The sequence below is a fragment of the Microtus oregoni genome, unplaced genomic scaffold (genome assembly GCF_018167655.1).
Source record: "Microtus oregoni isolate MIOR12 unplaced genomic scaffold, Mior012 000007F_ref0000211, whole genome shotgun sequence".
Classification (NCBI taxonomy): domain Eukaryota; kingdom Metazoa; phylum Chordata; class Mammalia; order Rodentia; family Cricetidae; genus Microtus; species Microtus oregoni.
The window spans coordinates 39,785,953-39,905,802 of record NW_024543066.1 but is presented as its reverse complement, the minus strand read 5'-3'; the positions used below and the strand labels follow the sequence as shown (position 1 = coordinate 39,905,802).

Sequence of the window (119,850 nt, the reverse complement as noted above, 5' to 3'; positions counted from 1 at the left end):
CAAATAAGGTCTAGTTAAGTTGGCTACTCTGCTCTGGCAATTCAGTGCAAAGGCCATGTCCAGTATTCTTTATGCATGTAATGACCCCCCCCCCATTCTGAGTTATTTGTTTTAAGTTATTTTTTTTCCCTCTCACTCATCACCCCATTTTCTTTCTTTCTTCTAATAAGAGCTTGCTAGCCCAGGATAGCCTCATGGTGATTCCCTGTCTCAACTTCTCAAGTGCTTGGATTACAGGTGTCCATCACCATGCTTGCCTTCATATTTCTCAAACTGTCACTGTTTTTTGAGATTTAAACATACTTCATGTGCTTTAATCTATGGTGGTTACCTTTTGAAATTGGTTGGGAATGCCGTACACGCATATAGTATGTTTTTATAAGACCTACCCCTCAGCTCCTTCCCTCAACTTCCCATCCTCGACAGAATCCACCTAATGCTGCCAGTACTTGTCTGGGTGTGGAACTGCCCACTGAAATGTGGACAAGCCTATCAGAGAAACAGCTCTGAAGAAAATCGACTCCCTCTCCCATCAATTGCCAATGGCTCCTCAGTTAGATGTGGGACTTTGTGAGCCCTTCCCTCTCCACACTGGAATTTGCCTGGCTTTTTCAGACTGTTGAGAAAGATCTTTAGGCAATAACTTACAAGTATCAGAGTGACTGTTTCTTCTAGGAGCACCCCAGGTACCCCTTGACTCCAGTCATGGTGCATTTTGGCAGAACATTGCCTTTGGCCCATTTATAAGCAAACTGTAGTCTAATCCCTTTGTGTATGAGCCCCTCCTTTCTGCTGGGTCACACTGTCCTCCCTGTGACTTGACAGACTCTCAGGGATACCAAGTCCAGTGCCTGCACTGGAGTAAACCGAGTGCAGGCTACAGAGAAGAGATGCAGTAGACAGGCCGCAGGTCATTTAAGGACAGAGTGCAGGCTACAGAGAAGAGATGCAGTAGACAGGCCGCAGGTCATTTAAGGACAGAATCTACTCTCAATGGGTTTCAAAAAATTTAAGAAAACAGGCATTTGTGAAGATGCTATAAAATCAAGCTGTTATACATCTGATATGACCTAGAGATCTTTTTCGCTTGTTTTTCTTCATTCCGGATACTGTTCCTTTTGTCTAACTAGTCATCTGTATTTCAACCTGTTCACAGAGCTAAAACAGCTGTTCTTGTTATCTTCAATGTGTTCTGAATATGTTTCTTCAAAATCTCTAGGCAAAATGAATTTTCAAAAAAAATGCATAGTGGGGCTAGAGAGATGGATTGGGGTTGAGAGTGCTTGTTGCAACCGCAGAAGACTGGGTTCCTAGCACCCGAGAAGTCCACAGCTGTGCAACTCCAGCTCCAGGGGATCCCATAACAGCTCTCTTCCGGCCTCAGAGGATACCTACACGCACTTACACATACTCACACACACAGACACAAAATATTGATTTTTAAAAAAGATGTATCATGTTTGTTCTATAGTGAGAACTTTTTGTCTGACCAGAAAACACTGGTGACGTTGGGTGAGATACGGTGAGTGTGATGTCGGGGGCTGACCTCTAAAAAACACAGACACGCAAGACAATGACAGAAAAAATTTACCAGCGGAAGACAGCCCAACAGGGTACATGCTTGCACAGGTATGTGCATGAGTGCTGATGTGAGAGATCTGACAGGGACTGGCGGCTGCACACGAGTGTGTATATGCACACGCACATGCGAGCATGAGAGCAGTGTATGTGCTTGTAGGAGAGGGAGCTCAAATTGAACTTGAAGTCTAGAGACAGTCACTGTCCTTCTCAGCTTTCCTCAGTGAGGCCCAGAGTCAGTCCCGGATCCTAGAGTGGATGAGACCTAGATTCATCTGGGTCACAGTTTTCCTCAGGACCTAGACACATTTACGACAATTGGACCCACGTTTGTCTCACCAGCTCCTTGGAAAGTAGTAGACTAAAGCGCATTAAGATTTCTGTCCGCAAGAGAATGAAGAAAAGGAGAATCTACTCTGGTGTGGCAGTGCCTGAGAGACTCCCAGGGCTTCGGAGAGAGACAGCCTGAGGGCCAGGGCTTCAGAGACTTAGGCTACAGAGTGAGTTTGAAGCCAGCATAAACTGTGGATGATCCAGTCTCAAAAAAAAACAAAAAAAAAAAACAAAACAGGGGCTGGAGAGATGGCTCAGTGGTTAAGAGCACTGTCTGCTCTTCCAGAGGTCCTGAGTTCAATTCCCAGCACCCACATGGTGGCTCCAAACCATCTGTAATGAGATCTGGCGCCCTCCTCTGGCATGTGGGTATACATGGAGGCAGAAAGTTGTATACATAATAAATAAATAAATCTTTAAAAAACAAAACAAACAAACCAACCAACAGTAAACAAAGCAGTCTAAAGAGTGAAGAAAGCTGGAAGGGGAGGCAGGTTTTTAGTCATAGGCAAATGGGCACCAGCAGGGTTCTCAGGAATAGAGACCCAGAACCCAAGCCATCCACTCAGGTCTCCCAGAGCCGCTTCCATCCCCTCTTCCCTCACAGGAGGAGGGGTGAGTGTCCCAGCTTGCCTGGCAGAACAGTATTGTTGTTGCCGTTAGCTCTCAGGGTCTTTTTTAGAGTCCTGGCTCACACACCCTTGCTTACTACCTTTATCCTAGGGGCTAGTAACAGCTGATGGCCAGAGGAGTGGGGCGCTGTCCTGGGGGCAGGGGTGAGGTGACTGGGGCGAGGGGGGAGGGAGGAGAAGCAAAGACAGAGGAAGTCTCTGAATTGCTGAGAATGACAGGGAGCCAGGACCTGTATGTTGGGCAGTTTATTTATGAACTTCTTGTGTGAAATCAAACCATTTCAGCTCCTCTTTCAGTCTTTATTACTGACAGAAAACATAATTCTACCAGGCACAATGGTATCTGTGGGGCCAGCATGCAGACGGAGGCTAAGCCAGTCACAATGCCCTGAACCGCATCTGCACTAGCCTCAGAGATTTCTCTCCCAAGTTTATCTTGGAATGAAATAAACATAGAGTGGCCGAGTCACCAAAAGAAGCCTGGGAACCGAGAAAGGTGCCCAAGCCCTGGAACTAACTGCATTTGAACCTATCATCTTCAGTGATGGGCACGCGTGCACACGAGAGAGAGAGAGAGAGAGAGAGAGAGAGAGAGAGAGAGAGAGAGAGAGAGAGGAAGAGAGAAAATTTGCATAAACTAATTTTATTTGTGAGTATGTTGTTATTTGCCAGCGAGAGCCTTGATTCACATATGTGGCATAGCATCAGTAAAGACAGAAAGTAATGGAATCTGTGTGTCACATCTCTGAAGCTGGCCTGAGCTCAGGAGGGGACGTTTATCAGACTCTCAACTTGTTCGTTGAATTTGTCTCCCATTCTGGCTTGAACTCGTAGGCTAGACTGAAACCCAAGCCTTAGTAAAGTTTTGATTCAAGATATCATGGACTTGCAGTAGAAAGGGGTTCACCAGCCCTTTAGTTCTTTAGATTGATACACAACATCTGGGAATCATGATCTTCTGGGTTCCAGCAGATGCGGGCAGCTCCATTTCTCCATCTCTGCCTTCTGAACCAGTTTGTCTCATAGACTCAGGTGGGCTCCACTCAGCCGCTGCTGCTGTCCTGAGTGATCATCCCATGGGCTTGGCACCTCTGATATGCTGATGTCTTCCCTATATCTGAGGCTGCACCTTTACCAATGGCCTCTTTTCCTCTATTCAGATACAACAGCCATGCCACGTGGTGCCGAGACTCAACCTCTTCCTGATCTCTTCAGTCCTGGGGCTTCCATTGCAAATAAGGTTGCACCTTCACCCTTGGCTTCCCCTGGACTCTTTTAAGGGACCCTAACCCTGCCACACAGTGCCAAGTCCCAACTGCTCCTATGTCACCTTTAGCCTTGCAGTTTTTATTCCACCCAAACCCGTATGACCTGGGAAATCCTTACACATTAACAAGTTTATTGCCAGCATGAGATAACATGTCCTGGCCCCCTCTGGACCACAGCTCTGTGTGTTTGTCCCAAGGAAATGCTCTGAGAAGATTTTGCCACGGTGATGTCATTTTCAACAACAGCTGGTCTCTTAGCCCGAGCTGACCAGCATTAATTGTCTCAGTAAACGAATGGTTCACTTCAGAAATCCTGGTCCCTTGCTAGTGGTAGCTTACTGTTCAGGCACAGCTGGCCAGAAACCACAGTTTTTTACATTGAAATATACCATACAAACGGCCCCGAGTTAGGGTTTCCATTAGTGTGATAAAACACCATGGGCAGAAACAACTTGGGGAGGAGAGAGTTAAATTAATTTCATTTGTAAGTTTCAGGTCACACTCCATTGCTGAGCTAAGTTGGGGTAGGATCTGGAGGCAGGGGCGGACAGAGTCCATGGAGGGGTGCTGCTTGCTGGCTTTCTCTGCCTCATTTGTTCAGCTTGCTCTCTTATTGTCTGCCAGCACCACTCACCATGGGCTGGGCCCTCCCACCAATTAAGACAATGCCCTTCAGGCTTGCCCTCAGCCAGATCTTTGGAAGCATTTCTCAACTCAGAGTCCATCTTCCAAGATGACTCTAGCTGAGATGAGACTAGCTGGCACAGGTGCTGAAGTCAATGAAGTCTTTGCTTCCCTTTGCCATGTCACCAACCGGGCCTTTGCCATTTGCGTTGTTGCCAGCGTCACCTTCTATGTTCCCACAGAGCAACCACATAGCTTCAAGTATGGATAGCGCTTTAGCTCCAGACATACATATCCACAATCCCCTGAGCAGCGCCATCAGGTCTGGTGCGACAATAGTCAGTTTGGGATTGCTGGAGGATCAAACAGGCTGCAGACATAAAGAATCAGGTGCATGGTACATAGTAGGGGATCAATAAGTTGTGACTGGAGGTCCCTCTCTCACCCACCAGTTCCCAAATGACCACCCTGAGCCTTAATATTAAATACAAACTGTTTGGTCGATGGCTCAGGCTTATTATTAACTAGCTCTTACAACTTAATTTAACCCATTTCTATTAGTTTATGTTTGACCACAAGGCTCGTGGCTTGTTACCTCACATCTTGCATCTCCTGCAGCTGCTGGCATCTCTCTCAACTCTTGTCTTCTTTCTCCCTGTATTTAGCTTGGTTTTCCTGCCTAACTATATTCTGCTTGGCTATTGGCCAAATCAGCTTCTCTATTAACCAATGGTAATAAGACATAGTCACAGCATACACAAGAGCATCCCACAACAATAAATACCATTTACTATAGTAGTAGTTTTAGCAACCAATTCCATTTCTGGCTCTTGTGTGCCTCTCTGAGAGGGACTTGCACACTAACATTGCCTCTGATTGAGATTTTGCTATTTGGTTAAGAAATATCTACCATAAGAGTAGATATGAGAGATCAATGTATGTGAGGTGTGTGGGGGCAATATCTCAAGGCATTTGATATCACCCCTCTGCAGACACTGGGTAGCTATTAAATAAAGCCAATTCAGTTTGTCCCTCTGCTCCAAGTACCAACCTTCTCAACAGCTGACCCTGTTTACTTCTTCTCTTCTTGGCTCATGCTTTGGCAATGTGTGCCCAGAGGCTAGATGAGAAACTTACCATATGGCTCCAGCTGCTGGCTGGGCTAGAGACAACCCTGGACAGCTGAGGATTCAGCTGGATTGAAAACTGGAAATTAGTCCCAGCTAAGAAGATTCAACAGGCTGATTTAAAACAATTAATGTATATTCACTGTACAAAGTGGTAAGTTTCATAATGACATTTTAAGATATTTTATTTTTTAAAAGCATGCTTATATATGTACATATGGGTACAGGTACTCACAGAGGCCAGAAGAGGGTGCTGTGTCCCTTGGAACTGGTGTTTTGGGTGCTTGGGAGTTGCTTGAAATGAGTCCTGCGAACTGGACTTGAGTCCTCTGGAAGAGCAGTATGCTCTCTTACCTGCTGAGCCATAGCCTAGCCCCGATAATGACATTTAGACAAGCTACCATGCACTTTGGCCATATTCACCCCATTGGCCTCTTCTTCCTTCCTACCTCTGCTCCCTGCTTCTCTCTTCTGTTAGTATTCAGGCAACTGCCCTTGGGGTCCTGACAGGTTATGTCCTCAGCTGCAGCCACAAGCGCACCTCCTGTGCACATCCACTATTTTCCCTTTTAAAAGGGCCCTGTCCACCTTCCATCCCTCTCCCTCTCCCTTTTTCTCTCCCTCTTTCCCTCCCTCCCTTCCTCTCTTTCCTTTTCTGTCAGAGACCAGCTTTGACAAAAATATCACTTACCAGGGTAGGTTCATGTGGTTTAAAAAATTAGTAAAGAGCCTTTCCGGCGGTGACGACCTCCCTACGAGAACATGCCTCTCGCAAAGGATCTCCTTCATCCCTCACCAGAGGAGGAAAAAAGGAAACACAAGAAAAAGCGCCTGGTGCAGAGCCCCAATTCCTACTTTATGGATGTGAAGTGCCCAGGAGGCTATAGAATCACCACGGTCTTTAGCCATGCACAGATGGTAGTCCTGTGTGTCGGCTGCTCCACTGTCCTCTGTCAGCCTACAGGCCGGAAAGCAAGACTGACAGAAGGATGCTCCTTCAGGAGGAAGCAGCACTGAAAAGCACCGGATTCGAGATGAGTGGGAACCATCCCAATAAACACATTTTGGTATATAGAAAAAAAAATTAGTAAAGAGAACGAAGATGTGAGTGAAAATAATAAAACAGAAACACAGGTTAGTACTGGGAGGGAGTGTCAGTGAATACTGAAATCTGCCGGTGTTTAATTTCCCATACACTTTTATTCCCCACTACAACAGGGGGAGAGAAGGCAAAAGTCGGCTTTAACACGATGCAAATGACAGAGAGAATAGTTATTTGTTTCAATACTTTGAGACATCAAGTCATTAGCATTCTGTTGTTTAGGCAGTGAACCTACCCTAGACTAAGTGTACCGAAGGCAGCCACTCCCAAGGTCAAACCCTCCATTTCAAAAGGAGCAGAAGTGTGCTTGAATATCCTGACCACTGATTTGGGTGGAGTGGATCTACCTATGTGGATCATCTTAATGCCAAAAAGACCAAGTGAGCACACCTTAGGTCGGAAGTGTAGCCACACTTGTTAACAACTTTGAACGAGCTAAAACTCTCTGACCTATAGGCATGGTGGAAACAGGCTCACATTTTTGGGCCTCCACACTTTTCTTCTGTAGCTCCTGTCCCCAGAGGTGGTCTCCTCTTCCCCCTTTTCCCATTCACTTGCCCTGAATAGAAAACCCTTCACATGAGTTGTCATTTGGAACCTTTCTCTCTCCCACATAACTTTTTAAAAATTACAACACCTTCCTCTCCCCAAACAGTCTCCATTTTATTTATGTGTGTGTGCACACGCACGCACGCACATGCTTATTAAATCTAAATGCTTGTATTTTTGTGTGTGTATGTGTTAAAGCTTGGAGATGTTTGTCTTTTCCTAGGTCAAGCTTATCTTTCATAACAACCATCTCTAATTCCATCTACTTCCCCCAAATGACATACATTACACTCTTCTTTAGGGCTGCATACAACTGTTCAATAGGCGAGAACATGAAAATGGAGAATCCAAAGCAATTTTTTTTACAGCCTCATCCATGGAGAAAGTTTGTTCTCACGAAACAAGGAAGGCTTCTATTCTGCCTCCTTAAATACCTTCCAGAAGTCTGTTAGGATGCTAGAACGCCTGATTACCTGAGGTTAAGGGGATGAGGCAGAGTGGGTCATCACTTCCAGGATCATCATTAGTTTTGATTGGTTACATAAATTAGCTTTCATTAGTGATGGAGGAAATGAAAGGCAGAAGGGAGACAGTCCTCACTGCATATATAAGAAGCGTCCTCCTGCAAATTCCCTATGTACAGTTCAAATATCTGTGTCCACACTTCCGTGTGTTTCCTGACTTGTCCCTGCCAAGATCATAGTGTCACGGTGGAAGGAGGTGCGAGAGAGAGTGATTCCTTCATTCTGCACATCTGCAGCCTAGGACTTTACCCTGTTAAAGTGACCCAAGTTACATCACTGTGGGTTGCCCACCTGGGACAGGTCCGTTGCCACACTGTGGCTTTGAGAACCACAGAGGAGGCACATCCGCTAATGTCCACCAGGTGGCGATCAAGCTCCTGGTGACCTCGCAATTGAGGCCAGCTGCCCCTCATTAGCCCAGCTGGAGATGCCCGCGAGGATGCTGATTCGGACAGCTGTGAAACAGCTCCCGGGGCATGGGAAAACACTCACGGTTCCAGAAAAAACAGCAAATGGATGTAACAATTTTCCTCACTTAATCAAAATCAAACACTTCTTTCCACAACTACGGGGGCGGAAGGGGGCGGGTGCTGATTGGCAGGAGGTGGACAGAACATGGCACTTATCAAAATCGCTCCCAAAGGGGTCACGCATGAAGACATACGTGGACTCTGCTGTCCAGTGCTGTCGGAAGTGGGCTGTGACAGCAATCTCCTCAGGCCTTGCCCAGTCAGTTCCTGCTGCCTTTCATGCTGAGAATAAGCCCCTCTGCCCTGCTAAATACCTGGGGTGGTTATGTTTATTCTGTAATGGTTGCCAGCACACACCACTTGGATCTGAGTTAAAGAATAAAAACCCTAGGATGGGAACTGGTTCTGCAGTTCCTGCCCTTCCTGTTTGTGAAGGGGGTCCTGTCTTGGACACTCTTACTTCTCGGTTTACCTAGGGTGGCATTAGGAGTCAATAGAATTATTGGCTTCCTCAAATCCCTTTCAGCAGCCTGTCTGGAAGGAGTGGACTATGGCACTTCTGATTTTAGCTTGCCATTGGTTCCATAAATAGGATTTTGATCGTGAGGAAAGAAGCCTACAACTGAGCCCCCTCATGGCCACTGCAAAGCCTGCAATGGCCTTTGGAAAGAAACAGCCGGTATCTGATCAGAGTGGACTTCAGCCATTGGGCCCATCTGCCCTCTTTCTGTGGCCTTTGCCCACTCCAGTGTCACAGGGGGTGGCAGCCTTCCCAACTTCAGCTCATTCTAGAATGTGCTAGAAGATATTTATAGGGCATGAGGGATCTAGCTTCAGCCAACTGAACCACACAGGTTGGAACAGACATGAGCTGATTTGTGTCCTAGATACTTAGGTCCTGACGGCTTTGCCTCAAGGACGCTGTTGGAACTCCCAGTATGGTGCTGGATGCTCACAATGTTCCTGGGAGTGTGGAAGGCGTGACAAAAGCTGCCGACCCTGTCTAGCTCAGCTGCGAGCCTCTGGTATCTTCAGTGTCAGAAAATGGAAGACCTCCCTGGGTGCTCAGGGAGTGGGATTGGGCTCTGGTTGGCATGGGAACCTGAAGCAGAAGCAGCAGCAGCACCTGACCGACAAATGGACAAGTTATACAAAGAAAGCTCGGTGAATCATTAGCTGTTTTATTACCATGAAAGACAGCATCACTATACACTGATGTATTAGCAGGACATGGTTTTAAACTCTGAGTCATAATTCTAGAAACCCATGGCATCTGATTGTGACAGAAATGCTATTTCTCTTGTCCTTAAAAATAAGTAAGAAATTGATGTCTGCTCTAGGCTCCTCCCTTGTGGATGCTCAAGGAACCAGGTTTCTATTGGCCTGGATCACCGGCTCTCTCTTTGGAGTGCAAGGGCCCCTTATCACGGCACTTCTACATGCCACCAATTAAACACTTTCTCTCTGCATAAACAGCTCATGTGATTTTCTTCTGTCTTCCTAGCTGGCTGTGACTATTTGCTCCACTCACCTGGGATTCGCACCCCCCCCCCCCGTGTCTCCCTCCATGCTGACTGACTGTTGTTTTCTTTCTTATCTCCCTGTACATTTCATTCTGACACAGACCTCTCTGGAGGGCCCCACACAAATTACAAGAGGCTCTGGCTTCCCATGGCGTTCCTTCATTTCCTCCTGAGAGATGCGGAGTGACACTCAGAGCCATCCCTAACAACATTGCGGTGTATTAACTGTGGTTTTGGATCCTCTAATTCCACAGCCCCTGAAACATTAGCACAGATCTTTTTGCAAGAAACTGCCTTAGTGAAAATTCCATTATGGAAAGAAAGTTGGAGCCCAAGGAATTTACATTACACAATAAAAGACACGGAGATCGCGGGAAGGAGGGGGAGCTCTCTTAGCAAAGTGAACTGGCTTCACATGGCACCCAAGTCACTGCCCACTCCTCTGCCACAGTTCGTGCCCGCTGCTGCTGCAGAACTGGGTGCAGGCTCTGGCTTTCACGCCATACACAGACCCGTGTGCTTCCATCTTTTGCAATTTTGGGTACTATGCTTACTTTGTAGTATTGCTTAGAAATGCCAGCGTGGGACCATGAGCAGAAAACCACCAAGTGTGCCTTCGGCGTTGGTCACATACATCTTCTGGAATTTATTTTTGAAACTTTAATTATGTGTAAACATGTGTGTTAGGAAGGGGGATAGGCACATGTAAGTGCCCCCAAAGTCAAGAGGAGGGCAGCAGACTCCCTCCAGCTGGAATTACAGGTGGTGTGGAGCTGCCCAACATGGGTGCTGGGAGCCGAACTTGTGATTCCTCTGTTAGAGCAGTACACATTCTCAACCACCGAGCCGTATCTCCAGCCGCATCTTCTGGAATCCAATGCTGTGCCTTGAAAGACTGAGGGGCCTCCGTGTGTGCTCAGGTTGGTGTGAATGTGTATGTGTGTGCTCAATGTTGGTGTGAATGTGTATGTGTGTGCTCATATTGGTGTGAATGCGTCCACGTTGGTCCCTGCTGTCTCTTGCGTTTACACACTAACAAACTTCCTTTAGGGAATTCTGAGCCATTCAGTTGGGGCAAAGATGTGGCAGTTCTCACAAAAACATCAGTACAGGTGTGCCTGTGTGTTTGGGTGTTGATGTGTGTCCATATGAGTGTGCAGGTGTGTGTGTGTGTATGTCTGTGCACACACGTTTCTGTGTGCCTCTGTCAGAGTGTGGAGTCTGTGTATGAATTTGTGTGTCTGTTAGAGTCTGAGCATGCGTGCTGGCAATGGGGGAACGTGTCTCTGTGAATGAACGCGGGCAGAGGGCCAGAGCCACATCCTATGGAATTCGGCTGGAAGTTCCTGCTATTACGCTGTTATAGAGGTTTTCTTCACAAGGTCAAATCCAATGGCTCCCAAGGGGCACCAGTGAAGTGGGCCAAAGTTCAGCGTTCCTCGGACTTCTGCACCTTGCCTGGTGCTGTGCCTCCCTGACGTCAAGGCTGCAGTGCCACGTTGTGCAGTAGCCCTGCTCAGATCTGTATGCTGTGCAGTAGCCCTGCTCAGAGCTGTATGCTGTGCAGTGGCCCTGCTCAGAGCTGTATGCTGTGCAGTGGCCCTGCTCAGAGCTGTATGCTGTGCAGTGGCCCTGCTCAGAGCTGTTGCTGTGCAGTGGCCCTGCTCAGAGCTGTATGCTGTGCAGTGGCCCTGCTCAGAGCTGTATGCTGTGCAGTGGCCCTGCTCAGAGCTGTATGCTGTGCCCTGCTCAGAGCTGTATGCTGTGCAGTGGCCCTGCTCAGAGCTGTATGCTGTGCAGTGGCCCTGCTCAGAGCTGTTGCTGTGCAGTGGCCCTGCTCAGAGCTGTATGCTGTGCAGTGGCCCTGCTCAGAGCTGTATGCTGTGCAGTGGCCCTGCTCAGAGCTGTATGCTGTGCAGTGGCCCTGCTCAGAGCTGTATGCTGTGCAGTGGCCCTGCTCAGAGCTGTATGCTGTGCAGTGGCCCTGCTCAGAGCTGTATGCTGTGCAGTGGCCCTGCTCAGAGCTGTATGCTGTGCAGTGGCCCTGCTCAGAGCTGTATGCTGTGCAGTGGCCCTGCTCAGAGCTGTATGCTGTGCAGTGGCCCTGCTCAGAGCTGTATGCTGTGCAGTGGCCCTGCTCAGAGCTGTATGCTGTGCAGTGGCCCTGCTCAGAGCTGTATGCTGTGCAGTGGCCCTGCTCAGAGCTGTATGCTGTGCAGTGGCCCTGCTCAGAGCTGTATGCTGTGCAGTGGCCCTGCTCAGAGCTGTATGCTGTGCAGTGGCCCTGCTCAGAGCTGTATGCTGTGCAGTGGCCCTGCTCAGAGCTGTATGCTGTGCAGTGGCCCTGCTCAGAGCTGTATGCTGTGCAGTACCCCTGCTCAGAGCTCCAGGGAGCTGAGTGAGTCCAAGCTGGTCTTTCTCTAATAACCGATTCTAACCCAAAGGATGCCTTATTTAGACCGGTCCCTGTTTTCTCTCTACTGAACTCTGTCCTGCTTGGGAGACTCCCTGGAGAACTCACCCGCATTTGCACATCAACCTTTGTTTCCTGTAAGGACTTTAAATGATGAACAATTAGGTTGGGACACGCCTGTGGGAACAGATGCCTGTGGCACTTGTATAGAGACAGAACTCAATGGATGGAATTTTGTCCCATATTTCTCTGTCTCTGTGAAGAACAGAGAAGCAGAATTCAAGCTTAGAGCTAAGAGGAAGAGTTTTAAAAGTGTTTAAAATATTAAAAATATAACTTTCAGAACCTAAGTCAATGGGCAATGGCCCGAGCTCAGACTCTTCTCTGCGGTCTTTCTCATGAAGGGCACACAGCGGCTCTCACTCCTTAAAAACCCAACACTGCCCGCCCACCTCGAAGAGCCTGCTGCTTATTGTTGAATGTGAAATGTCCCCTGTGGGCTCCTGTGTTTGAACTCTTGCCCTGCCCCTCCCACCTCGTTGTTGGTGCTGTTTGGGAAGATTAGAGAACCTTTAGGAGGTGGAGCCTGGCTAAAGGAAGTGTGAGCCGTCACAGACTTGTCCCACTTCCTGTTCTTTATTTCCCCACTGCCAAGGCAGTGTGGTGGGCTGGCTTCACATTCCCCAACCATGCTTTTCCCACCGCAACGGACTGTGCTCTGAAAAGTAGAAGCTAAAACAAACCTCATCTCCCTGAAGTTCCTTTTGATACAATGTCTTCCTACAGCAAGGAGAAATTCACGAAGACCCTGTCTTTATGGCCACTGTTCCTCTGCGATTCCCCTTGGACATGTATGAACATGCATGTATGATTGTTCTGGGATACTGAACATGGTGCATTCTAACATGGATGCAGTTTTAATAAATATCTGTATTTTTGAGAGACACACATACAAAAACCATACGGGCATGAATTCACAAACTAATCCTTTAGGGGAAGTCTGCCATTTGCTTATCAAAGCCAAGTGTGGCTGGGGGCACAGAAGAGCCTCATGTACGCTTGTCCTCCAGAAGCCGTCCAAGTGGCTGTCATGAACCCAGAACAGACCAGAGGAGCTCTGAATATGTATTGGCCTAGGCACTTAGAAGACTGGCAACCGACAGCACACAGCTAGCTGTACAGCACACCAAGGGCCATCATCGCCACAGCCATGATGACGTCACAACCGCAATCATAGAAATGTACACGCTACACAGTCATTAAAGTCTGTTCTATAATGCACAGAAAGTACCTGGTTAAAGCTGTTACAGGTAAGACAGATACAGGAGTCTGAGTCCAGTGCAATACAACAGATTTGTCAACAACTGGGTAAAATATATATATATATATATATACACACACACACACACATATACATGTGTTGCCTTCGAAATGTCAAACAAAGTAACACACAGTGCTTTTCTAACAAACCATGACAGTAAATCCTTACTTGAATCTGATAGAGTTGCTGTCATATCTCCTACATGTGTCCATCCATCTTGGCTCAGGCCTTGACATGCAAAGGTTCATACGCATGTCCTTGTCGTGAGGACATGTGTCTCCTTGGGTGCATTGCTTGTAGATAAAACCATCCAGCCAGAAGCATCTTCGTGGCATGATGCCCTTCCCGTTTCTCCTCTGTCTTGGATTCTACCCTTTTAACTAGGGAAATATCAAGAATGTGCTACACTTGTCCCCCATAACTTCACCTCATTGTCCATTTTGGGGCCATATATTTTCATCCTCAGTGCTGTGGCATCTGCGTGATCGTATTAGATCTTGATGTGGAAACCTTATAATGTACTCCCTAATGTTTTCAACGTCATTATTTCTTCCTTCCTTCCTTCCTTCCTTCCTTCCCTCCCTTCTTCGTTCATTCCTTCTCTCCCTCCTTCGTTCATTCCTTCCCTCCCTCCTTCCTTCATTCCTTCCCTCCCTCCTTCCTTCATTCCTCCCTCTTTCCTTCCTTCCTTCCTCCCGCCTTTTCCTTCTTCCTCAAATCCACTGAACTCCTGAGTACTTGCTTTTATTTACAGCTCCGGTCAACACTGACCTTTGTAGTCAATGGGTGGGGTAGGGTAGGGTGGGCTGAAAAACTCTCTTCAAAATTCTATTTTACAATACATATAGAAAAGTTGGGCCTTGTGGGATTTCTTTTAAATACTATACATAGTTGGCATTACACAACGGATGGGGGTGGGAACAAAAATAAACACGGCAATTGCTTTAGTCTGTCCTTACAGAAGAAAGTGTCTTCTCTACTGAAAGACTCTCTTCAGTATCTGCTGCAGAAGTCTGCGGAGAGAACACTTTACCCACAGATTTGGATGGGTCCCTTTTTCTCGGCACATGCCCCATTTCTGAGCAGTCCTGTGGATTTGGCTTTGTCTGGTCCTAGTTGAGCAGGGAATAAGCACTAGATGAGTTTTCCACAGAAGAACTGGTTGTTTCTGGGGTGGAAACGTTATATGTTCCTGCAACAAAAGGCAAAACAGCATTTCAGCCTCCAAGACAAACTTCCATGCACTTTGGCGTGCAAACATCTTCTGAGGAGACAGGATGAGCTCTGGCCCAGCAGCCATGCCTGGAATGGCTCAGGCCTGCCCTCCTCCCTAGCCCAGCGTGCCGGAGAACCAACGAGAGAGTGATGTCCTCAAGCATGCACGGCAGCCACCAAGCACTAACTACTTCACAATACACCAGCAGCCAGGTTTCCACACTGAACAGCCAGACCTCAACGTGGGCAGCCTCTTCCTAAGCGCCCACATGCATGGCCCTGAGGGCTTCTACATGAGGGGAACTTCCTAGTCCCCTTTTTTATCTTGACTTGGGGAAGTTCATAGGAAGGAGCTAACCGTTGAGCTGAAGGTTCATACATGGAAGAAAAGGGAAGAGAAGACTAACGCTAAGGGAGGAAGAGGCAGGGTGGGAAAAAGTGAGAGATACCAACAGAAGTACCAAGGTCCAGCACAGTGGTAGGGCAGCTGGTGGAACTGCTCAGCCTTGTGTGGGTAGATGGCAGGCACTGTGCGCAGGGGGCATACAGAACATACACTGGGCAAGGGAAGCGTCAGAGTGACTACCCTACCATCAGGATGATGAACTGCCACTGCTAACAGGGTTTCCATCATTGCCTGGGGGTACCTTTGGGGCTGCTGACAACATAAATCAAAGTTACAGTAATTAGCCCTCCCCCCAAAAATCTTATCCAGAGTAGAGCTGTACTGATGGCCCCCGCAAGAGTATTCAACAGCAGTGACCGGGAATCTCAGGCCCTGACACCCCAGGAACAAAACCCACATTCCCAACTTACGTCTGGATGGTTCGCAAATAAAGAGTGTATTCTACTGGCCTGATATTTTGCAAAGTTCAGATTCAGTAGATTACTTAACTTCTGCTCACTTCTTGGAAATGCCAAATGCTTATAAATTCCAATAGTTCTAGGATTTCCAAAGATTCAGTCTTTTCATTGAGGTCAGATCAGTGGCATCCCAAGTGAAAAGGGACAATTCTCTAGCTCTGGAATGGTTCCCTAATTCTCCACTATATCCGGAGACTTGGTCTTTATGGACCTCTCAGAACTCTCAGATTCAGGTATGTTTGATGGCAAATGTGAGACAGCCAGGGTCTGGACGTGGACACAGTCTACGGCTGCATTTGTGAGGTCTGTCTGGTTTCTGAAGAGATGAACATGGGGCTGAGGGGCAGCTCAATGGTAGAGTGCTCGCCTAGTGCACTTGAGAACCTGATCCCTAACACAACACTGAGAAGAGCAAAAATGAAAAGGAAAGCATTTGGGTGGCCATTTTCTTGGAGGAGAGGCAGTGTGACAGGAATATGCTCTGAGTGGCAGTGTAATGGGACTGCTCCATAGGGGTGCAGTGATGGGACGGTCCCTGTGGGGCAGACTGTGATGGGACTGTCCCGTGGGGCAGACTGTGATGGACTGTCCTATGGGGCATGATGGGACTGTGCTGTGGGAGGCAGCGGTTGGGACTGGATTTACATTCTGATTAGCTGAGACCAGTTCTGAAGTCATTAGCACTGTTTACTCCCTATTTCCCAGGTAGAACTTATGATTATCCAACAGAATATCCAGCTTGGACAGTGCCTCACCTATGTATACCCAGTTTGTAAATGGCAATGCGTAAAGTCAGAGTGTTTTCTGTAAGTGGAAGGAGCAACACTGTGTTGAATCCTACAATCTGATTTTCCATGTTTATTTTTCGTGTGACACAGAAAAGTGAGGTGTCTATTTAACATGATAAAAAGAATTCCGTGTTGGACAAGCCCAGAAGCTTGCAGACACTGCTCACATTGGACAGACAGACCTCTGAGGATGCTCAAGTTTCTAAAAACCTTCACGAATTTACATTAGTTGCCATTGAGAGAGGCTGCACTTCTTTATCAAGCTCCTGGTCGCTTGTGAACATATAAGCAAGTTCCTGAATTAAACCTTTCCCCTAAACACGGTTGTTTAGATCTGTGCCATGAAGTGGGGGTGGAAGTTGGGGTGCTAGGTCAGGGCCAGTGTGATCTGGTCCACCTGAAAGGACCTGGTAATCACTACATACCTGTTTTACCAAAAAGATTATTAAATCTTCTGGATATCGGAGAACTCATAGAAAACACGGGTGTAGATGAACCCAGGGATGTTGACTAGGAGAAAGAGGGAAAAGACAGTCATCAAACAAGTCCTGGAGACCAGAGCTATTTGGCTTCCTTTGTGTGTGGGGGGGGGGGTCAACTTGCTGCTTTCTAGTGGTCACTTTCCTGGGTGTCTAATCCTATCCCTTCCTTAGGTCAAGTGGTACTCCCTGAACTGAATAAACAGTTTGCAATTATATATGAGTTATGTTCTCACTCCTTCTTCCCCTTCTCTCCTTTCCTTCCTTCCTTTCCCCCTCCTTCCCTCCCTCCCTTTTTCTCTTTACCTGCTCCACCTTCTTTCTTCCTTCTTCCCTCCCTTCCCCCTTTCTTGCATTCATCCCTTTCCCCTCTCCTCCTTTCTCTCTCCCCCTTCCCTCCCCTCCTCCTCTCTATTTTAGTTTTCTTTGCTAAGGAACCAGTTTAGCTCTTTTTATACATGAATCACAAGTTAAGTTGTATCCTTGTTTAAATGCATGTCTTACTGTTTTGTGAACATTTTTTTTACTTTAACTTTACTGTTAGTTTTTCTAGTATATTTTGACATACAAAAGATAGCCAATCATATTGAAGGAGAATAGTTACAATCTAAAAGAATGAACCATAAAAAATTTCATTATTATTTCTTACATTGTTATCTTCTAATTCTTTGAATTCTACCCAGAAGCTTCTCACTGAGAATTTGATTTTTCCCTAAAGAGCTCTATAATGTTGCTGTTGGTTTTGGGTCTCACTATGCAGACCTAGCTGCCCTGGAGTTACTTGCTCAGTAGCTCAGGCTAGCCTCCAGCTTATGGAGATCCTACCGAGTGCTGGAATTACAGTTATGCGTCACTGCTCTGACTGAGATGCCCCGGCAGATGATCTGCCATGGAGAGATGTGGAGTCACATCTTAAAGAGACATGCACAGCACACTGAACCAGAAGATTGGCAAGAAGCAGCAATCATTATATAATCTGTGCTGAAATTAATCATGGAAGCAGAGGCTTTGCTTATATTTCACCCAGCTGATCATGATCCCAAGGCAATAGCTAGTCTCCTTCCTGGTATCACATTAACAGAGTCCATGTATGAACCAGGAAGCCTCTTCAGGACCAGGCTTACCTTCGAGTGCTGAGAAGACCATCTTGACAATGAAAACTTATTCAGCAAAGCTTCCTGCACCTGCATGGTTTAAAAGACACCAGTGTCAACTTGATAGGCTGCGTTTGGCAGGCTAGACATTGCCAGAAACAAGGGCTATCGTTGTTCTTACCTTCTGATCCCAGAGGCAGCCGAAGAGTAAAATGAAGAGCCCCTGTGGGAAGGATTAAGGACTGATTTTAATGGCACATCATCACCCAGTTCCCCAGAAAGCATCCAGCAGCAGGTGTTGAGTCGGCCCCCACCTTCTTCCCCATCTGAGTGGATGTGACGAGTCCAGGACATGAAGGGACACAGTAGTGACCCAGCGAGGAGCCTTAAATGATGGATACTAGGGAAATAATTCCTATTTTCCCTCCAACCATGAACAGGGCTGTGCTAATACACTTCTTTAATCTACATCATTCCTCATTTACACCCTAGGTTGTGAAGACCATCGTGGGATGAGACATTTCTTTCCATGGAAGTATGACTTGAAAACCATTAGGTAAGAAGCTTGAGGCCCACAACACATGATTGGTAGGTTTTGGGATTCGTATGGTTTTGCCACAAGCATCTAAGAGCAAGATGCTTCATGGCGTCCATCTTTCTCTTACAGCTCATCTAACAAACTGGCCTCCGCTGTAAGTGACTAGGTACCACAGAAAAGCAAAGAAATGTCTTCAGCTGAGCAGAATAAAATAGATTGGTATGTACAGGGTGTTCGTTCTTCAACCTGTCTTTCCTGAGGAACTATGTGGTACCCAGTATCTATTTCCTTCAACTGACTTTTGAGAATCGACCTTGAACCAAGGTCTTTATTAGACAGGGAGATACAGTGACCCACAGGAAGCCTCAGCTCACTGATGTGCACAGAGACTAAGTGGAGCCGTGACTTGACTTAGTGGCAGTGCCCTTCTTACGTAGGAGATAAGACTAGGGAAAGATTATCTTGAGTAAACAGCAACATCTAGTTTAGAATGATGACTCCCCTCCTAATTGTACTATGGGGACATTTGGGACCAAGTTATAACATAGGTGATAAAAGGTTCAAGGTTCCATGGAGGCAGAGGATTGTGTCCCTTAGTCTCCCTGAGTGCTTGTAATTACTGCTGCCCGGCACTTCAACCTCCAGTGTGTCCAAACCATTCCCCATTCCTCCTCTTGTTTGTGTTTCTATCATTAGTTCATCCCTCGAGAAAGGGCATTTCCTGAGATGCTGGTGCTTGGCTATCTGGCTTACCTGGAAGGCATTGAGCAGGGTGAAGATGATGTGGAACACGGCACTACTCCCCTGGATCACTGTGGCGAGACCGAACCCCCACGTGAGCCCTAAGAGAGGCGTGAGGACCCCAATGCTCTTGCTGATCTGAAACAGGCTGCTCTTCTCCTGCTTGCCAGGCTTGTCTCCGACAGAAGGCCTGAGAATCTTGGTGATGACCACAACTGTGATGCTCACGTTCACCACCACAATAACCAGTGCTGGGATGGCAAAAGCCAGGAGTGCTCTGGTGTCCTCCCAGTTGAGCCAGCATGCATTCTTCCTCATGTAGACTTCCTGGGGCTGTGTCACCCCCACTGTGATGGATGAGATAACGAGGGGGCAGCCGTAGCCGAGGGAAAAGGCAATGGCTTTCTGGGTAGACTTGCTGGCGTCATGTAGAATGAAGATCAGACGGTAGAAAAGCATGAGACCCAGTGTTAGCATCCAGAAGAAGACGCTGAGGTAGAAGAAGTGAATGAAGAAGGTGGCGGCCACGCAGGCTGTTTCGTTGAGTGGGTAGTGGCCGTCGTGGATGGCACTAGCCACAATGAACCAGATGTCAGCAATCAGAAGGCAGAAGGCGATGTTGACTATACACATGTGGCGCATATAGGAAGTTCGGTTCTTGGTCACCGATTTCCACACCATGGCTTCCACAACTATACAGGCCGCTAAGCTGAAGATGGAAAAGCCCAGCCCAATGTAAGAAATGATATCCAGAAGGACTTTTAGGAGAGATCCTGGATCTGGGGAGTCTGGGGACATGAGGATGGAGAATGATGTCAGGTGGGTACACTTGCAGAAGACCCTGTCCCTATTGTCCCTGCCATCCTCCTCCATAGAACACCCACTGCTGTCCCAGCCCCCTGTGTAGTTGGCGAGGCTGAAGTTCCAGAAGACACACTGTGGCTTGCCACCTGAACGATGGTTGTTCTTGAAAGTCATGGAAATCTTAAATGGCTTGATGATACTGTGGCTGACAGTAGTGGTCATCACCAAGCTGTTGGAAGATGCCTTTTCCTGTCCATCCTTGGCAAGGATGGCTTTCAGAGTCGGGAAGGCCACAGTGACAATGGATGAGTCGGGTTGCAAGTTTCCCAGCTGACACTCATCAATGGCGACATCGCCCCACAAGTCAGAGTCTGTGAAGACAAACTTCTGCTGGTAGAGCTGAGGGTGGCCACGTCGTACTACCATGCTCTTCATCTGAACGTTAGGGTGGAAGAGGAACGGAGGGGTGTTGTCTCCCAACCGTAGCGCTTTGGTAAACCTTTCCACCGAATGCAGGAACTGGGAGCTCTGGTTGCTCTGTTGCTGCAGTAACCTCTCCCAGGACTTGAAGGTGGACTTGTCTAAGATGACGTTAATGGTGGCAAGCACATCCTGCAGGTGACACAGAAGGAGGGGTGGGGGGAACCAAACCACTTTTTCAAGATAAGAGACAAAATAACATTTCTCTGAGTACTGGTTGGGGTAGAGAAGTAAGGGTGGGGAGCAGAGAATCTGATGTGCCACAAGTGCATCTGTCCCCTGCTTTCTTACAACGGAACATGATAGAGGCAGGGACCATAAGGCTGCGGGACTTTGCTGAGCATTTAGTAACAATGACTGTGAGAATCACCCCCTCACTACTAAGACCTACTTAGCTGGATGGGTAGAATTTCTCTTTTTCCTTCCTTCCTTCCTCCTTCCTTCCCTTTCTCCCTCCCTTTCTTTTTTTGTTCTTTTATTTTTGTGTATGTATGCATGTTCATGTGTGTCTATGGGTGCAAATATGTATTTGTGTGTGAAGGTACTGAGGTCAGAGGTTAACACTGGGTCTCCTTCATGCCTGTTGCAGGGTTTCTCACTGAATGTGGAGCTCACTGGTTCAGTGTGGTTACATGGTTGGTATACTCCAAGGATCTTCCTGTTGCTTCCCCAGCACTGGGAGTCAAGCCCTGTGCCCAGCTTTTCAACATAGGTTCTAGAGACTGAACTCAGACTCTCATGATTGCTTGATAAATACTGTACAAACATCTCCCCAGGCCCTTGGCTGACTTTTTTTTTAAAAAATCATAAACCTGTGAAGGCTTTATGGTAGGTGGCATGTCACCAGCACAAGAAAGTCTCAGAAGACATACTCTAGCCCTGAGCATCAAATGAACTATGTTGGGGCCCACAATTCCAGATTACAGCCTGCTGTGGTATCAAAGTGGCAGTGGCAGGAGTTTAAGAGAACCCGACACACACTATATCCATGGTCAAGAGCAGAGTGCAATGGATTAACACATGCATGCAAGGGCTCGCTCACATCTTCTACCTATATAACTCAGGATCCCTAGCCTAGGGAATGATGCCACACACAAATAATATGAAATTTCCTATATTAATTATTTAATGAAAACAGCCTCATATACCTTCTCTGAAGATGACCTTAACTTGGCCAATCTTTCAAAAGTGTGCCAATTGTCCTGCCTCCTAGGTGCCAAGCTGACACCATCATACCCACCTTGCACATATATTTTAGCCGGGCACATATTTTGTAACTGTTTTAATTCCTAGTATTCCTAAAAACTAGTAGGAATTCATTCTATTTAAATTAAGAAATGAAAACAGAGATTCTTTAAAGACATTGAGAACCTTCTGATCTAGAAGCCACTCCCTGCCACGCAAGCTGTGCTAGCCTCCTACCCAAATCAGTGCTCTTGAACATGTGTCTGCATGGGAAGAAGGAATGCTTCTTGAACACAAGTCCAGAGGTATTGGAAAGCAAGACCTTCCAAACTCCCATAGGACTTAAGTACACTTACCCTCATCATTTCCGAATTCACTTGGGTTGGAACTGTTGAGAGCAAATCAAGGATGCTGATGACGGCGCCCAGGCTTCCTGGAGAGGAGCGGATATCCCATTCCTCCTTCCCAGCACTAACGGAAAGGTCCCGCAGGTACGCAGGGAGCTTCTGGTCCTGGGAGGGGCTCTTGATCAAAGCCTAGTTTTAAAAAATGCCAGAATAAATGAAGATATTTTGATCCTGGTGATCTTGGAGTTGTGCTCTCCTTTTTTCTCAATGCCCATAATCAATAGTATATACTGTAAGTTAAAGCCTTCACCCCTTAAACTATCTGTGCGCTCAGGATGGAAAAGATTAAGATCGCATGCGTAGAGAGCCAAGGGCTAAACACATGCCTCCTGAAATCTAACTAGAAACAAAGGAACAATACATGTGATTGCTTCAGAGTTAAAGTAAAATAAACTTGTTATTGTCCACATGGAAACACATTTACCGGTCTTTTCCCTCTATACTACTGATGCTTTCGAGTATGAATATGATTGTCCCTCCTATCTCATTGTTCTATATCTGTTATCGCAGTATAATTATTAAGAGTGCCTTCTTTTACTTTTATAGTCCTGAGATTTAAACAAAAGAAGTACATACGATGGAAGGTGCAAGGGAGTGAAGCCAACTGCAGTCTTATGCAATGCAACTGTGAAGCCTATGGCCCTCAGAAAAGACCAAGATGGCAAGATGGTTGAAATAATGGCCCTCCCATCTTGACACTAACCAATTATTATCTAATTGGAATGATGGCTCATTCAACAGGAAGGAAATTGGAAATCATGCCTGCTGCTAGAAACCTAGTCAACTCCCTGGGGCTAGGGAGGTCACGGATCTTAGAGAAGAGCCAGAGTCCACCACTTCACTCAACCACATAATCCCTAACTGCATTTTAAATTCTTATCCACAGAGAAGTGTGATTTCCAACCCTCACCAACAAAACTTCTCTTTGAAATAGACAGAAACCATCACGGAAGACCACAACTGGTCAAAACACAGAGAATGACAGATCATGGGGCATCCAGCCCAGTAGATACATCTACAACACCACTCCTATGCTCAAGGCTCAGGAAACACTGAGGAAGAAGAGATGGAAGGATTCTAAGAGCCAGGAGACTTGGAACTCAGCTGTGAGACTGTGTCTCCTAGCTTCACCCATGGTACCTCAGTCATATGGCTGCCACAACAAGACCTTCACAAGGACGACAGTAGACACGCTGACATGTAAAGGGGAAATCTCATGGAGTTCCCAACCCTGGACAAAGAACTACAGGCAACTAAGAAACACTGAGAGCAGAGGAAGTAGTCTACCCAAGGGATGAGTTTCCTAAACGGTCATCCAGTATCAAGGGGTCAGCCCTCAAGTCATACACATACAAGCAACAGTGAAGGGATTAAGAAGGTTGCGTATATATATGTGTGTATGCATAAACATATAAAGAGAAAAGGGGAACGTGAGGCAATGGGAAGAATTGGAGAAAGGAAAGAGAATGGGGCAGAATTTTGTGATTATATTTTAATAATAAAAATGCTATTATAAAATAAAAAAGTTGTCTCCTTTTATTCCTGGAGTATCTTGACTAAGACAACAGATTATATCATATCATCTATCTGTATACATCTGCTTCCTAACTATCGACATTTCTAACACTTTAAAAAGAATGTGTTGGGAAAAAAATCTGTCTCCTATAAGAAGCCTTTGATGAGTTTCTCTTCTGTGAACACACAGATATTTATTTTGTTTTAAATACTTTATACTAGGACATCTCCACCAATGTCATTGTGTAGTCAATTTTCAATATTCTCCTAATTAGACAATATGTTATTGAATCTTATATCATCCCTTTATGAAACTATTATAGCTATTCGCTATCAGAGATATTTAAAAGAGATCTAAGGACGTATAATGCGCCACCCCTTGTAGATCTTGGACATGAGAAGCTGAGCAGTTGAGGTCAGACATTCAAGTGATCCCAGAACACAACACACACTTTGTTGCCGTCATATTAAAATGTAACTGGTTTTTAAAGCACTTCTAGGTTTCATTTTTTGAATGGTTAATTTTGATTGTCACCTTGCTGGGATTTAAAATAACCGTGGAAACAAACTTCTGGGCATATCTAAGGGGGGGTTTCTAGTCTGGGGTAAAGTGGGAGAGGCCACTGTAAAGGTGGATGCTCTCATTCCCTGGGTCTGCGGCCTGGGCTGCATGAAAAGGTGAAAGCAGGTGAGCACCAGCATCTTCTGTCTCAGCCTCCTGACTGTGGATGCCATGTGACCAGCCTCCCCGTGCTCCTGCATCCATGCCTTTCTTGCCATGATGAACTTCACCCTCCAGTTGTGAGCTAAAACAACATTTCCTTCCTTAACTTGCCTTTGTCATGTTTATGGTACAGTAGCTAGAAAAGTAGCCAATAAAGCATATTTTGGCCATGCATTTTGGAGAGGTGCATGGCCAACTTTCCTAAGTGCAGAGAATTCTGCTGGGCCAGAGAGATAGCCCTCCTCAATGGCTTAGAGTTGAGGGTTGCAGGTTGCTCACCTTGGCTAGCTGGAGCAAACTATTGATTGGAGCTGAGATGCAGCCTCTCTTCTCCTCCTTCCACTGGGAGCCCACACATTTGTAAGTGACGATCCCACCGATGATCTGGCCAGGGCTTCTGGAAACTTTTGAGAATTGGCACAGCTTCTGAATGACCTTCCCAGGCTCTCCAATACCAATCACAGGATCCTGGCATGTAATATTCTCCCCTGTATCAGAGAGGTGGAAACACAAGGGGCAATCAGGGATTTCTGTCCGTCAAAAGAAGAACAAAGTTACATGGTTTGTGGCTAAATGGATGCAACTAGAGATGACCATACTAAGATCATTAAAGCCATTCTCAGACAAGTACTGTGTGTTGTCTCTCATTTGTATTCCTAGATTGTACATAGATTCATAAAATCATAAATTCACACACACACACACACACACACACACACACACACACACACATATATATATATATATATAAAATTAATGCATGAATGCAGAGATGAAATAATCCAGGGGAAAAGAAAGGACTATTCGGGGAGGGGGAGAAGGAGGAGAGGAGGGAGGCTAAGAGTTGGGGTATACTCAGTATGCACTGCACACTTGTATGAAGCTGTCCTCTTGTTATACAGTTCAGTGCACAGTGGAAACTTATAGTGACATTCAAAATCACACAGAAAATTCAAGACCAGTGGTTAGGGACTGTATGTGACTTTTAAAAAGAAGTTGACACTTTAAATTTGAAACTTTGATCCCCAAGTCCCTCCAAATTCTGAATATTTCCAAACAACAGCACGGAACCATAGGTGGGCAGTTCCTGCTCAGAAACCCTTTTCAGCTGTAAAATCATCTGGCTGTAGGTTTGTTTCCCTGATGGTTCCGGCCTTGTGCATGTGAGGAAAAATGCTGTCTCAGCTGCCGCAATCAACACAATCAGAGCTACTGTGGATAGCAGGAGATTGCTTTACCTGCCTGTCCTGCCCCCTGTCAAGATTATTAAAGATATGTATAAGGATTTTCAAAAGAGACAGTTTACAGGAACAAGGAAGAAGAAATCAGGATCAGGCTGCGCAGCTTTTGGTGCTAGAGTTCACACTGCCTTTGCTCCCAGTGGCCTGGCGAGAACTAAACACCTTCCTTTTGTTCCTGGCTTTCCAAAGCCCCTTATTGCTTTCACCCCACAGCCAATCTGTAATCGCTTTCCTCTGTGCTTCGTTCCCACCTCTCATGCCTAGGACTCTCATTTTGGATGTAGATGAAATCTAAACCATGGAAAGCACCAAGAGCTTAATGTATGCTCATCCAATTAAGAGACTACCCTGTCTGCCAAGGGTCTTAAGGTCATAATGCCTTCCTACTTTATGGGCAGGTCCCAGATACCAATAAGGGAAAGAATGTCCACGGGTATTTAGTAAACCAACTAGGTGGAAGAATTAGGGAGCCTTTGTCTATCAGGGATCCTGTTCCCAGGAAATCATCTTTATCACTCTGCCTCTCTGGTCACCCGGTGACTTCTTCTACATGAGCTCACATAGAAACAGTCCCACAGGACATGACCATGACCTTCCCCTTTGAGAATATGCCAGGTCACACTGGCTCAGTGGTGACAGAGGATGGAGAAGGCAGGCACCTGTCCTTCCTTTCAAATGGTTCCATCTCAGGAAAGGGGTGCTCGTGAGGACATACCCCCTTGACGTTATCCCCAAGGAATCTCAGCGAGACACAGGCACTGCCCACTCCAGTCTGCCTCACAAACCACTTAAGCTTCTGATCCAACCCCAGAATGACTTCATCTCCCAAGATGCCCTCCACTGTCAGCAGGAGAGTTCAACCAAGCAGCCTCTGGCCACCCAGAGTAGTTCTTTACGGTTGTCTCAGCAGCTTTGACCACACCTTTAATCATCTCTCCATCTCACCCCTAGGCCAGAGGCCGGAGAACATGGCCTCTACTTCTTTTAGTATTCCCTATGGTTTACCCAAGGCCCACCACAGGGAATGTATTTTACTGATTATCCAAAAGGAGGCAAGGGATGAGGAGTTCCTGGTCATGACTGTATTTTAGCGTAATTGAAATGCACTTACCCCGAACAAGGGTGAGCTTCATCGCCGGGCTCCGGACTGAGGTGTTGGCCGTGTTGGTAAAGTGGCAAAACACGTCGATGTTTTTGGGACACAGGGGTGAGTTTGCTGGGAGGCTGTATTTGTAGCATGTTTGCCTGCCATTGACTTCTCTCTCTAAAGACGGTGTTATTGAAAATGTGAATTCACAGCATGAGTAGCCAAGACATACAGGTTGTCAAGATGTTCTGATATAAACAAACCTTCCCCAAACACCCCTAGGAATTTATGACATTTATTTTTAGGGTAGGTTCACATATTTATGTGAAAATAACCTCTGGCTATTAGTAAATAAATTCCTCTTTGACTGAGTGCTAGCTAAAATGTCACCTAAACCATTCATAGTTTCAAGTCTGAGTCCATATGCTGCTCGGTATATTGATTGCACTTGATCTCACAGTGATTTACAATTACCTCTTTATTCTATACTTGAAGATTTATTTAAAATTTTAAAAATGATGTGTACCCATGAGTGTCAGTGTATGCTCTTGGTAGTGCAGTTACCTGCAGAGCCCAAAAGAGGGCACAAGACACCACGGAGCTGTAGCCGCTGCTGGTTCTGAACCACCTAAGCTGGGTGATGTGAACTGAACTTAAACTTGGCTCCTCGGCAAGAACAGTGTATGCTAGGAACTAAGACCTCTCTAGCCTGTGGGTCATTCTGTTTTACTAACCAAGAAGCATCAGTAGAGACAGTCCCCAGTCTCATTTATCTCTCCCAGGGCTTGTCTCAGTATCTGGCACATGAAAACACCCAGTTTATGCATAATGGCATCAGAATATGGAGACAATGGCATTCTTCAATATCTGGACAAGTTCTCTGTCAGCCAGTAATGTAACATTGCCCTCTCTATCTAACTGAAGTCTTACTTTTTTAAACTTCCAATGCCTTTTCAATCTGGCCTACTTATTTATGATATTTAGTGTTATATGCATTTCATTTTATATAGCATGGGCCTTTCTAGACGTTAAAATAAATACCTAAATTATTTATTGTTATTATTATTATTAATTTACTTATAATTTATGTGTGCCTGCTTTTCTGTATGTACACTGTGTACATGCAGGATCTCACAGATGTCAGAAGATGGTGCCAGATGCCCTGGAACTGGAGTTAGAAGATGGTGCCAGATGCCCTGGAACTGGAGTTATATAGATGGTCGTAAGATGCCCAATGTGGATGCTGAAAGCCAAACCCAGGTCCTCTGTGAGAGCAGTAAGGCCTTCAAATTGTAGGAGGCTTGGAGGTTTGTGTGTTCACAGATAAGCACTAGGGAACCAGGAATGTTAAACACACAGAGCTGTGCCTTTAAAGGAAGGGATGCATAGCCTGTCATCCGCCCAGAAGGCTCGGAGCAGAGGTTAATGGCCTGGTGATCTTTGCACTATCTGTATGACCAAGACCACAATGAATCCCTTCCCAGGACCTTATCATGAGTTTCTTTTTCTCAGTCAATCCATGGGACCTATCTTTATGGAAGGTGTCACGTGTACTTTACAAAGATGCAGTCATGTCTGATCTTTATTTAGCTTATTACAGCAGATGACATACTTTGTTCTTCACGGAGATTTATAAATGCTTATTGAGCACATGGGAATAATTATCATCAGGGACGTTTTCACCAAATGGCACTGTTTAAATATGCCTAAAATAAACTACTTAGGGTCAGACTCCTGAAGTTTGAATCAACACCAGTTACTTAGCCATGTTGTACCAAATTGCCTTCTATCTCCAATGGCTCACTGCTCTGCTCGCCATGGTGGATGCAGAGACGCCTACATTCAATCATTGAGTCATCTCTATGAGTCATCTAAAAAGGCTCCTTTTGTTCCCCATTTCTCAGGCTGAGCAAATTCCCAAAGACAGTCATTGGAAGAATTAGTAAGCTGTGTGTAATTGAGATTTGGAGTTGTGGGACATTTTAGAAGAGAGGATTTGAACTTTGTTTTATTCTGTTTTGCAAGACGATGACCAGTGAAGAGCTAGAAGCTAATTACTATTCCTCACCTTAGGGTTCCTGAATCCCACACAGTGCAAGAACAATGTCCAAAGGGGGGCAAGAGTAAGAAGCTATACTGTTTAGAGAACTTGCGTGCACCCAGAGACAAAGCCAGACTTCTAACTGTGATTAATGGCTTTTGTTTTTCTGCCCTAGTCTCTACTGAGCATGTCACCCTTTGGCAATCCGCCCATTGTGCCAGGAGTGGGATGTGGCAGGGAGTGGCTCAGCCACCATTTAAAGAAAAAAGGCTAGGGCTGGAGAGATGGCTCAGTGTTTAAGAGCATTGGCCGCTCTTTCAGACAGCCTGGGTTTGGTTCCCAGATGCCAATGGTGGCTCATAACCATCTATAACTCCAGTTCCGGGAGAATCAACACCCTCTTCTAACTTCCACAAGCTCTGTACAAATGTGTTGCACACACACATACATACAGGTAAAAAACACTTATACACATGAAGTAAAATAAAAAATGTTTAAAAACAGTTGGTTTGATTTTGTTGTTGTTGTGTTTTTTTTTTTTTTTTTTTTTTGATTTTCGAGACAGAGTTTCTCCGTAGCTTTTGGTTCCTGTCCTGGAACTAGCTGGAACTAGACCAGGCTGGCCTCGAACTCACAGAGATCCGCCTGCCTCTGCCTCCCGGGTGCGGGGATTAAAGGTGTGAGCCATCACAGTCCGTTGTTTGTTTTTTAGACAGGCTTTTCCTGTGCAGCTCTGGCTGACCTGGAACTCACTTTGTAGACTGAGCTGGCCTCACGTACCACCACCTGGCCTAAAAAACTGTTTTAAAGAGCACGGTCTTCCTGAGACCCAGAGCCTTAAGCTCAAGGCTCTGGGATTCTGGTAATGCCAAATTCCTTCAGGAAGCATAATTGCTAGAGTGTGGGTCTTTCTTTCTTTTCCTCTGTGGTGCTTGGCTGGTTTTTGCTTTCTGCCCCAGTTTGGAAAGATTATTGGGCCATTTTCTATCAAGTTCTCTTAGGCCACAGAAAGAGGGGTTATCAGAATGTCTGCTCAATGACAATAAGAGAGTGGAGCTGAATCCATGGTTCCACCCACAGGTGCTTCAAACTAGAGAGTCGTCCGTCATACCCCACAGCAAGATAACAAGGAAGGCTCCATGATATTTCAGCCCTGATGGAGTCTCTATCCAGTCCTGAGGACTGATCCCATGGTCCTCCCACATGCCGGGCAAGTGCTCTGAAGAAGAGCTACATCCTCGGTCTCTTTTCATTTTTTGGTTTTACTTTGATACAGAGCCTCACTAAGTTGCCTAGGTCATCTTTGAATTCCCTATGTTGCTTAGGCATTCCCTATGCGCACAGACCCATCTGCATCAGTTTCCTGAGTAATGGGGATTACATTCCTGTACATCAAGTGTGGCTCCGTCTCCAGAAACGTTTCAATGTCTGTTTTAAGAGTAAAACATCCTATCTATGAGCTAATGTGACCTAACCATGGGACGGTCTGCATCTCACCAGCAGGAAAGGGTGAGGAATCGACGTGGAAAGTGACGACGTACTCTTCCCCTTTCTCCTCTTCCACGCAGCACCTGAACTGATGGGAACTGGTGCACAGACCACTGGCTTCCAAAGGATCCACCATGATATCTGACTCCAGAGGTAGTGGGTGGATGGTGACATCTTTGGTGGCGATACTGTATGAATTCTTGTATCTAAATATGCAGTGGTAGGTTCCTGAGGGGAGGGAGCAAAAGGGAGACAGAGAGAAGTCATCACTCTTAAAGGGCATCACTGGCGATAAAGAGTCTTAGCTTTCCTTCCCAAACTTGGGTAAGGAAGCTGGGAGAGCTTGACTGATTTCCCTCCTAGGAACTTCCCATGTCCTAAAAACTAACCAATAACGCTCCTTCTTTCACATACACATTCACTTCAACCAATCAAATTAAATGACTTATCCAAGGGTAAGAGTGAAACTGGGTGCCAAACTTCCTGCTCCATGGTTCTCCCACAACCATGGAAAGAGTGGGAGTCTGGTGGTGTGCAGAGAAGAATGTTTGTAAAGATCTGGGACGTGATGAACCCTGTGGTTCCATCGCACCCACTTGTCTGTCTAAATGAGTGGTCCCTTAGGCTCCAGGACACCATGCCACCCGAGGACAAACCACCATTGAAGCAGCTGCCCTGGATGTTTATGTACTTAGAACAGTAATTACTGTATCATAAAAGATCCATGGATCAGCTGCTGCCACACAGGTCTACTGATTCCTTACCGCTCTCCAAAACTTGTACTTCCTGGCAACACTAACAACATAGAGTTATAAACAGGAAATACAAATACTTCTCTTATTAAAACCAGACATGTAAACACTTCCCAGAGTTTTCATAGTACAGCTGGGTAGTGTAGTACCAAGCATTTAGTAAAGGTGTATTATTATTATTAGTGTGTGTGTAAGTATGTGTGCATGGGAGTACATGTGTGTATGCATATGCATGTATATGTGTAAACACATACATGTGGAAATCAGAGAACAATCTCCAGTGTTGTGTCTCCTAGGCACGTTCCATCTTCTGTTGGAGACAGAAGTCTCTCCTTGGACTAGAAGTTTGCCACGAAGGCTAGACTAGCTGGTTAGCAAGCCTCCAGGGATTCGCCTGTCAGGACCAGCTCTCCTCACCCCCTGCCAATCACTGCTGAGGTTGCAAGCAGTCACTACTCTGCTGAGCTTTTATGTGGCTTCTGGGGATCAAACTCAGGCTTTTCTTCTTGCAAGGTAAGTGCTCTCCTGACCTGTCTCCTGACCAAGCTGTTTCTCAGGCTGTCGTGAAGTTATTTAGAAACAACTCTTTCTGTCATGAAGCAGGAGTGCAGGCTGTGGACTCAGATGCTAACGCCAATCCAGTCTACACAATCAAACCTGTACCATCATGATTAATGTTGCATTTGATCATTGTATGCCACATCTATAAACAGGAGAATGCTATCTACCCCTAAAGGACTACCATATCACCCACAAAGAGCGATTAATATAGTCACCATAGGCATGCCCCAATTCAGAGCCTTTGGAAGCATCTGCTGCTTGCCATTGCACATTTGCAGGAGTCTAGACAGTCTACTGCAGGGGTCTGGCCCCTCCCTTACCATTCCACTCCCTGGTGGAGGTCTTCACTGTCAGCACCGACTCTGCTCGATCCCCTTGCCTGCTCATGGTATAAAACCTTGGGTGGATTTTAATACCAGCGGAAGTGTTCCAGTACACCTCATCATAGTTACTCACGTCGCTGCTGCATGAGATAGTGAAGCTTTGTCCCTCAGAAACAGAAATTGGGTCCGAGGTTATTGTTAGGCTGGCTGAAAGAAGGCAAACAGGACAGACAAGACAAAAGCGACAACAAATCCAATGTTTAGTTTTTCGGATGACATCAACACAGGAGTGAAAATTTAAGACAGAGACAGCAACACGGACCGTCCTGACGCTACTCGTGCCAACGCGGGATTGGTACCTTGCTGTTCCTGGGCTTTACTTGTTTCTAGGCTGTTGGCGGTGGTGCTCTGAACTGTACTCACTTCCATCACATGCCTTAGGACCTCGGGCACTTCCCCTTTGTAGCTGGAATTATCTCCTGATGATTAGCAGGGTAAAAGGTTGCAAACTTAGGGATGTTGGCTTCACCCAGGCTCCCCTCCCACCTCCTCTGCGACCCCTCAAGGAAAAGATAGAGGACTGAGTTCTCACAACGCACATCAACTCTTTAGACACGTTCCCCCACAACACTGCGTCACGTCTTGGAAGAGAGCTGTGCTTACCACTGTACCACCAACATCACACCACTGTGACGATGTATCTGTCTCCAGTAAAAAGACAGCCTTTAGCCCCTGTTGGTGTGTCCTTAGCATTTACTGATGGTCTAGTATATAGTTAGTGCTTCATAAACAAAAGAATGAATCCTTGATTTAGTTTTTCCCTAGACAGATCATAAAGTTCACTATCCAAATAATTATACTTAGACTATCTTAGGCAGACTGGGATTGTTTATAGCTATTTGGTTTTAACTATATACAATATTATAACCGAAGTTATATACATGCTGATGTCATGTTTACTGCTATTTTTGGCATTCTCTCACAGATTCCTAAGACATTGTTTGTTGGCAATGTTGAGACCATTGTGGATCTAGATGCTGATATGAAAATCCCACAGTTTATTTTTCTATTGTTCTATTTATTTTTCCTTTTCTCTGGGAGCATGTCATTCCAATGATTGACATCTCAAAATGGCACTTGCTTTGGCCATCCATGGAGGCGAATTGCTCATTCCTTGAGTCAACCACCACAGGCCTGCCTCTCCAAGCAATATGAATCTTATTCTTAACAATGATCCAAAGAAGCCAGTGCTTTCCATAATGTCTTAGTCATAGTTCTCAGGCTGAGGACACACAATAGTGTGTCCCTCACTCTGCCCTCTCTTACTGGAGGGATCTGGAAATGGCTCTCTGAGGGCTTAGCCATGTCTGAGCAGAAAGCAAAGCCTCATGGACCCAGAAATCTGGTTCTCTGGTTCTCTTGTCCTCAGAAGAGGTCAGATGACCAGACCAGGGGTTTTCAGCAAGGATTAACAGTGCCTCTACAATATGCCCCCAGGGTTCCAGATAAAAGCTAAGTCTCGTGTGCCGGCAGGAGAGGAACCAGGCGCCTGCCCTAGAGGGACTCCTTGAGGACTCTGGGAAATTGACAGTGCTCTGTGGTGAAAACTGCCATGCCTATACACTCTTGTTCTAACTCAGAGAGCTGTGCTGTAGAAGGGGCCCACACGAGCCTGTGCTGTTGTATAAACACTAAGTTCGAATAGCAGAACACTCACAGGAGACAAATAGTTATTGTTGTCATGACACTTCTCATAAAGGCTGCAAATGGTTCCTTTTCATAGGCTTGGTGGAAGGAAAGTTTTACAGCGTTGGTGATTCTATAATGCTAGCTGATTAATGACGTCTTTATTATTTTGATTGGCGTATTACCAGCACTATGGTTTGGATGAGAAATGTCTCCCCTAGGCTCGTGTCTTTGGACACTTAGTTCCCAGTTGGTGATATTGTTTGGGAAGGTTACAAAACCTTTAAGACGTGGAACTTGCCAAAGGAAGTACGTCACTGTGGGTGAGCGCACAGGTTTTACAGCCTGCCAACACTTCCTGTTGTCTCTCTGATTCCTATGTGTGGATATCAGGAGGCACCATAGGACAATGCCAAATGCTCAGATTGTCCTAACTCTGCAGTGCTGTTTCTAGGACAGGCAGACTGGAAGAGGAATTGAGAAACAGCAGGGAAGCGAGTGAGGATGTCGGAACTTAAGGAGGGGAACTGAATTGGGAAGGAAAGGGGGTTAGCTGTCACATGAATTTACTGAGCTGGTCGGGACACTGTTCCCCCAGCCCATCTGCTTTCTTTATCAAAACTAGGGGATTAGTTTCTCACCGCTCTTTCCCACTTGACCCTTCCCAACTTAAAATGGATTCCATCTGACTTGAAATGGCATAGAGGGGCATCCAACCACCATCCCACTCCCAGGGAAGGCCCAGCTTTATTTAGCCCACTGGTGATCCCAGTTGATTGGCAAGGGTACCCTACATCTGTCTGAACCGTCTACGGCAAGAGTTCTTACCTACAGAGACGAACGTCACAGCTATGTTCTTACTGCCTCTGGCTCCGTAGGGACTGACGAACTCACACGTATAGGTAACTGTTGTTCCAGAAGACCCACTAGGACACTGGGTTCCATCTGCCTTGAGGGTGTAAGTGCTGCAGCTTGAGTCTAGATCTGTTTCTGGGATCCCTGAAATGACACAAACAGATCTGTTGACGTCACGGTTGTCTGACTCTGAATTAGTAGCAAGCTTTTTAGTGGAAACTTCCGTTTCATACTTTTTCAGTTGCTAGCAGCTTTATATTTCTAAAATCATCATTTCCATTCCCAGAAACAGCCCACCCTCCAAATCATCTTCCCGGGGCTTCTAGAACAACCCTGTGTATGACTTTTCCCACTCTGGTCTCCATTTCCAACCTGCCCACTTCATCTGCTACTGTAGACCCCAGACATTCCCTAAACATTTACACCCTCCCAAAGTGAGAGACACAGAGTAAGTTGATGGGTTAGTGTCCAAATAAATCCAGGCTTTCAGCTGTAGCAGGTCAGCTGTGCTGTGCTGGCTAGTTTTATGTCAACCGGACACAAGCGAGGGTCGTCAGAGAGGAGGGAGCCCCAGCTGAGAAAAATGCCTTCATAAGATCTGGTGTAAGGCATTTTCTTAATTAGTGATCCATGTGGGAGGGCCAGCCCCTTGTGGGTGGTGCCATCCCCAGGCTGGTGGTCCTGGGTTCTATCTACATGAAAGCAGGCCGAGAAAGCCATGAGGAACACCCCATTAAGCAGCACCCCTCCACAATTTCTGCATCAGCTCCGGTCTCCAGGTTCCAGTCCTGCTTGAGTTCCTACCCTCACTACTTTTGATGGTGAACTGTTATATGGAACTGTGGGCATAATAACCCCTTTCCTCCTCCAAGTGCTTTGGTCATGGAGTTTCATTATGCCAGCAGTCACCCTAGACAGATGCCTTTATTATTTTGATTGATGTATGACCAGTGTTGGGGTTTGAATGACAAATGTCCCCCATAGGACCATATGTTTGAAGATTGGGTCCCCAGTTAGCACTGCTCTCTGGGAAGATTGTAGAACCTTTAGGATGTGGGAACTTGCTGAAGGAAGTACATTACTGTGGGCTGGCTCTAAGCTTTCACAGCCTGGCCACACTTCCCGTTCTTGCTGTGTGTGGATGAAACATGAGCACACCTGGCCTCCAGGCCTTCCCTATCCTGGTGGACCGTGTCTGCCCTGGAACTGTAAGCTGGAAATAAGCCGTGGCTTCTACATCTTGGTTTCTTCTCCGGTTATTCTAGCAGGGAGGCAGAAAAGCGGCTCCTACAACCATCTTCCTACCCGAGGGTCTGTTGGAGTAACTCCGCCCATTCCCTCTCTCTTTCATGTTGACAAAATCACTTCTAATTCTCTAAAGACGTCCTCTCTCTGCCCATCCTTTCTTGAGCTGAGTTCTCAGAAGAAAGCCACATCTGTATTAGGGTTCTACACGGTTGATTGACTGTAGAAATTTAAATCATTGCCCTCAGACAAGAGTCAAATCATTGGCCAAGTCTGCCCATGTGAAAGGCCCTCTTCCCACAACATCTCTACTTTTCATGATGTTTTTGCATGTGTTATCTCTGGCTTCCCACTCCCACTTTACATCTTGAAACTGACGTTTGTCACCCTCTGCTTTAGCAGAAGTATTTCCTGAAGACCAACAAGAACGTCCTTTTTCCTCCATCCTGGGCTTTTCTCCATACAATCTGCACTATGCCCTCCCCACTGCCAGCCACCTGCTGTGGCTGCTTGAGCCTGCGGGTCTGTCCTTTATCTTTTTTTTACTCATCCTCCTGGATCTCATTTCTAAGGCCCTATCCGAGCATCCTTCTTAAATGCATAGGATGCTCCCTGCTTTGTCCTTAACCCAACTCCCTCCACCCCACCCCGCTCTTGCTCATTTTCTCTTCATTCTTTCAGCAACCTCACAACTTTGGCTCCTGTCATAAATTGAGATTGGATGACTTCCCACACGACTCTAAGAAGAATGTCCTGCTTGGAAACTTCTGAGGCAAATTCCCAAGTGTTGATTTGACATCTCTGTTACCCTCAAACTCAACACATGCAATTTATTTATTTTTCCCCAGACAAAACTCACACATCCAGTGCTTCCTCTTACTGATATTGGCAGAAACACAAATTAAAAATCTTAAAGGCCACTTTAATTACCTGCACTTCCTCACATTGTACTTCTACACACTTGTTTAAAAAAAAAAATGGTCTTGAGCTTAAGCTCCTGAAACAAGGCTGCCTCCATCAAAGCAAGGTCACTCTCCCAGGCCCCGCTGTTTGTTTTCTGAACTTTGCAACTGATTACATCTGGGTCTCAATTCTCAGTTAATTCCGCCTTCAACTTACTCATTATGCCTCCTGTAAGTTTCATTTTCTTTTTGTAGTTGACTTGTTTGGGGTTGTAAGACAAGGGCTCACTATATAAGTCAAGCTCGCTTTGAATTTGCTGTGTAGCTCAGGCTGGCCTTTGACTTGTGATTCTCCTGCCTCAGCCTCCTGAGCATTAAGTACACAGAGACACCAGGACGCCCAGGAATGCTTAGTTTTCTAAAGCCCTGATCGTCTAACGTACTTGTGTGTACAGTAAAGTCAGACGTTCTTCTCACAGTGTGTGGCCCTGTGGACTAGGAGTTAGAAAGATCCCTAGTAGGCAGACAGATAGGAAGAGGACAAACAGACAATAGAGATGGCAAACTTCCTTGCCCTTCGTCCCTGAGACAAAAGCCTGGCATCTCAAAACAAAGACCTAGTGGGTTTTTTCCTCCCACTAGTTTCTCCACCTCAACCAACAGACCAGCTCAACAAGTCCAGGGCTGGATTATGGCACAAATATATCTCCACGCTTGTGAGTCTACCTGATGACCTGTCTTCACTGCAAATGACAAGCCCTAAACTGAAGAAGAAAAACCCCCTCAAAGACCCTTAAAACCTCAGTGAGGAGAAACCTGGTTTTAGTCTCCCGAAACCCTCCTTTGCTTTGCAGAAGGTCTTTGTCTTGCTTTCTCTAGATGGGCCTTATTGAGTGTGTTTCTTCTCCCCTCATGAAAGCCTTCTTCAGCTGCTCTTCTGTCATATGGAGATTTCTCCCATTGCTGGCCTTTGCCCTTGATACTTCTTTGCGCCTTTAAATTCTTTAATTGGCAGATGAGACAAACCTGATTCAGACTTCTAGATGGTAGCAACATTTATCACACACATGCCCTAATCTGCCCTTCTCCTTGGCACCTGCCTCTTCATCCTCTCAAAACCAAACCACACCCTGGCTTCCAACACACCCTTCAGCCTCAGACCTGGATGCCAGTGTTTACAGTCACACTTCCCCTTCCTCTTCCTGCTGAATGTAACTCATCCTTAAAAGTCCAGCCTTCTCACCTAACGGGCAAGGTAACGAACGGACCATGCCGAGTGAGATGAATATAGAAATAGACAGAACAATAGGGATGTGCCAAGGACAGGTACCACAAAAGAAAATTCAGTACAGCAGGCAGGTTGAAAGTGGGGAGGGAGGTCATTTCACATGGGTGTCTACGAAGGCTATCAGAGGAGAGGATGTTATTCTAAGCTTTAAAAGCCAAGTGGGACTTTACTAGCAATCAGGGCTGTGGTGTGACATGAGGCTGTCAGTGTGCTGTGGGTACATAAACCAGCAATCCTCACTGTAGAACTTAGCACTCCATCAAGCTGCTTTGGGGGCCAGGGCTGGGGTCAGGGTGGGAGGATAACAAGCTATGCAGGAAATCCATTGTTCTGCAGGCTGGTCAACCTTGCTGGACTTAGGGAAGTCTACAAAGGGGTCACCAGAGAGAGAGGTCCCTGAGCATCCCACTGCAGACTTCCTGGTTCCTCTGCCAGAGGGTGAGGTCTTGTCACCTTCTGGGTTGAAAGCTCCTCCACCAGAGCCATGGGAATTGTGCAAGGCCTCTCCTCCATCTGGCAGCGCCTTCAGGATGCCTGTGCCACCTTTTCCTTATAAACCAGGGAAATGACTAAATGTCCCATGCCAAGTTTTCAGGTTTACCAGATGTCTTTCTTAGTCTTTGCCGGACTAATCAGATGTGTAGGTGAAATGTACTTTACAGTCTAGAGGTTCTCAGGAAAGTGTGGGTGGAGTCTGACGTGTTCAGAGTAAACTAGTAATAAAAACACTGCTTAGTCTTAAGGGCAAAGACTTTGTAACATAAACATGTAGCACACTCTCAAAGTGTGTAGAGCTCCATTTTAGTTCAAAGATTTTTTTTCAGCCGGGTGGTGGTGGCGCACGCCTTTAATCCCAGCACTCGGGAGGCAGAGGCAGGCGGATCTCTGTGAGCTTGAGGCCAGCCTGGTCTACAAGAGCTATTTCTAGGACAGGAACCAAAAGCTACAAAGAAACCCTGTCTTGAAAATCAAAAAAAAAAAAAAGATTTTTTTTTCTTTAAATGTTCATACATAATATTATTGTTTCTTAAAAGAAGAGATGACTGTTTTCTCATATGGCCTCTAAATAGCAAATGGTGTTTTTGTATCTAACCTGCCGGCAACTAGGTCCAAAGCCGGCTCACCAGATGGAGAAAGTGCTGGTCTCGTGAACTGAGATCAGTGGAGAGTCCTAGCTCTTTTCTCTTCATATTGTGATAACCTTGGGAAAAGCAATTTAATCTGGATCCTAATTTCCTTATTTCCTCATTGGAGGTAAAACTACTAGCTTCAAACTTGTGATCAAGTTTAGATGCAATCACTAGCAATCATTTTTAAGGGGCTAACGTTTGTACAAAACTGTTATAAAAAGTCACTATTTCGAGTTTAATTATTTAAGAATTTATTTTATGTTATGTGTCTGAGTGTTTTGCCTGCATGTGTATCTGTGCACCACATGTGTACATGGTGCCCAAGGAGGTCAGTTATTAGAACCCTAAGAACTGGGGTTGCAGATGGTTGCAGTGTGGGTGCTGGAAACCAAACCCTGGTCCTCTGCAAGAACAACAAATGCTCTTGCTGACGGATGCATGTCTTTAGACACCATTGCTGGTTTTCTTTACTATCTAGCATGAACTGGAGGGTGAGGAACTTCAGGTTAGATCTCAGTGCAAAACAAAAGCAGAGTTGGGAAGATGGACCAGTGGGTAAAACACTTTCATATATGCTTGAGGACTGGTTAGATCCTCTATATCCACATAAGTACTGCAACCTGCAGAATCCCAGCATGCAGAGAGACAGGAGATCCCTGGACACATACGACATGCATACACATGCAAAAAGATTAATGAGTAAGAACCGACACATAATAAGTGAAAGAGAAATAAGTCCGCAGAGAAATGTAAGCTGGAATCAGAGAGATGGAAAAAGCTGAAGGAAGTGTGTAAGGGAGTGAGTCCACACAGGGACAAAGATGAGAAACTCCAGTCAGGCCTCCTCCGCTGTAGCTTTCTGCTGAGGGTAGAAAGGAAAGGGAAGATGAGCCGTGCTACAGACCCAAGTCACTAGGGTCACTCCCTCTCACGTCTTTATCTGCTAGGATCTTGCCCACGAGGCAAGCTTGATGTTTGCATGCAAGTGTTTTTGGAGGTTTGTTTTAGAGTGTCTAGGCTGGTGCTGGAATCAAAACCTAGTTAATGTTTTTGTTGTTGTTGTTGTTTATGGTCCAGAATATCTCGGGTTCCTTGTTTTGTTTTGTTTTGTTTTTGTTTTTGTCTGAGAGATAAGCAAAGAGCCCTCTTTGCCAAAGGTCTTGATCCGCCATGCTTACCTAGAATTTTTATTTTCCCTTCCTGCTTCCACTCAATCTTGCTCCAGTTTGCGATGTTCTCGCAGCAGCAGTTCAATGAGATGGGGTTGCTGTCGCACACCACCTTCCTCTCCTCCTTGGCCAGAATCCGGATGGGAGTGACATCTAGTCTTCTGGCATCCCCGTATTCAAAAATATCCAATGTCAGCTTGCAGCGATATTCACCTGTCAAGAATTCACAAGATTATGAATTATTATCACTCCTATGAATTTTTCTTAATAAAATCAAGCACCTCACATATCTTGGCATCTCAGGCTTGATTCAAGGACACCCCTGAAGGAATATTCAGAAACTGTCGAATCAGGCATTTCTAATGACATAAGGTAAAAAGTAGAAAAAGGTCTCCGTCGTGGCATTCTCAGGGACAAGTGTGGGAATATAAGACACAGGGAAACAAAGTTGGTAAGTCTGTGAGAATTGGAGGACCATGGATAATTCTGGCATGCATGCTATTTAATCCTGTGATAGAATGCAGAATCTGCAGAGATATGACAAGAGTTCATGCATGTATAGACCTCTTTATTGTTCAATTGGCCCTACTGGTTCGGAAGAACAGAACTGGCCCCACTGACATCTGGTTTTAACTGGAGTTATTAAATACTAGAATGTGTCAGGCTCATTGTTAATCTCTGAAATTTATGTTTTTGTGCTTGCTTGGAGTAGGCACGTGGGTGCAGGAAAGGCCAAAAGGAGGGATTACTTTAGGGAACAAGAACATTTTGGGGGACTAGATGTATTCACCACCTTCATTTTGGTGATGCCTTCTCAAGTGTATGTGTCCAAACCTAGTAAATTATATACTTAAAATATCTGCGGTATGTAATATGCCAATTTTATCTCAGCAAACTAAAATTTTATAGGTTAATTAAAATAAAACATCATAAGACTATACTATACACTAGTAAAATTCAAAATATATCAGTAGATTTTTCAATGTCATTAAAAACAGTATCCTGGGTCATTGGGAAGATGGTTCGCGGTCTGCTGTGCAGGCATGAGGATCTGAGTTCGGACCCTGGAACCCATCTAAAAAGATGGAAACGGTAGCGTGCATCTGTAACTCTAAAGGCGGAGACAGGTGGGCCACCAGCTCTCACTGCTGAGCAGACTGTTGGGTGCTCTTCAGTGAGAGACCCTGTCTCCAACACCAAGGTGGGGCGCAATGAAGAAAGACACTCTGAAGTCTGACCTCTTGTGGATATGTGGGGGGTCCCTGTTTCCTCAAGGCCTGTTGGCCACCAGTCTATGGGGACAAGGGGCAGAAGCAATGACAGAGAACTCTGTACAGCCTGTGAGCACGATGAAGACAGCTCTCCAGGAGACAGCTTCGGCGAATCTGCTCAACTTTATTCCAGAGTGCAGGGAATATGCAGGATTAAGATCGATAGCTGGAGAATCACCGAGTTTGTATTTAACGGCGCACTCCTATATTAAGCTCCCAGTAACCTTTAGTCATCCTCTGTGGAGCACGGCCCTATGGCAAGCCTCAGTGTCTAATTACCATATAAGCAGTGGAGGGAAAGCTTCTGCAGGGAACTGTGTCCAGGGTCATACTAGAGATAGCCAGGTATCCTGGCCTAGAGACGCTCTCCAAATAAGGTCAGACCGAGAACAGGGCCAGGGGAAGGAGTTACCCATGTCATCCATGTTGCCGAGCCTGAAAAGAGCTGCCAGACCACCCGAGGTATACTGCAACCTCCGACCGGCAGGGCATCCAGGCAGATATGCAAACACTCACACAACACTAGCATACACACAAATACACACACAGGAATGCCAGGGGACGACTTTTCCATTTTGGAACATGAGTCATCAGGCTTCTTGTGGACAGCTCAGCCCCATTCCCTGTGTTGTGGGCTGCCGCTCTGAGCACACCATTGAGTCCGTACCCCCCCCCCCCCCCCCCAGTCTCAGGTTGGAAGCTCACCGGCATCGCGCTTCGTGAAATTATAAATGGTGAGGCGGGAGACCAAGCTCATATTGTTGAGGACCGAGGTGTGGATGGAGAATCTGCCGCCGCTCTGGATCTCGGAGCGTTTCTCTCCGTAATACCAAGACGAGTTGGAGGACACGATTTCACTTTCACACTCCAGAACTACGCTGTCTCCCTCGAAGATGACTTCCGGTGTAACCGTGAACTTTGTTTCATCTGGAAATTCAGAGGAAAAGTGGGAGGGTTCCCCTTCGGTGAATGTGAACTGTGGAGCCGGCTCTCCAGACTATGCCTCTCCAGGAATCTTTTTTTTTTTTTTTTTTTTTTTTTGGTTTTTCGAGACAGGGTTTCTCTGCGGCTTTGGAGCTGTCCTGGAACTAGCTCTGTAGACCAGGCTGGTCTTGAACTCACAGAGATCTGCCTGCCTCTGCCTCCTGAGAGCTGGAATTAAAGGCGTGTGCCACCATCGCCCAGCCCTCTCCAGGATTCTTGAGGGTTCTTCTCAGTGTCTGCCGGTCACAATCCTGCCCACAGGCTCCCCTTACCACTGCCTGAGTAACCATGGTCCCACTGCCTGCTGAGGCACCAGACAGAGCCCATGTCTGGAATCCCTTGGAAGAGAGTACCTAAAGTCATGTATTTCCTACCACTGTTTTAAATGATCTCAAACAGCAGTTTGGAAGCCTCCCCTTGCATCAGAACCATCCGGGGTTGAGACTTTGGTGAAATACAGATGGGTCTTTGTAGGGCTAGTGTGGTACAAACAAGCTCTGAGACCCTCCCTCTAAATCAACAATGGACCCAACTTAGTGTCAGCATCTGCTGTGACTTTGGCCCCCATCACTGCGGGGTTAATTAGCCTTGCATTTATGGATCTTTTGATTATCTGAACATAGGAAACTCACAGAATTTCTATTATAAATCCCTGTTCCCATCTCCTTGACTCTCCGGCTTTTGTTTGTGAGTCAGTACTCCAGGCCTCTGTCATAAGAAATATTACCATGATTTCCTGGGCCTTCGTCCTCTCCCTTATTTATTTATTTATTTATTTATTTATTTAGTGTATATAGTAGTCTATTACATTATAGCATTTTTTTTTTGTCTGTTTCAAGACAGGGTTTCTCTATGAAGCCCTGACTGTCTTGGCACTTGCTCTGTAGACCAGGCTGGCCTTGAACTCACAGAGATTCCCCTGCCTCTGCCTCCTGAGTGCTGGGATTAAAAGTGTGCACCACCATGTCTGGTCTGTTATAACATTTTAGCAATAATTTATTTTGTTCCATCTCCTCTTCCGAACCTCCCTCTGACCCTCCACTTCTACCCTGGGAGCTCCTGTTTGCTATCTTGTCACACAGTAACAGTTAGGATCTACATAGAAGAGGAAACATGACATGCAGTTCTTGTTTTTCTGAGTCAGGTTCACCTGGCTTCGTATTTTCTAGACTCATCTATTGTCATGGAGTTTTCATAATTTTATCTTTCTTGACAGCCTAGGAAAGTTCAGTTGTACGAGCTTTCATTACCTGCTTCTTTGTATATAGTAGTCTATTACATCCCTTGATGTTGTGAAGAGTGTGGCGGCACACGCCACCATGCGAGAACCTCTGCCCTGGCTCTAATCAACCGTCACCATGCCTACCCCAGATGAACATGTGTGAGGATGAAGCACATTCCACTTACTGCTCGGCGTTCCTTGGAAGGAGCTGTAGTCCATTCTGTAGGTCTGATTGAGGTTCTGTGTGACATGCTCATTGGCTTTGTGAATTGATCCGGGCAGTGGTGACGATTTAAACTGGGCCTCGAAGTTCACAACCACGCTGCCTTTGCTGCACAGAGACCACTCAGTTCAGTGAAGCAGAAACTGAGCTAGGAGGGGTCTAGATCCTTGTGGCTCTTTGCATGGAAAAGCAAAAGAGCAGAAGCCAATAGTACTATTATCTGCAAGGAATCACTAGAATAAGCCTGTCTTCAAATGTTAATCGGTAGCCCAAGGCAAGACTTACCAGGAATACAAATGAGAAAAGTGACCAGATGGGAACAGCGAGCTGAACCCACAGGTTTCTAGGCTCCAGGAGCACCAGAAAGCCCTGCAATCCTGCCTGCCTAGCACAATCTTCTAGCAGTGTCTTTAACACTGCTACCTGATATGATTCCACTTTGACATTTCCAACTCTCAGAACTAAGGATGTATTTCTGTCTGCGAAACGCTTGCATGCATGAAATAAGTACACCTTTGTGCTTCCTTGCTGAGAAGGAGATCCACCCTAAAGGATGCGCCTCCCTATTCTCACCTCTATCAAGCTGCTCCTGCCGAGCACCCCCCAATGATAGCCCGAGGATGTTTGATTTTCTTCCCTGGTGGATTGGTTTCTGCCCTCATAGAAAAATGAACAAATGACATCATTCTTACGTGAAGTGTGTCACAGTCACCGATTTGAATCCTGGTAAAGTTTTGTAACCCTCTCGGAACTAGAAAATAAAACAAGAGAAAGGTCATGTATCAAAGACTAGTGAACAATACCAAGGCTTACTCATACTCATGATCAACCCGGGTCTGACTTTATTTTATGTATCTTGTTAGTGGTGGCGTTGTCAAGGCCTTGAAGTAATTTCTAATAATTTATATCAGCTATTAGAGAAGCAAACAGTAGATTAAGTGCTCAAAAAGATGCTCAGGGAAATGCAGGAGAGAAGGTAGAGGGGCTGTGAGGGGAGAGAGAGAGATTGAACAGTTGCAGCTGGGAGACAGTTACCACTCGCAAAGACTTCTGTCTTTAGCTCAGTTACTATAAAATGTTCCTAGAGTGAATGCCTACTGACTTCCAGGGGTAGAGAAGTTGGAAACTCTCTGAGCTGGAAGTTGGACTTCAGGCTTGAAGCCTTGAGTTGCCCTGCCCAGGGAGGATCCTTATCTATGTAGGAAATCCCTGCCCACTTGGGGGGCAGTGCCGTCCACTAGGCAGTGTTCTGAGCTAAACGAGACAGGAGAATTCTAGAATGCCTGAAGAGCAGACCTGAGCTACCTACCTACCTCTCCTGGACCAGGCTCCCAAGCCTCAGAATTGATTTTGGTGAAGTGATTTCACCAAATCTTATCTGAATTGTTTTTACTCGGGGGAAGGGTCAACTGATAGGCCAAGGTGATGCCCTGTCCTCTGAATGCTATTTAATTTGAGTACTTCTCAATTCTCCTTCTCAGGTGGGTTTGCATAATTTCACTTACACCTTCGATTACATGTGTGTAAGCACCCTGTCCACTGGAATGGACTTATCTTGTTCTACGTAAACACTTCCTTGTGTAAACAACTCCAGCAGCTCAAACCTACCGCTCTTTCCAGGTCAGTCTTGTAGGACCTATAGAGGGCAGAGGATGAATTCTTGAGGTCTTCTTGAAATCCTATGTTCAGTCTGACTTTGATTTTTAAGGTAATATACGCTGAAAAACACAGGGCAAAATGTAACTGTCTCATTGGTGTTTGAATACAAACAATACAAAGAGACATTTGCTTGAGGTAAAGTTGAATACCCATTTAACAGATATTTAAAGAACAATTGCATACCATCAGAGAGCTGGCAGAAAGGTCCCTGGGGAGGAAGTCCTTTCAGACAACTGCAGGAGCGGCCTGACAGGGCACCGCCATGCTCTGGACAAGTTAGATTGTGGAGACACCTTTCCCGGGGCCACACATAGCCTTTCTCGCAGGAGCATAAGAGGTTGTTTCCAGCAGGTGTGCATACTGCCGTCAACCAAAAGAGGAGAGACAAGACGGTCACTGCCCTTACATTTGTAGATTGCAACTGCCTATACTTACAGCAAATCTTAGCTCAATTCCACACTGACCTTCTGGAGAGTTCAATAGAATCTCCTGAGGTTCAAGTAGGCACATATGCATCACAAAACCATTAGGTGAGGTCATCTGAAAGGTGACGCTTGAGTGACTTCAGACTAGCAAATCCTTTATTTTTGGGTAGACATGTTTTATATTACACGGCCACTAGGTGTCTATGGTGAGTGGATTCCATGATGTAGAACAGTGGTTCTCAACCTGTGGGTCATGACCACTTAGACAAACCTCTAGCTCCAATATTTTTTAAAAAAATTACAATTCATAACAGTAGCAAAATTACAGTTATGAAGTAGCAACAAAAACAATTTGATGGTTGGGAGTCACTACAACATAAGGAACTGTATTAAAGGGTCACAGTGTTAGGAAGTTTAAGAATCATTGGTACAGAGGAAGGAGCAGCCAGCTTCCAAGATGACCTTTGAGCATCTCTGCCTCTAGGAATTCACAGCCTTTTGTGGCACCCACTTATAAACATGGTGAAAGTGATAGTGTCATTTAGCATATTCTTTCTTTCCCCATTCCTTCTCCTTCCCTCTCTGTCTTTTCCTCTGGAGAAGTTGGCTGCATGGTGCCAAGACCTGTCAGGAAGAGACCACGTGGTAAAGAATTAAGGTCTCTAAACAGTAATTACTTGGGAACTATAGTTGGCCAAAAACCACCTGGTGAACTAGAAAGTGGATTTTCCAGCCCAGTAGGGCCTTCAGAATCAGAGTTCCTAAGCTAGAACCACCTACCCCAACTCCTGCTCCAAGATGTCAGACCCCCAGAAACTTCAAGATAGTGCGTGTCTGTTGTTCTATAAGGCTGAAAGCAATCTGTTACACTGAAATAAACACCAAATGCGGAATGAAAATAAATGCACAGCCCAAATGGACTCTGATCTCACTGGAGACATTAAAAAAGGAAGGAAAAAACCTCTGAAAACTTAAATCAGTGTCTAAGGTAGGAACATAGAGATTCTTTGGGAGACACTCTGCAGATGGGTGCCCATGGGTCACTACTCAGAGAAAAGTCACTAAATGGTTACCGAGTTACAGTGGTGCTTTCCAAAGAACAGAACTATTATAAGACACATGGCAGCCTCATCTATGGGACACCAGTTCTTTGGGGATGGTCCCCTGAGACAAATGAAGAACAGTTTCATTTCAGTAGGGAGTCATCAAACACAAAGTCAAATCATGACTTGGGACAATTTTGCTTAAGGTCTTGCTTCTGATTCAGGTATGTGCCTGGCTCCTATTTCCTGACCTATAATACCCCAAAGAAAAGAAGTCACTGCTTATAATCTGCTGAGACCCTCCCTGCTACACCTACACATTGTTCAGAGGGAAAGGATTCAGTAATTTATCCGGAATGGTCTGTCTATACCTTGGGGGCCACTTTATCACAACCACCAAGGAAATCTCTGGTCATCATTTAAAATAAGGTGATGACTGGCTGGGAAATTTACTGCTAGCAAGTTCATTCTGAGAGGTAGGGGGTCATAAAGTCACACAGTCATTACACTTGGCTCCCATGTTTAACTTGATTTAGAGGACAGCAGTCTGCCTTTCTCACAATATGCCCAGCCATCTGCTCTCAAGCAGTGTGTGTCTGGCTCACCTGTTGTCATTGCTATGCTCATGATGTCTGTGGCTGGGTCCGTGCCACTTCCTTGAATTGGAAAACTGAGGCTGTTCAAGTGAGCTTTGACAGATTCCAGGAAGGAGATGTTTTCAAAACTGATCTCAACTTCCACGGTGTATTCTTCCTCCACGGGACCACTCACTGCAACTGAAACGAAAGTTTCAGGAAGACTATGAGCATTTGTGGAGGCAGGAGAGAGAGCCTGGTGGACACCACAGCAAGGAAAGCTAGTGACACATTCTTGTAGATACTGGGCACGTCAGCTCATAGGAATTACTAATGGATCCTTTGAGAGAAAAAGAAAACTTTGTCTACACTACTCGTTCCCAACTACTACCCTCAACCTTGATGTCCAAGGTCAAAGACCCTGCACAGAGAGCAAAATATGCCTGGGGCAAGACTAGTCGTAGCAGCCTGGAAGGAAGACTCTCACACCTGTGCAACACACCTGTGCAGGGAGTCAGAGTTGTGATCTCCACCCGCAGGAATGAGTTGCGGCCTTTATAACATTGTGTAGTTAGTTTGCACATACTCTAGGAGCTGAACAGGCATGCACACATGCTTGAAAAACTTCTAGCATTACCCCTCCCTGTTAAGTTTCTTTGGCCTTAGCTTGTACACAGGCACACAGCAGGTTCTTTATTGTTGCTTCACATCCCCAGGATCCTGAACTTGAATGGCAGTCAGCAAAGGTTTGATGACTTGAAAAGTGACATGCAAAAGATTCCCAGGTCTTTGTCGCTTTTTCAGATTGTCTCCAGGTGATTGAATGCCAGCTCTCCAAATAAATATACTCCACACACACACACACACATGCGCGCGTGCGCACGCAAACACACACACACACACACACCAGCAGGCTATAGATATGTTATCTAACCTGTCAATGGTTCTTCTACAGTTTACAATGCCACACCATATCCTGACCACCAATTGTAAGCTTCTGGGACAGAAACTGATTCCTTCCCTTCCCTTCTGGGGACCTCACTCATCTGTCCTGGAGCTCACCATATGGCAAACATGTGCCCAATCACTTCTTACTAAACCTGGCCCCTACGTCAAGTCGTATTTTCGCTCCACTGGGCTAAATATTGCTATAGTCTGTTGGAATACATACCCGGGTCTGAAGGTATAGGCTCAGTTATTATCTCACGAAAAAGTTTGAAAGATAAGATTTTTTTTCACACAGAGGTATGGAGAATATTTTAAATAGGTAAAGAAATGAATGAATACTTTAAAACCCTTCTTTAAAATGTAAGTGAAATCAGATAACATGATCTGTATTTTAACATGAAGTTAGAAGTCTGTGTCTTCTTCGTAAAGACAATTGCTTTCCTGTGAATCAGAATGTTTATTTCAACCACCCCGAGGACCATTGCTGGGAAACACTGAGACAGTTCAGAATAGAAAACTCCAGTGTTAAATATCTGCTGCTGGAAGCTAGAATGGATGTTTCTTTGGAGGAATAACGTCCATTGGTCTTAGGATATAGCCTTGCTGGAAGTTATTTCCTTTTGGCGTCACTCTGCTGCAATGAAGCCGCTATTCCTTTAAAGAACTGTGCTGCAGGTGTTTTAGGAACTTATTTAACGGTGTATTTCCTCCTTATACAAGCAGAATCAGAAGGGGTTTAAGTTGGCTGTGGTAACATGAGATTGTCATCCTGCTGCCTGGGCAGTGGAGGCAGGAGGATCATGAGTTCAATACCACCTTCAAATACACAGCGAGTTTGAGGTTCATCTGGGATTTGTGAGACCTTGCCTCAAAATCTAAACTAAAATTTTAAAAACTAAAATTTAAAAGTTACTTGTAAAATCTTATATTATCTAGTCTTGTTTATCATGACATAGTAATATGTCTCAAGTTTCCTGGTTTTTTGTTTGTTTGTTTGTTTATTTTATTTATTTATTTATTTATTTTTTAGTTTTTCCGAGACAGGGTTTCTCTGTAGCTTTGGAGCCTGTCCTGGCACTAGCTCTTGTAGACCAGGCTGGCCTCGAACTCACAGAGATCCACCTGCCTCTGCCTCCCGAGTGCTGGGATTAAAGGCGTGCGCCACCACCGCCCGGCTGTTTGTTTATTTTTTGAGTCTCGAATGTTCTGTAATGAAATAAGCTTCCTGGAGGAGCAGCTAATCTTAACTCGTATGACTCTAACTCCGGACACCATCTTGCCCACTAGGAACATTTCCACTATGGCAGCTGCACAGTATTTACATCTGCCTTCCAGAACATTCTTTTTCCTGAAAAGTCATGTGACCATGTTTATTCCCTCTGGTAAATTCACTAGCTCAGGGTCCTCCCATGAATGCAAACAGGATTTCCTAAACGGCGGCTGCTCTGGATGGATGGGGTCAACAACGATCCTCTATCGTCGACTTCGTTGCTTGTGTGACTCTATCCCAACCCAATACCTATCTGAGGGTCCTCCTTCCTGTGCCCCTTCCAGACACCATGACAGAACAAGTGTGGGCCCGCAAAGCAATAGCTACCCACGAAGAGCAGCTCCTGGTTAAAGCTGAGGGAGTTCTGTTTAGATTTTCACAAGACTGAACCGAAAGCACAAAACTCGGAGTAAAGGATCCATGACTTAGGGAGAGTCAGCCTTTGGGATTCGCGCAGCTGTTAGTGCTAGCTGCTACGGTCCTCTTTTCCCGTCCACCTGCCATGTTCTCCAAAGCCCAGAAAGCTTTAGAGTTACCCTTAGGTGACTTCTGCATCATCCTTCCCTTGAGGCTGATGAGGACCAGGAATCTACAGTTCCACCTCCTCCTCCCCCTTTTTCAAGTGGTCTTGCTGTAAGCCCAGGCTGGCCTGGAGTTTACTGCGTAGCTTAGGCTAGCCTCTAATTCATGTTCCTTTTGCCTCTACCCCCGCCTCCTAAGTGTTAGGATTTTCAGTGTGTGCCACTATGCCTAGCTGGAAATGTTTATTTTTGAGAAGTCAATTCCCTAAAGAAGTCTCAGACACTGCAATTGGGTAAGCTGCAGGCTTTTCTATCACCTACTCCTGACCTTGACTGAGAGCGACTCACATCTAGGGGGTTATGTTCCCAGGTGAAGCAAACTGTGTTCTTTAGATAGAGAGGTAGGCCTGGATATTCAAACCTTCTTACGGGGATCTGATGTGCCGGGGGCTGGAGCTCTGACACTCTAAACCAAAGGATGAAACAAGGAAAGTGGCCCTTGGAGAACTACTTTCACAGACTCACTTTTGGGTTGTTTTGTTTTTTATGTTCAGTCATTCGCTGTTGCTCCTGATGGCAAACAGGCACCTCCTTGCTAACTTTGCTTAGCCTCTTGTGTTTTTACGACTTATTTCTATCTACTTAAACCTGAGTATGCCAAGGACATGCAGGGCCTTTGGAGACCGGAAGTGGGAGTCAGATCCTGCAGGGCAGGAGTTTCAGGCAGTTATGAGCTGCCTAATGGGGGTGCTGGGAATGGAACTGAGGTCCTCCTGCAGAGCAACAAGCATTATTAATTTCTCCGACTCCCTGTCTACCCAATTTTACCTCAATAGAGTGGACACGGGCTTCCTCCTGCCATTCAGAGATACCAGCTGAAGGAGGAGACAATACAGTAGCAACAGCAGTGGCCATTTGCCCTTGTCTGGTGGGGTAAAGGGCTGTGACGGCGCCATGCTTACCTTCACTGCCAAACCTGAGGCACAGAGAGCTGAAATCCTGCCGTCATATCTGAGCTAAGATTAAAAAGGACAGTTTGCTGACTCCACGGTCCATTTTCTCATGTTTAATCACACCCTGCTACAACTCTAACAGAAGATAAAAAAAGCAATAATTTCACAAAGCCCTACAGCACTATAAAAATATATTATTATTAAATACAGACTTGTAATAAATCAATATCCTTAATTATTTTTTAAGTCAAGTTCAAAACCAAAATTATTAATAGTAATCTGTCAGCACCATAAATGTCTTAGAAATCCCAACTCAGAACAAGGGCTTTTGACCACCAGCCTTGCAGGCGTTATATGTGTCTGTTCCTCGATTTACTGATTCTCCTGCAGCTTTGCCATTCACCGAATACCTGTTTCCCAGCACTGTGATAGAAGCCCCAGCAAGATCTCCTGAGTAAATTGGGAGCATGGGGACCATGGGAGAGGGTTGAAGGGGAGGGGAGAGACAGGGAAGGAAGCATAGAAAAATGTAGAGCTCAGTAAAAATCAATAAAATTAAAAAAAAAAAGAAGCAAAGTCCTGTCCTCCTTTCCCTCCTCAGCTGATCAGTTTGTATCTTAATATCAGACTGCTCTGCGTGAGGTAGAAGAAGGAGGCAGAGGTAATAGGATGATGATGATGATGTAGTGATAACAATGGCGATGGTGATCAAGATGATAGTGACGGTGAAGAAGAAGAAGAAGATGATGATGAACAGCTAGGAAAGATATCTTTTATAGCTTCATGCATGGAGTAGAGACTTGAATGAGGAGAAAGAGGCACGAGAAAGCCATCGGAAGAACATTGCTCTGGGAAGAACAAACCACCACAGCTGCTCTGAGTGAGCTGCAGCCCTGTCGGCTTCCTAGATGAACATAAGATGACTCCCTCTCAGCCAATCCTTCTCCACAGATCTGAGGATGGCATGAAGGCTCCAGGAACCGGGGCAAATAAGACAACTCACCCAGCAGCCCAGGTATCAATCAGTATGATATCTTCTTGCTTCCCTCAGGCAGATGGAATGCCTTGGGTTAGGAATGTCAAACTCAAGGGTCTGGAGATGACTCAGGGATTAGGAGCATTTGCTACCCTTGCCAAGGACCTGGGTTTGGATCCCAGCACCCACATGATTGCTCACACCCATTTGTAACCACGGTTCCAGGCATCTCGTGCTCTCTTCTGATCTCTGCAGGCTCCAGTACACGTGTGAAGTGTATATGCATGAAGGAAAAATACTTAGGCACGTAAAAATAAAACAAATATAAAAACAATTTTAAACAGAAAAAAGAAAGGACAAATTCTGCCTTTCTGTCCCCTCATGAACCCGAAGACCTCGGAGCCTGGGAAAGTGACATTCTTTGTCCTGCTCTTGGCTACAAGGGACTCGGGAGGGTCAGACCACAGCCCCCCTCTTTCCGTGTGTGTATCTTTGATGACCCTCACCCTTCTCTGCCATCTGAACCAGCTGCCTCCTGACAGCTCCCTATATTTTCTTTGTCTCCATATCCTTCACCCTTTGTGTTGTTTGTCTGCCTTTTTCTGGCTCACACTGCCCCGAGTGGAAGGTAACACATTCCAGGTGTCACTGGTGTCAGACGATGCCCATCCGCTGGCCCGGGAGACACTAACTAACCAGGATTTCCCCTCTCCTTTCCCACAAGTCACTGCCAGCCTCGAAGCACTTATCTTAAAGAGACATTTCTGGAAAGTTGGCCACCAACTGCCACAAGCACTGCTGGGTCTTAATCGCATCTGTTTAAGCAAACAATACTATTTTTGCCTAGCAACTGATGGGAACTAAGGCTTCTCAGCAACAGCACTTAAGTAGATGCATGAATGAATCTCCTGCCTGCAAAAGGACACCTGCCAACCTTGTCCAGGAGAAGGGAGCTTGTGTGGCGGGGCAGTGATTTCACACACACTGCTGATGATTTCACACACACATGCACACACACACACACGTGCACACACACACACGCATGCACACACGAACACATACACACATACACGCACATGCATACATACACATACACATACACATACACACACGCACACACACATACACACACACACATAATGATGTGTATCAGTAGTAAAAATAAAATTCACCTTTATTTGACCATATCTGACCCTTTAAGTGTTAAAAAAAAACTGAGAATTTTCAAAAAGAAAACAAAAGCAAGAAAACCAAAGTCAGAACACAAATTATCGTCAATGCTGAGTCAAAAACTGAACCATGCCCTACATCAACCCCCCACATCAGGCAGAGAGAACCCAGCCCTTCCTCTCACCCCATCACCAATCTACTCGCAGAGCACACAGCACATTATCCCAGAGTGCAGCTCTGAGCCCCAGGCTCTGTGCTACAGACTCCGAAGTGCTCACTATGTTCTGATCCCAGGTCACAAGGGGCCCATGCAGCCAACCTGTCACAACTATAAAAAGTCAGGATTTCCTCACAGGCAGCCAGAGACCTGCCCACTCCAGTAAGGGCTTTACTCTGGATGGAAGGTGTGAGGACGCTGCCATGCCCAGCAGCTCCATGCATGCGGGTTCCTCCCTCCCTGCCCTTCCGGTTCCCACTAGTCAGCTGATTGCTTTATCTAATAATTCAGCAAAGACCACCTGGATCAATGACCCTTTTGGGAGTTTTCATCCGTCATTTTTTGATGCCAGCCTCCAGCTGTCCTGGACCCTACTTCCTGATGTGATAGTGACACAATCTTGTGTGTTTTCACCCATTCTTGCCCCTCTTTCTCTCTTAAGCCACACTTTACTCTCTCAAGGAGCCCCAATTATATTCTTGCCTCTGTTCTTGGGGTCTGTGCAGACTCCTCACCATGGAAAGCGTTTTCCTAAAATGCCAGCTAGTGTGTCATAGCATCACACTCATGCCTTCGGGCCATCCTCTGGGACTGGTACCAACTGAGCACCCTTTCTGTGCTGGGGGCACATCAGGTCCCTTCAAACAGAGGATTGTGTGTGTGTGTGTGTGTGTGTGTGTGTGTGTATGTATGTGAGCATGTTCATGTATGTGTTCATGTATGTACGTGTGTGAATGTGAGCATGTCATGTATGTATGTACATGGTGTGTGGATGTGAACATGTTCTGTATGTGTTCATGCACGTATGTGTATGTGTGAGTATGTTCATGTATGTGTGTGTTCATGCATGTATGAGTATGTATATAAGCATGTTTATGTATGTATGTGTGTGAGTACATATGGAAGCCAGAGGTCAGCCTTGGGTGTCATTCCTTGGGATTCTGTCCACTTTGTTTTAAGAGACAATGTCTCTCACAGGGACCTGGGATTTATCCAGCTAGACTGGCAGGCTGGTGAATCCCATGGATCCTCCAGTGCTGGGATTACAAATGAGCCCCAGTCAACCTGGCTTTCTATATGGATGCTGGGGCTCAAACTCAGGTCACATGACTGTGTGGTGCCACTTTACCAACTGAGCTGTTTTGTTAGCTCCACGTCTTACCAGTTCTTCAATCATCTTAAAGCCCTTGAAATATAATAACTCAGATCCATGTATAAAGTATATGATGGATACATGCATGTGATGTGTGGTATGTACACATACATGTACACACACAAATACACGTCTCAGGAGGACAATGAGCCTGGGCATCTGACTTGTCACATATGTAGACATCTGTAATGTCCTGAGAATAAATATAAATCTTGATTCAGTCATTAATGATGTATTGAGGAGTGAGACATGAATGTGATATATATATCACATATAATTATATATGTGTGTGTGTGTGTACATATGGAAGCCAGAGGTCAGCTTTTATATTTATATATATATACACACACACACACTATATATATATATATAGTGTGTGTGTGTGTATGAAAGATGATTTTTATGCAAAGTTTTAAAGATGTGGTCCAATGATGCAGATGGAAACTCCATTGCCAGGTTTATTTCTTCTAGAACCTTCATACCTTCTGCTCTCATGGCCTCAGCAAGGGAGGCACACATGTACCAGAACAGGTTTGCCGTCCTGACAATCTAACACCCACCCGAACTCCTCCCTCGAAGAACACAGCAGGCCAGGCTCAGGCAGCTGCTAAGTACGGCCACCTGTAAAGCTCCCACCGCCTGCTTCTGTCACTCAGCCGGAGACTCCCATTCTCATCACAACTTACAGTTCTACTGTCAAGGCCCAGAAACTGAACTTTCTATGATCATTTCTTACTTTGGTGGTTCTGTAAAAGTACCAAGGCAAATCCATCATCTGCAGAGGACGGGTTGATTCTTTAACACTCTCACTGACGCTAGGGGCCTGAGAACACAGGGCACCGTGGATAATAAACGGAAAACATGTGTTCATGGTGACTTATCACTGTCATGATTGTTTTGAGTGAAAACATGCCTGGAAAAATTTTGGAATGTTCAAATCCCTAGATGTGCGAGTATTTCCTGCCCCGGAACTACCTCCTCGTGTGGCTCACAGGAGTGATAGACAGCCAGGCTCAGAGGAGTTGGGAGACCAGCTGCTCCTGGGGGAGCTGGGGGCCGGAGCCCTGGCAGACCGTGGTAGAAACCCAGAGCTGGGACTCCTCCACGCCTGGCTCCATTTCGAACCATGAAAGCCTTCCACAGTACAAATGGACACAGCTCTGACTCAGTGCCTGTCCCAGGGGAGTCCACAGGGTTGAGGGCATGAGGGAGGCATTGTACTTGTTTACAAACACACAGCTAGAGGCTGGCTTCAGGGGAGGAAGTAGAGGGGACATCAGAGTCCGTTGGGAGAATGAAGTGAGGAAAAACTGCAGGAGAAATGAAGAAGAGAGTGAGCAGGAGATGGGAGAGAGGAAAGAGAAAGACAAACGAGGGCAGGGAAGTGCAGCAGGTGGGTTTAAAACAAGGTGAGATGGAGCTGTGGAGGGAGGTGGCACTGGAGGGCAACTGGGGAGAGTGACAAGAGGCTGAGAGAGTAGTCATGGGAAGAAAGGGGTGGCAAGGTGTCTCTGTGGCCACTTAACACCGTTTGAGAAAGCTGAAAATGGGGTTCCTTACAGTTACTTTTAGCAAACGAAAAAGACTGTTCCCCTGAGTTCCTCGGAGACTGAATCATAAAGAACACAATGTTTTTAAAAAGTTGCCCCATAGTCTAATTTGGAGGCCTGGAATCCCAGCCACTTAGAAGGTTTTGAGGCAGGAGGATCCCAAGTTCCAGACCAACATGGGCAATTTAGCAAGAATCTCTCTATAAATTACAAACAAACACACACAAATGTTGGTGTGGAGGTTTGAGTACAAAAGGCCCCCATAGGCCTACAGAGTATGGCACTACTAAGAGGTGTGGCCTTGTTGGAAGAAGTTTGTCACTGGGGGTGGGCTTTGAGTTGTCAGACGCTTAAGCCAGGCCCTGTGTCTCTTTCTGCATGCTGCCTGCGGATCTGGCCATAGAATGCTCAGATATTCTCCTGCCTCTGGTCTGCCTGTGTGACACCATGTTTCTTGCCATGTTGACAATGGAGTAAACCTCTAAAATATAAGTCAGCCCCAATTAATCCTTTTCCTTTATAAGAGTTGCCGTGGTTATGGTGTCTTTTCACATTGATAGAACTTGGACTAAAACAGTTGGAAGTAAAGTACTTCCCTTAGCGTAAGCATTAGGACCTGAGTTCCATCCCCGGGACCCACGTTTACAAACCTGGACATGGTGCTACCACACACTGCAGTCCTAGTGCTCTAGAGGGAAAATCAGGTAGACCTCTGGGGCTCTGGCTGGCCAGCCAGTCTAGCCTGCTGGGGCTGGGGGTGGAGTGCTTCCTGACCAGTAAGAAACACTGTCTCAACAAACAAGGTGGATAGCTCCTGATGGCCGGCACCTCTAACCTACACGTACACTCGTATGCATACATGCATTAAACAAACAAACAAACAAACAAACACATAACAAAAGGGATGGAGATAGTGTGTTTGCCTGGTGACATCAGGCCCATACCCTGTATGAGAGACAGGGAGGATCAATTGTAGAGCTACAGCAAATGCCATTTGGTCGGTTTATAAAGGACTCCACGCAAGAAGCAACACAAACCTGCTCGTTTCTGCCTCACTGCCTCTTCTCCGACTAGGTCATGTTCATGGAGAATCTGGAAGAACAATTTGAAACATGTTAGTGGATACTGGGAAACTCTCTCCCCTTGGCTTCCCACTCACAGGCCGCAAACCATCACACCTGAGCAAAGGTGCAGATCTGGGGTAAGCACACAGGTATGTGTTTGTATACATCAGACCCTAGATCCAGCAGCAGAAGAACTTACTGCTTCTGAGCCTCTTGGCATCTCTGGTCTGTGAGCCCTGTCTGGAAACAGACACCAGACTCCTCTGATCTGTGCTCTGTACCTGAGACGTTAGCCCTGAGTTGGGCCAGTGGTCAGTAACCTGAGTCCATCTCCCCACCTTTTCCCAGCATTCCGCTTGGCTGGCTGCAGTATTTCTACTGTTGTTCAGGCTGCTTAACCACTGCCTGCTTAGTCATGACAGTCCCCTCTGAGGCCTCGTCCTCCTAGACTCCAGATGGCTTCGTGTGGATATGTGCCCAGGCCTCTTTCTAGCTTTGCTGCTGTAAGGAAGCTACTGATATTCACTTTCCTTTTTTGTGAAATGGGAATAAGGACAGTGTCAACATCAAAGGACAGTTACAGGCTTAAGTGAACCCCAAAATGGTATGGGGTGAGTTCTAAGCAAATTTGAGTTATTATGATGTACAGTGGTTAAAAGAAAAGACTTGGACAGGGACCGCTTTTGGTTTTTCTCCATCAGTTGAGGCTTATGGGCATAATGATTGCTGGTTGATGTAGGAGGTCTGAGCCCACTATGGGCGGGACCATTCCTAGGCGGTCAATCTGTGCTATATAAGAAAGGCAGCTGAGAGAGCAAGCAGAGGGAGTAAGGCAGGAAGCGGTGTTCCTCCTGGCTGCAGTTTCTACTTTAAGTTTCTTCCATGGCTTTTCTGGATGGTGGACTGTACGCTGTAAGGTGAAATAAACCCGCTCCTCTACAAGTGGCTTTTAGAAACAAACTAGAATGGTGGATAAAAGAACTTGCCGTGCAAGCGTGCAAACATGCAAGCGTGCAAGCATGATGACCTGAGTTCAAATACCAGAACCCCAGTAAAAAGTTGGAAATGACCTCACACACTTACAACCCCAGTAGAGAGGGGAGCGGAGAGAGGAGGAGAGCTGGGATTTGCTGACTCCCAGGCTAGCTTTTCATCGATAAGTTCAGCGAGAGCTTCTCTCTCAAGAGAATAAGACAGAGAGTGACTGAGCAGGGCACCAAACATCCTCCTCTGGCCTCCACACACACAGTCCCATGTACACACTCGTGCACATGCCCCTCCCCCCAAAACAAAGACTCCACTGACGCTAAGCTCCAGTCTGAGTTCCACCATCAGATAGCGGTGTGGCCTCAAACAAGTTATTGAGCCTCTATGGCTCTCTCTATCAGGACCATGGAGATAAATGTAGGTCATTGCAAAGGTCAAATGGTTACTATGCATATAGAGGAGAAAGCTTTGGTAGCACGTAAGCACTGTCTAGAATCAGATGCCACACTGTTTTGGGATACTTCTCGCCTGTCTGTACAGTGCTACCTGGTTCTTCTCAAGTCTGCCCTTTCCACCACCCATCTGTAGTGAATAGTCCGTTTTGTGGATGGGATCGGTTTCCACTCAGTAGCTAGTAACCAAGCTTTCCCCTTGCCTTGACCTAACATGGCTTTTCTCTTTCCCATTGCTTCCTGCCTGCAGGGAGACTCCTGGGATATCACACAAAGCAAGCTCCCCACGAGGCTCAGCAAACAAGCTTCGTTTCTTTGATGTTTTCCCAGATGGAGCCTGCACACAGGGAGTGTCCGTGTCCGCTGAACACCAGACAGGGTTAAGCACGTCCGCATCGACTGGGTGACCTGCTGTGACTGGCTAGTTCACTTGCTGTCACTCAACTCTAACAAAGTCCCTAAGATGCATCACACACTCTGCAGGACAATCCAGGGAGCTATGACTATCCACATCTCACCAATAACAAAGCATCGGAACAGGAGATCCAATATGTTGCCTAAGATCACTGTGTTTCCGGACCTAGAATCCGAATTTAGCTAGCCTGACTCTGGTGGGCTTAGGAGACACACTGGGAGACACACAGGGCTCCTCTCAGGGAGCCTGTCTTCCCTTGTCATCTCTCCCTGCCCTAACGTCTCTTCCTCCTCTTTCTCCCCTTCTCCTTTTCTTTCTTCTTGTTTTATTTTTAGTTTTCTCCAGACAGTGTTTCTCTATGTACCCCTAGCTGTGCTAGAACTCACTCTGTAGACCACAATGGCCTCTAACTTAGAGATCTGCCTGCCTTGTCTCCAAGCCCTGGGATTAAAGGTATGTGTGCCACCTCTCCCTGCTCCCTTTCTTATTCTTGAGAAACAGTTTTCATGGCCGGTCTCTCTCCCCTTTCTAAGCTACAACTCTGGGAAATTATCAGCTGCTTTGTGTGTTCCCCATCTTGAAGTCCATAAGAAACACTGGCTGGGAACATTACAATGTGTAGGAACTGGGGCTGCGGAGGGAACGTGCATCTGAGAGTTCACAAACGTTCTTGAAGAAACAGACATGATGGATAGTGACTGGAATTTCAAAAGCCCAACTGCTGCTTCCTCTGCAGTGAGGTTGTTGCAGAGGAATGTAAGTGTGCAGGAACTGAAGTCACAGGGGCAATGTATAGGGTGGTTCCCGACAGTTTCCCCTGCTGCCGGCTTGGCCCTGTGCCCAGGCAGAAGAAAGGGTCTACCCTGCAGTCCCGTTTCCATCCTCCGTGGGTGCTGGGGCGAGGTTAGACACCTATCTGAGTCCCGAGAAGTGTTTGTAGGACTCAGACAAATAAGAGGAGGCAATCTCAAAGGGCCACCTTTGGGTAGCTCCCCTGGGTCTAGGCTTCATGCTTCCTGCTTCCTGGTTGGGCTCCTAAATCATTACTGCTTGAGGTATGTTAAAACATCAAGGTGCATTTTACTTCTAATGCAGAGGATCTCAAGCCTTTGTAGTCTGACTGGGCACAACTCTAGGTCCAGGGCCTTGGTGGCCAGTACCTCCCATGTGTGAAGGTGTCTTTAAGGAATCACAACTTTCTTAACTCTTCACAGTAACCATCTGGAACTTTCTGAACACATCTTTATAAGGTATTGTTCCCACATCTTGTCCCCACCCACTCTGCTGTACAGCACTGCATAGAACTGGGCTGTTAGGTGCTAGGATCTTGATTTGAATAGCCAAAAGCTAGAGTCACATCACAAGCTGACTCCCACTGCTCCCTCATACTATTAGCTGGAAAAGCCATCCACTTTCTAAGTCCTCATTCCTACATTCGAAATGACAGCCTGTGCAGAGGTCTATGAGGTGCCTGATACGGCCTGTGACAGTGGTGACACATGCACTCATGTGTCCTGCTGCCCTGGGCTCCCTGAGACCATCCTTGCCATCCTGAGTCCTCAGAGGTTCTAGTTGGTTAACTGGGAGACTCTAATGATTGAGTTTTCTACTCAATTTTGCTGTCTGGCAGGGATAACTAAGGAGGGAAAATTGGTCCAGAGGATCACACAGCTCCTGGTTGTTGTCAGGTTAGACACAACAGCTCCCCCTTGGATCAGAGGATCACCAAGCTCTGGATTGTTGTCAGGTTAGACACAACAGCTCCCCCTTGCATCTGTCTCCATTCTCTATGCAGAGCACAGACCTGCAGACCAGGCTCGGAGCCACAAGTGTGTCCACTGGGGATTTCCTGATGGCAGAGCTTCAGCTGGAAGAGATCAGGCCACCAATTCCAGGAAGAACCCCACCTTTCATACAAGATGACTTTCTAAATAATTCTTGAGGAAGTTGGGAGGCCTGGAGAAGGTAATCAGTCAGGAATGAGAGGTATGTGTGTGTGTGTACTTGTGTGTGTGTGTGCATGTGAATGTGTGCGTGTGCATGTGCATGTGTACGTGTACTTGTGTGTGTATGTGTGCGTGTACTTGTGTGTGTGTATGTGTGTCTGCATGTACCACATGGATGCCAGAGGTTAACTTTGGATGCCTTCCTCAGTTACTCTATACCTTCAGTTTTGATATAAGATTTCTCTGTTTTTCCTGAGGCTCACCACTTTGGCTAGGTCAGCTGAAGGCAAGTAACAGGGATCCTCCTGTCCACCCTTCCCCAGGGTGCAATGACCAGCACGCACTGCTACAAGCTCTGGCTTTTCCACATGGATGCTGGGGACCAAACCTGGGTTCTCATTCCTGCCCAGCTTGAAAACTAAGAATGAAAAAAATCTAAAGAAGGCAAACAGGATGTTCACGAGAGTCCAGGTACCCCACTTCTCAGTCCCTATCACCAGAGAGGGCCACTCACTTCCTTCGCTAGCCTAGAATGCCAGTCTTACCCTTGCTTCCAAGTTGAGTAACTTGAAACCTACCTTACCAAGATTCCTTAGAGAAGGCTAGCAACACCCATCCACTCCAAGGGCAATTCAGAAGCCCTTGGCCTCTGAACTAGCAAAGGTGCATATGTCTCAGCCTTACAAGCCAGAGAAGGGGATACTGTTTATTCTCATCTTATACAGAGGGTGTGGGGTCAAAGATACAAGGAAAGTTAATGAACTCTCTAAAACTTATGTGGGTCGGAGCTGGACTTCACATGCTATGCCAGGGCCAGACATGCACAGCTTGTCACTGTGAGTGTGATCATTGGGGTCACTTCTGAAAGAGAGTTTAGGCTAACCTTAATGTGGGAATCACCTCAAGTTCTTGCTTGAGACACCACATCTTCTGAGTAACCAGTGCTATACAGGCACAAATGTTCCCTCCTCAATCTAATGAGGGGGCTATCTCATCTCCTGCCTTGGTTACACCCCACAAAAGCTGACTCATCTCCCACCTTGGTTGTACCCCACCAAGGCTGGCTTACCTCCCTCTTTGGTACCCCACAAAGCCTGGCTCACCTCCCGCCTCAATTGCACCCCACAAAGGCTGGATCATCTCCTGCCTAGGTGACACCCCACAAACTGGGCTTTGGGAGAAGAGACATATGTGCATCCCTCAAGTCATGAGAAAGAGAAAGACAAAGAAAAAATAGACCAAAACAAAGAGCCTAAAATGAGGAAAGGAAGCAAGCATATAAAATCATTGAGATGATGGCTCTTCATTGTTAACTTCCTGGATCAAGGATCATCCTAGGAGACTAAGGTACACCTCTGGGTACCTCCACAGAGGCGTTTCCAGAGAGGCTTGCCTGAGAACAGACCCACCCTGGTGTGGCTGGCATCACCCCTATGCTAGGGGGCAGTGGGAATGGGCAGGAAGGGGAAAGAAGAAAAACAGCCAGACACCAGCATTCTCTTTCCTCGGTGTCAGGCTGCTGTGGTGCACCTTCTGTGGTCTGCTGTGCCATTCCACCACCAAGTAAAGTCTCTAGAGCTGCGAGCCATCACAAAAGCCCTCGTCTTCGTCTTGTTTATGTCAGGTTATCAAGAAAGCCAATAAACACCGTGATGAAACAAAACAATGAAACGAAGATCAAAGACTCAAAACACACTGTGAATAAATTATACCAAATTCCAATCTCCTCAGATTAAGTTCAATACAAGAAGAAAACTTCAAAGACAAGTTTTTACTTACCTGGGAATTATTAAAACTTTAGCGACAATGACACGCAGACTAAAACAGAATATTCTTATGCCTGTTATAAAGGTAAACTAATTTAACTTCCATAACAATCATAGGAAATTGGTACTACTATTAGCATGATTCTGTACATGAAGAGAAGATGTGGAATTGCGTGTCTCTCCTCCCCGCCAGCAATGGGCCTTGCCTCTAGTGTAAGAAGTGGGATAAAGAATCCCATGTGGAGCAATCTACCCATCCCTCCCTTTACTTAAATGAATGCCTCCCCACCTTCCAAAGACAAACAACTCTTCCTGGGGACTACCCATGGTCCTTTGGCCACGGTCACCATTTGCTGCGACACACAGAGAGATTAAAGGCGTTAGAACTTTGCTGCAGTCCGATGCTCAGGTAAAGTCCCCAGCTTTTCAAATCTGCTTCATCACTGCCAGCCTCAATGTGATGCCTCAGCCTAGCGTCTCCAGACTCTCTGAGATGGCAACACGGCATCATCACCTACAGAGTTTACCACCAAGAACCATGCCATCGAGTTGCACGGTTTTTAAACTGGACTGTTTTAAGCAAATTCACAATTTCGGATGATCTGTATTTATAGCTTTTCCTTGGATGCACAAAGCCCACTGTGGGGAGTGGAGAAGGCCGGGCTGAGCCATCTCCTGACACTAGCACCGACTTCAGACTGCAGAAAGTTGCAGCCCAGTAAATACACCAAGGACTAGCTACGTTCCTGTACAGAACGCCCCAAACTCCCCTCCTACACCGCTTTTTAAAAGAACTGGTTGCTGATTTCCACCTTCCCAGGAAATCAAAGGACGGCAATAGGGAAATCACCGTGGATGAGGACTGACTCACCAAGGGCTGAGCAAGGGGCTGAATGTTCACGCTCAACGTCGCTTCTGAAGAACACGTCACAATTAGCATGAAGCAGAACGCGACTGTCCTTGGCAATTTCATTTCTTCAGATTCGAGTTGTTTTGCCTGAAATGGAAATATGAGTCCTTAGAGACATGGCGATTGATTTATGAAACAAGGAAAAAATTGCTAACCCCCGTCTTGAAAGCCACACCACACAGGACTTTTTCGTAGAAGGGAAGGGAAGGGCATAGAGGATCAAATTAAGAAACAAGCATTGTCTCAGTGGGGATGTAAACACGTCAGGGAGGCTGAGGAGGGGAGGGTGTTTAGGGGTGTTAATGCAAGTAAGTAAAACAAAGGAAGCAGGTTTAGGGGTTCAGTTCCTGCATACATGAAGAAGGGTAGGATGAATGAAAGGGAGGAGAAAATGAGGCTGAAGAAAGAAAACAAGAAAGAGATGGGCAGTTTTGTAAGAGATACTATTTGGCCTGGGAGAAGGTGCGGTGCTCCAAGTGCATGCTGCACAAACACAAGAGCGGGATTTTGCACCCCCAGCACTCAGGGAAAGCCAGGCGAGGTGGCCCCAACTATAAACCCAGCGCTGCTGTGGACTGATGTGAAATGAAATGAACAGTCCCCGGAAGCTCCTAGCCAGCTAACCTGGTGTACGCAATAGAGAACGTTAAAGAGACCCTGCCTCAAACAAGGGAAGGCTGGACACTTGAGTTGTCCTCCAGTCTCCACGCACGCATCAAAACATGTGCACACCCTGCATACATAGATAGGCACAGAGAGATGGGAAATCTCTTTATTGTAAGCCACTATACAGATTGCACCATTCAGAGAACTCACCCCACGTTTGCTACACTCGCTGCACTTGGATATTCTCATGTCTACCCTAGTCTATTTTAACCTTTTTGTTGTTGTTGTTGTTGTTTTAATTCTGTAAGCAACCCGTTCAGTTGACCCTTTGACCATATTAATTGACTAAACCTTGTAAGTATTTAGTTATAAAAATATCAATTTTACTTTATAGCACCATGTCATGGTACAAATATGATATTAATGCCATAAAGTAACCTATGAGACAAACTAACTTTTAAACTCTATTTATATAATACTGGTTATGTATACAGAAGCCTTCCTATAACTGAATTAATCATTCTTGTATTTGAAAATCAGAACAATACACTCAAACCAAGTACATTCAGGAACCAAGAAAAATTAGTTGGTATAGATAGCTTCTTTTCTGTCTTTTTGTGATTGCCCAGTATGTGCACAGGTTGGCTCGCCTATGCGTGCACGTGAGGAGGCCAGAAATCAACGCTGGGAATTTTCCTCTGGAGTGCTCCACCCTGTTTTGAAGCAGGTCTTTCACTGAACCTAGAGCTCATCCGCTGACTCAACTGGCTGGCTGTCAAGGCCGAGGACCTGCCTATCTACCTCCGACCTGCCTGTCTACCTCCGCAGTGCTGAGATTACGGATGCTCAAGACTGTACTGGGCTTCAATGTGGCTGCTTGGGACTGAACGACATGATAATACAGCAGGTACATTGTCCACTGAGCCACTGCCTGGCCCTCTCACATGATGCGTGACAGTGAAAAGAGTCACTGATTGAGATGGAAGATCTGGATTAGGGTCTGGGAGTAGGGGCTTTATTGTGACCTGTATCCTTGATTAAATCTTCTATGTGTTTTGATCCCAATACTTTACCTGCAAAGTAGGGGTCATAATACTTCCTCCCTTAATTCTCTCAGAATTTCCTGAGACGCAACTGAGATTTAAAGCCAGGAAGAGCGCCTGAGAAAAGAATTTGGAAATATCTAAGCACGGCGAATATGACAATGGTTATCAGGCCAATGATCAGTGAAGGGCAGAGGGCAGCCATGAGGGAGCTGCAGAGAGCACCGGAGGCTCGGGATCAGGATGCCACACTATGAGGGCCAAGAAGCACCTGTCAGGAAAAACCGTATGTCAGTCGTCAAGAGCCAACTGCCTTTTCCGCCTCCCCGGTGAAAAAGGGAAAGGCACGGCTCTGTGAAATGTTTCAGTTTGCACATCTGACAATCAATGCATTTTTAAAATTCTTCGGCTGAGTGATTTTAGGGCAATACTTCGCAATTTCAGTTATGGGGGTAGATGCCCCAGGCCAGATGCATCTCCTGCAGGAAACCAGAGTGACACATTAATTGGTCTATATGTACGTGTTTGATATAGGCATAGGCTGATGAAGTCTGCTGATAGCAGCTATCGCTAAGATGAATAAGTCCATCTTATATCTCCAAAGGATACTCACTCAGAAGGCAAATCGATCTTCTCAGGTCCCAACAGAGTACACTGTATACTGGTCGGCACTACAGCGAGGAAATTAATCAAGGGTGTGAGAAATAAGAGATGAGAAAGAGAGCTTAGGGAGGAACTCAGACACCAGGACACCAGAGCAAACCTCAGATCTGTACTATCCATATGCTCCAGTGAACTTTTCTGTTCATTTGGGTTAGAGTCATGAGGAATTATAAAGTCTCTAAACTGTCACCACGGATGCACTGGCATAGGTCAGTGGCCGACACAGTCCCATCTCTCTGATTCTAGCCTCCTTTGAGACTATTCTTGGTAGACATTCTTCTGTCTGTTGAGACAGTTGGGGAAAAACACAATGATACATGGTTTAACTCGTGTGTGTGTGTGTGTGTGTGTGTGTGTGTGTGTGAAGAGATATAGACAGGACCCTATCCTATATTCTCTGGAATGAGGGACAATTGTCAGCTACACTGCAAAGATGGGGCATTGTTTGGAAGCAAGGAGGAAATCAGGACTCAGAAAGGGAAGCAATATTCTAAATAACTGACAACTAGTGTGACAGGGGCTTGGTCAAAGGGAACACAGTGCCAGCAGAAGGTCACTTCAGCTACTGAGGCTTCTGCTTCGTCAGGGAAGAAGTGTGAAGCTGAAATTCCTCCCTGCCTGATATCATAACATATCTGTCCTCCAGCTCACAGACGTGCTCACCTATGCGGAAACCAGAAGGGGCTTTGCAACTTAGTTAATGAGAAAAATATCCACGCTGGTCTAGCTGAGATCTGGAGCTGCCTCCTGCACTCAAGGCCATGTGTGGTCACAGGGGCCTTAAGCTGGCATGCCCCTAGAAAGACATATCGCTTCTCACATTCCTGGAGCAAAGTCCAAATACTAAAAGACCCAGAGAAAAAAAAGAAAACCATCTGCTATCACTTCCGATCCTTCTCTTAAGGAATTAAAGTACTGGGCAGTCTCCTGTAAGGTACCTGTTGTGGGAGCTGACCAATCATGAGAACAACAACCGGGAAATGTGGTCTAGCTTCCAGGATTAACCCCACCGTGCTGAGAAACTTCCTGGTCAACTCAGACACTGTCTTCCTGTCTATGAAGTTTTAAGAGGCAGAAAAAGGAAAGTGCAGGCTGATGACACATTCCAGGAATAAGTCAGGGCTATTCTCAGCAATGCTTGGACCACGTCATGTCTGACTCCTCGGCTGTCAATAGTGATGGACTCTTCCAGAGTGACTGTGCGCCAGAAAAGGCACAGCGAAAATCCAGCCCGCTCATCCAAAACTGAGACATCCACCCCCTGCATTGAAGACTGACCCTCTAGAATCCCAGCAGCGGTCCAGGCTAACTCCGATTTTATTAGAGGTGAGGAAGTGGCAAGGGAGAAGAAAACAGAAAGAGGTCTCTTGCAGAGTTCAACTCCTGATCATAAATAGTCACGTCTAGGTCATCTGATGATTCTGTGGACAATTCCAAGGATGCAGGATGTTCCAAACAGGGCCATTGTGGGATGCTTTTTTGAAATGAATGGCTTGATAAACTCCATACTGCCAAGTCTTCCCACATTCTCTCATCTGCCTCCTCACCAAATACACTCGACCATCTTGGTTTTTCAGATGACGATGCTAAAGTTTAGGGCTGACTTTATCTCACAGCTAGCTAGGTGTGGAGACAGTCAGAACCTTAGAAGTTACTTAAAATGCCAGCTAATCATATTTTCCTATAGCCCGGTGAGCCACATTTATAGGAATTTGGATAACTGCAGCTGGTGACAGGGCTGACAGTCCCTAACCACGAGGGTAGTTTATCACAGCCCAGCCTCTGTTAAGCTCTCTGTAAGGGTGATGCTCTCTGGGCACAGAGTACAAGCCTTTCAGTACTCAGGAAATAGAGGGAGGAAGATCATGAATTTAAAGGTAGCCTCGGCTACACAGTGAGATATCATCTTTATCTCACTAAAAGCTAAGAGGATTGTCTCATTTAACCCTCTCCACAGTCCTTAACTCCGTGGGGCTATTGAACTATTCCTACTTACTGTCCAGATACAGAAATGGGAGCTTTGTTCAGGGCTCAGAGCCATGCTGCTAGTACCTGATAGCGGAGAAACGGATTACCTAGAGACCTATACCACCAGAGAAAGGGCATTGAAGCCGAGAGAGTTTCTTGGTGAAATAGAAATAAAAATAAATGGAGAATTTTCTCAAAATTAACCAGGAAACTGAAACATGAATTCTAGCCACACATTGCCAGCAGTTATCCCTAGGATACGGTGTAGGCCACTTTATCTTCCGAGCCAGAGTTTTCTTATGAACTAAGGCAAGGACTTGACAGAACTCAATGATGGCAAGTTCAGTGACAGCAGTTGGCCTTGGAGAGTTTTGGTGACTGCTTGAAACATTTACAACTCCTTACATGCTTTGCATCTCAGATGCAATCTTGCAGATTGACTTCTAAAACCATCTCCCTCTGATGTGAGTCCTGGCCAAGGCCTCCCTGCCTAACCGGAGTACCATAGCAACAGTACCACAGCAACAGTACCACAGCAACAGTAGCTTTGTCTTTGGCCATCTCTTCAGAAAGATGGGTCTTTTTGGAGCACCTTTCTCCCTAGTCCTTCCCTGCTTCTCTTATTCTTAATGATTTTCAAACTAAAAGCACTTTCACTGGTACCCAAGGTCCCCCATGACCTGGCTTTTATTTTTAATAATGTGTTTAATAAGCTTTCCCCTCCTGATGTTGGCTGATACAGAGGTATCTAAGTAGTGCAAAAAGTTTTCCAGAGTTCATACAAAAGCAAAAAGTCAAACAAAAAACATTCTTGAGGGTGGAGAGTAACAATTATCAGCAAACTATTTTTAGGTATTTTACAAACTCAGATAATCCTGCCATTTACTTGGCTCATTAATCTTCATCTCAGAGGGCTAGCAGTCACTGTGCATTCAAAGTTTACCCACCCATCATGTCCAGGAAAAGGCTGCCTTCTAACACTAGTTCCTTGATGCTGCTATAAGTAGCCCTTGCCCCGGAACACCTACACACACCCTTGCAGGCCCTGGGCCTCCCTGTCCCATGATTCCCTCTCCCATCTATTCATGTGTCCATTTATTAGGTCTTGACAAGTGCCAGGTGTTCTTCTGGGCTCAAGGAAGTGGCAGTCACAAAGACAGTCCTTTCTCCAAAGAGCTTGGAGGCTAATGAAGCAGACAGACATCATTAAAGAATCAATTACTCAAGTCCCTGGAGGATGAGCGGTTCTTGAGCAGTTGCTATGTACCTAATGCTGAGAACCAACTCTATTTAATAGCTTCATCTCTATAACAGTCCCACTGAAGTGTTTCAGGCATGCTTTCTAATTAACAGCACAATCTAAAATTCACTGAGTCACATACCGCTTAAACAACTTTGAATAAGAATTTAAATGTAAGAAGCCTAAATCCAATGTGGATCATTTTATCAGTATGCTGAACTTTCTGGAAAACAACAACAATGACAAAAAACAAACAAACAAACAAAAACTATAAGAGGGAGCTGAGCCAGTCTTGGGTTTGTGAAAGGTGTCCCAGGCATAGTGTTCAAATAATCTCAACCGGAAGCATACATTTCAACTATCTTTAGGGGGAGGGAATTAGAAAGGCCCTCAGGTAGGTGAAATTGCAGTCCATTTAAGGGGCTATAAATGGGTCAGAGTGCCTGGACATCAAGACAGCAGAAGACGGGGATTCTGGGAGGTGAACAGAATCCAGGGTAGGCAGACCTTACAACTTTGACCGCAGGATTAGCTAAGATTTAATAAAGAGTCGGGTGGGAGAGGAGGCTGGAACCAAATCCAACAGAATTCCAAACAGTGAGGTCCAGGCCGAGAGGATGATTGCATCCAGATATTTAGGAATGAGACTTGAGCAGCAGGAAGAGAAAGAGGCCAGCCATGTCGACGCACGCGTATAATTCCAGTGCTTTTGAAGCTGAGGCACCAGGATCTTGTGATCAAGGCCAGCCTGAGCTATGTGTGAGATTGTTTCCAAAAACAAACATAGAAAACTAAAGCAAAGAACAAAAGCCAGCAGGGAATGATGTAAACCAGGACGGTTTGACATTAAGAAGGGGCTGGGCAGTGGTGGTGTACACCTTTAATCCCAGCACTCGGGAGGCAGAGGCAGGTGAATCCCCGTGAGTTTGAGGCCAGCCTGGTCTACAAGAGCTAGTTCCAGCACAGCTAGGACTGTTAAATAGGGAAACCATGTCCTGGAAAAATAAAAAAAAGGATGTGGTCACAATATCCATGCTAAGAGGTGCATGAAGAAGGGCTAAGGGTGTTCACTGAACCTTCAGACAGGATGGTCTCTTCACAAAGGTCTCATTGGGGTAGTGAGGTGGCAATCACCTTGGGAAGAGCTGTAGACTGTGTAGGAGGTAAGGAATTGGAGATGGCAGGCACAGGACTCCAGAATTTGCTCACGATGGTCTCAAGAGAGTGATGGTTCTTGAGTGTGCACCATCTACGTGGATAATTTTGCACCCACAGTTCTTTTTTTCATAAATGGGACAAATTATATTTCACACTAGGGTGATTTCAAGGGCAGTCCTGCCTCTGACTCAACTTGGCCGGGCTCACTAAGGAGACATACCATTGTCCCCTTTAGAAGTAATTGAGTAGCTATCTCTTTATATCCCTCACCTTCTAGTCCAAGGGTAGAGACTAGGTTCTTTCTGAAAACATATCCTTACCAAAATCAAGACTTAGACTACAAACAGTATGTTCACTTATGACCGTACCAAAAGAGAATAATGCAAAACAAAGCTCCTTGCCTAGACGATGGTGCCTCGTTTCAGGAGTAGCTTCACGCACTGAGATTATTTCTTTGTTTACTGGGGATGTAGCTCGATGTCAGAGCAGTTGCCTACCCGACAAAGACTTGAGTTTGGACTCCAGAGCTGTGAGAAAGCAAACAAAGAGGAAAAGGACTCTGCGAGTGGGGGACGGCTTGATGAGCAAAGTGATTGCTGTGCAAGTGCCAAAGCCGAGTTGCCATCCCTGGCACCCGTGGAAGAAAACTCAGCATGATGTGCGTGCCTATAATCCCAGCTCTGGGGAGGTAGAGACAGCAGCTTCCCTGGGGCGCACTGGTGGTTATCCAGTCTAGCCAGCCAATTAGATAGCTCCACGGCCAGTGAGTCAAAAACAATCTAAAAGGTAGGGAGCTATGGAAACAGACAACCAGTGTTGACCTCTGGCCCATATATACATGAGGGTGTACACCTGCACATATGTGTGAAAATGCACACACACACACACACACACACACACACACACACACAGGAAACAAAACTGAATGGATAAATAAATAAATAAGTCTTCATTCATCTGCCTGATGGTTGAGGATCTGGTAAGGATGGGGTGCTGCCCATATATAATCTCCCTCCAGAACTACAGAAGCGCAGACTCAAAATCCTAAGTGTAGCTTTAAGAGGCTCCCAACAGACCTGTATTTACCATGGCAGAGTCGATAAGACTTATCTTCGTTGACCTTATTTAATTCAATGACTCATCCCTGGCACATGCAGGATTATAAAGTCAATATTTATTCAACACAAACACAAAACACAATGCCAATTAAAGGATTCTATTGAAGAGCATTTTTTTTCTATTTAATTTTCCTTTGCCTTGAAATAAGCTTCTGTGGCAGCATTGTGTCCCAGGAGCGCGGAGACCATCTGATTACAGAGCAGCGGTTGTTTGTCCACAATGGGATGGAGTTTTCCAAAACACACGACACATGTGTTGATGCTTGATAACCCTCCGGCTTTCTTGCCTCCTTGTAAGTCACTGGGGGATTTTAACCTTTCAGCAGAGATTGTCATCTTTAAGAAAACATGAAGTTCCTCGCTGGAGTCTTATCTATTCTATCTCATAGCTTCAGTGTTTCACAGAAAGGGTTTCCCTGCATCAGGGAGAACAATGTCAAACAGACATTCCAACTGCAGACAGGGGTAGCTTTGTGGCTGGCCACAGGACCAGATTGAGAAGAAGTAGGTTTCGGTTTCCCAGTACTGTGGGTTTTCCTGCTGGTGGGTGAGGAGGCAAATAACACTAATGATGTGTGGCCACCTGCACCCTGGGGTCTCGGCTGGACCAGCCCTTAACTATTTCATTGCTGGATTGTGGAAAACTCAGACCTATAGCCATTGGTCATGTAATTTAAAATATTTTAACATGTTGGGCTAGGGAGCTGGTCTAGTTAAAAAGTGTTTGCTGGGCAAATAAGAGCACCTAAATTCAATCTCACATAACAAAGCCAGGCTCAGCAGTAGCCATCTGTAAGACCCTGTGGAGCTGGAAGGATCCCTGCAGCTTGCTAGCCAGCCAGTCTAGCTGAAGTGGTGACTTCCAGGCTTAGTGAGAGAATCCTGTCTCAAAAGATAAAGTGGGGGGGGGGTGATTGAGGAAGACACAGAGAGGTAGAGATCCACCCTCAACACACACACGTTCATAACATGCATAGACACGCTTCCAGGAATGCACACACACACACACACACACACACACACACACACACACAATACTCCAGCATGTACTTAGTTAAAAGCTATCTTGGCCTTCTGAAGTTGATCCTTCCAGCCCTGGCCACATCACCTTCTTGCAATGTGGTGTGGCTATCCTTGGTCATCAACTTAATTCTCTTCAACCCTGAGGAGAATTTGTTTTTTGTTTTTGTTTTTCAAGACAGGGTTTCTCTGTAGCTTTGAAGCCTGTCTTGGAACTAGCTCTTGTAGACCAGGCTAGCCTCGAACTCACAGAGATCCACCTGCCTCTGCTCTGCCTCCTGAGTGCTGGGATTAAAGGCATGCACCACCACCGCCCGGCCCATGAGGAGAATTTTAACAATAGGACTATGCCACACAAACTGGGAAAAGAAGACCATAATCATTTCATTTTTCTCTCCAGATGTAACTACAAGACCTTAATGCTCCAAGATGTCTTCACTGGGACCATGTGACTTTAGAGTTTATTATAAGTATCTTACAGAAAAGAACTGATGCTGTGTCTCACCAGAACTCCCTCTGGCTCCTCACCTTGTCCCCTCTGTGACCTCCCTTCTCTGTCCCCTGTTCCTCTGCTTCTCTGCTCTTCTCATCCACCATAACCGCGGTAGCTAGAGTCTCGACAAATGCCTCTCCTTCCATTTCGGCATTTCTTCCTTGACATCTTTGCTCTTGGGGAGCTTGTCTAGCTCCCCAGTTTGAACAGTCGTCTTAGGTGAGAATGCTCCAAGCTTTATTTCTGCCCTGGCCCATTTGCTAAGTGCTAAGCACATAATTCCAGCTGTACTATTTCCATCTGGGTCTAAATTAAGCTCAGCTAGAATCAAATCCACTGTCTTCTGTGTGACCACTGTCTTTCCTAACCATCTCTTCCCGGCCTTGCTTCCTGCGGGTTTGCACTCCAGACATGCAGGCCCACAGACGTACTGTTATTCTTGGGCACAAGAAGCAGATAAGGCTAGGGAGTGACAGCCCACCGAGTAACCAGGTAACTGGGACACTCTTGGATGTCACCCAGTCACATCTGGATGGCAGCTGTGCTCTCCTGAACGCCCCTCCCTCCTTTCCCTGACCACACATCCCTGAATGCCCCTCCCCCTTTCCCTGACCACACAGCCTACACAGCAGCAACTGATAAGTTTTCTCTGGCTGACCTCTCCTCTAGCTCACCACTGTGTCTAACGCAAGCACGTCAAGCATTTTCAGATGATCCGAGGATGGATGCCTAGGCAATCCTTGACAAACAAATCACTGCAACCGAACACCAAACCAGCTCAGCCAAAGTCATCTCCATGATATTTAGATACAGACAGATCTCACACGCTTTCACTGTAACTTCCTTTACAAGAGACACCACAAACATTAACAGTAGACGTGGGTCAGGTGGACTGCCACCTCTGTGTGTCTCCTCGTACTTGACTACTGCCAAGTTTTTTTCCTTTCTTTTTGAGCTTTGAGTATTGTTTTGTACACCCCCTCCCCACCTTTTTTTTTAACTCGATCACAATGACTGCTATCTTTTATTGAGCATGTCTACAGACTAAGTTTAAGGCTTTAGCCACACATATTAGGTTCACTTACTCTTAATGATCCTATCTTATGAAAAGCACCATTATCGTGTACTGGGAAAACCAAAGCCTCGCTGAATTACACAGTATACCCAGGTCACATAGCAAGTGGTAGTGTCTATTGCCAAACCCCACACCCTTAAACTCTATAGCATGCTGTCTCTCATCTTTTCTTTGTAACATGCCGTCTCTCATCTTCGGGTGTGCATCCTTCCTTGAAATACACACCTGCATTTCTCTACCTGGCTGCTTTTCTGGCCCAGCCTTGTGGATCTCTTGGCACTACTCTTGTGGTTTCTGGAGTGTGGCACAATAATTAGGTACCTGAACTCTGAAGTCAGACTGCCTGAAATATAATTATGACTCTATCACCCTCTGGTCTTTTTCTTTAAGCAATTTACTTAACCTTTGTATATTTGCTCTTCTACAAAATCAGGATTATAATAATACAGGCCTGTCGGCACAACTGAAAAAGAGCAGTCTTGACAAGACGCTGGGCGTGGTGCTTGGAGCACAGCAGGCACTCAGTAAACATATGTCCCTCCAATTCTCAATACCGGACAAGAGTGCCTGCATTTTTAACTCCGTGAAACCCAGCAAGCCGCTCGGCAACATCTGATTCCAGTGAGCTGGGGTTTTTTAAGTCTTGATTTGTATGATGATCTTTTAGGAAGTAAGCAAGATTTCAGTACTTTTGAGGCTGCTGGCCTGAGCCAAGCAACGTGAACTGAAGCACAGGACCGGCAAATCCCTTGTGCACTTACCGTGTGCCCACGGCCGGTTCACGCACTTAACTGAGCATATCCTGTTTACTGGGACATCTAATCAGACTCCGTAAGATCTGCAAGTAGCAGGAGTTAATGTATCTGTGTCAAGCCAGTGGGGTCATTTCAGTTTAAACGGGAAAGACAATGCCGCTGCGGGTGGGGACAGGAATGTCCTCTCCATCCTTGCCTGCCAGGATTCTAACCCAGAACACTCACAGCCAGGCACAGCTCCAGCTTTTCAGAATCACAACCAGGTACTGTCTGTACCTCACTTTGACCCCTCCACCCTTCACAGCCAGGATTACCACCCTCAGCCTTGAGAGCATAATGGAACCCCTGGGGAGATTGAAAGCAAACAACACACAGCAGAGGTTCCTTCAACCAGGACAGGGAAGTGTGTGGCCCTTGCACTGGTGTTGGGAAGCTCCTGGGCCAACAGCAGGTATCCTAGTCTGCCCGTATCCAAATGACGCCTTGACTTGATACACTTTCAGGACCCCCAGTAAAGCAGGTTGCAGAGCTACCCTGCTCAAGACAATCATGTCAATTCTTTCTTATCTTTTATCTTCACATTCCTGGCTAAGAAGGGGGCTGAAGAGCTCAAAAGAGATCTGAGTTCTCTGCTCTGAGCCCCGCAAGAGTCGCTGTCTGTATAAAGCTGGGCAAATCGTTAGCTTCACTTTTGTATTCCATGAAATGTGAATGCACTTCTCTGCTTTTATTCAATAAAAACACGAATCAGAGGCCAGCTTTCCCTGTGGCACAGTGAAAGAAGAGGTAGGGGTGTCTCCTGAGGGTGCAGAGGTTATTTATGAGACTGGACTGAGACCTACTGGAGGCAGATCGGCCTTACCACTCAGAAGGCGGCAGCCTGCGTGAGCGTCACTGCCCTGATGTGCCACTGAGTGTGACTACATCCTCCTGCAGCACTGGACTGCCCAGCATGCCCCCGGGTCAGTACAGCGGGTGATAGCTCTGACACAGGGACCATGAAAGCAAGTTGAGCCAGGTGGTCAGACCCAACAGCCCCAAGTGACCCTCGGTTTCGGGGTGCAGAAGTCTTGGACCCGTCAAGAGAATACAAACGAACAACTGAGCGAGGTGTTGTTACTCTTAGGGACTTTTCAGGTTTCCCTGTCTGCTTGTCCTTTCTGAAGACCCTCTGTGCTCCGTGACTCGTGAGGACTTCTTCACTGCAATTTTTTTCTTACTCTTTTATCTTTTTACAACACAGAGAGTGGGGACAAAGAGAGAAGGCTGCCTTTTTACAGAAGATTAAAATATTTGGAAGATGACCCATCAAGTAAAAAATCAAACGTCCTCCGCCTTCACCCAGTCTTCCCTTGGGCAACCACTTAGCAATTGAATGACTGACAGATCTGCACAGCCAGTTAATCTCTTTATCGTTTCCTCATTGTATATCTAGAATAAGGCTAACTCTGATGTCCTTCAAAGGCAAAGCCCAGACCACTAACAGTCAAAATTTCATCCGTAAGAAGTTGTTATTAATATTGTTAAGTATTATTAAGTACCCAAACCAAAAGCACCACAAAATAGAAAAATAGTAAAAAGAAATGGATTTTTTTTCATACTTTCTAAGTTCTAGTGAATTGTGCACACTGCTCACGTGCCACGTTATCCCAAGTGTCATCACAGGATGCTGACGTTGAGAACGTGTGAGACCCCATCCTGGCTCATTCTAAGAACCAGGAGATACAAAAAAAAAAAAAATAAGCCTTTAACTGGTACCACAGAGAATACTTGGTGGTATAATTGTGGAGGGAAGAGGAAACATATATTGAGGTGGTATAATTTAAAACTGTCAAGAGCTATTCTTCTACAGTAGGAATGTAGTCCTTTGCAATTAGAAAAAAATGACTCACTTCTGTCTTCCCAGTGCTCTGGACATAGAGGCAAAAGGATCACAAGTCTGGGGCTAGCCTGGTCTACGTAGTAAGTTCCAGGTCAACCAGTGCTATGTAGCAAGACACAAGACCCTGTCTCAAAAACTAGAACAAAAACAAACAAAACAACAACAACACTGCATTGGGCCCTTTAGAAAGGACAAAGTTATAGTGGAATTGCACATCCTGGCTTTCTTGTAAAAAAAAATAAATTAAAAAAATAAACTGGAAGCATGGGAGAAGGTAGAAGGGGAGGGGGAGAGGAGGGGGGGAGAAGGTAGAAGGGGAGGGGGAGAGGAGGGGGGGAGAAGGTAGAAGGGGAGGGGAGAGGTAGAATGGGAGGGGAGAAGGTAGAAGGGGAGGGGAGAAGGTAGAATGGGAGAGGAGGGGGAGCAGAGAAAAATATACAACTCAATAAAAACTAAAAAACAAAAAGATACAATCAAAACATCACTTTACCCAGAGATTATTGTCGTTGCCTCCTGAGCTGCATACTGTATTCTTTATATAGTATATATATATTTGTAAATATTCATATTTAATTTTTAAAAAGAAAGAAGAGAAAACCAAATGCCACAGAGATTTTTTTTTTTTTTTTGGTTTTTCGAGACAGGGTTTCTCTGTGGTTTTGGAGCCTGTCCTGGAACTAGCTCTTGTAGACCAGGCTGGTCTCGAACTCACAGAGATCCGCCTGCCTCTGCCTCCCGAGTGCTGGGATTAAAGGCGTGCGCCACCATCGCCCGGCGCCACAGAGATTTTTTTCCTACTTTTTACAACCTTCAAAGCAAGTCTGACTGGTTCTGAGTCCCACACACTTACTGAGCAACACACAAGCTCCTTTCCCCTCAGCCATGGCCTGGAGGTCTCTGCACCCCACCCAAGCGGCCAAGGCCTGGAGGTCTTTGCACCCCCCAAGCTCTGTCTCAGGAGTCCTCCCCTGCCTCAAGGGCAACATCCTCTTCCTCCGGACCACCACCACAGTCCATGGCTACCAGAACAGTAATGGTTCACCAATGCTCCTGACAAGTTTGGGACAGTTCAGGAAAGTAATCCCTACTAAAGAGAAAACCCTAAAGGATCCCAGGGAACTGGAGGAAGACCCCCTGAGCAGACCTCACTGGGAACTTCCAACAGTGCAATGATCTCACGCAATCTAAGCTACCAGGATCTGGACGATGCTGTAAAAAGAATGTCAAAATGCCTCAGGTTGCCAGAGGTCTTGCTACAAAGGGACAGAGGATACAGAAATAAGAATAAAAAAGAAAGAAATCCTTACCTGTCCACCACTGCTGTCTCCAGGCGCCTATTCTCAACAGATGTCTAGAAACGTCTCTGTTTTTCACTACGGGGCCATTGGCCCACAGCCTTCTAGGGGGGCCTTACAGACAATCAGGGGACTGCGGGACAGGCTTCATTGGGAACAGGACTGGCCACTCCTTTGCTCAGGTTTATCTCCTCCAAGCTGCACTCCTCCTAGCCTCACGGAGCCATCCGCCAGAGCCTCTCTGCTGTTTGAAAAACAAGAAGCGATTTCCTGGTCTGCTTCCCCGGATGGCGTATGCAATTTCCCTCACGCCCATGGGAAGTCCTTCAGGTCCTCCTATTGAGAAGCCTCTCCAGCTAGTGGACAGACTTGTTTGAGCAATGCCCCTTGTTCTTGCTTTCCTTTCTCCAAAGGAGGGTAAAAAAAAAAAAAAAAAATTTTAAATACAAATAGTGCAAACCAAAAATGGGTCAGCACCTAACAGTAGACGTGGGTCAGGTAGACTGCCACCTCTGTGTGTCTCCTCGTACTTGACTACTGCCAAGTTTTTTTCCTTCCTTTTTGAGCTTTGAGTATTGTTTTGTACACCCCCTCCCCACCTGTTTTTTTAACTTGATCACAATGACTGCTATCTTTTATTGAGCATGTCTACAGACTAAGTTTAAGGCTTTAGCCACACATATTAGGTTCACTTACTCTTAATGATCCTATCTTATGAAAAGCACCATTATCGTGTACTGGGAAAACCAAAGCCTCGCTGAATTACACAGTATACCCAGGTCACAAAGGTGAGGACACCAGAGCTCAAGGAGAAGCTGCGACTTGCTTGGGCTGGAATAAACATGGAACGTGGTATGTTGTCATTAATTAAACTTTTTTTTGTGGGAAATGCTGCTCAATTCCTGAAACTCTGTCCACACAAGGTTTGAAAAAAGTCCTGCCTGTGAGGGCCTAGGAACCTATGTGGGAAGAAAGCAACCCCGGATGGTCCCAAGTATTAAAGAAAACTGTGTACTGTCAGGCCAAGGACCCCAGAGTCCGAATGCAAGGATTCAAACCAGAGCCCACCAATGTCTGTTCACACAGTCACATGTATATGACTTGATGGTATTGGAACTTAGGTTTACTGTGTGGAACTGTGATAAAACCATATAGAATTTATAGGCTTTGCTGTAGATTATTTGAAAGAGCTAAAATCCTGGGTGCACGTGCATACATACACACACACACACACGCACGCACAAAATGAATTGATAAATAAAAAGTTTAGAAGCCTAGGCTGGAGACGTGGAGCCTACTTCCTCTATCTAGTCTCTCCCCCGCTCCACTCTGTCCCCTTTCTCTCTGTACACCTTGTCTGTTGACCATGCTACCTCTGCAGGGCAAATGGTGATAGTAATCAGACTAGAGACAAAAGCTAGGTGACATCACTCTTCAGGGGTCAGTCCTGGGAGTCCCAGAAGATTCTAAAGTCTAAAGAAGGATGCTCAAGATTTTTTTATATATATAAAATAGTGTAGCATTCACTCATAACCTGTATGTGTATTCCCACATACATTAAATTACTTATATTACTCCCAATAGCCAATGTAATATAACTGCTACATACTGATTTTGTATAGTTCAGAAAAAAATAACAAACAAAAAGGGCCTGTACACATTCAACACAGATGGAATTTTCCAAACATGTTCAATCCAAGGTTGGTTGAATTCAGGTATATGAAACAAAAAATATAGAAAACTATTTGGGCAAAAAGAGCATGAGCCCTATAGTTAGTGTTATTCCACATCTATGCTCTCAGCGTGAACTGGGTATTTTTTTTTTTTGCCCGAAGAAAGAGCTTTCTATCAGTGTGGGCTACTGCGAGATCCTCCTTCTCTCTTTCCTTCTTTCTTTCTTCCTTCCTTTCTTCTTTCTTACAATGCTCACCTGCTTTAGTGGCGGTATTGCAGTTTGCTCTTTGATGTGAAACGGGAATTGACTTTCCCTTTCCTCCCCTTGCCCACAGCCTCCTGTTGTCACCTGGAACACTCTGTGCTCACTACACACTGTGCAGGGAAAACAAAGCCTGGTGGGAAATGGGCCTGCCATATGGTCTCGTCTGCCGCTCAGAGTCGGCTGTGATAGAGCGCCTTGCCTTGCTGTGGCCGCAGGTGGCTTTGACCATCCCAGACGCCTTTCTCTTTAATTCTAGAATGTTGCAGTTGTTAGCAAGTAGAACTCAAACTTCTGCAAGCAAACTACGGACACGGTCGGAGTAAACAATCCATCTGCTGTGTTAGGCATGCCCGTTAACAGAAGTGTCTTACGTACCAGTGTGACCATGAAGAGAGAGACCTCCTGCTCGCTTGGGTGAGATTTCAGAGGCCATCAACATGCCTTGTCCAACATGGATCCAGCCATTTTAGACTTTTCTTCTCCCTTCTTCACCCAAAATGCTACTTTCTCTCTCTCTAAGTTTAAGGGTCTTATTTTCTCCAAAGACCCTCCTGACTCTCCTACCCTAAGCCAAGTGCCTCCCCTACCCCTCTCCCCAGCTCCACCCATCTCATACTGTGTCAAAGGAGTCTTTGCTGCTGCTATTCTGTAGCCAAATGATTAGTTGACTGCATTGACTATAAGCACTTCACGGGCAGGGACTAGTATGATTTATTTTATACCCAGGTCCTATTTTAGAAGTGAGATGTAGTAGAAGATCAACAACAACAAGAAGCTGCTGAAATTACGTTGTGCCCTGTCGGTTCTCACAGCTGGCTCCTCCTCGCAGCAAAGTGTCCCATGGCTTCAACTTTGGAATGATTCTCTGTCAACACGTATCCTGAGGTTTAAATGTCTGTATAATGACTCACAGATACCGGTCTCTATTATGGACCTGCAACTCTGCCCCATATACCCAACTGCTGATGTATCATTTCCAGCTGAGAGTTCAACAGGACCCCAGGCTGTGTGTGTCCAGAATGAAATCCCTGACCTTCCCTCCAAATGAGCTGTCTCAGGGGTCTTGGTCATCCCCATCCTCCGGCTAACCCACACCCAATCCCTAACAGCCTCGCTGGTATCTCTGGTAACCTTTATTCTGCCAGAATACAAAGACCCCAAAAGAAAAAAACGATAACCACTAATTCCATGGAGAAGACCATTAATATTTGAACATAATACGCCACCACAAATCACAGCCCAAAGCAGTAAACCCAAAAAAGTCCATGTAAAATCGACTGGGAAAACATTCCCACTTCCACTTCTTGGCTGGCTCAGCCTCATTTTTTTTTCCCAATCCATAAGCAGGTGTTGGCAAGCCTTTTGACCAATGTGGCCCAGGGTCAGCTCTGTTTTGCTATCCTCACGTCTCTGCCGCTGACCTTTCTCTGTGTGAGGAAGGCAAGGGCAAACAGCTAAGCTGTTTTATAACATACAGATGGCTTTATTGCTATCTGCGGTATGCAGAGCCTGGCAGAGTCTACACTAAAGGCACCGGACGTTCCTGTGCTCAGCAGCCCCCTCCAAGGCTGTGGTCACACTGGTAACACACCCCTTCTTCTAAGGGTCTGCTACTATAAATCTCTCAGAGAGTTGTGGCCATTGCAGATCTCTTGTCTTCCATCTTATAAGACAGCTGACCAGCTGATGCTTCTTCTCACTACTTTGTGCCTCCACTAAACCCCAGCCTCTGCCAGAAAGCCCAAACACTCTCCAAGTAGAAACCTGCGCTGGATAATGCTACCTTCCTGGCCTGTTCCTGGGAGAGGGAAAGATGAGGTGTGGCTCTGGACAGTTGCCAGCAGTAACCCTCACTTGACTCTTATTGACCTCTACTTTGGGGAAGCCCACATGAACCCTCAAACACAATTTCCGGTTCTCTAAGGTTGCATCATTCCTAGAGGGGGGAAAAAAATTGCTGATTGGTCCTATGGCATGACATGTGTCATACATGTACTTCAGCTGTGATGCATGTGGCATCAGAGTTACTGGGGCACTCATTATGTTTGTCACCCACCCTTCCAATAGTTACTTCCTCCCCTAGTATCGTGAGAGCAGGGTCTCTCATGTGAAGAAGCTGTGGGTCTCTCAGCCTGGGAAGGAAGCTGTACTTTCCTTCTTGAGGTCTACATGCTTTTTTTTTTTATTTTGCTTTGCTTTTTTTTATGGAAAAGGTTTTATTTGGCTTACATGTCCCAATTCACAGTCCAGTGAGGGAAGCCAAGAAGCAAGAACTCAAACTGGGTGGGAATCTGGAGGCAGCAACTGATGCAAAGGCCAGGGAGGCATGCTGCTTACTGACTTGCTCCTCATGATTTGCTCAGCCTGCTTTCTTATAGAACCCAGGACCATCAGCCTAGGGTGGTACCACCCAAAATGGGTTGGACCCTACCACATCAATCACTAATTAAGAAAATTCCCCACAGGTTTGCCTACAGCCCAATCTTATGGACGCCCTTTTCTCAACTGAAGTTCCCTCCTCCCAGACGACTACAGCTTCTGCCAAGCTGCCATAAAACTAGCCAGCACCACGGACCCTTGTCAGCTTGACACATAAACACACCACTGCTAAAACATGGCCTTTCCTTTCTTGTGCAATCCCAAGATCACACATTAAAATCAACATTACAATATGAAACATTTTATCCTCTTAAAATGTCTCATAGCCTTACACATTCAAATGCTTTAAAAAGCTGCCTCTTTTAAAATATCCAGTCTCTTTTTAAATACAAAATTTCTGTAAAGCTCCAAAATCTCTTTAAAAGTTTAAAGTCTCTCAACTTAGGGCTCCAGCAAAATCAAAAACAAATGTTTTCTTATTCTGAGAGGGAAGAATCTGGACACAGCCACAATCAGATGGAAACCAAATTGCACTCCGCCAGTGTAAATAAAGCAGTGTTCAATGTCTGGGGAGGTCTACATGCTAATGCCTGTGCACGCTGGTCGTGCACCTTGGTGCTTTTGTGGTGCATGTTGGGGCAGGTGCTGTGCATCCGCAAACACTGGACTCCAGGTTCTAGACGCACTTAGAAGTGTGTCTCCTGTGCCCATTCAAATACTCTCAGTTCTTTTCAGTGCCTCGTCATTTTCCATTGAACCACCACCTTTTCATAAAAAAAAAACAAAAACAGTCTTTTTAATAGGAATTAATTTCCTTCAAATTTACTAAGGTGATTAGCATGACTACTGAACAGCCACATTGCCAAGCTACCAGAGAAATAGGAGCCAAAGGTTCATGCATGGCAAGAGAAAAATCAAAATCAAAAAAGATTAAGGAAGCCCAGGTAGCCAAGTTTCGTTTCTGCCACTGTGATAAAAAAAACACTCTGTCAAAAAGACTTGATGAAAAGAGGTTTATTTGGCTTACAGTTTCAGGTCATAGACTATCATTTTGGAGGAAGACAAGGGAGGAATTCCAGCAGCTAGCCAAATGGCATCCACAGTCAACCATAGTGATAAACCAAAACACTCTTGATACCTGCTTGCTTACTAGTGTTCTTTACCTAATAAGAGTTCGAGCCCAGCCTAGGGAATGATACCACCAAGAGTAGGATGATCTTTCGACGTCAAATAACATTCAAAACAACCCCACATAGACATCCTCAAGCCAACCTGACATAAACAATTCCTCTTCTAGGTGACTGTTGACTTGACAATGAAAACTAAGCATCAGGTGACTGTCCCAACTATCTGTGTTATGGGGACGCTAAAAGGCTTAACCGAGGTGACAGTCCCTTGTTAGTGTCAGAGCTAGAACAGAATTAGCTCTTCTGTCTTTCCATGCAGTTCTATTAACTTTATATCCTAGTGGCATTCCCTTCAATCATATTCCCTCATCCTTGATTTCCATGGAAAAGGAAGCAGTTAACAGTGAGTCACAGAGGTAAAGTCACATGGCAACTCTGTCCTACAGAGGGCAATGGAGTATCTACCAACATGCATTCCTTCTCGGTTTATTAATACAGATAGTGACATTTTCTATACATGTTCAAACCACAGTTCCCTTAATAACGTCATTCCTGCTGCCAGGAAGCACCAGGGACTCATTTCCTCCTTCTTCGCCAGCTCCTAATCACATACACCACCCAGGTCTCAGCCTTTCTTGAGTTCTCAGAGCAGCAGCACCGTAGAGGATAAAGACAGAAATTTTTTCAGACAATGTCCACAACTAAACCTTTCTCATTAGCATGTCAGCCAGCCAGCCTTGTCCCAGGAAGAGCTCCATCGATATAACTTAAGATTAAGAGCAGATAATGCCATGGAGTTGCCTGGTCCTCCCTGGATAATCCGTGCCTATAGTGGCTCTGATGCTTCCAGTCGGCTCGCACCTGATTCTAACTAGAATGATGCCAGATAGTGGGTGAGCATCACAAGAGCGTGTGAAATAGAAAGCTGGCCCACACCGGAGTGGATTCTAGAACCAAGCAGAACCCAGCCATTAGGAGCCATCCTCTGATGCCTGTGAACCCCTAAAAGCATGGATATTCTCCTGGGCTACTCAGCCCAGAGTCCCCACTCCCCACATCAGTTGTGCCTGTGTTGCCCTAACTCCGTGCAAATGAAAATGGAAGTAAACGAAACAAAGAAGTGGGGTTGTGAATTCTGTGGGACACATACAGGAAATGTGAGTGTGACCAGTAAGGGGTCAGGGAGTGATTGAAGATGTATTTATAGAACATGCTTGGAGTGACACCGCCCTGGCAGGGCTTCCATCACTGCTCCAGTGGATGGCTCTGTAGGCTCACCACCCTTGGTCCAGAAGACCTGTCTCCTCTTCCTTCCCAAACACGGCCCTTTCATCTGCTCTTCGTTCTTTAAGATAACATAACATTCTATTCTCTATTCCACTAATAAAAACTCCACATTCTCCTCGAACGTCTCAGGGATCTGTCGCTTCAGTTCTCTCTCAAGGACATTGTTAACACCCCTTTATCTCTTGCTTCTGTGTTGCAATATTTCTACATAGATGCAGATAGTCACCCATATGTGATTATCTGAGATGAAGGGACCATTTCTGATTACAGAAAGAGGTGATGCCAAGCTTAGATTAGTCCTCTTAGTGGTGTTTTCTTTATGATTTGTCCTAACTTTTTGTTTTACTTATTTATGTATTTTTAATTGAGAAAGCGTCATGGTACATAGCTCAAGCTGGCCTCAATCTCATGGGACTTCTCTGTCCCAATCTCCTGGCTGTTAGGATAACAAGCATGAGGCACAGTGCCTGGATTCATGACTTAATTAGAGCCAAACAGTATTATTAATAATAAAGGACACATTAAATAAACTTGACAGCTCTTCCCAGAGCCTGCATCCTCCCATGGGAGGATGCTGAGCAAATTTTAGCACGTTGTAATACCACTGACCTGAAACTGTAGTGACCGGCACAATAGTGGTCTGAACTAAATGGCGCCATGTGGCACCAGAACAGAAATGGTCACTTCTGTTACCAGAGTGTGTGTGTGCTTGTAGAAGTCAGAGGTCAACATGAGTTGACATCCTTAGTACCTTCTCACCTTATAGATTTTTGAGACAGCATCTCTTCCTCAACCTGAAGTTTGCTGATTCAGCTAAACTGGGTTGGCCAGTGAGCTATAGGAATTCACCTGTTCCTACCCAGGACCCCCCCTCCCCAGGACAGGTGTTAAAGATGCCTAGTAGGGTGCCTGGCTTTTATGTGTGTTGAGGGTGAAAAGTCATTTCACCTACCATGTCATTTTCTCAGCCTCTCAGTGGCAGGATTTGAAGCAAACAGAGAAACCTATGTTCACTGCCTCTCCATATCTGAAATTGTACTTTCAGAAACAAGTGGTTTTAAATGGAAGAAGATCTTGTCCTCTGACCCACAGTTTTGAAGGGCTGGCCTGTTGTCCATTTCTATTACCCATAGGTTGTATATTAATGTGAATTAGTGTAGGTTTGGAATTTATTTTATATAAAAGAACCTTAAGGGACAGAGGGTAAAGAGAAGCAAGCAGGTCAGGAGGCAGGAGTTTGAGAAGCACCCGAGGGCCGCATGGCATTTGCACACACATTCATCCGCTTCCTGCTAACTCTCTGTGAAATCTGCAGTCACATATCCAGGCCATTCTGTAACTGACGCAGTTTATCAAACTGGCCACCACACAGCCCCCGCCTCACTCTTAGCAGCCAACTTGAGAAAGGTCAGTTAAATAGAACAGTTCCTTGTTGTTTCACTTGCGTCTCTACGTTTTTTGTTTTCCCTGTCGTTTAGGATGAAAATGCTCCCACTTCTCCTGATAGCTTCCTTCCTTCTCCATGCTCTGGTCTCACTGCCTTTCTCTCTAGGTGTGAAAATCAGTCCCAACAGTGTGCTCGACTGTGGCCTTTCGAACTTTGCCTTTGACACAGCCCTTTCCTCTCCCCTGACTCACGGCAACGCTCCTCTGTTACTGTCACAGCAACTACCTCTTCTCCAGCTCCATCACCAGTCACAAAAAGAAAAAGTAAGGGCTGGGGAGCCAGCTCAGTTGGTAGAGCTCTGGCTTAATATATTGGTCAGGGTGCTCTAGAGTTATAGGCTTATAAAATGAATCTCTCTATCTCTCTCTTTATATATACTCATTTTATATGTAATATATTATGTAAATAAACATATAGAGATTCATTTTACAAATAATATATATTTATATATATGGAGAGAGACAGAGAGAGAATGGGGATTTATTAGAATGGTTTATAGGTTGGAATCTGGTTAATCAAACAACAGCTGGCTGTGAACGGAAAGACCAAGAATCCAGTAGCTGTTCCATTCACAGGGCTGGGTGTCTCAGCTGGAGTCCCAAAGGAGTAGATTCTTGTTCTAGGAAGGGGATGGATGTGCTAACAAGGTGAGGACAAGCAGGCAAAGGGGAAAACTGCTTTCCAAGCCCTTTCGGCAGAAGGTGTGACCCAGATTGAAGGCATAAGTCATCCCACCTCAAGATCTGGAATAGAAGTTGATCTTCCTACTTCAAATGGAGCAAATAATCCTTCAGTGATATGCCCTCCATTTTTGGATTTAGTTAATTCCAGATGTAGTCAAGGTGACAACCAAGAGTAGCCATCACAGCTAAAATGCACAAAGCCATAGGTTCAATCCCAGCATCATAAACTAGAAGTGGTGTCGCACACCTGTTACCCCAGCACTAGGGATGGGGAGGCAGGATAATTAGAAATTCAAGGTCATCTTTGGCCACACAGTGGTTCAATACCAGCCTGGGATCTAGGAGAGCTCATATAGAAAATGAAAAGAAGGAGCTGGGAAGAAAGGCTCATTGACAAGCAAGTGTGTGGACCAGAATTTGGATCCTTAGAATCCAAGTAAATGCCAGGTGTGTATGGTGGCCTGCCTGTAATTTCAACCTCTGAAGGTGGAGACAGGGAATTCCTACATCAAACTGACTAGTTTGGCAATTTATGTCTGAGTTGTCCTCTGACCTTCACATGCTATGGCACACGTTGTGGCTCATGTGCATGTGCATATACACATACATACATACATGTGTACATGGAGGAACAAAGAAGACGCTTAGCAACTATTAAAAAGAAGGTGTTCAATTAATGTTTTTCAAAGAGATGAATGAGTATAACCGGAGACGGCTCTTTCGTTTCCTGGCTGCCCAGACCTGAATAATCACACAGAAACTATATTAATTACAACACTGCTTGGTCTATTAGCTCAGACTTCTTATTAACTAACTCTTATATCTTAAATTAACTCATTTCTATTCATCTGTGTATCACCACGAGATTGTGGCCTACTATAAGGTTTGAGCAGTGTCTTTCTCCTTAAGCAGCTACATAGCATCTCTCTGACTCCGCCTACTCTATATATCTCTGTTCATATTTCCCACCTGGCTTTATTCTGCCCTGCTCTTGGCCCAAATAGCTTTATTCATCAACCAATAACAGCAACACATATACAGAAGGACCTCCCACATCAAATGAGTAATCAAAGTCACGCTTTCTTTTACCCCCTCAGTTTTCAGCTGTCTAGGACACCTGCCATTAGCATAATTCAACACAGTCAGAAGTAATGTCAGGGTGGGACTTGGTGGCTGACTGTCTTAGTTACTTTGGTGTTGCTGATAATATACACTGACAAAGCAACTTAAGTAAGGAAAGCTTTCTTTTGGTTCATAGTGATCATGATGGAGATGTCAAGGTAGCAGTTAGAAGCAGCTGGTCAATTTGAGTATTCAGTCAGGAAGCAGAGAACAAACATTGCTTATGCTCAACCGGCCTTCTCCTTTATATACAACCCAGAATCTTAACCAAGGTAACGGTGTCGTCCACAGCAAGCAGGTTTTCTTTTTTTAATTAATCCAATAACGATAATCCTTCTTAAGCATCTCTCAGATCAAACAGATCATTGAGATTAACCCTCGCAATAACTTAGCCACAAGAGGTTTTCTATGACATTAAAACCCCAATGAAACCCCTATTATTAGAAGTATGACCAACTCTCCATACACAAAGAAATACACTACCATGTTCTATACAATATTTGGGTGAAGTAAAATTTTTCCTGGGGGAAAGTTCAAACTATAAGCTTTCCAAAATGTACAACACAAGGATAGCAATAACAAATTAGCATAGACTTCTGGTCAACCATAAAAGGGTTTCCCAGTAGTACAATTGCCACCCCACCCACCTACCTAAGGTTTTGCTCCAGGGTCTCTATCTTTGTGTTCTACAGGCATGGCCCTGTACTAACTCATCTCTCGATTCCACGGGAGATGATACAGTCTTTCTAAAAAGCTTCTTCAAGAATACATCACATGTCAGGCACCATGAAGATGCTTGCTCTAGACTGAAATATGGGAAGGACTGGCCAAGTACCACTCAATATCTATGAAAAACTACAATGGCTCTGAAATTCAGTCATCAAAAGGGGCCAAAATGAGGGTGACTGAGGAGAAGCCCCAAGTTATTGTTGGGGGTAGCAGTGGTGAAGATGGAACCAGAAGCACAAATAAGAATCGAACTTTCTGAAGTTTGACTCCCTGTGCTTTGTCAAAGGTCTGGAGATGCCAGACAGTGTGGCGCACTCCTTTAATCCCAGCACTCAGGAGGCAGAGGCAGGTGGATCTCTGTGAGTTTGAACCCAGCCTGGCTTACAGAGCTAGTTCCAGAACAACTACAGCTGTTACACAGAGAAACTCTATCTCAAAACAACAACAACAACAAAAGATTGAACATATGAAGAAGAATCTAAAGGCCTAGAGACGAGGAAGGCTAAAAATTGAGGATCTGTGAGTACACCTTGAGGAAACAGTAAGAAAGGTCCAGGGGGAGCAAGGACCCCACTTTTTCGTTATCTCTTGGGAATCATTGAAGAGATGTGAGGACATAATTTCCATACTCTATGTTAGTGGCTCACTCATGTTCAGAATAACTTGTTGGTTTTCACACTGGGAAAAAGCATTAGTGACTTGCCTATAAGTCATCTGAATCCTTTGCCTCCCCAGACCTAAGTCATGGAGATGCCCCTGCTTACATGGGCACAGCACACAGGGATGGTGCCTTCTTTGTTCACTGGTACGGGGACCTCTGATGCAGGAACTGACCTTGCGGTTGCCCTCCTAATCAAGCTGGTGACCGTGAAGATGAATTGTCCTTGGGTTCTAGCCCGACACTGTTTTCCAGGCAGGGCAAGAAGTTAAAGGGAAGGGTGTTTGTGGTGGCTGCTACTGCTCTTTGATGCGTGACCTAGCATTGTGCAAACTGGTGCCTTGCCCTGTGGAGTCTGCCCATCCTGCCACAGTTCTGATGACATACCCCAACATAAGGAAGGGCCTGCGTTTCCAAGTTCAAGCCTTTTCCTAATTACGTTGACTTTGGTTTATCAGTGTTCGCCTCTCAGGAGCAAGAAGCTATTTTTGGACTTGGAGGTTAGTACACAATTATATGACTATTCCAGGCCCACACCCCTCGAGCTTGCCTCATCTGACCTGGAATGCTGATATGGGAAAGCCATTTAGATTTTTAGTCTAGCCACACAAATACATACATGAAGGTACAGATGTGTGTGTGCGCGCGCGTGCGCACACACACACCTGGATCTCATACACAGTCAAATTTCACACTGGAGCTGGAATGAAGGAGGCAGCAGATACACACATGACTATGGACCGCGAAGGATTGTGGTATATTTAACAACTAGCCCAGATCTTTACCTAAATTCTTCTCTTTTCATTGAGCTAGTCTCCCCTCTCCCCCAAGTGCTAGGGACTGAACCCAGAAATACACGTTATTTAAGTTCTTTAGCACGGTTATATCTTCTGTGATACTCCCTTATTTTTATTTGAAAACATAATTTTCTTTTTCCTTTCTTTCTTTCTTTCTTTTTTTTTCTTTTTTTCTTTTTCTTTTTTTTTTTTTTTTTGAGACAGGGTTTCTCTGTATCTTTGGGACCTGTCCTGGAACCAGGCTGGCCTCACAGAGATCCACCTGTCTCTGCCTCCGAAGTGCTGGGATTTAAGGCATGTGCCACCACGGACTGGCCCAAACCATAATTTACTTGACTAATTAAATTGAAAATTATTAACTAAGGTGGAAAAAATTTCTTGTCACAAATACTATTAATCCAGTGAAATATTTAAGTATGAACTAAAATTTGTACTTATTAAATTTTAAACACAAACAGAAACTCTCACAGTCACAGGATTTTAGAACTGGAGTGATTCCTGCCCAGTTTGTCTTTTCAACCCCGTGCTAGCGTGGCTAGCTACTGTTTCTGAAAGAGCCACAGGTAGCCTACCCTGGCCTTGAACACGCTGTGTAGCTAGAGATGATCTTGAACTTCTGATCTTCCTGCCTCGGCTCCGACCCAAATGCTGGGATGGAGGCCACCATCCTGGGTTTATTTAATGCTGGCGATGGAGTTCTTGGTTTATGTTAAAACAGTGCTCTGTGTTCCTAGCACCAGAGCTTACTTTAAAGAGGATCTATTCTTCCAGGTCCAGGTCCTCTGGAAGAGCAGCAAGTGCTCTTAATTGCTGAGCCATCTGCGTTACCCCCCAGGACTGTAGGATTAAAAGCAACAGAGTAGCTGAGTCTTTCTGTGCCAGGAGCATATGAATGAAAGTTGCCTGAATTAACTCCAGCATAGCATACATGCCTTTTTCTTCCCTTGAGACAAGGTCTCACTGTGGAGCCCTGGGAGGCCTAGGTAGATCAGGCTAAGCCCAAATTCACAGAAATCCTCGTGCTTCAGCCTCCTGAGTATTAGGATTAAAGACCTACGCCACCACCCCAGGCTAGAATAAACTTTAAACAAAAAGGCACAGCTACACTAACTAGAAGCTTAGGTAATACTGCTGAACTCTGCTGTGAGCAATTCTTCAGAACTTAGAATAGCAAAGGCTTTACTTGTTTTTAGCATTGTTCAGAAGTGCTACCATGTTCTGATCACCTTTTTCAGACTTTGGCTCCCCTTTTATTCATTTTAAATATTCCGCAATCGACTCCAGGATCACCGAGCCTCTATAAGGATCTCTTCACAGGAGGAGAGGGACCGGCTTTAAAGGTCATCCAGTCGTCTTAATTAGTGCCCATCTTGAATCCTTTCAGGACTCATGTACAAAGGTGGATGGAGGACAGACTTGTTAATGCCAAGTAGGAATGGGGAGAGAGCTCACAGAACAGGAAGGCTATGTGAATCCCAAGACTCACCAGGGTTTAACGTCTTCAGAAGAAGCTAATCCTACCTCTTCCTTTCCCCAGTCCCCCCACTTCCTTGACTGGCTCCATCTGGAAACATCTTCCTAACTAAGAGGAAGGAAAGCATCAAAATTCTCAGTTCCAAGCCCCCTGGGTCACTTTTTAAAAAGCAGGTCTGCAGAGCCTGGAGGCAAACAAGCTTCCACTCCACCTGACCCCGAAGGAAGGAAGCAGGAAGTCTTGCTGGGGAACAGGGGTGAAGCGGCCCAGAAGGACAGGCTGTTTCTTACCTCCTGACCCGGTCTCTAATCACGAGTGTGGAATGACAACCCCAGGGCAGAAGGCAGCGCCTCTGGCAACATTTGGCAACACCTCTCTCACAGTCAGAGGACTGATGTTTGTGTGAATAACAGACCACTCATTGGGAGCTGCAGTTGCCTCTACAAGACCTGCATAAGACCAAGCCAGGAAGCATTCTAAGTGTAGAGGGGCTCACAGCTCCCTCCCCCACTCCTGCTGCCCCCTTTCTGCCACAGGCAGTTGATGGCTCTTGAGGAAGGGAGAGACAGTTTTCTTTGAGGGTGTTGTCCCTGGTAGTTAGACCACGCTGCAGTACATGGCTCCACCCACAAGTATAAAGGCAGCGCAAATTGGACTCAAAAACAACAAAAAAATGATTCAAGGTTGGGATGGGTGGGAGAGTGGTGGGGGTAAGATATGGGAGGAGTTAGGGAAAAGGAATGGGGTTGAATATAACCAAAATACATTGCATACATATGAAACTCTCCAAAAGTAATGAAAATATTAATTTCATCAATAATTTAATTAAATTTAATTTATTAATTAAAATATTGTACTTATAAGAGATGAAGAAACAGCCCCAGCGGTTGCTACTGCCCTTGTTTACCTTGCCCGGCACAGCGTAAGGTTCCCATAGACCCTCGGACCATGTGCATCTTCATTTTTTTTTTTTTTTGGTTTTTCGAGACATCTTCATTTTAGAGATGAGAAAACTCAGTCTCAGCAAGGTAAGGGTGGAACCCTGAGCTTTCTCCTATCCAAGCGGGTGGGGATCAGCTATGGCTAAATTGTCTCATGTGTCTAGCACAGCAGATATCAGAGCACCAACACCTGGGTGCACATTCAGGTTCACTGATGCTTTCTGGGCTGGGGACCTTGTTCGGAGTTAGCAAAGTGCAGATGCTCACGCAGTACACTTAGACAGGAAAGCAATGGTCTGAGAGACTCAGTACAGGCACTGGGCCATCTAGATGCCAATCTATCTCTCATTTCTTCCTTCTATGTCTGCCTGTAGTACTAATCCCAACCTGTCCAGAAACCAAGAAGAAGCGGTAACTATAGCAACAGAAAAGTACTGGTTAGTCTCAGCTTCCCCTCCAGGTCCTTCTTTGTCTTTTGGTGTCCTGTTGAGTGCCCTATTCTATACCACCATGTCCTCAAGAAGGCATTGCTACAGAACAGGGATGAAACAACTCTCAGGGAAGGCTCCCCTGCTCCCTGCTGATCCTGGGGAGTATAAGGAAGCATCCCAGAGAAAGATATTGCAGAATTTACTTCCCTTCTCTCTGGCCAGGCTTCAGTTCAGTAAATGATTCCCCTCAGCTTCTGATCCAGAACAAACCATGTGCCTACAGCCATAGATCTTGCCAAGTTCTTATGACACTCCTCATCCTCCCAGCTCCTTGCCACTTTTTGCCCAAGAAGAACAACCATGTGGGCAGTTTTCCCATGCTTCAAGTCGCCTATGGAGTTAGCTGCCTCTTTCGTTAATTTGTCAGAGTGGCATGGCATTCATTTTCCCTTTTAAGATCTGACTGAAAGAGCAATGCAGACAAGTAAAAAGGCAATTTCTGTAATTTGATGAGCAAGGATTGTGTGAAGACCACAGAGGAGTGTGAGTGTGTGCATCTGGTGGAGGCATGAGCCGCTCCTTCTTCCCCCTTGTGAAACCCACCTCCTGCTCCTTACTCCTCCATCCTGGCTCAGGCCTCTTTGTGTTTTCTAAGCCAGGTTCTCCTATATCCGAGGCTGACCTTAAACTGGTTGTGTAGGCAAGGACAACCTTGACTTTCTGATGCTCCCATTTCTAGCCCCCAAAGACTGGGATTTCAGGCATGTGTTCCCATGACTGGTGCCACCAGAATTTTCGTAGCTACGTTAAGCAGTTTCACCCACTAAAGTGTCTGCTTCCCATGTGCGTCTTGGAGCCTCACAGCAAAGGGCCCTCAAGGACTGACTGCTCTACTTCCAACATAATAGTAAGCATCTTGAGGACCAGAAAGGTTCCCTACCAAGAGTCGCTTTGAGGAAATACAATTTTCCATTGAATTTATGTGTTTCAGAAACATGGACACCCTTAAACCTAGAAAGCCCATAAAACCAGTTCAAACACCATGTAAATTCTCTGTTAGCCAAATGACAGCATTCTGGTGGCTTTGAAAGTGGCATCCCCTTGTGCGTTTTGGTCAGAGGACAACTTCTGGGGTTTGGGTCTCTACTTCTACCATGCCAACTGAGCCAATCTGACAACCCCAACATTCCCCTTTAAATCTGAAGTATAAAAGATTTCAGTTGTTCTTCTGTGGCGTCTGGGCTCCTGACCTGCAGCCGAGAGATTTGGGAGGGCTTCAGCACCCCCTCTACCCCAACCCCTGTAAACAAAGCGGGAGGAAGGTAAAGGAACACACAGATTCCTCCCCATCCATTCTTCCTATCCTTTCTTGTCAGTGAATTTGGTTTCCTAGCTCTTCCTGCCTTATCTACCCAGGAGGAAATAACAGCCCTCAGGATATATTCTGTCTTTGCTAGCAGACCACACTCAGAGACAGGACACAGACCTCCTGTTTTCTCCTCCATGGTCCAGGCCACAAAGACTCAGTTTCAAATTCTCCAGGATATTATGGAAAGTTGCTTAAACGCTGCAGCGTGAAAGTCCTCCAAAGGAACAGATTGCCTGATTCAAGTGTTTGTTCTGGGCAACAACTGACTTCCTGCTTTGCAAACAGAGGTTTCAAAGGACCAATTCTTAAAATTCCTAAGAACCCTAGAAGTCACCATATTTTGACCCCTTACAGACCAAAATGAACCAGAAATATCTGGACTTGGGTTTTATTTAATTACAGAAATGTTTAAAAATAAAAGAGGCATGTACCACAAAGAAAAGATTTAGTGAACTTCTTCTGAGGACATTTCTAAGTAACATGACATAAGCATGATCCAAACGATTTTGTGAGGTTCCTGCCTTCACACGCGAGAGACGGACCTGGATTCACACAACAGTGGTTCTAGCATGTGGGTGTCAAATGGTGGATTCCATCAGGTAGTGTTGTAAAATCCTGGGGCCCGCCCCAGACTTTCCAACCTAAAACCAGCAATGGGGCTTGGCAACTAGCCGTCTACCAAGCTCCGCAGTGGTTCCAGGGCACATGGGAATTTAATGGTTAAGGAGAGACAGAAGATTGCCTTGTTCTGTAGTTTCTCACTCTTGAGAAGATGCTGAGGCTGCCTGACTCCCAGCCTGGAGTGAGACCATCAGGGCCTTGAGAGAAACTCTGGCAGATAGAGGTGCTCTTGGGTCAATCCACAGAGCATCTCTCCTTTCTCCCCCGACATGTATGCACACATCCCAACACATATGCAATTACCCACACCAGCACACAAGCGCGCGCGCGCACACACACACACACACACACACTTAACTCCAGCTAATACCCTTAGTAATTAGAACTTCTATTTCCACATCCAGCTTTGTCTCCTCCTGTGCTTTGTCAATCCTACCCAGTTTTATTGAGACACGGTTGACAAGAGTTAAACATTTATGACAGACAAAACGATGACTTCATACATGAATGCCTCCTCCCTTTCCTCTTACCCAAGAGCCCTGTAGCTAATGCGATCCCCTGTCCTGAGGATGGCCCCTGTCTCTGTTGCATTGGCTTGCCCTGTCCTTCAGGGGCCGGTTCAAGGTTACTGTCGGAATCCTCCCCAGCTGCGAGCACTTCCTTCTGTCAGAACACTAACTGGGCTGCTTTGCAAAAGATCTATTTTTAGGCTCTCTGCCTTCCTGCACCATGCCTACCCTGTTGGTGTTTGCCTACTTTTCAGGCCCAGCACCTTGTAGTATGCGGTCCAGAGAAGTGGATGCTCATTCATGTTTGTGAATGACCCTTGAGGTGGCATATTATTAGAATCCTAGAAAAAGCAAGAACTTGGCCTGTAGTGCCATGCTACTGGATTAAAGGCCTCAGTTCTACCACTGATTAACTAAGGAGGCCAGGCAAGTTGTTTAACCTCTCCAGTCCTCCGTTTTCTCACCTGTGAAATGGAGATATTAAATGGTATTATGCCCTGGAAGTGCTGAGAGCTAAGCCTGGTAAGTAGCAAGGAAAGTTCCAGAAAGACCTAAGATGCTTCTTTGCTTATCTATGTGCACGTGCACAGTGGATTCACACCTTTTAGCCTCTACTTCCCTCTCTCCAAACAGTCTCAGTTCTTTCTAGGTTACTAATATTTTTCTTCCTTTCTTCTCTTTCTCTGGTACAAATGATGCCTTGCAATCCCGCAGCTAAGACCCCCACATGCATAACCACCATAAATATCTAGCATTTATCTCCATGAATGTGTAAGTATATCCATTTACAGATGCTCAAGCTTGATGGGTTAGCTTTTGAGGCTAAAATGAAACCAAACAATCTCAATCAGCTAGAAATATTAGTCAAATCCTTAATAATGGCTGTGTGTGTGTGTGTGTGTGTGTTTTAATTTTGAAGGCTAATCTATCACAATAAATAAGTAAATGTATCATCAAAATTCCCATTTATGAAAGCATTTACTTAATGTGGACTTCAAATAAAACAAGTCTCTGGTTTAAAAACCTTTAAGTCAGCTATTTGATTTGAGCATACAGAGGGCTGAATTGCTGCTAAACTGAGGAGAAGTTACAGACAACATGTGGACTTTTATAGATGCTCTTTCCAGGTGACTGAGTGCCGGCTGCAGTCTCTGTTCACAGGCAGGTTATCTAAGTAGATTAGCTTGATTTAATTGTGTTTTCTAACTATGCAATTGTGCATGTGTGTCTTTATGTGGCTATGTACACAGAAGTGCAGGCTCCTGATAAGGCCAGAACAGGGAGGGCATCAGATCTCAGCAACTGGAGTTGCAGGGCGTGGGAGTCTCCAGATGTGGATGATGGGAACTCAGCTTGGGTCTTCTGCAAGAGGATCATGTGCTCTTAACTGCTGAGCCATCTCTCTAGCCCCCTATATTCTTAGTTTGTTTTTGAGACAGTCTCACTGAATAGCCCAGGATAGTCTCTAACATCTATGTAGGGAAGGATGGACTCCAACTGGCAGTGATCCTCCTATTTCAATGCCTACTCAAGCACCCAAGAGCTCAGATTACAAACTAAAGCCCCACCCATCCCAATTTCTCAGGTTACAAACTAAAGCCACACCCACCTCACATGCTCAGATTACAAACTAAAGCCCCACCCAACCCAAGTGCTCAGATTACAAAATAAGCCACACCCACCCCAATTTGTCAGATTGCAAACATCTGACTATAGTTAGACGTTTGCTATTTTTTAAATCCTACCCTTTTCTGAGTAAGGGCATTCACATCAGAGAGTAACATTTATTTGTGGCTAAACAGAATTAAATATTATCTTTTTTTTCTCTTTCTTTTCAATCTTTAATTCCCCCTCCCATATTAACAATCAAATGTAGGGTTTTTTTTACAAGTTAAGCATGTATTCTACCACCAAGTTATAACCATAGCCTAGATTATTGTCTTAAGGCTTTAAGAAAGAACCCGTCCACAGGTTACAGGTTTCCTAAAATTACACACTTTCCTGCTGGTGGAGGTGTTACTAGTGATTCCTGTCTTTACAAATCTCATCATAAGTGTGTTCTGAGCACTTTTGATAAAATTTTATGTATTTTGTCATTTAACTTTCATAATATTGTATAAATTAGTAAACTATTTCCACTTCAGATGAGAAGACTGATAAAAATGAAGCAACTTTTCGAGGCTTAAGACAAAACAAAAAACTACACAGACTAAAAAAAAAATCAAACCTATTGAAAAAGCTCAGGCAAAATCTGAGCCCTAAATCCAGTTCTCACCACTACATTCTATTGTGTTCCAAGACACAAAAGGGCTGAGATGCAAACAACAAAAGGGTAAATACAAAATTACAAAAGATTGAACGGAAGAAGGTAGCATTTACCTCCAAACAGTGCCTCCAACCAGGGATACACACAGGATAAATGTTCTAGTAAAGATGAGCCTAGAGTGAAAAACTTTTAAAGTTTCATTTCTGTGTTGAAATATTTGGGGCAAGAAAGAGATTCATTTCCATTTACAATTACAGGTTACAGTCGAGAACAGACAGGAATAAATGTGTGTGTGTTTGCTTGAGTAGCTGCCTGGGCTCAGTTTGATTCCTCCACTCCTCTACGGCCCCAGCTCCTTGCCTAGGGAATGGGGCTGCCCATGGTAGGCTGAGTCTTCCCACAGCAGTTACAGGAAACAGTTTGCACAGACATGCTCACAAGGTCAACCCAATGTAGACAGTCCCTTATCCAGCCTCTCTCCCCAGTTGATGCTAGATTGTGTCAAGTTTACAAGATAACCTTCACACCCACCCCAAAGAACATGTGAAGGGGCCCTTATGCCACCACTGTAAACTGTCTGCTAAACCAACATTGGGGGGATTTTCTAGACAACAGTTCTTACATACGAGTAATGTGTGTCAGACTTTGGAGGTACCATAAAAGATGCTACTTGAAAATGTGCAACTGGCAGCATGTTTCCCTTTCCTGCCTCCCACCCCTACACACCTATATACAGGGTCTGGCTTCAAGGGCCCAGAGGACCTGGGAATCTGCTTTCTGTCTACCACTCTACCCACATCTTATCATACCTGTATTCACCTTGCTTGGCATCTCTGGTTCTTTGTCATTTACAGTTCTCCTGCACTGCTGTATTGCAAAAATGGAAAATACAGGCTGGGAGCTGGCTCAGCTGGTACAATATTACTACACGAGAATCAGGACCCAAGTTCAGATCCCTAGAGACTATGCAAAAGTCTGGGTGCTGCAGCGCACAGCTGTAATCCCAGAGCTGATTAGAGGCAGGACAGAGACAGGGCAATCCAGAGATCCAGTTGACTAGACAGTCGAGGTGAATTATAGGGAGCTCCAGGTTCAGTGACAGACCTTCTCTCCAAAGGTAAGGTGGAGAGAGATGGGGGAAGACACTCGATATCGAGCTCTGGATTCCACATGCATGCACACACATGCACCTGCACACACACATGCACCTATACACACACGAGCACACACATGCACCTAAGCACACACACATGCACCTATGCACATACACATGCACCTGCACACACACACATGCACCTATGCACACACGAGCACACACATGCACCTATGCATACACTAGCACGCACATGCACCTGCACACACACACATGCACCTGTGCACACACGAGCACACACATGCACCTGCACACACACACATGCACCTATGCACACACGAGCACACACACGCACCTGAACACATGCATGCACCTATGCACACACGAGCATGCACACAATAAATACTGTAAAGGGATTAGGTTTATTAAGAACAAACAACAGTGCAATACTTCCTGCTGACAGCCCAGCAGAGGCTGTGGGATCCCATCCCCAACCCAGAGCTGGGAGAGCATGCGTCCTCTCAGGCGGTTCTCCATTCCTTCGACTCCTAGGAGGAAGGAGGTCGGACAGCTGCTGCGCTGACACAATGCGCACACTCTATCTCCACAGTCGCCATGGTTCCCCCTCAGACATCCTCTGCAAACCACTCTCTGGGCTTTGAGAGGAGAGTAAACAAGCGGCAGAATTCACGCTCAAATGCTCCCGGGATGAAAATTAAAATAGTATGATAGCCACGCTGTCAGTCACTTCGACTGCGTAGAAAATGGAGACTCGGAGAGGAAATGACCAGAACTGTGATTTTAATTAGAGCTAGCGACAGGGGACTGTCTCAAGCCTTCCTCCTAAGGGGACAAAGTGTGCTTGCACACATGTGTATAGAAGTGGGGGAGGGCATGTGGGCACTCACTGTCCTGGTACTTAGAGAATTCCAGATGGTGTTTTTAGAGAACACAGAACAGTCTCAGGCAAGAACAGAACTCAAGGCCTTCTTCTAATCCTTCCTGTTCTTAGCTCAGACAATTGTCTAACACCTTTGCACCCTCACCAGGCATGAAAGTGTGTGCCTGCACGTGTGTGTATCATATGCTCTAGAATTTTCTAGAACTTTTGCATTTCCTTTGTGCTTAACAGTATTGCAGAAGTATGTTCAATAAATCATTGTTATCCTATGAAAAGGTCTTTCAGTTTGCCATGCCTCTGCTTTAGTCAATAAGCACACTATAAGGTGGGGAACTCGACTCTTATTTGAGAAAGAACTGACACTGAATTAGTGCCTATACATGTGTATGCACACACAAGCACCCGGAATTGCATGCTCGTGAACCGGCATGTTGCAAGAGCACACATGCAGTTGAAATGCATAAATCTTTTACTCTCCAGCGTGTGTGTGTTTTTTCAGCTATGAGGAGCCACAAGGCAGCAGCAAGAGAGGGTTAACTGGGGATCTCTAGTAATGCCTCCACTTGTTCTTTGAGGAACAACAAAGACAGGAAGCATGGCCTCTATGGAAGGAAATTCCCAGGCCTCACACGGACCTTTGCAACCTGCCCTGTGAACTCCTGAGGGGTGTCTGATAATAAACACTCAGCCAACAAAACAACCCAGAAAGGCATTTTTACCAGCATTCCTGTATTCTCACTGTGGGGCTGGCAAACGGTTTTCTGCATCTGGGGACCTGGAAGGGACCTGGAAGGGCCACCTGCTGACAAGGCCCAGGGATCGTGGCTTCCACTGACCTGCTCTTTCTACACGCAGGTCCCCTTTACTCCCTGAGGCTTTGACTGTGTTGGGGTTGGGGCTGGGCCTTGAGCTCCTGGAATCATGATCACAGATGGCAGGGCAGGTGTGGAATGTGGCATGTGAGACCCACCTTTTCCTCCCATGAGACCCTCAGACACAAGCCAGGGCACTGAGCCCTTAAACAATGCTGCACAGACCTCCCTCGGAATGTGCAGGATGATTAAAATACAACGGGCCATCAAGTAAAATAAGTTTTTGTTTTGATTTCGGAGTTTGAGTGTGTGGCTGCATGCACGCGCACACGTACTTCAGTGAGCGTGCATGCGGTAGGCAGAGCACAAGTTTGCCTGCCATTCCTCAAAGGCCGTCCACCCTGTTTTTTGACATAGAGTTTTTTATTTGCCTGGAGTCTACCAAGTAGGCTAGGGTGGAGGGCCAGCGGAGCATCAGAGACCTGTTTGCCTTTGCCGTCCCAGTCCTCGGGCCAGACAGGCTCCACTGTACCCATCTTTTTACAGGTGCTCCATGCCCTGAATTGGTGTTCTCACGTTGTGTGGCAAGCACATCACTTACTGAAGCTCTCAGCATAGCCAGGTCTTAGGAGGTTTTGAGAAAAGATCATTCCATTTAGCTCAGGGTATCCTAGAACTCTCTGTGCAGCCCAGGCTGACTTTGAACTTGGAGAGCTACTCCTGCCTCAGCCTCCCTAGCACTAATATTAGAAGCGTGTGCCCCCATACCGAGCTTAACTGGCATTCTGGGCTTTTTTGCCTACAGTAGGGGAAGCTGGTTGCTAAATACTTTCATAGGAATGACTTATCAGGAGCTTTTAGCAAAGTAGAACCATACCATAGAACCTTAAGCGAAAGTCTAGTTAAGGTCTGATAGCTTGTAATATAGTAGCTTATTTATCTCCAAACTAATAAAATATAAGACCTTTTATATTTATCTTGAAGATGAACAAATCCAAGCCTACAATAATTACAAAATTCTGGGTGATTCAAGGACCTGTGCTTGCATTAGCAAGTACCTATGCATGCATGTTGGGGCTGTGTGTATGCTCTTATGGCTGTCTTTCTACAGTAATATGCTTAAAAAACCTTTTGCTATAAAATTTAACCTGTTTCCTCAAACGCCACCCCATATCAAAACTCTGCCAGAATCCAGCATCCAACACTGGTGAGGAGTAGTACATCCTTTGCGCAAATAGAAGGCAGACCTTTATTGTTGAATTGCCATCATCGCTGTCTGAGATATTTTTATACGAAATAATCAAACCTATCTCCTCATTTGCATTTGCCCAGAGTGGAGTACGACCTCCATCTTGACCCCCTGCACTGGGGATCACATTGACTGAAGGGGATGACAGCCTCCATGTTTCCCTCTAGGTGGGGTTAACAAGATCCCCACTCAAGCCTCCTTCTGCCCTTTGTACTGCAACAATGGACGGAAGCACAGCCTTGTTGGAGGAAATTCCCAGGGCCACGTTGTGGATGTTAGACAGTTGCTTTGCTATGCGGCATAGCTGAAGTGCATCTATAAATAAACACACCGCTCTGCAAAAGTTCTTTATTGTGGTCCTGCACTGCTGATTATATTTCAAAGGGAATTTTTATTGCATAGCCGTTTTTAAGAAAACCTGCAGAATAAACTATGCTGTACCTCTGTTTCTGCATGACAAACTGCCGCCTTTGTTGGTTCTCTTTTCTGTAGAAGGGACGGTTGCTGTTCTTTTTCCTACCCCTGGGATCTCAGTGTGAGACTTTAGGAAGCCAAGGCGTGCTGGAATACAGCCCAGCATCCTCAGAAGGAAGTGAGGGTCCTAAACAGACTGCAAGCAGAGTCAGTTCTCCTGAGTCTATAGAGAACTGAGTATTAGCCAGAAGTTTAGACAGCCTGAGCCCACTTAAGCTGATTCTCACATCTCTAGGAAACTCCCAAGTTATCGGCACGCACAGGCTATGATCAATGCGGTCATCTTTATAGGAAGAAAGGGTGGGTAGAAAGCTGGAGAACTTGATGTTAGAGAAGGCAGCTCACCCCAGCTAGCTTTTGTCTCTCCCCAGAGGTCAGACACCAGACTCATGACATCAGAAAAGCATGGAACAATTTAGCCTCAATATGTCTCAATCAGATCTCTGAGTAGCTAAAAAGTCTCAGCCTACATGTACATCCACAAAGGACTCCTGTTTCACACCTGGAGAATGAGCTTGTGACAGTTGCCTGAGTCTATGTTGACTGAAAATGCCACCAAACTCGGCAGTTTCCTACCAAATAAGAATGTATTTGTAATGCAAGGGCCAAGACCAAGCCACAGTCAAGTTCCCGAGTGACCCCAGTGGTCTCATTTCTTTTTTTGCGCCTTTTTCCTGGAAGTCCGACTAGTCCATTGTTGCAAAGGTCCTATTTTTAAATTATTGCAGTCAAAAAGTACGGCTAGCAAGTGAGAAGTCAGCTCACGTCACTTTTTTTTTTTTTTTTTTTTTTTTTTTTTTTTTTTTTTATCTGGTGGCTTGGATTAGGGCACTGATGTCATGAGATTCTCAAGAGCGGGAAGGGACCTTCAATGTCATCAAGCAGACCCCACCCAGCCAGGCATCCCTTTGGGAACACCCTGGTCGCTGGTCTCCTGGGGTGCTGGAACGCTGCCCAGGACAGGGTGTTCCCCACCCCCGCAGGACAACTCACCCATTTTTAGACAATTCTAATGGTGGGTAAATCCTTCCGCAAGCTGAGTTGAAATCTTTTACCCTATAATTTCTACTCCATAATCTGGTGGCTGTCTCTTTTTCCATACCAGAGACCTTTGAGTAACTGAAGGCAATCTTTATATTTTACACGGTGTAGCTCTTCCTTCAAACACCTGCATACCCTTCAGCTATTTATTCGACGGGTGATCCCTATCTCACCCTCACCACCTTAGCCTCTTTTAAGCACTCTTTTAGAGTGTGTGACTCCATGTGACTGGGTATACACACTCACACACTCACATATGCCAGAGGTCGGCTTCGGGGTGCCTCTCTGTTGTTCTCTGCCTTATTTTTTGAGACGGTCTCCTCACCGAACCTGGAGCTCATTGATTAGGTTGGATTAGGGAGCAGAAAGCTCTGGAGAGCCACTTGTCTCTGTGTCTCCCTTCCCTGCAGAGCTAAGATTACAGATGTGCACTGCCACATCTGGCTATGCGAACTCAGGTTCGCAAGTCTTCCAGGCAAGCATTTTAGCCCTTGAGCCATCTCCCCAGCTCTGCTGGTATAGTTCAGCCAAGCAGCTTGTTACATACATTGGCCAGTTCATCTTCTCTTCACTTTGTGTGTTAGTACCGATTTTCAGAAACAGAATTGAGGTTTAGCAAGGTACAACTACTTAGTTAAGGAAGGAAGCAACAACAAGGAATTTAAAACTGGCTTTACCTCTTTTCACCCCACAGGTAAAAGGCTGCAATTAAAAGAAAAGCTAGGTGAGGTGCTGCTCGGCTGGAATCCCAGCACTTAGAGAGAGGCAGGGAGACCAAGAGTTCAAGGCTGTTCCCTCCTGGTCTATTTATTAAGACGGAGTCCAGCCTGGGCAGCATACAGCTCAGAAAGAGTGGTAGTGGAGGAGGAGAAGGAAGAGAGAGAGGAGAGAGAGAGAGATTGTAGTATATAAACCAATCTATATACGGTCGTTCATTAGAACCCTCCCATGTAGCATAACATCCTTTTCTGACTAGAGCTATTACCTGTTATTTATAGAGAAGAGTGCAAATTTGAGCAGTTGGAAACGAGCTGAAGGGCTGTTGTACAAAGGTGCAGTAAGTGAGAGAGGCAAAGCGGTGTGAGCAGTGGGTTTTCGATCCTACTGCACGCACTGGCTTTGTGGGAGCCTAGGCAGTTTGGATGCTCACCTTACTAAACCTGGATGGAGGTGGGCGGTCCTTGGACTTCCCACAGGTCAGGGAACCCTGATTGCTCTTCGAGCTGATGAGGGAGAAAGACTTGGTGGGGGAGGGGGAGGGAAATGGGAGGCGGTGGCGGGGAGGAGGCAGAAATCCTTAATAAATAAATAAATTAAAAAAAAGGGGGGTGTGAGCAACAGGAAGCAAGCAAGAGTTCTGGACATGCAGGAGGTTTTTATTAGGAAATGTCAGTGGTAGAGGATCAGAAAAAAAGAGAGTTAAAAGACAGAGAAAGAAGTCACTCGAGAAGGCCAGAGTGGCTTGGGTCACCCCAAGTCTAGCAGTTGGGTCTGAGTATGTGTAGAAAGTGTCGTTTTTCTGCAAGCTCCCTTGGAGCTGCTGCTATGCAGTGCCTTAGGAAAGGGCACCAAAGGGCAACGTGGACACTTATGGCTGGGGCTAAAGGCAGAGCGAGAAGGACTCCCTTAGGGTCTCTTTGCGACTTTGCTTCGGAGAACCGCAGCTCACTGCCCTTCAGATTATTGTGAGGGGTGAGGGGTAATTCAGTTAGTAGTGACCTTGCTTCACATGCATGGTTCCCAGGTTCCAGCTCCAGTACAGTCTAAACTGGGTGCGATAAGGGCAGCCATGAGAACCCAAGACTTGAAGGTGGAAGCAGGGGCATCAGAAGTTCAAGATCACTTCTGGCTACATAGTTCAAGGCTAGCCTGGGATACATAAGACCCTCTCTCAAAAGAATTATCATGAGCCAGTTTGAGAACAGAGGCACCCCAACCTCTGTACAACAGGACACCGATGCTTCCTTGTCCACCACTGCACAAAACCAAGACTTAGAGAAAGGTTATAGACCCAAAGTCACCAGGCAAGGCAGCCACAGGTGCAGGACTTTTGGCCAGAGACCCCAGAACCCAATGGGAGTCTCTCTGCTCTATGACATCTTAAAGCCCTTACTTGCATACGTTGACATTTGTGATCCACCAGATCTCTTTGTTTTCTCAGTTTTTTCTCTTTCTCAGGGAAGAGTAGGAGGGAGAATGTTGAAAGGTTTCTTGCTCAGGGTCACATCGATTCATTTGCCACCGTGTTCCTATTGCACCACCAGCCGCCTGAGAGCGGAAGGTGTTCTGTACTCACGGCTGAGAGAGTAAATCTCTGACTTAGATGTTAAAGCATGGGGAGAAGGGTTTAGCAAGTGCCTAACCAGAGATGTTACCTATCCAGGGAGATGTAGAGACTTAAAAAAAAAAATGAACGGCACACAGTATATCCTCAAAATACTTGGTGGATAATTGAGTCTGGCAAAGTCTCAGATCAAAGGAGCACAGGAAGACGCTACAGACACTTCCAGCCCTCTAAGCTTCTAACTATACATCTCATTCTGACCATTAATTGAAATTATTACAGTAGCTCACACGTTCATTGGTTCCTTCATCCATTCATTCAGGAACTCAGATAATACTGATTGACACGAGTGATATGCCAGCTCTTGTGTTCAGTGCCATGGATTCAGAAATAAAGCACCAGAGTCTAGTCAAGGATGAGAAAACCCATAGCAATCGTATTTTGTGTGCCTAAAAGCTGCAGACACAAGGTGCTTGGTCGGGGGTGGACTGAATGTGGGGGGGCATGAGAGTTAAACAAGGCTGTAGTGGGTAATCGGGGGGGGGGGGACACACCAAAGAGAGGTATCCAGGCAGAGACAAAAGCACACCGAGTCATAGGTGGGCAGCAGAGGGATCACATGACGAGGGAAGTGGCATTCGGCACAGTTGGGAAGTCAGGAGGTGAGAGGGGAGGCTGGCAGGGTGTTATGGAGCAGCCCTTGAAAGAGTCATCCGCCCTCCCTGCAGACAGAACCTGGCAAGACTTAGTACACGTGTCACCCACCCAGCAGTCTGGATGAACCAGAGACTCAGTCTAGTGAAGAGATGGTATCTGCATTTCTAAGGAGCCCTTAAGCGATCCCTGCTGCAAACGGTCCCTGAGCCCCTTAGGCAGTAGAGCTGTAGGCAGTGAGGTGTATATATTAGACACAGTTCAGCAGGAGAATTACAAAGGCACAATTTGGCAAAAGTTACATTTGCCAAGAACTCTGTAGCAAAAAACAGGGGATGGGTGAAGAAAGGTGATGCCAAAGCTAAGTATGCGGTGGTAAAAACATAAACAAATGAGGCGTCTTGACTAAGGAAGAGAGGGGAAAGAGTTGAGCACATTGGCTGATAGTCTTTGGAGTCAGAGCAAATTTCTCTCCTCAAGGAAAGGCTGCTGATGAGGGGGACGTGAAACAATGAAGCATGGGCACACCCCACCCAAATCAGAATTCCGTGGACTGATCTGCCACACCTTCCCTGGGACATGGCTGCATCGTCGTGAACCTCACTGACACCCAGCCGAGGTTGGCCAGGTCTTAAAGGACAAGCATCATGCCTGCATAGGATTTCCACGCCAAACAGGTAAAGCCAGGCTTTGTAGCTCTCGCTGGACATGTGGCTCAGGGAATCTCAGGAAGAGCAAGAAAGTTGTGGAAGACAACACAGATGTCCACTAAATCCCTGAACAACATGTCTATTTAAAAAATAAAAATAAGATAAAAAGCACGGTTGTGTCAGCGAAAAGCACCTATACTGTTGCTAGCACCCTCTCTATCTACCTTGCTATATTGTTAACTTGAAAACTAGTTAAAACACTTGTGGTAAAGGTCTGCACAGCGGGGAAAAGGCAAGTCAGAGCACAAATATGTCCCCTTCATCACACAGAAGCCAAAACACACCACCCCCAATGAAATACTCCTCCAAAGAAAACAAGGGTCACGCTTTGTGTCTCATGTTCTTTGCTGGATCACTATTCTCCAGCCAAAGACACGCTAGCTCAAAACAACCAACCAGAATACCCTCTGGCCACCACTATTTACCCAGACAATCCTTAGCCCAACGAATCTCCATAGGGCATACAAGTTGAGAATAGGCAGCCACGGCCGACAGGCACCCGTCCATCTGCTTTTGAGTAGCTAGCCTCACATCCAAAGAGACAAAAAACCCGCACAAGCACCTACCTTCCTCTTCAGCAGTGGGAAGCCTCTTCACATCTACTCGGATATGGAAGCTCTGCCCCCAGACCTCTGAGTGGAGGCGGAACTTAAGGGCGGTCCATTCATTCAGGTAACCTGAGGAGGGTTGAGTTTCTCCAGATCAGTCTTCAGATACTCCCAGGCTTCCAGAACTCGGGGCAGAGGTGAACTGTGAGCTGTCCCTCAGTGCAGGAAGAAACTGGGAGGCACCGTGTGGCTGGAGGTGGAGGCGGAGGCTGGGAAAGGGAAGTAATCTGGGGACTGTAATAAACGAGAAATTCTCTCCACATGATTTCCTCTATTCAGTGCCTCTTGCCTCTCTCAGGCTCCCCAGAGGAAATCAGAAATTTTAAACTTGTCCTTTGGCCACTGAGAGAGGAGAGAATAAACATGCTAAGAACCATGAGAACAAGGAGAAACAGGCAACAGGCAGGGAGCTCACAGGCCAGCCGCTTTTATCCTTAGCCTAATCCTTTCTACCTGAAGTTTCTCCAAGTGTTTAATTTTGCAAAAGTCAAGAGTGCCTTCATCCTCTTCCATGCAGCTTCTGGCCATGGTCCAGACGTTGTGAGGCAGGGGAGCCAGTGAGAAACGTGTCAGCATGGGCTCAGGAAGAGGGTCTCCCTGTCCTCGGGAAAGACAAGCACTGTTCTGTTTATGGAAAGGCTCACGATGGTCTTTATTAATCATGAAAAAAATCTAGTAATTCCCAAATCGTTCTTGTGCCAGGGCTTGAAGAATTACTGGTGATCTACTACTCATAAGTTGCTGCAAGCAGGAGCCTCTCTACACGAAGTGTGAAGCTCACTGTAAGCTAAGAACGATAGGCATTCATTCAAAAGTGTAACAATTCAACATGGTGGCAACAAAGGACTCAGTTAAGGGCAGAGAGGGAGGCTCTGTGAGCACAGGGCTCAATAAAACTGCATGGGGTAAGTCACCAAGCTGATCCCAGCCATAGGAAGAAGCTGGGAATGCCAAATGAGTTGACTTCAAGAGGTTTAGACTTCCCTATTTTGCTATGTGGGGTGATGTAGAATAGAAGCAGGTGCATGGAGGAAAACGCTGAACTGGGGGTGTGAAAGATACATGTATTCGGATCTTTCTTTGGGCTGCTAGTTCATAAATAACAACATGGAGACTTCTTATTTATCATGAAAGCTCGCCTATAGTTTTGGCTGGGTACTAACTAACTCTTAACGATTTATTTTAACCTATATTCTATAATGTGGAGTTTATCTCTCTTCTATCTTGTCCCTCCTGTTTCTTCTCCATGTTTGGCTGGCAAAGCCTTCTTTCTTTTTTTCCAGACTCCTCTCTGTCCCCAGAAGTCCTGCCTAACTTCTTCCTGCCTAGCCACTGGTCATCCGACTCTTTATTAAACCAATCAGAGTGACACATCTTCACAGAGTGTACAAATATCCACAACAGACACAGCCTAAAAAGTGTCCCTTAAAATCACCAGGTGACTCCTTTCAATATCTTGGCTTCTTCTCCCTTTCTTCTTCCAGCTATGAGGGAAACTGTCCTCAAATACATGCTCCATGATATGTTCCCCATAATTAAAATCTTGTACTACCTTAAGCAGAAAAGCGTAACATTCCACCACGACACAGAATAACATCTCCTGCTTTACCTCAAGGATTCCTTCTCTGCACCTCCTTTTTCTCCCTCCTTCCCTCTCTCTCTTCTCTGATGAGTTACTCCATGCAGAATACAGACTCCTTCCTTGCTCCATGTCCTTTGACTCTCATAGTCCCCAGAGCAGGTTCTCTAACAACCCAACTCCTGGCATTGTTCCCTACAAACTATGATCATTGTCCTCACAACTCCCAAAGACAGAAAACCTCCCCCACCCCGGTCCCCCACTGCTGCCATTTCTGTTGCTTTCTGACGTATGGATCATATCCTAGGGACCCACAACTCAGAAATATTTGGTTTCTATAAGTTGAGCATTACTGGGAAGAATATTTATAAATTACCATCACATACAATCTTTGTGAAAGAAAGAGGAAGAGAAAATGCAAGAATCAGAAGAAAACACACAATTGCTGTTAGGGTTTTACAGCTTAAACTCTGGCTGATGGAGTGCAGTTTCTTCATGGGAAACATTACTGGTTTTTCATGTTTACTAAAATGCTATGGTTTGTCATGTCCTTGCAGACTGTGTTATGAATAGGTGATGGCCAGTCGTCAGAAAATGATTCTTTAGGAGTTATATATGCTGGGGCTGGAGAGATGACTCAGTAGTTAAGAGCACTGCCTTCTCTTTCAGAAGACACTGGTTCAATTCCAAGCACCCACATGTTGGTTCACAATGATTTGTAACTACAGTCCCAAGAAGTTTGACACCCTCTTCTTACCTCTGTGGAGAGACCAGGCATACACATGATGCACAAACATGCATGCAGGCAAAACACCCATGCAAAAATAAACAAATAAAAGTTTAAAGTTAGCTATGCCTCTCAGTAACGAGACACTCACATGTCTTACCTTCTACCCTCAACCCAGTTTAAAAGACAAGGTGAACACAGTTGAGCTGGCTTGGGGAGAAGAGGAAAATATGTTACAGAAGGAAATGTCTTGGAATTATCCCAATTTTCATCTAAAGGACAAAGAAGAATCAGCATTTCTTGAAACACAAGCTCAGCTATTCTTTTTCCAGGTCTGAGGGAAAAAAAACAGGGTTCAAGCTCTGAGGACTCCAGAGGGGACTTTTCAGATCTTTTCTTGTAACTTAGCCTTCAAAAAAGAAAAGGCAATAGAGCCAGAGCGATGGATCTGGCAACTAAGAACACTCGCTGTTCTCCCTGAGTACCTGAGTTTGGCACCCACATGGAGTTGCTCACAACCACCTTGTAACTCTAGTTCCGCGTTCTTTTGGCCTCCTCAGGTCCCTCCACACATGCGGCTCACGTGTACATAAATGAAAGGAAATACAAATCTTTAAAATGTTGAAAATGTTTAAAATGTTAGAAAACATTTTAAAGATTCATCTTAAAGATGCTCATAAGGAAAGGAACTAAAGTTAGCTAGGGTGAGGGGAGGCACGGGTCATTAAAACATAAGGAGAGAAGCGGGAAGGAGGAAATGGTAGTGGGAGACTGGGAGAGAAACAATCCGGTAAACAAAGGGAAGGAGGCAGGACAAAGATGGGGAAGGCGGGAAGGAGGGTGGGGTGAGAAAAGGTTAGAAAACATTACCAGGAGACAGGAAATCAGGGGCCACCACACATCAGCGTTTCCTGTAGGGGCAGCATCAGGACAGGCTTTCTGCACTTCCGCTTCCGGCTTTACTCCTTCAGAGGCGAAGGGAGACCTGGAACACACCACAGGGGCTGCCGCCTTTTTCTTAGACCGGGGCTTTAGTAAAGCCACACAATCATGGGTCTCTTTATGGTTTAGAACACATCCATGATGGCCACCGCTGGAATTTTTAAGCATGTAAATTTGGGTTCCTTCCCTTGGCTCTCCAGGATCAAGAGGTTGCATTGTCTGTTTTACAAAGGTTGTTCGTAGCTGAGAAGCTCCACTCTGGGCTGCCTGACTAAAGCATAGGCAAGGCCAGTTCGTGCAAAGACAGTTAGGTCATGCGCACTCCGAGTAGCCAGTTTTGTGCTCAGAATTGGAAAATTTTAAAGTTTTTTGTTGGTTGTTGTTTTAATTTGTGTGTGTGTGTGTGTCCGGGAGGGGGTGCACACGCACATGTGGGGGGCCTTGCTGGAGAGGCCAGAAGAAGGGTCAGATCTCCTGGAGCTGGAGTTACAGGCTGTTGTGAGCTCTCCAATGTGAATGCTGGGCTTACATTTGGGTCCTCTGGAAGAGCAGAAAGCATTTTGAACGGCTGAGCCATCTCTCCAACCTTATACACACATATCTAAAATCAAGTAAAGGCATTGGCTAAATGAGTTATTTGCATTTTTCTTAGCCACTCCTCAGGTTGGCTCCTAGTCAGTGAGTACTATTCACGTTAAAAATGGGAGCCTCAGGAAAGACAGTGGAAGACTTCAAAGTAGAAACAAAAACAGGATCATCTTGTCAGCAGAATGTTGAGCGGCCCTAGGAGACCTTTTGGTGAGGAGGTATGATTCTATAGGGGCCTATCTTTTTTATTATCTTTCACCATTTTATAATTATTTTTATAGAAACTAGTGGTACAGTAAACAATTCTCATCTTAGAAACGGAGATTCGTTTTGTTTGGTGGAGTACAGTGTAATTGGTGTTCTCTATACAAACACTTATTCTGAGCATTATATTTTTGTTCATTATAGGATGCTGTCCAGTCGTGCATGCATTAGCAAATCCAGTTGAGCCTTTCTGATCATCTATGTATAAATATACCTGTTCTTCAGGTTTCCCTTGTGAAAATTTCAATCCCTTACATCCCCTTTTATTAATTCTCAAGATAGAGGCAACTCTGTTGTGCATTTATTTTATATTAAGGTAAGAATTCTGATTTTGCTGTTTTGAAAATGATCTTTAGAAGAAGGCAGATGTTAACCTGGATGACGGTGTGTTGTCCCAACAGTTTCCAATGGCAGGCTCTTTCCTGCAGTGTTCTGGCTGGTTTTTGATGGTCCCTGACTATCTAAACTAAAAGCAGAGAACAAACAAAGCATGTTGACCGTTAAAGTAAGATGACAGGCGGACAAGTGGCCAAATGGGAACACCTCACTCTCACCTGCTTGGGCACAGAGAAGAACCAAAGCAACAGGTGGCATTTTGAGGTCATGACTGTGGGCAAGGCCTGGAGATCAGCAAGAGAGGGACTGGAACCTTGTAAAGGGCACAGAGCTGAGCTGACAGCAGTGGAAGAAGAGAATACCCAGCATCTGCCACTCCGGCTCCACACCTCCGGGAGTTGCTCTTGTGCAGGCAGGTAGAGAATTCCAACAAGGTCCACTAGGGTAGATGTTGGCAATGCTAGCTGCGAGAAAGCATCATAATCTCCCTGGGATTATAACCCACTAGGTAAGTATCCTGATCTGCACAGGCTCTGAAATCATCATCTCCCAGTGAACCCCAGGGTGTTGTGACAAGGATTGATCTCCCCATTTTATTTTATGTGCATGAGTGTTATGCCTGAATGTAGAGCTTTACATTAAGTGGGTGCAGTACCTTCAGAGACCAGAAGAGGACATTGGATTCCCCTGGGACAAGAGTCACACACAAATGGTTGTGAGCTTCCATGTGAGTGCTGGGAATTGAACCCACATCCTCTTGCAAGAGCAGTCAGTGAGATCCCTCCTTCCCTCTCTCTCTCTCTCTCTCTCTCTCTCTCTCTCTCTCTCTCTCTCTCTCCAGGGATTTGCTTTGTAACCTTGGCTGCCCTGTAACTCACTCTGTAGATCAGGCTGGCCTCAAACTCACAGAGATCCGCCTGCCTCTGCCTCCCAAATGCTGGGATTAAAGGCGTGCGCCACCACCTCCCTGCTCAGCCAGTGCTCTAATAGCTGAATCATTTCTCTATCCCCATAAGGAGCAATCATGAACAGAGAGGAGAGAGAGCCTGAATAGATTCAAAGATGAGTTCATATGATTTTTTTCAATGCTTAGAAATGACCCCAAGATCATAAACATTCAAGAAAACACTGTCAACTGAGCCACACATCTGCATTTGCTATTGGATTTTGCAGGCTTTTAAAGAAGTTGATCCCAGTTCTTCTCAAGCCATTCCATAAAATGGAGATAAAAGGAACTTTTCCAAATTCATTCTGAGGCGAGCATCACCCCATTACTAAAACAAGACAAGGACAATAACAACAAACTATACACTAATATCCCTGAGGAGCATTGATGCAAAATTTCTCAAGCAAAATACTCACAATTCAAACTAAATAGTATATAAAAATGTCTTTCAGCATGGTCAAGTTGGTGTCTTTCCAGGCATGCAAGGCTGATTAGACATATGCAAACCAATAAGAGTAGCATAATGCATCAAAACAACAGATAAAGATTACTATCTTCTCAATAGATATAAAATGTCATTCAATAAAATCCAGCATCAAGAGACTGGGGAGGTAGCTCAATGTGTGCTATGTAAACCTTAGGACTTGAGTTTGATTCCCAGCATCCAAGTAAAGATTTGGTTGTGGTGGCTGGTGTACACCTGTTATCCCAGAAGTGGGAAACTGAGAAAGGTGAAACCTGAGGCCTTGCCGACCAGTCATTCTAGCCAACTCTTCATTGACAGTGACTTCATCTGAATAAAAAACCATGGAGAAAATGAGAGAAGATAACACCTGACATGGAACTGTGGCCTCTAGATGAGCACACATGGACATTCATACTTGCATATACATATTCATACACGCCCCCATACGCATTATGATTAAAGTCCTGAAATAAGTGTAGAAGTCCTTCAACAGAGCAAAGATTATAGATGATGTATTCAAAGCCAACACCATAAGAAAGATGAAAAGATCAAAGCGTTTCTTCCAAGATTAGTAATGACAAAGGGATTTCCACTCCTGACTCCTTTATTCTACACAGTACTAGACTAGTTAGCCAGAGCCATTGGGCAAGAGAGTGAAATTAAAACCATCCAGTTAGGAAGGAAGTCAGTTTATCCCTACAGGCAGAAGAGATGAAGGTACATACACAATAACTTTTATCAGAACTTCCGCCAAACGATTACCAATTGAGTAAAGGAAAAGAATGTAAAATCCGCACACAAACCCTGATAGGTTTTCTACATACTGACAGTAAATATACTGAGAAAGAAACCAGAAGATCAATTTCATTTGCAACAAATGCAAAAATAAATAAATAAAACACTAAGAATAAATGTAACCAAGGAAAGACTTCTATAATAGGAATTATGAAACACTGAAAAAGGAAACTGCAAACCAAAAATGAAGTACCACCCATGTTTCTGGATCAAAAGAATTAATATTTTTACAATAGCTACTGTAGGTGGAGTCTGTTCGTAGGTTTCCTGGCCACCCAAATCAGAAATATCACACAGAAGCAGTATTAATTACAACACTACTTGCCAATAGCTTATGCATATCTCTAGCTAACTCTTACATCATAAATTATCTCATTCCTATTATTTTATATTTTACCATGAGGCTCATGGTTTACCCATAAGGTTCCAGCAGCTGTACGGCATCTCTCTGACTCTGCCTTCTTTCTCCCAGCATTCAGTTTAGTTTACCCACCTAGCTCTATTCAGCCCTGCCACAGGCCAAAGCAGCTTCTTTATTAACCAATGGTAATAAAACATATTCACAGGATACAGAGGAGAATCCCATATCAGTCTACATTCAAGGTCATCCACAAATTCAATGCAATGCTTTAATTCATAAATCCTAGAATTCATATGGAAGCACAAAAGACCCTGAATATCCATAGCAATCTTGACCAAAAAGAATAAAGCCATAAACATCCAGATGTCTTGTTTCAAGATATACTAGAGAGCCACAGTGACCAGAATAGTGTGGTACTGGGCACAGAGGCAGAAACGCAGAACAATTGAACAATCATAAACTTTGGAGTAAGTGTGTCAATCCTTAGTCACCTGACTCTTAACAGTGCTACCAGAGGCTTATGCTAAAGAAAGGGCAGCATGTTGCTGGGAAGACTGGGCACTCACACAGGGAGGTTTGAAGCTTGACCCCATCCCTCACCCCATATAAGCATCAGTTCAAGATGGATAGAAGAATTTAATACATAAGACCTGAAACTCAGAACAGAGGAAACTCTTAAAGCCGTTGGTGCAAGCACTGATTTTTCTGGAAGGAACCTTAAAAGTTCAGGAAAGGAAAACAAACAAACAAACAAAAGGTGGGGACTATGGGAGAGAGAGAGAGAGAGAGAGAGAGAGAGAGAGAGAGAGAGAGACAGAGCTTTCTTTCAGCAAAGGAAACTTTGCCTGAAGAGACAACTGGAGAATGGGAAAATGCACCTGCCATTCAAAACTCAAATAACACAAAACAAAAAACCTACTTTTAAAAACATGGGCAAATTGACAATACTCAAAAGAAGAAACAACCAACACTATGTGAAAATTTTATATATATCATGAACTGTCAAGGAGCTGCCAATCAAAACTATGACAAGGTAACATCTTACCCCAGTGGCAGTGACTATTATCAAAAGGACAAAAAAAAAAAGAAGGAAAAAAGGAAAGAGAGAGGGGGAATGAGGAAGGGAAAAAGGAAGGAAGGGATGGAAGGGACGAAGGAAGGGATGGAAGGGAGGAAAGAAGGGATGGAAGGGAGGAAGGAAAAAGAGACTGGTAAGGATGTAGGGAAACCAGAGCTCTTACACACTGTCAGGAGAATGTAAATTGGTACAGTTAATTGTGGAAAGCAGGTGTGAGTCCTTGGAAAACTAAAAATAGATCTGGTATGTAACCCAGCTAGCTCACCTCTGGTTATATACACAGAGAAAAGCAAACCAGCCAAACAGAGATGCCTGTGTGCCCATGTTTATTGTAGCACAGATCACAACTAGGATATGGAATCAGGCTGGGTGCCCAGCAACAGAAGAATGGGGAAGAAAACTAAGGCTATTACATACATTCGTGCTTTATGCTATTACACTTAACACTGACACCTGGACATTTGCAGTAAAATGGATGATGTTTATGTTAAGTAACATAAACCCAATATAGGAAGACAAGTTTCCATGCTTTGTTTTGTTCTGTTTCTAGTGTATGGAAGCTGAGAAAAGTTCCTCTTAAAAGGTGTAGTGGTCTGAAGAATGCCCCCAATAGCCTCACATATGTGAATGCTTGATCCCTAACGGGTGGAACTGTTTCCAGAAGGATTAGGAGGTGTGGCCTTGTTGGAGGAGGTGTGTACTGGGGATCCAGCCACACCATTCCCAGTCATCCCGGTTCTCTGCCACCAGATTGTTGATAAGATGTAAGCACTCAGGCCTGTGTGCCTGCTTCCAAGCTCCCTACCACGATGGTGAAAGGTTCACTCTCTGAACCTGTAGGCAAGTCCTCAGTTAAATGGTTTCTCTTAGAAATTGCCTTGGTCATGGTGTTTCTTCGCAGCAACAGAAAAGTGACTAAGACAAGGGGGCAGTCATGATCACTAAGAAGTGGGAAGGGGATGACGGGGTGTGTGCAGGGCCAGCAAGGTGACACTGTGGGTAGGGACACTCACAACCATGCCTGACAACCTGACTTCAACCCCAAGACCCACATGGTAGAAGGAGAGAACCGATTCCCACTAATTGCCCTCTGGCCTCTATATCTGCATTGCATGTGCGTGCGAGCACACTCATACACTCACCACTAACAAATAAATTATAAATATAAAATAAAAAAGTTAAGAAGTAGGTGGGTTTGATCAATGTATGCCACAGGTGTGGGTCGAAATATCAGATTGAAGTCAATTCATATACAGATAAAAAATGTGCTGATAACAAAATCACATGGTAGAACTATCAGCTGGACCATCAGTTCATCATCAGTTCAGTAGGGACAGATGTCAAAGCATAAAGCAGGACTACATAAGACAAGAGAACAGGAATTTACCAGATCTGGGGGAAGAGGTCCAGGTTTGGACCAAACGACCTTGATAAGATAAGGGCATTTGTTTCATGTGGGCAGGGTTCTTAAAAGCAGAATTAATAGGAATTCTAGCCATGCAAACAACCATTTCGAGATGTCCTCCTGCCAAGTGGTCATGGCATGCCCGTCAGCAAAGGACACCATGGTTTTTACCTAATAAACACTTGGTTGGTGGATGTATCTGCCTGGTCTTTTGTCTTACATTCTAGATCTTTGACTTGACAATCTATCTATTGAAAACAAGAATAACAGACCAAAGATTAGTTAAGACCTTACTGCATGTCATCAGCAAAGGTTAACTTGACTAATTCTCCCTAAATGCAGAGCTTATGGAAGCTTGCAGCGCTTCCTCTCCTCAACAGCCCGTGTTAACTGTACAGAACAATGGATGGGGTTCGTGACAACATTTGCGTTACATGTATATAATGTACTTTGATCATAGCTACCCTAGTACCCTCATTTCTGCCACCATCCACTCTTCCTTAGTATATCTACCTTCCTCAGCAAAGCCCTAACCCACACCCAGATCATACAAATGAGAAATATATACTTGTTTTTCTGAGTCTGGCTTATCCAACTTAACACAACAATTTATACAAATTTGTTCTTGTGTATGACCAAATAGCTCTTCTTTATCATAGAATGAAGATGCCTGGTTGCAGTTCTAACCACTTCTCTCATGGAAAATCTGCCAGATCCGATATCTCTCAATCCTCCAGGAGAAGGGAGAGTCGCATCCTTCAGTTCCAATCACCATGGAACCCTAATGAATAACTCAACACATCGCCGTGGTTCCTGGTTTCTGCAACCAAACCCCACAATCTCCCACTTCCCCAAACCCAGTTTGAGTGGAACGGGCTTCTATTAAATGTTCGAGAAAGGAGAAACGGATAGCAAGGTCACACCCCAGAAAACTTTCTAAGTGCTCACTGGTCGCCCATGTCCTAAAGTTCCAGGAAATGGTTATGGCAGGGGCCCTCCTCATGTCTCTGTCCATGTGCTGTGACTGGGGATGGTTATGGTGACCTTCTCCTCAAGACTCTGTCTATGGGCTGTGATTGGGTTCCTCTTCCTTTCCCAGAAATCCCAAGCATCTTTTCTTTCTCCCTGTCTGGTCCCATCTGTCACTACTATTTAAAGTGCTAAGTTCTCAAAATCCACAGCAATTCAGTGTCATTCTTTCCATCCATCCTTGCAAGTGTTCAGCGGGTGCAGTTTTGACCTCTGTCCAATCCCAATAGGGTACCTTCTAAAATAAGCATCCGTCTGGGGTTTTTCATTTTAACTTCCTGGTGTGTGCATGTCTTGTCTACATTCTAAGCATCTTGTCCCACACAGTGGTGTGTATATTTATGAATGACTGTGGATGCTGGCAGGCATGAGGCCATCAGGTAGACAGGATAGACGAGGAGACGGGAGACTGACTAGTTTCTATTACTGGCTGAAAAACCAAGAAGGCCTCATTTGTAGTCACTGGTGATTCAATGCTGATATATAGAAAAATGCAAACAAGGCAACACTGGCAAGGTCTCGAAGTTCCACGCACTTTCCAGAATGTTCTGCTTCTTTGTTTGGGTCTTGGTTACTAAGTGTTTTCTATAAATACTAAGCATCTTAGGAAACCATTTCCCACCAGTCCTTGATCTTCCGGACTGACAAGTGTTCCGGAATGGGCTGCCTTCAGGGTCTCCGTGGGCTGAGCACTCTCTCCAGGATGTGGGCTGCCCTCAGATGAAAAACCGCATCCTGGGATTTGTCGTCCGACTCACCCTCACGCTTCACAGGGGACTCACTCATCCTTCACAGGGGATGACGCCTCTGCTCTTGGTCTCAATGATCCATCATTTCTTCTCACAGAAACAGTTCTTTCTCAGCTCTTCACTCTTCAGGATCAACAGGAACTTGTTTTATGTTCTTTATTCATGTTTGTGCTGGTTACTTGTTAAGTGTCAACGTGCCACAGTATACATTCACCTGAGCAGAGACTCACAAAGCCATTTCTCAGATCAGGTTTGCCTGTGCAACTCTCTGTGGGTGATTGTCTTGATTGTTAGTTAATGTAGGAAGATCCAGCCATCTGTGGGTCATCCCATTCCCTGGGAGGGGCTTCTGTGCTACGAGACAGGAGAACAGTAGAGGGAAGCTAGAAGCAGAAGAGGACATAATGAGTGCATGGGTCTCCGGTGGCCATGGAGATCTTGACTATGACAGGACTTGCTGTCTGCGGTCCTGCCTTCACTTCCCTCCAACTCTGGATTAGCCTGGAATTGTAAGCATAGCAAGTCCTCTCCCCTTCTATGGTGCTTTTCCTTGGGGTTTGTTTTATCACAGCAACAAAAATGAAACTAGGGCACGTTCTCAGGATTCCAAGGACTCCTCTCTTTAGATGGCTTTCTCTCCCAATGCCTCCACTCCTATCCCACTCTATGTTGGGTCCTATAGCATCATTAGAAACAAGCAGGACACATCCTGAGCCCAAGCAGTTCACAGTTTCAGCCTTTAAATTGTTTTATAACTACACAGATTTAAAAGCACTTTAACTCTAGTATGCCGACCTTATTAAGATTTTTTTCATGCAACTTGATAATATATCATTTGCAAAGAATTTCTCTCTATTGTTGTCTTAGTCACACCCCTCCCAGTTCACATCTGATAGAA

At 45.5% G+C, this 119,850-nt stretch overlaps 2 protein-coding genes and 1 non-coding gene across 5 annotated transcripts; 2 read left to right on the top strand and 1 right to left on the bottom strand.

Annotated features, from left to right (window-relative positions):
- Positions 1-6,293: 6,293 nt before the first annotated feature.
- LOC121450950 (40S ribosomal protein S27-like) lies at positions 6,294-6,624 on the top strand. Its single transcript, XM_041656364.1, has one exon. The coding sequence runs from the start codon at positions 6,325-6,327 to the stop codon at positions 6,577-6,579; it is 255 nt and encodes an 84-aa protein (XP_041512298.1). The 5' UTR covers positions 6,294-6,324; the 3' UTR covers positions 6,580-6,624.
- A 6,429-nt stretch (positions 6,625-13,053) lies between these two features.
- Adgrf5 (adhesion G protein-coupled receptor F5) lies at positions 13,054-107,821 on the bottom strand. 3 transcript variants are annotated; one of them, XM_041655812.1, is made up of 22 exons: positions 107,646-107,821; positions 63,728-63,853; positions 57,264-57,318; positions 47,499-47,669; positions 45,609-45,785; positions 45,375-45,484; positions 44,459-44,517; positions 43,729-43,874; positions 42,043-42,264; positions 40,076-40,279; positions 34,306-34,476; positions 32,151-32,270; positions 31,789-31,998; positions 30,165-30,383; positions 26,651-26,803; positions 24,578-24,786; positions 22,009-22,188; positions 19,196-20,599; positions 18,086-18,127; positions 17,935-17,994; positions 16,757-16,841; positions 13,054-14,656 (listed from the first exon to the last, which is right to left on the bottom strand). In XM_041655812.1, the coding sequence occupies exons 2-22, from the start codon at positions 63,827-63,829 to the stop codon at positions 14,577-14,579; spliced, it is 4,179 nt and encodes a 1,392-aa protein (XP_041511746.1). In that variant the 5' UTR covers positions 63,830-63,853; positions 107,646-107,821; the 3' UTR covers positions 13,054-14,576. The 3 variants fall into 3 exon arrangements, with proteins under 3 accessions (XP_041511746.1, XP_041511745.1, XP_041511747.1); XM_041655811.1 differs by lacking the exon at positions 107,646-107,821 and adding an exon at positions 78,095-78,309; XM_041655813.1 differs by lacking the exons at positions 32,151-32,270; positions 107,646-107,821 and adding an exon at positions 78,095-78,309.
- A 2,302-nt stretch (positions 107,822-110,123) lies between these two features.
- LOC121451138 lies at positions 110,124-110,250 on the top strand. The gene has a single exon (XR_005974671.1). It is a non-coding gene; the product is annotated as a small nucleolar RNA SNORD22 (small nucleolar RNA).
- Positions 110,251-119,850: the final 9,600 nt, after the last annotated feature.

What these genes read in the sequence shown, in the direction of transcription:
- Adgrf5 (XM_041655812.1), bottom strand. Translation starts at nt 63,829, where the DNA reads ATGAAATTGCCAAGGACAGTCGCGTTCTGCTTCATGCTAATTGTGACG. An exon ending in GTGACTGTGACACACTTCAC is followed by an intron (nt 43,875 to 44,458) that starts GTAAGAATGATG and finishes GTCTCTGTGCAG; the next exon opens with CAAAGGCAGCGTGGTTGTGA. An exon ending in CTCCACCAGGGAGTGGAATG is followed by an intron (nt 30,384 to 31,788) that starts GTAAGGGAGGGG and finishes CCCTCCCCTCAG; the next exon opens with GAACCTACCACTGCATATTT.
- LOC121450950 (XM_041656364.1), top strand. Translation starts at nt 6,325, where the DNA reads ATGCCTCTCGCAAAGGATCTCCTTCATCCCTCACCAGAGGAGGAAAAA.